At 40.8% G+C, this 144,179-nt stretch overlaps 3 protein-coding genes and 1 pseudogene across 4 annotated transcripts in view; 2 read left to right on the top strand and 2 right to left on the bottom strand.

Moving 5' to 3' along the window:
- Positions 1-15,936, top strand: part of LOC116272732 (selenocysteine insertion sequence-binding protein 2-like) — a 44,969-nt gene extending 29,033 nt beyond the window's left edge. For both annotated transcript variants that reach the window (XM_031661506.1, XM_031661505.1), the window contains 4 exons: positions 3,486-3,706; positions 4,592-4,746; positions 7,984-8,203; positions 11,645-15,936. In XM_031661506.1, the coding sequence (XP_031517366.1) occupies positions 3,486-3,706; positions 4,592-4,746; positions 7,984-8,203; positions 11,645-12,327 (1,279 nt within the window). In that variant the 3' untranslated portion in view covers positions 12,328-15,936. The remainder of the gene's footprint in view (positions 1-3,485; positions 3,707-4,591; positions 4,747-7,983; positions 8,204-11,644) is intronic.
- A 14,743-nt stretch (positions 15,937-30,679) lies between these two features.
- LOC116272735 lies at positions 30,680-32,696 on the bottom strand (annotated as a pseudogene).
- Positions 32,697-40,690: 7,994 nt separating this feature from the next.
- LOC116272733 (SHC-transforming protein 4-like) lies at positions 40,691-140,524 on the top strand. Its single transcript, XM_031661507.1, has 6 exons — positions 40,691-41,833; positions 79,581-79,651; positions 114,371-114,434; positions 121,287-121,406; positions 133,588-133,641; positions 137,876-140,524. Exons 1-6 carry the CDS (start codon positions 41,249-41,251, stop codon positions 137,954-137,956), a joined length of 975 nt encoding a protein of 324 aa, XP_031517367.1. The 5' UTR covers positions 40,691-41,248; the 3' UTR covers positions 137,957-140,524.
- Positions 125,858-128,471, bottom strand: LOC116272734 (EP300-interacting inhibitor of differentiation 1). Its single transcript, XM_031661508.1, has one exon. The coding sequence runs from the start codon at positions 127,507-127,509 to the stop codon at positions 126,943-126,945; it is 567 nt and encodes a 188-aa protein (XP_031517368.1). The 5' UTR covers positions 127,510-128,471; the 3' UTR covers positions 125,858-126,942.
- Positions 140,525-144,179: the final 3,655 nt, after the last annotated feature.

Raw genomic sequence — 144,179 nt, 5'->3', positions numbered from 1 at the left:
GTGGGAAAGATCTCAGATCAACACCCTAACGTCACAATTAAAAGAACTAGAGAAGCAAGAGCAAACAAATTGAAAAACTAGCAGAAGAGAAGAAATAACTGAGATCAGAGCAGAACTAAAGGAGACAGAGACACAAAAAAAACCCTTCAAACAATCAGTGAATCTAGGAGCTGGTTTTTTGAAAAGGTTAACAAAATAGACCACTAGCCAGACTAATAGAAAAGAGAGAAGAATCAAATAGACACAATAAAAAATGATAAAGGGGATATCACCACTGATTCCATAGAAATACAAACTACCATCAGAGAATACTATAAACACCTCTATGCAAATAAACTAGAAAATCTAGAAGAAATGGATAATTTCCTGGACACATACACCCTCCCAAGACTAAACCAGGAAGAAGTCGAATCCCTGAATAGAGCAATAACAAGTTCTGAAATTGAGGCAGTAATTAATAGCCTACCAGCCAAAAACCCAGAACTGGATAGATTCACAGCTGAATTCTACCAGAGTTACAAAGAGGAGCTGGTACCATTCCTTCTGAAACTATTCCAAACAATAGAAAAAGAGGAACTCCTCCCTAACTCATTTTATGAGGCCTACTTCATCCTGATACCAAGACCTGGCAGACACACAACAGAAAAAGAAAATTTCAGGCCAATATCCCTGATGAACATCGATGCAAAAATCCTCAATAAAATACTGGCAAAACAAATGCAGCAGCACATCAAAAAGCTTATCCACCACGATCAAGTCGGCTTCATCCCTTCAATGCAAGGCTGGTCCACCATATGCAAATCAATAAACATAATCCATCACATAAAGAGATCCAATGATAAAACTCACATGATTATCTCAATAGATGCAGAAAAGCCCCTCAATAAAATTCAACAGCCCTTCATGCTAAAAACTCTCAAAAAACTAGGTATTGATGGAATGTATCTCAAAATAATAAGAGCTATTTGTGACAAACCTACAGCCAATATCATACTGAATGGGCAAAAGCTGGAAGCATTCCCTTTGAAAACCAACACAAGACAAGGATGCCCTCTCTCTCACCACTCCTATTCAACATAGTGTTGGAAGTTCTGGCCAGGGCAATCAGGCAAGAGAAAGAAATAAAGTGTATTCAAATAGGAAGAGAGGAAGTTGAATTGTCCCTGTTTGCAGATGACATGATTGTATATTTAGAAAACCCCATCGTCTCAGCCCCAAATCTCCTTAAGCTGATAAGCGACTTCAGCAAAGTCTCAGGATACAAAATCAATGTGCAAAAATCACAAGCATTCCTATACACCAATAATAGACAAACGGAGAGCCAAATCATGAGTGAAAACTCCCATTCACAGTTGCTACAAAGAGAATAAAATACCTAGGAATCCAACTTAACAAGGGATGTGAAGGACCTCTTCAAGGAGAACTACAAACCACTGCTCAAGGAAATGAGAGGACACAAACAAATGGAAAAACATTCCATACTCATGGATAGGAAGAATCAGTATTGTGAAAATGACCATACTGCCCAAAGTAATTTATAGATTCAGTGCTACCCCCATCAAGCTACCATAGACTTTATTGACAGAATTAGAAAAAACTACTTTAAACTTCATATGGAACCAAAAAAGAGTCCATATAGCCAAGACAACCCTAAACAAAAAGAACGAAGCTGGAGGCATCACACTACCTGACTTCAAACTTTACTACAAGGCTACAGTAACCAAAACAGCATGGTACTGGTACCAAAACAGATACATAGACCAATGGAACAGAACAGAGGCCTCAGAAGTAACTCCACACATCTACCACCTTCTGATCTTTGACAAACCTGACAAAAACAAGCAATGGGGAAAGGATTCCCTATTTAATAAATGCTGTTGGGAAAACTGGCTAGCCATATGCAGAAAACTAAAACGGGACCCCTTTCTTACACCTTATACAAAAGTTAACTCAAAATGGAGTAATGGCTTAAACATAAAACCTAAAACCATAAAAAACCTGGAAGAAAACCTAGGCAGTAGCATTCAGGACATAGGCATGGGCAAAGACTGCATGACTAAAACACCAAAAGTAATGGCAACAAAAGCCAAAATTGACAAATGGGATCTAGTTAAACTGAAGAGCTTCTGCACAGCAAAAGAAACTACCATCAGAGTGAACAGGCAGCCTACAGAATGGGAGAAAATTTTTGCAATCTATCCATCTGACAAAGGGCTAATATTAGAATCTACAAAGAACTTAAACAAATTTACAAGAAAAAAAACCCCATCAAAAAGTGGGCAAAGGATATGAACAGACACTTCTCAAAAGAAGACATTTATGCGGCCAAGAAACATGAAAACTCATCATCATTGGTCATTAGAGAAATGCAAGTCAAAACCACCATGAGATACCATCTCATGCCAGTTAGAATGGCAGTCATTAAAAAGTCAGGAAACAACAGACACTAGAGAGGATGCAGAGAAATAGGAATGCTTTTACACAGTTGGTATGAGTGTAAATTAGTTCAACCATTGTGGAAGACTGTGTCGATTCCTCAAGGATCTAGAATCAGAAATACCATTTGACCCAGCAATCGCATTACTGGGTCTATACCCAAAGGATTCTAAATCACTCTGCTATAAAGACACATGCACACGTATGTTTATTGCAGCACTATTCACAATAGCAAAGACTTGGAACCAACCCAAATGCCCATCAGTGATAGACTGGATAAAGAAAATGTGGCACATACACACCATGGAATACTATACAGCCATAAAAAAGGATGAGTTCATGTTCTTTGCAGGGACATGGATGAAGCTGGAAACCATGATTCTCAGCAAACTAACACAGGAACAGAAAACCAAACACTGCATGTTTTCACTCGTAAGTGGGAGTTGAACAATTAGAACACATGGACACGGGGAGGGGAACATCACACACTGGGGCCTGTCGGGGTGGGGGGTGGAGAGGGATAGCATTAGGATAAATACCTAATGTAGATGACAGGTTGATGGATGCAGCAAACCACCATGACACGTGTATACCTATGTAACAAACCTGCATATTCTGCACGTGTATCCCAGAACTTAAAGGATAATTAAAAAAAAAAAAAAAAAAGAATACAACATGGAAGACAACAAATATATTTGTTGATTTATCAGATATTTTTAAGTGCTTAGTATGTGCCTTTTTCTAGGTGATGGGGATAAAGTGATGAATAAAACCAGTGTCATAATAAAAGCAAGCATTTATTGAATACTTAAAAAAAATTTCGGAATCAAGTCTGCCTATTTGAAATGCAGAAACAAGGAATATCTGTATCACCCTTCTGTTTTTGTAATTGACTGAAGAATTTAAGAAGTTTTAAACACTTCTTTAAAAGACTTTTCATGAAAACTTCTTGCCAGATATATTTTCTCTTAGAGATATTTCCTTAAGGTAGTTTTATAACTATAGGGGAAAAATTAGGATGGAGTTACCCATTTTGGTTTTCTTTACAGGTATTGTAATCAGGTTCTTTGTAAAGAGATTGATGAATGTGTGACTCTTCTTCTCCAAGAGCTTGTCAGTTTCCAGGAACGCATCTACCAAAAAGATCCTGTGAGAGCAAAAGCAAGGAGACGACTCGTTATGGGTCTAAGAGAAGTTACCAAACATATGAAGTTAAACAAGATCAAGTGTGTTATAATTTCTCCAAACTGTGAAAAAATCCAGTCAAAAGGTATGCGCTTTTTGCTTTTGAAGTATTTTGATAGTATAGCTGTAGGATATTCAGTGAATATAAAGTGGAAGCCATATGTCTTTCTCATCAGAGTTTAGGTATAAAGCAGAATATTGGAGCATGAGAAAAGAAAATGCAGTCTTTCAATACCTGAAATTAAGTAGTAGAATTGAGACTGGATTGTAAATAAAATCCTCATGTATGAATACCAGTGGAAGATTTCAGTTTGGCCCACCAACTGTCCCTTCTGTTGTGATCAGATGGAGGTCTATCCAGAATGCATTTCTTTGGCAAATATATTCTGCTTTTAAAATTTTATGGTGGTGATTTGTCTCTCAGCAGCAGTTTCATTTAGAGGCACTTATGCAAACCAGCACACAAGTACTTTGAACTACATCATGCATCCTTATTTGTCCTTTTTGATGGGCAACTTTAGGTGACCATAGTAGACAAAGCAGGTAGAAGTAGTAGGCATATGCATGGCGAGGAATATCAGTGAGACCAGTAATGTATAATCGATCTCATTGCATTGTGAGAGATCTTTTCTTGAACTGAAAGATTTGCGAGTCAGCCATTAACAATTTGAATTAATTTCTTTATAATAAATATTTGCTGAATTGCAGTTTGATTGCTGCTATGCTAATCCCTATGGAGAAAGAAAAACACTGGATTTGAGGGAATTTGGAATTTAATAGGGGAGAAAGAAAATACATATATACTTCCATATGTAGTATAAAATCAAATAGGATAATGTGTGTAACAGCGTAAGTGCTACAAGCGTTCATAGAATTCTTTGCTGCAATGTTTTATGCTTTAGCTGTCGGGTGTGCAATTAGCTCCATGTAGGCAACAACTAAAAGCCTTTCTGTGTGTTGATTTTCTCAGGTGGTCTTGATGAGGCCCTCTATAATGTTATAGCCATGGCACGGGAACAAGAAATTCCTTTTGTGTTTGCCCTTGGAAGGAAAGCACTAGGACGCTGTGTGAACAAGCTGGTTCCTGTTAGCGTAGTGGGAATCTTCAACTACTTTGGTGCTGAGGTAAGAATTTAGAAGACACACACTCTTGCTCTCCAGCACATACATCCCCCAGATAGCACATTTTTCAATTGACATATGCCAGTGTTATGTTTAAGCATTTGAAGGAGTGAGTTGACAACCCTCAAAGAATGAGTGGAAATTTTTTGAGTATTACATTTCCTTTTTTAGTGGTGGAAAAGATTTATGTAGATGAATCCTAAAGCATTTTGAAAAGGTTTTAGTTCCTATTTCTGCCAAAGTGGTTTTTTCTTCCGGGCTCAACTGCATAGTACTTGGTAATTTATTTTACTGCTGGTTAAAGATATCTGATATTATGTAATGTAATTTCTTCAGTCTCTAGATGGGTATATTTTGTGCTACTAGGAATCAGGAGACAAAAGAATCCTTTAATTGGAAGGGATTTTCCTTTAGAAAATGGAATTTCTAAACCAATTGTCACAATAGTTGTACCCATGATACTATCAACCATCATCTCTCTGGCAATCTGCTAATATTGATCTTTATCTATAGGAGCTGATAATATAATGGTTATTAATTTAGCATAATGCTCATCAACTGTAGTGTTTAAGACTGTTTTTTTACGAAGGTGATTCTAAAGTACTTTGTGATATCATTGACAGACTGTTTTTGCCAACCACACTATTTTTGTGTGTCTATCCAGTCACCATGTTTGCATATCCTACATTCCCCTGTCCATTCTGTTTCTTTCCCACCACCCATGAAATTCTCTACCCACCTGCTCTATGAGCATATAAATAATATTTGTGCTCCCACAATAGCCCATGCTTTTGTCACGTTTAGCATAACACACTGCCTTGCTGTAGGTTATGTATGTTTCTTTCCCTTTAACTGTGAATTCCTTGGTGACAGCCCCCTTCCTTTGTCTTTATATTCCTGACACCTTTCACATTGCTTGAGTATAAGCAGGCAATAAATGTTTGTTGAATGAAATTGTGAGATAGATGTATATCTGCCCACTATGCTAGACTATATGTGAGAATTTCTTGCCTGTTAGCCCAGTCACTTGGGAGGCTGAGGTGGGAGGAGCGCTTGACCCCAGGAGTTCCAGACCAGCTTGGTATATTATCAAGTATGTCTATTCACAGTGAATGGTAGTGCACCTGTTACTTTTACCATCTTATAGAACTAATCTTTGAATTAAGCTTCCAGTCTTTACCCTCACATTCAAGGCTTTTATTCCTTGATCTTAGCATCTCTCTTCAGTTTTTCTTCTCTTTCCTTATATTCTTTTATTCCTAACAATTTCTTTCTTTTTTTATATTGTAAAACCAATGTTAAACTCACATATCCATTTGCATGTTTTCTTTTTACTGTTTTCACTTCAATGCATGGTTTATTAAACACTGCAAATATTTGTCAAGCCTGTTACATGTAACCACATAGGGGCTGTCATTTTTTTTTAACAGAATCTGTCTTCCTTTTTAAAAATAATAAATCCTGAATATATTTTTTTACACTACCAGTAGGTAACACCCACCACTCTTCAAAATTAATACAATTAGCAGCATCCTATATTATACCTGCTATTTTAAACAGTTTAAAGTGGAGCTGGATAAAGGAGGCTACTTATATTTTTCCGTCTTGAGATGAATTTTCAGAGACGTATTATTCTACAGCAATGTAGCACTTTTTGCCATGCTTTCATCTCAAGGTTTATACTTACTATAAAATTAAACAGATTCTCAAAAATGTCCAGGTTATGTTTAATTATTTGAAATTCTTTACTTAATGTTGTATGTTGCATTGTGATACTAAATTGGTCATTTAACAGGAGTGGGATGCTGTAGAATTATGGCATAACTAAAAGTCATATAGATTGGCCTTCTGGTGGCTGTGGAAACTTAAATCTTTGGACATCATTAGGTATCATAGTTATTGAAGTACAACTTTAATGCTATATGAATTTTGCCATCTTATTATTATTAATTTTTTTTGAGGTGGAGTTTCACTCTTGTTGCCCAGGCTGGAGTGCAATGGCATGATCTCGGCTCACCGCAACCTCTGCCTCCTGGGTTCAAGTGATTCTCCTGCCTCAGCCTCCCGAGTAGCTGGGATTACAGGCATGCACCACCATGCCTGGCTAATTTTGTAGTTTTAGTAGAGATAGGGTTTCTCTTTGTTGGTCAGGGCTGGTCTCGAACTCCTATCTTCAGGTGATCCACCCACCTCGGCCTTCCAAAGTGCTGGGATTACAGGCGTGAGCCACTATGCCCAGCTGAATTTTGCCATCTCATTAAATGTGAGTATGCTCAGTGTACCTACCACTTCACGGAAATTATTTATTTTGTTCCTATTTTTGTTTCAGCAATGAAAGAACTTCTGGTTTTTTTAGCTCCATATTCTACTTCCAAGCTCTATATTCTAATTTGCATTTGGCCCAGTAGTCATGCTTTTCTATCTTGTGTTATCTTTTCATCATCTTCAAGGTCCTAGCTATCCATATTATCACCAGCTTACTTTTGTCATCTAGTTCTTCCAAAAAATAAACAATACAGGAAAATTTAATTCCTATAGAGATTGCCATCTCCTTCTACATTCCTGAACATCACTCAGAATACACTCATTCCCTTATATTGTAACCCAGATAAGATTCTTTACTGCTCCCCTAACAAGCCTTATACTTTTCTTATGTCTGTAGCTTTATTAATGATTTTGCATATTTGGCTTTGAAGGCCCTGATTTCACCCCTCAAAATTGTACCGTTTTCCAGGCCAATGCTGATGTCATCTTCCCTTCATGACTTCCTCAGTGATGCCCAGCAGTTTAGAGTTGATGTCTCATCTAAAAGCTGTAACACTTTACACCTCTCAAGGCATTTAAGGTATTATGCCTTGGATTATAGGTGTCTCTTACCATATTTTTCCAGCCACATAGAAGGTTCCTTGAGAGTAGAGTTGATGTTCAGTCATCTTTGTACCCTCTGTAGTGGCAGACACTAAAGGAAGAGTGCACTTGTTGAATGTTGTAAGAATTTTAATACATCACATTTAGTGGCTAGTGTTGGAATCAAGAAATTTCCTCAGACTTGTGAGAATTAAACAGTAAATGTAAGTTATAGAGTAATTTCATAAGGTTCTGTGGTTTGCATACCATTTGGATTTTATCCCCATTGAAAGTATGTCTGACCCTGAAACAAACAGTAGAGATATTTATTATCCATAATAGGAATAAAAAGTATAACAAAAATGGATTAATCAAAATACTCTTTCTTTTCAGAGCCTGTTTAATAAGTTAGTAGAACTCACTGAGGAAGCCAGGAAAGCATATAAAGATATGGTTGCAGCAATGGAACAGGAGCAGGCTGAGGAAGCCTTGAAGAATGTGAAGAAGGTGCCACACCACATGGGACATTCTCGGAACCCCTCTGCAGCAAGTGCCATTTCTTTCTGCAGTGTCATTTCTGAACCCATCTCTGAAGTAAATGAAAAGGAATATGGTAAGTTGTTGAATACTATTTTAAATGACCTAAACTATGAGATGATTTCTATTCTGCCTTTTATTTCTATCTTTATTCTTGACTAGTCAAATGTTGCTCGAAATTTGGTTTAAAACATTGCATTAAACATGTTCATTAAAAATCAGGAGAATATTTGGGACTGAGACTTCTTATGAGACACTGGAATTTAATCACAGTTCCAAATTTTTAAAAAAGCCGCGGGGGCTTTAAAAATCAAAACACACCGTACTTGTGACCTGTCACTAAGTAAACACTAGGAAGTTTTATTCCAATACTTTATGCTCAGTTACTAAAATTTTATATTTCCTAAGGGCTGGTCTGAAGGTAGTGAATTATCTAATTTGTTCACAGTCAGTTATAGATTGATCTCCTTTGTTCTGCTCTTTCCCCGCTTCTCACTACTGCACTAATCTTAAAAAGAAAAAAATTTTAAAAAAAATTTTAATATTGTATTTACTAAGTAAACTACAGACCTGAATGTTATTCACTCTAAGCTTGTAAAACCTAGACATGATATTTGCCTTAAGTAAAGTCTGATTGTAATCAAAAAGAGATACAGACTAAAAAATAGTACTTAATGTTTAACATTTGTTTATTGAAGTCTACATCTCAGTCGTTTCTTTGCCTTATAGTCTATAAAACTTTGAGCTCTTTAATTCTCTTTCTTGGTTTAGTTTATGATTTGTTTTCCCTATGTAACTTTCTTTGTTCTTCTTTTCTTAAAATTTAAATAGTATAGCCACCTTCTTTCATTTGACTCTTTGTTCGTTCTTTTTTTCTTTTCTCTGGGAGGTTATCAAATAGCTTGTTGCCACCTAAAATTTAACATGTAAAAAGAGTGAGTCCTCATTTTCTTCCCATACTCCCCTTCCTGGCCTCCCTGTCTGTGATTGTAGTTAGATGTTTGGAATGCTTTCAATAAAGCTTCAGAGCAGAGGCAATTTATAAGTTGTTGTGGGCCCTTAGGAAACTATTGGCCAGGGACAGGTGATACTGGTTTAGAGGCAGCCATGTTTCTTTTGCAGGAGTGATACTAGTTGAAAATTAAGAAGATAAAGGGAAAGTGCTAACATTGTAAATGAGCGCGATCCTCTCTATATAGTGAAATGCCACATCTCAAAGGCAAGCCATAAGAGAAACCTATAAAGCTGTGGGTTTGGACAGATGACAGAGTAACAAATGGTATTCATACGGGCACAAATAAACACAGGTAGTATAAAAAGAAGGTCTCAGAGATGGAGGTGATGTTTTCAGAAAGCACCAGATTCAAAGTGTTCAAAGATTGAAGCCTTGGTTTTTCTATATTCTGCCTAAAGGTTTTAGGTGTTATCAGTTAATCTCGGGGTCTTGGATTTCTCTTTAGAAAAAAAACTGTTGAAAGGAAATGTTAATGTGCATCTAAAATTTTAAAACATTTTATGCCTTTCGGAGTTTTTTTTAATATGTAATTAAATATATGTAGGAACATTTTCACTTACTAGACTTTTTGTTTGGTTGGTTTTTTTGTTTTTTTTTTCTAGCACTTACTATATGCCAGTCATAGGGACACAGAGATGAGCTGGAGTGGAAGTGAGGAGGGATGAGGAAGGTGAAACAGCAAACACAAAACGAGAGCTTTTGACTGTATATGTAAAAAGTGCTGTGGGAGTTCAGGTTAGCGATTGCCTGTCTCAGGAGCCAGGAAAAACTTCATGAAGGAACTAACATTTAAGAGTAGTTTAAGATGAATGGGAGTCTGAAGGGGAAAGGAGGAAAACACATCTACAGAAAGAGTATAGCTTATGTTGCAACTTTAGGGAACAGTGAGAATTTAAATGACACTGAGCAGGGAGCGTGTGGCCCATGGTTCAGGGTCAGAATGAAATAGGACCAGAATGATAGATAAGGGCCAGATCATGGAGGCCTTTGCTGTGCCACGCCAAGGATTTTGGATTCTATCCTAGGGTGATAAAAAGCCAGTTAGACAATGATATAATCAATTCACAAAACTGGTTAGGAAGATACTACAAATGAACAGCAAGAAAAAGAAGGCCTGAGCTAAGGCAGTAGTAAACAGATTTAGTAGTTTTTGAGCTACCAGTGTCATGGTATAGTGGTGAATTCAGTGGACTAAAGGGATATAATATTAATAGGAGAGAAAAGTAGAACCAAGGGTTACTATAAGGTTTCTTCTGCTTTGAGATCGTGTAAATGATAATGTCATTAGCTGAGAATGAGAATATAGAAGGAGGTGTTGTTTGTTTCTTTCTTTCTTTGTTTTTTCATGAGGTAGAAATTAGAGTGGAAAGGACTCATTCTATGCTAAAGAAGCTTCAGGAAAGAAATTTTTTCCCAGACAATGTATCCTGACTTGAAGTGCCCAAAATACGCTCTGTATCAATATATCGTCCATAGATGGTAACCATAGTGAACATATTAGTGTGAATAGGTTTGCTACAACTGACACCTATGAACTGCAAATAGTAGCTGTAATGTCAATATGATAGAATTTTTATTTTTAAAAAAAACTGAAAAAATTGAAGGGTGAGAGATCTTTACTGATTATTGGTATGTTTTTTGCCTTCAACTGATTTCCTATCATGAGAAATAATTTAGTTTGTCACCACTCTAGTATATAATACTTTTTTTGTCTTCCAAAATCACTTTGTAAGCCAAGCTATATATATATGTTATAAAACAACCTTTCACAGATGTTAGAAATGCATAGATGGATTCTTTGCTTATAATTGGAAACACATGTCCCATTACAGGCCAAAAGATAATTTAAATAACTTGCTGAGTGAGCATGGTACAAACATATGAAATCAGAACTATTGTTGCTGGACATCTTGGCTCTTCTATCTCTCGGGTTGTGGGTCCTTGAGCCCAGTACACCTCTAGGCCACAAAAAAGTTAGGCAGTTCATTGATTTTCATGAGTGTATGGATTTTATTTATGAGTGCCAGTGAGCTCCCATTGGTATAAGAGCTCTTGCATTCTGAAGCATTAATATACTTATTTGTACCTCCCTGTTTCTTTATCTTGAATGTACATTTTTGGGAATTATTTTCCCTTTATAACATTTAAATTAGGTTGGGCACAGTGGCTCACCTGTAATCCCAGCATTTGGGGAGCTCAGGATAGGAGGATAGCTTGAGCCTAGGAGGTCAAGGCTGCAGTGAGCCAAAATCATGCTGCTGCATTCCAGCCTAAAAGAGCAAGACTCCATCTGAAATACACACACACACACAAGCGTGCGCGCACACACTTTCTCTCTCTCTCAAACTAGTACTAAACAAACTAAATTTGTAGTTTTTCCAGTTTCTAAGCCAACAAATTTATATATTTTGTTGTTCTTTCTTATTTGGGGGTTTTTAAAGAGTTGCATGATTTTGAAACAGTGTTCCAGAACGTTTTAAAAAATCTGCTTGATATTTGTAGAAACAAATTGGAGAAACATGGTGGAAACTTCAGATGGACTGGAAACATCAGAAAATGAGAAAGAGGTATCCTGTAAGCACAGCACTTCTGAAAAACCCAGTAAACTTCCATTTGACACACCCCCTATTGGTAAGCAGCCATCATTAGTGGCTACAGGCAGTACTACCTCAGCTACAAGTGCTGGGAAATCCACAGCAAGTGATAAAGAGGAAGTGAAGCCAGATGACCTGGAATGGGCCTCACAGCAGAGTACAGAGACTGGCTCTTTGGATGGCAGTTGCCGAGACCTTTTGAATTCCTCCATCACCAGCACCACCAGCACTCTTGTACCTGGCATGCTTGAAGAAGAAGATGATGAAGATGAGGAGGAGGAGGAAGATTACACTCATGAACCCATATCTGTAGAAGTACAGCTCAATAGTCGAATTGAGTCTTGGGTCTCAGAGACCCAGAGAACTATGGAAACCCTTCAGCTTGGAAAAACCCTTAATGGTTCTGAGGAAGACAATGTAGAGCAAAGTGGAGAAGAGGAAGCAGAGACGCCCGAGGTGCTGGAGCCAGGGATGGACAGTGAGGCATGGACTGCTGACCAGCAGGCCAGTCCTGGGCAGCAGAAGTCCAGCAACTGCAGCTTGCTCAACAAAGAGCACTCTGATTCTAATTACACAACCCAAACTACGTAACTCTCAGGAAATGTCGGCTCTCTATCTCCAGCTGTGGAAGGGTTGCAGCCATTACCATTTATGCTTCATCTCAACATTTTGCACTGTCCAGTATTTAATATACGTATTTAATTCCCAACAAATATTTTTGTAGCTTTTACTTGTTTTGTTGTGATCTGTAGCTTAGCTTTTGATTAGCATCCAGGTGTCTTTCTTTCTAAGAACTGTGTGGAAAATTCAGATCTGTTTCAGCTTATTTTGTAATCAAAAATAATGATAAAAAGAAGACCAGATCTTAAAGAAAATAAATTTCAAATGCTTACTTAAAGTTATTTTGAAAATTAAAGAACAAGGTTCTCAGGATAGAAGCAGTTATCAGTGTTTGCTTCAGGATTCCACCTCCTCTACTCTAATTTGACCAAAAAGTTGTTTGGGCTTCTTTAAAAAAGAACTGGGGGTGGAGTCAGAAAACTAAATAAAAGGCTGAGGGTAACTAAGTCCACCAGTGTTGTATGTTAAAAAATCGATGCAACTTTTATGTGGTCCACAAATGTTTAGTCAGAAGTCACTGATTATTGTAATTAATTAATGTTGGGATGGGCTAAAACAGAGTCTTCAAAACTTCGGCTAGCAGTGGAGCCACCATCTTAGATTATAGCTAGCTAGCCTCATTTGTGGAAAGTGATAGATGCTGTCTATAATAGTGAACAGTCACCCGTGATAGGACCTCCAGGTTCTCTCATATTTGCTTCTTACTTACCTCAGGAATGCTCTTGTACATAGACTTATTTACAAAAGTTAGGCACATTTTGACAGGTGAATAACTGTAACCGATTGTATGACTGCTGCACTTACATGTAAACTCTTCAGAAACAAAGTCTTCTACTGGTGTGTTCTCTTGCATGCTTCTGGTTCAGGACTCTTGATTTGAGATATGGATTTGATTGAGTATCCAAACTTGTCCTGAGTGCAAAACCGTTTCACCTTTTAAAAGATACCTATTTTGCACCTAGCCTTGAGCACCTTCCACATAGCAATGACCGTAGTTACTGTCAGGAGGTCAGGGAAAGGAACTTTGCACAACTTGTGACATGTATCCTGATAATCAAGGCTTAGATGAGGAAGTTTTAGAAGATAAGAGAAAGTTGTTCTAATTGTGCTGAAACTATTAGATGATTTAGAGTATACAGATATGTAGGTATTAATTCTCTATTCACTATTATTTATCTCTGCCCTTCTCTAGGAGTTTGTATACCTGCTTAGGAGACAATAAATGAGCTAAATGTTTTATTTGCTAGTCAGTCACCACCTGGACTTTAGTGACTTTACAAGTTTATGTAATGGTGGAAGAATGACAAACTGTATTTTTTGTGTCTTCCATCCAACTCCCCACCACCCCCAACTGCCCCCCCCCCCCCCCCCAACATGCACACGTGTGTGTGTGTGTGTATGCCAGTTTCCCACTTACAAGCTTCCATAAGCAGGCACACAACTGAGAAGGAAGGGGTATTTTCCCTGCCCTGATTATCTGGGGCAGGGCTTTGCCTCACAGAGGCAGGAGAGAAGAATTGGGCAGATTCTTTACTGAACTCATTGGGACTACTGTGCTAGTTTTGATGTTTTATAATGCTGGCATTTAATTACTGGAGAGATTGGATTCTTGGTTGGTGATTTAGTATTTGTGAATTGTGAAAGTTTAGGAGCATTGCTGTGTAGAAAATGTTAGTCAATCAACTTTATTATTGTGCTAAAAGGGGACATTATTATACTGTCCTGTCTAAACTGTTCTCCAGTATAGACTTCCTAGGCACTAAATATCCAATACTTAAAGGAACACAGCAGGTAAGGAATGAAGCCTCTGAAATAGTACTCATGGATTTATATGTGGCAGATCTTACTGTCTCTACACATTTGGAAGTGTTCATTGATTTAAAGAAATGATAGAGGTTTTGAACTACTGACAGTCTTAAAAGTGAATTTCAAAACTTTCATACTTTTTATGGTGTAAATTTCCTTTGCTCGATGTCAGTGATTCAGATAACTCTTGACCTTGAGATGATGGCTTTTCACAGGTTTCTTATATTTTATATCTCTTCTGAACATGAATTGTCGTTTTAGATTTTTGACATTTGTATCAAAAGAGAAGTTGAGGAAATCTTCAGAACACTGGTAACTTTTAATTTTGCTATGGACTTCAGAAGTGTTTATTTCTATGTTCGGTAAATGCTCTCGCATATGCAGTACCTCTTCTGCCAGCAAATCCAAGGCACCATCGCCTTTTTATGAGACAGGTCACCTCGAGAGGACAACCCAAGAATTAGTAAAGGCAATGTTACCATTTTGAGAGCATGCTTAAATAAATATTAATCACGTCTTTGTAACTTGTTTCCTTTAAATTTTGGAATATTGAATTACAGACTTTGGAGGAGTTGTGAAAATCAGGAAAGTTTTTATGTATTTTTTGAAGTGGGCGTGCTTGGCTCTTTGAAGACCTATAAAGAGATCCAGTGGAAAGAGTAAAGGTTCATCATCACAAGAAATAAAAAAACATAGTGATTCTTTTTCTTAATGTGTAGAGGTGGTTTTACTGGCAATAATTAATAATAGATTTCTATTTCCGTATATAAGTATATTAACTAAAATATGAATTACACTTCCAAAGTTAGATTTCTGCTTCAGTAGGTTTGTTTGCTGTGAAGATTACTTCTCAAAAGACAAATGTTCATATTAGCTTAATTTTTGGTTTAAATATGTTTGTAAATGATGTAATATATTTCTTTTGACTAAACATGGAAAAGTAATGTGTGTTATACATTGAGAAGTTTTTACTGGCTTTGACTGGAGGTTGTTTTTGCAGAGATGGTATTTTATATGATTCCAGTATTTCGAAAAGAATTAGTCAAAAGGAATTACATAGTTTAAATACTGAGAAATTAATATCCAAATATGTACTTGTCTGATTTCTAAATAAGCTGGGGGAGGAGGGAGGGGTGGGAATTGAAATGTGCAAATGAGTAGTGAATGCTACATTCATTTTCAACTCTTTAACATACAACTGTTCAATCTTAACACATTGTTACTTTAATATATGTATAAAGAAGTATTACTGTTTGTAAAGCTGCTGTTTGCTTAAAAAAACACCCTTGTCATGTATTTTCTGTATGTTGGGCCAACAGGTTAGAACATTAACCCATTTAAAAATGTTTATCTTTTTTTGATTTAAAAAAATTCTGTGAAATAATTTATTTACAGACATCTTCCTCCTCCCTCATCCCTTCCAACCTTTACATACATCACAGAATCAACCAAACTGTTTGCCTAATCTGAAATCTGAATCCTAATGAGAAAAATTTAAACTTTGTTGGCACATCACACCTTGAAAGTATTTGTATTATTTTATAATTTAATTTCTAAATATACCACATAAGTTTATAATTTAATGTCTTAATTGTAATGCTCTAATAAAAAACTAGCAAAATTAGTGTGAGTTATAACATGAAGGGATTTTCATCTTTTGCTCTATGAAGGATAATTGTTACATCACATTTGGGGGGTAATAACAGCTTTTTTGCACTATGTAAATACTAGTGGGGATTCTTCTGTACTAATAAAATGATTATTGAAATGAAATCTGTCCTTTCAGAAGAGATACTTGAAGAGTTCATGACTTTCCCCACATGTGGAAGACAGAAAAAAGAGTCCAGCTCAAGTATTGATTGGTGGTCACATGGGGTTGCCAGAAAAGGCTTTAAAATCGGCACGAAGGAGTTAAGAATAAAAATCTCCATCTGGGGTGGTCGGTGTGATCTGTGGCACGGGCCCAGGCATTTAGCCAGAAACCATCCTGGTGTTAGGAGAAGGCTTCTGTAGATTCCTTCACCTTTTTATATTAGTTCCCCTGTGCTGGGCACTGTCTTTTCCCAGTATTAACTCATCTAATCCTTACAACAATCCTGTGAAGTAGATTCTGGTTACTGTTTCTCAGTTTTCAGATGATGGAAGAGTCATGGAGATGTTAACCCAGCCCATGCGAAAGCCCATGCCCCAGTCACTGTACTTTGTTATGTCTTGGCGCAAAGTGCCTAGGGTGTGCAAAGCAAGCATGCTTCCTTCACCTTCAGGTGTCTTCAGGAATGTGGAGCAGGAGGACTGAAGATGGCCTTGGGGACTGAAGTTATTGGGCCTTACCTCATCGCTCTTTCCCTAAGTAGCCCCAGACCTTGTCACTGTGTCACAGTGACATGTAGGGAATCTGAAAAAGTACATTAATCTGCCAGAAAATAGTAATGATACTAATTTTCATAAATGAATTTTTTGGTGATCACAAAGAAAAGGAGGATGCCTCATCAGTTGTTATCAGATACTTCCTTTTTAACCAGTACGTGTACCACTCCCTAATTTTTTCCCGATAGTGATCAGTTTTTCTCCTAACTGACCAGAAGAGGGTGTGCGTCACACCTGAAAACAGTCAAAAGCTACATGTAATATTAATGCTTTTTTTAAAGCAGGAAAAGGCGAAGGAGAAGTAACGTGAACTATGGGCCTTGCCATTAAAGGTGCTTAGTTGAGTCTAAGCTCAGAACTGGGAACCGTGCCTATGCGTGTCATTTCATTTTAGAAAGAACATTTAGACATGGTGAATAGGTCACGTGAAATTTCTAGATTAGCAATTCAGTCAGTACTTTTGGCTTAATTTGGGTTCTTCTGATGTTATTGTCATGAAATATTACACTTGACTTATGTGTTAGGCATCAGTGGCAGCCTTGTGGTTGCAGAGCCAAATATGGTTTGGGAAATGGGAGGTGTTTCAGTTCTGGACCCAGTGTCAATCTCTGTATTTCTCCCTTCCCACTCCTTCCATTTTGACACTTTGAGTAATTATTTGGCAACCATGTGGCAAGCAAGGTGACCCTTACTCTTGCAGAAATGGGTTGGATAATTGTGCGACTATAAACTGGCTGTACCTGTATCTAAGGTTTCAGTTGGAAGCAGAGGATCGGAGCAAATAAGATAATGAGCTGCGTGAAATTTGGAGCTTCTGGCTGAGCATGATGTTCTTCATGTAATTGCTGAGGAACCAACCAAAGAATGGAATTGTGATCTGGTGAGCTATGGTTTTAGAGGCTGGTGTAATAGGTTTCTGTGGAAGGAATGAGTGCTTCATCTAGCCATGGCTTTGAATTACCCAGAGGGAGCAGATAATAGCCACAGCATTCCCGTGGTAGGCCTCTGGAGGCAGTGTCAGTTGCATCCTCATCTACCAGGAGATGAGTGATGTGAGTAAGGCGGTTCCTACTTCCTTGTGCAGATTTCTCCAGGTAATTGTTTTCACCCTTCACTTCTCAGCCTTCTCTCTGTTTAACTGAGTTAGAGAATTTCATTCCCTTGTAAACCCTCAGCTTGAGAATGGAGTAATGAATTGAAATTAAAGCAGTTAATGTTTGTTAGCTCTGGATAAAAAGAAAACTTCTAAAATATTGGCTTCTCAATCACAGAAATATTAGAAGTCATCATCCCTCTCATTGTTCCTTTTCCTTGCTTCCCCCTTCTTAAAGCCAACATTGTAAGGAAAATGGCGAACTTCTAACAAATCCTGTAACATCTGTAATTAGAAAGGTAAGAAATTACTGTGTTCCTATTTTACAAATACTCAAAACACCATGATGACCAAGAAAGATAAAACTATTTTCTTAATTTTCTCTTTTCCTAATAAAGTGTACCAATTAAATGATGTAATCTTCTAGATAAGGTGATAAGCAAACTATTGCCTTATAGCCTGTGGGCCAACTCTGCCCAGCAGCCTCTTTTTGTCAATAAAGTTTTGTTAGAACACAGCCACACATTATTTACATATTGTCCATGGTTGCTTCAGTGCTACAATGCAGAGGTGAGAGATTTATACGGCCTGCAAAGCCTGAGATAACTTATTCTCTGGCCCTTTACAGAAATGGTTTGCCAATCTCTAAAATTGAGATGATGTCCAACATTTTACACTCATGTGATTCCCACCCCCAGTTCTTTTATCTCTAGAGATGATACATTTATTGTGGTTTTACACTTTAAAAAACATACCAAGCTCTGCCCAGGGGTAGAAGACATGCAGATGCATAGGAGGAGCACCACCAGAAGCAAGCCTGGATGCTTTGACAGTACTGGGGTTTGGGAAGGCCTGAATTCTTGTTTCTCTATTCTCTAATATTGGGCAAGCCCCTGGAATCTCTGGTTCTTGATTTCCTCTTCTATCGGGGGATGTACTGGGTGAATCATAACTTGGCTCTTTAGAGAAATGGAGGCCATTTTTTGGTCAAGGATGGTCATGAGTTGGATGTGAGCTGGGCACTTTCCTAAGGCTACCATAGCCAAAGACTGCCAGCACCCTCAAGGTGGCCTGGAAGGGTCCTGTCCCCAGAATGGGTCATGGCAATTAAGCCGATCACCTTAGTTCTTACCGCTCCAACCCCTGCTAAAATTTGAACTGGAGGCCGGAGAAAGCAGAGTGGCGCAGGTGCGTGGTATGCAGGTATGCATAAAGTAGAGAGGCTATGAAAGTAACAAAGCAAGACTGACCACTTTGCATTTTTTTAGCCCATGCTGTGCTTTAATCAACATGACTTTTCTTTAATTGTGTAGAGCTTTTTATGCAGTTAAAATATTTTATAAGAATAACCAAAAGGAATGGGCCAACTAAAACGCAACTATTTTCTATCCCATAACTGACTTCCCAGACTTTGCACTGACTTCAATACATTGACAACAAAAAAATTAGTAGTGGAAATGGAACTGGAAACCAGATTTAAACCCCTATCTTGATCGATTTAGCAAATAATGACTATTTGTTAAATAGCCAAGAGCTACAAATTTTATCTTCTTCCCACGAATGAAAAACTCTTCATCTTTTCCCTGGCCTAACCCTCCCCCACGTAGTGAGAAATATGGGTTCCATCTATGACTCTCCCATCTGCTCTTTAGCTAGAGCAAAGTGCTTTAATCTTCATAGAAAGTTCTAAGATTGTGTTAGCAACCCACTTATTTGGTTTCCTTAGCAACCAGAACACAGTATTTAAAGTAATGACATTCCTTGCTCGGAATAGAAATTGAGTAAGCTGATCATGGTGCTCCTGGTCTGCTCAGGGCTGCTTCACCTCTTCAAACACTATTTTTCACCTGCCAGTTCATGGTAGCAAACCTATAAACGGTAGCAAAGGGGCAACTACCTGGAATACAACGTAGTGAAAACTCTGGACCTGTATCCACAGCCAACTTCACCCTGGCCAGCTGCAGTGGCCCCTGCAGTGGCCTAGTCTGTGGAAATATTGACAAAACAAACTGTCTCTTTTAATTCCAGAATTTAAAAAATGTTTCCATGTCCTTGTAACTTTTGCAGCAATTTAGGTTAGTTGCCACCAGCTTCCAAGAAATTCGAACACGAATCAAGATGATGAAGCTGCTCAGGCATTTAGAAAAAAAGCATAAAGAAAGAAAAAAGAACTTTGAAAGGAAATCAGTACTAAAGTACTGTCAACTAGGCATCTGCTGTTTTGTCTGGTTGGTACATCCATTCTTCGGGGAACAACACTTATGCCTCACACACCCACCAGCGATATAATCTCTTAATTGCAACAGGAGCAGGCAATTAAATGACCCTGAAACCATTGATTAGTCTGGAAAACCTGAAACAGTTGATCTATGCTGTGCCAATGGGTTTTATCCTTGGAAATTTTGGACTTGGGATTGAGAGAGCTTGGCTCAAATGGTTTGGGGTGCCTGGCTTTTAAGAGAGGAATCTCTGAAGTCATTTTTGGCCAAGAAAAAGCTAAATCTGGGTTAGGCAGTGTTGAACAGGTTTCCTTACTGTCAGACATTCTACAGCCTCCAATATCCTAATGTATTTTGACTCTCCATGAAGGAAAGATTTATTATATATCAGGCTGCATTTCCTCAACATGTTGGACCATGACACACAGAGTTCTCCAAATTTAGTCACAGAGCACTTTTTCTGTGCAGGAACTATGAACATCCTGGGGAACTAGTTTTTCATGTAATGTGCAACAAAATCTATGTTGCATGAACTCTGAAGGTCCAGGAGGATGAGACACATAAGGAATGCCTGGACTGCTGTAACTCGGAGATTCTCAACCAGGGGCGATTTCGCCCCCAGGGGACATTTGGCAATGTCTGGAAACAGTTTTGATTGTCACAACTGAAGAAGGGGCTACTGTCATCTAGCAGGTCAAGACCAGAGATACTGCTAAGCACCTTACAGTACACAAGAGAGCGACCCCACCCCACAAGAAAGAAGTATCTGGCCTGAAATGTCGACAGTGCAGAGGTTGAGAGGCCCTGCACTAACTCAACCCTGGTAGACTGCATTACTCTCGTATAGGTTCAGGGCCCCAATTAGGTGGGCCTGTGTTCATATGGTGAGTTATCAAATGCTCTTGACTTCTGTTTCTGGCACATGTTTATACATTCTCTAATGTTCCAGAGTTGGCTTAGCCAGAGACATCCAGGTCTTCCTGATACAATAGGCCTTATTTTAAAAAAGTGTTTTTTTCAACCGCCTGGGGAAGAGAATGAAGAGAGTTTGACCTGGAGCTTCTGATGACGTGCCAGTACCTCCTCCCATGTCTCCCACTTGTTTCCTCCCATCATGTGGGCAGGCGTGTGAGGAGCAAAAGGGCAAGGAGGCACCTCTGGCAAGGGCTGCTCAGTGAACACTCCAAGAAAAGCACAACTCAAGTGTGAACACGAGGCCAAAGGAATTCGCTGGTCTGGCCCCATCACACAACTGAATCAAGCAAAGGTGGCAGGGACTGAGTTTTCTAAGACACAGTGACATGGAGTCCAGCTGCCTGCCCTGCTGAGTAGCATCCCTGAAGCAGACACAAGAAAGCCTTTGCAGGATACTCCAGCCATCTCTCAGCGAATGGCTGCCCTGGAACCAAGTTCCTCAGGAGAATCACTGGACAGGGGCTTGGAAATGCCTGAGCAGCTCCTGTAATTCTGGAGAGCATGAAACACAAAGCCCCTGGCTACAAAGAAGCAGCTCCCTTCTTAAGGTCCCGCTACTGTTCAAAGACATAGGGAGACTTACTAAGCCACAATCCGTGGACGCTCTATTACATTTTAATCGAATCAGTGTTGGTTGATGCTGATTCTGGGCCAGGGTTGAGTTAGGTGCCCTGGCAGAGTTGACAGACACGCAGGCTGCCCCATCTCACACATGACTGTGCAGTGAGAGTTCCTAAATTGCTTGAAACATAGAACGTTATTCCAGAGTAGCCATATTAAAGTGCTCATTATATTCCCAACCTAAGTCCTAGAAACCCTTAACCATAACTCACGTTGGAGCTGAAACGATAGGGAAAACCCACAGTTAGAGGAAACTATGCTGCTACAAATGCGTTTCAGCTTCATACATTGAAACTGTTATTGAATCCCCCTTGTTTCTAGGAGAAAAGTGTATAATTCAGGAAAATAAGTACACATTTCCAATTACCTGGCCCCTCCTACTCACACATATAAATACACACACACACACACACACACACACACACACGGTCTTTCTGTTACCCAAACTCCAGTAGAGCAGTGTGAGAATCAAGGACCAAGGTTTCCCGGTGCAAAGGCAGGTCAGGAGCACTTTCCCCTGCTGGGGTGTTGATGTCTCAGAACAGCCACTCTCCCGGCTATGGCCCCCGGATACAACGACGGGGGTAAGAAAACACAGCACACTCCCCAAGTCTGTCAAATAGAGACACAGGGCAGGCAGCGTGTTTCCCCAACACAGAGTTCCCAGGTTAGAGGATCTTTAATATGGAGGGAATCGTAAAGATGATTCAGTCCAAGCCCCTCATTTACAGATGGGGAAACTGAGGCCCAGGGAAGTGAAAGAATCTGGCCAAGGCCACTTAGCTTTGTGGAGGCATATTAGGGCTGGGATTCCAGATCCACCAATCCCCAGGCTGTGCTCTTGTCCCTCCATCCTGAGACTCAGAAACTAGAATTCCCCTCGGGCTCCTTCCAAGGCCCAGTTCTACTTTTGCAAAACACATTCTCTAAGAGAAGCTTTGTTTCTGGCTAAAATAGCTGTGCTTGCTGAGTTGAGGTCATAGAACTCTTGAGGCAGATATTGCTAAACTTTGCCACCCCATGATACTGCAGATGCTGCGCTTTCTCTGCACCTAGAATCTTCCTTCTCCCAAGCAAAAATCAGCAATTGGCAGCACCACCAACCACCATCACGTGTCTCCCATCCTCACCATGTTTATCTCCGATTGTTGGAAAGGAGCTGCCCCCACTCTGGCCATCTTCTGACCAGAATGTTCTTAAATCTCAAGAAGAGAGAGACTGCTCTTTGTAGGTGTGTGATGGTGATGGAAGAGGAAATACAAACACTTTGTCAAAAGATGTAACACTGGTGCTCCACGGCCCTCTGTCTGCAGATGTCTGAAAAGCCTCCAAACCTCTTTTCTAACCTGGAAACGCCCATTATCTTGCTCAAAGCCATGCGGCTCTTTACAAGGTCCTCAGGCTGCCAGAGTGGGTGGAGCAAGGAGTTGACCATAATGATCCAACTATAGTACAATAATGTATTCCATGTGCAAGGCTGTTCACACCTTGAAAAATGCTTTTGTGTAAATGATCTCAGGTGGCCCTGTGAGGGAGGTAAGAGAAGTGATTCTTACACCCATTTTATGGATAAAAAAACTGAAAATAAATCTGATTATTCTTCAAATGTATCCGGTGGCAGAGGCAAGATCAGAACCCGAGTCTCTTGGATCCAGTATCTTTTCCAACAAACACAGAGCAGTCTTTTGAAAATTTTTTATTGTTCTTGAATAGACAGTATCTACACATGGTTCATAATTCCAAAGATACCAAAAGATGTACAGTGAAAAGCAAGTCCCTTTCCTGCTTCTCCACTTCGTTCCCCAAAGGCAGCTAGAGATGCAGCCTTCCAGAGCCCATCTAGGCACATCCCAACAATAGATATGTGTATGGAAATACATCTGTATGTGTGCATGTGTATAAACACAAATGAGAGAGCTTTTATTCTCTTAAACATATGTATTTTCCACTTCAGCCCATGTGGAGTTACATTCCAAAGGGATCAATAATGCTTATTTGGGTGGAAGGTGGGCAGTGGATCTTACAGTTAAGTGCACAGGCACTCTGCAGTCAGGCAGATCTAGGACAGACTTAACACTGATCATGTACATGTGACAAAACCTCTCTGGGTTTAGTTTTCTCATCTGACAAATGGACATAACCATTTCTAATACATAAGTGAGACAGTGTCTGTGACATGTTTAGCACATAGCGTGTCCAATAAATGGTGGCTACTTAACTGTATGCCTATGATGTGCCAGATAGTCTCCTGGGTACTGGAGAAAAGAGGTGTCGGCTCTTAAAATGCTTACAACTGAAGATTGGAGAAGGAGATCTAAACAAACAAATTTACTTTATTTATTTTTATATTTATGTTATACTAAATATTTTATATTTTATATATATTACGGCAGAATGGTTGGGAAGTCGTTCACAAAGAGGGTAAGAGCATACATAGACTCTTACCTGCAGGCAAAACATTCTTGGGGTGCAATCTCATCTTGAATGAGTTATTCAACTTGCCGTGAGCATCAGCTTCCTTGTCTGTAAAATAGGCATCATAATATAGAGTTGTGAGGATCAAGTGAAAGAATGCACAGCACTTAAAACAGTGTCCGGCATGTGATAGACATTCAATAAAGGGTGATTTTCAGAATTGTATAGAAGAAATGCCACTGTAGAAACATGTACAAGGCACCAAGGTGGCACATGGAGAGGGCAAGCCTTGCGATGACATGAGAACGGCCATGTAGCAGGCCCTGTAGTTGATGTTTCACACGCATCCTCTCACTGAATGCTCAAACTCCCTCTGCGAACTGTGTTACCCCCTTTTCACAGAAGAGAAAATCAAGGCTCAGAGAACTTCTCCCAAGGCATAGGCAGAAATGGCAATTCCCTTCTCATTCTCCTTTTATCACCTGGCTCTCCAGAGAAGAGTCACTAAAACCAAGACGTCAAGGACCTGGGGCACTTCGTAGGTGACATTCACTCACTTGCTCACACATCCTCAGATGTATGCTGAGCCCTGTTGTGCCCGAGCCTCTATGCTACACCCCGGGCCAGAGCAGAGACGGCAACTCTGGTCCTTGAGGAGCTTCTATCCCCGTGGCTGGACAGACCTCAAAGTCTCACTACACATCTGATCATTCATTCACAGCCATGATAGACAGAAGGAGATGTGCCTGGCTTCGGATCTGATCTGGTTCAAGAAGATGTGAGGTTCCACCTCCATCTGCTCTTGCCTTCCCAACGTCTCAGTTTATGAGGGAGATTGGAGGGTAGAGAGGAAGAGACTATGAGCAGAGGTAGAAGTCGTTGGGCTTGTTATTGCATGGAGGGGAAGAAAGTCTCTCTTCAACCCAGAGATCACAGGGCAGTCCTCTCAGGGGGCCTCCCATTGCCACAGCTGTGATGAGCACTGACCTTGGCCAAGCAACGCCTCTCACACCCACAGACAAGGAGGGTGTGGAACTGACAAGATGCTGAGCGTGTAGCTTCTACTGCTGTCATGGGTGGCACTGTTGAAGATATTCTTTACATCTAATTTACATGGCAGCTTCTAGTCTACCCAGCACTTTTGACATCCACCATTTCATTTTATTTGTTGTACATGATATTTATATACAACATTTATGTACAATTGGGGTGGGTGGGCCAGGAGAGATTGGGAATTACTTCTCACTACTGCTACTCCTCACTGTAGCTCAGTTTTCTACCTTCTCAGGTAAACTAGGTAGGTATTATCAGTCCCATTTTACAGATAAGGAAACTGAGGCCGTGAGCATTTAAGTGACTGGCCCGAGGTCACAGAGGTCATTTGCTTCCGAACCAGGGATTTGGTCAGAAGGGTCCTCACGTTGACATGCAGTGATGCCACATGTTGGCCCCTTGTCAGACTCTGCCTAAGTTTCACCCTGTGACAAAGAGCCTCTTAGCTCTCCACATTCTTTACCAGGTAGAATTAGGCTGTGTCCTGAGGAAATAAGGTCCTCATGGCAGGTGTGGACTTCTCTCCTTCCCTATGTTCTAGTGACACTCCCCTATACCCACTTTGGCTCCTGTTACGGACTGAATTGTGTCCCCTGCCTCCGTTCATATGTTTAAGTCCCACCTCCAATGTAACTGCATTTGGAAATAGGCCCAAGGAGATAATTAAGATTAAATGAGGTCATAAGGATGGGGCCCTAATATGACAGGACCAGTGTCCTTATAAGAGAGGGAGGCACCAGAATTCTCTCTCTCTAAGCATGCTCAGAAGAAAGGTCATATGAGGACACAGCCAGAAGGCGCATCTGCAAGCCAGGAAGAGAGGTCTCACCAGGAACCAACCCTGGCACCTTGATATTGGACTCCAGCCTCCAGAACAGTGAGAAAATGAATTTCTGTGGTTAAAGTCACCCAGTCTGTGTCACTTTGTCATGGTAGTCTGAGCAGACGAATAGAGCTACTACGTCCTAAATCTCCACCCTCCACCTTCACCTAAAGGCATTGAGCACAGGTATTTTACCCAAGACTTTCTCTCTGGGGTTCTCCTCAATTAACTGCTTAAATTAATTTCTCTTGCAGTGTTTATTTTCACAAAAACTTTCAAGAGAGATTTCCAAAGAAATAGCTTATGACCCTGAGAAACAGGTTTGGTTTCATCAGTGAACAGCATGAATTATGAAATTGATCATGTTCCCTTGTTTGACATGTTTGCTTGGGAGCTCAGAATTAAATTGACAGTCTAAACTTTTAGAAAGTTTACTTGCCCTTCTGTGAAACACTTTATATACTATCACCACTGCTTTCATCTTAAGTTCCTTCTTGTTTTTTCCCATCAGTTGCTTCTTACATTCATTTATTTCATAAGTTAATGGATGAATAACACATTCTTGTTGTAAATAATGAAAAGAACTCAGAAGTATACAGAACAAAACTTGAAAGTATTCATTTATTACATCATCGTACTCTCTGTATTTGTGTAAGTAGCCTCAAATCCATTTGGAACAATATTAGGAATAATCAAAAATTTTAAAACAAATAAAAGATATCTTTATCTGAAAAACAAATAAATAGATACCTTTGTTTGAAAGCTTACTACCATGCTAGGAATGTTCACGTATGCTTTCTCTTTTGATTGTCACAGCAACTCTATAAAGCAGATTTCATATGCCTGTTTCACAAACTAACGCAATTGAATGAGGTTAAGTTAGTTGTCCAAAGTCATAGTAAGTGGTAAAGTCAGAACAAAACTCAGATCAAGAGTTCAAAGTTTGTGTGTTCAATAGCAAAGTCATGGAATCAACCTAAATGCCCATCAATGGTGGACTGGATGGAGAAAATGTGGTATATATACACTATGAAATACTACACAGCCATAAAAAAGAACGAGATCATGTCCTTTGCAGCAACACGGACAAAGCTGAAGGCCATAAATTCTAAAAGAACCAACGCAGGAACAGAAAACCAAATACTGCATGTTCTCACTTATAAGTGGGAGCTAAACATTGAGTACACATGGCCATAAAGAAGGAAACAAAAGACACCAGGGCCTGCGTGAGGGTGGAGGGTGGGAAGGGGAAGAGAATTTTTTAAAAAACTATCTATTGGGTACTATGCTTTTTACCAAGGTGATGAAATAATCAGTACAGCAAACCCCGTGACAAGCAATTTCCCTATATAACAAACCTGCACATGTACTCCTGAACCTAAAAGAAAAGTTGAAAAAAAAAGTTTGTGTGTTTGATTTAGTTGTTTGTTGTTACTGTTTTAACTATCTTGATCCTCTACAACAAAGAGTAGGATTAGGAAATTGATGTACAACTGGGTTGTGTGGATGTGCGTGTGTTGCGGGGCAGCTGTTGTGAATTGCTTTTCATCACAGCTATTCCTCTGTCTGGTGCAAGCCGTTGGAATTATTTAGGCAATTCAGCCAAGAGCCAGGTTTTGTTTTCCCTTAAGTGGCAATAGAGACCTGACCCCGGCCAGCCGATCTTGTGTCAACTCCAGGAGAAAACTTGGCCAAGGCCAAGTGTAAGGACCGTAGCCTGTCACCTTCCACCACTGATCAGTGGGCCGCTGCTATCTGCTAGAATACAGGGCGGCCTCTCTCTCTGGTGAAGAGGCAGTAGCCGAGTCTGGACAGCAGATAGTTGGTGGGAAGAAACTTGCCCACCTCCCACCCGCTACTTCTCCCCAACCAGGGCAAGTTCACATTGCTATACAACACGTGTGCACAGGCGCCTTCCGGACCGCTGGCTCCAGTAATTTGTACTGGTGTCCCCCTCCTCGTAGGTCCTGGCCAGAGGACACAACTTTCGACAAAACACTGACCGCTGTCCCAGCTAGCAGGCAAGCCCATTTCTATTTTCATCTGAATTCCCAGCATCTTGGGGAAAGAACTTGGCCCTTCCTATCAAACAGACCCATGACGAGGGAGGAGAGCCTGCAGGCTCCTTCTTTAGCCTTCTTTGACTTGGACTCCGAAGACAAAGGTGAACTTGAGTGCTGCGGAGACACAGCTTCCCTTTATGCTCCCACCAGGCCCCCGGGCCGCCTAGTATCCAGCACTGAGGCCCTATTGTCCCGACGGAGCACCCGGGGCCTGACTGCCCACACTGTGAAAGCGCAGTTCCAGCCCCCTCTCCTCTCCCCCTGAGTCGCTGTGCCTGGAGAAGGGCTTTGGAGTTTCAGGGAATGCACACTGGCCCTTTTCTTCTCGGGGCGCCCGCAGCTTTGATGCTGCGCGCCTGGCAGCCGGGTGCTCCGCTGGTCTTCTTCAGAGAGACCGTGCGAAAGCGCGGACCAGAGGCTCTTCCCGCCGCCAGCCGGGGCTTCTCTAGAGGGGCACAGCCCGCGGCGGCCGCGGACCCGGCGGCCTGCAGCTCCCTCCGCCGCACCGAGGGGGCGCTGCGCCTGCCCGCGGGGAGCCCACGCAGCAGGAGCTCATCCGGGAAACTCATCCCTGGCCCGCCTTTCAGACGGAAAACAGGCAGCCGCGAGCCGGGCAATGCTACCTCTGGGAGCTGATTCTGAGATAATTAGATTGGGATCTGTGAGAGGATATGTCAAAAAAAACTTCTTCAGCCAAATCTTTCTATGAAAAATTGCAATCATGCTAAAAAGTTGGAAGAATGTTACAACAGACACCTATATACCCGCTATCTGGCGTCTGCAATTAGCATTTTGTATGGAAGGATTTAGCAACAGTGGCTATCACTGTCCTATTGTATGTGTGTGTAGGAATCTAAAACCCCCCTCTCCGATTTGTTAAATTATGCCACATTTGCACAATGGTACTATATAGCCGTTTTAAAGTAACATCGTGTATTCAGTGATATGGAGATTTTTTTAAGTTAAAAAAAAAGCAGGTAGAAAACCGTATGCACAATATTATGTTATTTTTGTTTGAAAAAGCAATTATTTATAGGGGAAAAAGCAGCCTGAGGTGGTTTTTGTCTCTAAAATATGAATAAGGATTGTGGCTAAATTAGGATATGGAAGAATTTAGTTTTCATAACTGACTTATGAAGTACTTCTATGCAAAATGAAAAAAAGAAATTTAAAACATGTGATCAACTCAAGAAGCTGACCAGGCTCCCTGGGATTATTTCAGCACTATTTATCATGATAGAAGTCCTGGGCTCTCCCAGCCCACATACAAACACTACTGTGTTGCCCCTTTTGGCCATTTCCAGCTCCACCAGCCCCACACAGGTTCCCAAATTTGCACTAGATCCTCACTTCTCTTACCCCTGCTTTCCTGCAGCAAACCACATTCCTCCTTCTCATCACTTACTCTTAAGCCAGAGAGGTTCCTTAGTCTCTATAAAGACAGAATCCTACCATGCTATTCACTTTTCCCACTAAAAGCAAAAGTCTTGTAAGATAAAATTCCTCTTCTTAAAAAGAAGTCTGGGGCTTAACCCAGAGGCAGACCCTGACGTGTCTCTCTGTGAGAGGCCTGTCCCAGTTAGATTCCCAGGAAAAAGCATTTTTTTTGGTGTGGGTTCTTCAGGAATCTTTAGGACCAGCTGGATGATATTTTCATCACTACACAAGCAATGGCACTTTGGGAGACTACAGTAATAATAGCTCACTTTGTACATGTATTTTCAGTTCACAAAGGAAATCCACAGACTCCCTTACAGTGATTCCCAGAGCATATCCAAAATCATTTGGAGATAGACATAGGGTTGCTAACTTATGTTTTGCCACATAGAGCCATTTAAATACTACCTAGTATACTACCTAGTATCCTAGATACTACCTGGTATACTACCTTGTGTCCTAGATACTACCTGGTATCCTAGATACTACCTGGTATACTACCTAGTATCCTAGATACTACCTAGTATCCATGTTTGCCGTTACTTCATAACAGAAAAGACATTTTACCACACACAGAAAATAGGAAGGACAATCTCAAAACTTTTTTTAAAAAGCAGTATTTAAATATAACTTCACTATAAGGTCCTCCTTTTCCCCCATGTATTTTACGATTATTATCATTTCTATATAAACTGGAGAAAACATTTTTACAGACAATCAGTGGTTTGGGAACAGTGCTCCATTGTTTTTGATACTTAGAGTTACGCACTTGCAGGTGAGGAAGCCAAAGTTTACAGACCATCGGCTGATGGAATGTTTAGAATCAAATTCAAGTCTGTCTGCTCCCAGCGGCTTTTTCTTATTCCAGATTGCTTCTGTCTAACCATGTTGCCAGTGTGATTCTACCAAGAGAAAACCTAACTAAAAAGCAAATGAAAGTCTTGGCTATGCTTGGATCACCAGACTACACCTAGTGGGTCAAATTTTATTTTTGATTGAAAAATCACTGAGCTCATCAGATGGAATTAGCCTTTCAGGAAAGTTCCTCTCTAAGTTCATTATTTACTTAATCAACAAAGTCATTCATATAGGTGGTTTCTAGGGGAGAATTATATGTTAGAATTCTAATATTTCTACTTGTATGTATCTATCCATATACGTCTATTGACTGGTGCCTGAAATTCCTTCATTTTGGTCTCCTTTAGTGATAGGTTTTTAAAAATCACTAAAAATGTAAGAATAAGGCAAAAAGGTAGACAGCATGTCCTTTCAATGTAATACTGAAGCATTGTTTAACAAGCTCAATTTTTTTTTAACTTTTATATTCTGGGGTGCATGTGCAGGCTTGTTATAAGGGTATATTGCATGATGCTAAGGTTTGGGGTGCTAATGATCCCATCACCTAGGTACTGAGCATAGTACCCTATAGGTTTTTTTTTTTTTTTTTTTTGGCAGAGCTAACTGAGGTTTTATTTTGGGGGGAAAAATGGAATTGGAACTGGAGGCATGGGCAAGGCAGTTCTCCCGGGCAGTAAACTTCCCCACGGGTGGGCTGAGGGCCAGGGCTGAACCTCAGGTGGGCCTCCTGTTCCCTGTGCTCCCCTGCATAACGGCCTCCCTCCCAGGCTCTGAGGCAGCGGCAGGAGGGGTAGGCTGGGCAGGGCTGCTGTGGCCATTCACTTGGGCAGGACATTAGAGGACTCGGACCCCAGCTTCCCATCGCGGGTCTTGATCGTCTTCACAACCACGGCCCTGAGGGAGCTGGTGCAGCTGAAAGAGCTGGAGGCCCGGCCAGAGCCAAAGCTGGAGCCCCAGGCCTTAGCTGAGGTCAAGGCTTGTGACGCACTGGTAGCGGAGCTCAGCGCACCTGCATAGCCACGGGTGGTCTTCCTATGCATACTCGTATTCTGCATCCCAAACTCCAGCCGGCTCTCCTCGCGCTCCAGTAGCTTCCTGTAGGTGGCGATCTCGATGTCCAGGACCAGCTTGCCGTTCATCAGCTCCTGGTACTCAGGCAGCTGCCGCGCCATGTGCCCTGTCGTGCTTGGCCCACTGCTGGGCGGCCTCCAGCTCGGACAGCTTGGCGTTGGCGTCCTTAACCGCCAGCTCCCCGCGCTGCTCAGTATCTGCGATGGCGGACTCCAGGGAAGCCCTCTGCTCTGGCCCTTGAGGCAGGCCCTCAGTCTCAGCCTGGAGCCGGCTGATGTTTCGGTTCATCTCAAAGATCTTCGTCTTTGTGCGACGCCGGTCATCCCAGTGCTTCCCAGCCAGTGTCTGCAGCTCCTCATACTTGATCTGGTACATAATCTCAGCCTCGGCCCGGCTGCAGTTGGCGATCTCCTCGTACTGCGCCTTGACCTCCGCGATGATGCTGTCCATGTCCAGGGAGCCGCTGTTGTCCGTGGACAGCACCACAGATGTATCCAAGATCTGGGACTGTAGCTCTGGGATCTCCTCTTCATACAGCTGCCTGAGGAAGCTGATCTCGTCAGTCAGCCCTTTCAGATGAAACTCCAGCTCTCCCTTGTTCATGTAAGCTTCATCCACAGCCTTCTTGACCAGGACAAATTCATCCTCCATCTCTGTAAGCTTTTTGATCTCATCCTCGTACTTTTTCTTGAAGTCCTCCAGAGCCCCTGCATGTTGCCAAGCTCCGCCTCCAGTTTCAGCTTCTCCTGGCCCAGGGTCTCCAGCAGCCACAGAAGGTTGTTGATGTAGCTCTCCAACACGTTGTCCGAGAACAAGTTGCTCCAAACCGTCTTCTGCTGCTGCAGGAAGCTCCACTTGGTCTCTGGCATCTTGTTCTGCTGCTCCAGGAACCGTACCTTGTCAACGAAGGAGGCAAACATGTTGAGGGTCTTGATCTGCTCTTTCTCCTGGGTGTCCGTGGCTTGCATGTTGGGGTCCAATTCCAGGTTAAGGGGGCTCAGCAGGTTCTGGTTGACTGTGATGGCTGTGATGCCTCCCATACGCTGGCCCCTCATAGCCTCCACACAGACCCATGCTGGTGCCCAGGACATCTCGGAAGCTGCTGCTGCTCACTTGGGAGAAGCTCAACAAGCCTAGTTAATAATTTTTTTTAACTTTTATATTCAAGGGATACATGTGCAGGGTTGTTATAAGGGTATATTGCATGATGCTAAGGTTTGGGGTACTAATGATCCCGTTAGGAGGCCTGGGGCCAAGAGGTGGACACCTTGTAGGACTTCTGGGTCACCCTGATGGACATGGTGGAGGCAGGAGTGGAGGCAGGCAGGCTGAACCACGCAGAGATTCGAGAACGAACGGAGAAGCTACTTCTAGGACCCATAGTTAGTTTTTCAACCCTTGCCTCACTCCTGGCGTCTCCCCCAATAGTCTCCAGTATCTATTTTTGCCATATTTATGTCCATGAGCACCCAATATTTAGCTACCACTTATAAGTGAGAACATGCAGTATTTGGTTTTCAGTTCCTGCATCAATTCACTTAGAAAAATGACCTCCAACTTCATCCATGTCAATGCAAAGGACACGATTTTGTCTTTTTTGATGGCAGCATAATATTCCATGGTATATTTGTATGACATTTTCTTTATCTAATCCACCATTGATGGACACCTAGATGTAATGTCTTTGCTATGGTGAATGAAGTGCTGCAATGAAGATATGAGTGCATGTGTCTTTTTGGTGGAATGTTTTCTTTTCTTTTGGATACCTACCCAGTAATGAGATTGCTGGATCTAATGGTAGTTCTGTTTAAAGTTCTTTGAGAAATCTCCAAACTGCTTTCCACAGTGGTTGAACTAATTTACATTCCCACCAACAGCGTGTAAGCATTCCCTTTTCTCTGCAGTCTTGCCAATATCTATTGTTTTTTGACTTTTTAATAATAGCCATTCTGACTGGTATGAGTGGTATCTCATTGTGGTTTTGATTTGCATTTCTCTGATGATTAGTGATATTGAGCATCCTTTCATGTTTTTTGGCTGCTTGTATGTCTTCTTTTGAGAAATGTCTGTTAATGTCTTTACTCACTTTTTAATAGAGTTGTATGGATTTTTTTGCTTGTTCAGTTGCTTAAGTTATAGATTCTGCATATTAGACTTTTGTCAGATGCATAGTTTACAAATATTTTCTCCCATTCTGTAGGTTGTCTGTTTACTCTGTTGATAGTTTCTTTTGCTGTGGAAGCTCTTTAATTATGTTCCACTTGTCCATCTTTCTTTTTGTTGCAATTGTTTTTGAGGTCTCAGTTATAAATTCTTTCCCAAGGTTGATGTCCAGAATGGTGTTTCCTAGGATGCTTATAGTTTGAAGTGTTAAATGTAAATCTTTTATCTTGAGTTAATTTGTATATGGTGAAAGGTAGGGGTCTAGTTTCTTTCTTCTGAATATGGCTGACCAGCTATCCCAGCATCGTTTATTGAACAGGGAGTCCTTTCCCCATTGCTTGTTTTTGTCAACTTTGTTAAAAATCAGATGGCTGTAGGCGTGTGGCTTTATTTCTGGGTTCTCTATTCTGTTCCATTGATCTATGTGTGTGTTTTTGTACCTGTACCATGCTGTTTTGGTTACTGTAGTCTTATAGTATAGTTTGAAGTTGGGTAGCTTTGTTCTTTTTGCTTAGGGTTGCTTTGGTTATTTGGGCTCCTTTTTGATTTCATATGAATTTTAGAATAGTTTTTTCTAATTCTGGGAAAAATGATGGTGGTACTTTGATAGGAATAGCATTGAATCTATAGATTGTGTTGGGCAGTTTGGCTATTACAATGATATTGATTCTTAATTTAGCCTTTTGTGGTCATGCTCCTCAAAATTTTTCCAGCCACTGCCTATTGCCCAATTTTGAAACCACTTCACATTTTATATTTGTTATAGTAGTACGTCACTTGTGGTGCCAAATCTGTATTAGTTTTCAATTGCTGCCATAACAAATTACCACCGATTTAGTTTAAAAAACACACATTTATTATCTAGCTACTGTAAGGATTGGGGTAGTTGTTTGACACAGGTCTCTCCAATCACCTGCTTAAATCAAAGTACTGGCAGGGCTACATTTCTTTCTGGAGACTTTAGAGAAGAATCTGGTTTCTTGCTTACTCAGACTTTCAGCAGAATTAAATTCTTTACAGCTCTATGTCTGAGATCCCTGTTTCTTTGTTGGCTGTCAGCTGAGGACCCTGTCTTCATGGCCCCTTCCGTGGCTCATGATCCCTTCTTCTATCTCCAAAGTCAGTAACAGTAGGGTGAGTCCTTCTCATGCTTCAAATTTTTCCTCCGTTTTTTTATGTCTCAAATCTCCTAGCTCTTACCACAATGAGGAAATGTTCTCTGCATTGAAAGACTTGTGTGTTTAGATTGGGCCCACGCAGATAATTCCCCCATCTCAAGGTCTGTAATCTTAATCACATCTGCAAAGTTTCTTTTGTCATGTTCCTGGGATTAGGGTGTGGACATCTTTGGGAGTGTTTAGTCTGTTTACCATACTGTCAACATCCAGAGTTGAACCCAGGTTGATCTGACTGCTTTTGGACTTTTCCCACCTGACTCCATAGTCTCCTCTCATAACTGTGCTTGTGTCTCATGCCTGGAGGCCCTGTTCTTCTTATGATCCTGTTCTTGCCATTGTATTTTTGTCAGGTAGCAATGTGTTGGGCCGTAAGTAATAACTAACAGCTAACAGCTCCTTGAGTTGCTTGAACTATTGAGGTTCATTTTTCTCACATAACAAATCTAGAGGTGATTGCTGGTCTTGGTTCAGGGATTCAGTGATGTCAAAGCATTGGCTTCATCATTTGGTTGGTCTTTCCCTCATGGTCGCAGGAGGAACCACAGTTGTATGTGTGGCTACCACAACTCCAGTTATCATATCCACATTCAAGACAAGAAGACATGGGGTGAAGAGAGTGGGCTCCAGTTTTGTGTGCCCCTTTAATTAGGAAGCAGATGTTTTCCCAGAAGTTCCCATCATATTTTCACTTGCATCTCATAGATCAGAACTGTATCAAATGTCCCTATTCCCTGCAGTTGCAAGGAAGCCTTCTCCTGGTGGAAGTGGGCAAAGGAAAAGAAAGTTGGGAAAGGATTGGATTAGCCAATTCATAGTGTCAGAGTTCCAACCTATCAGGACTCTATCTTTGCCTTTTTCTTTTGCCAGACACAGTTAGAGTGGAAATCCTGCTCCTAAATCAGACACCTGATGATTGTACTGGGACTGCATTAACACCCACTCACTCCTTATAAAATATTCCTGGCCCCAATTAACTACTTGGCCTGCCATCTGACATGTCCTGGATGCACTTTCTGTTGCTTCTTGCTGCTGGCCCCTGGAAGCACCTGACCACCTTTCAGAGGCAAGGCCTAGAGACTCCATCAGTCCCCTGGCTATGCAGAGGTAAGCTTCTATTCTGACAGTGCCTGTTTTCACTTGGGTCATTTATAAGCATCGTGTGTGTGTGTGTGTGTGTGTGTGTGTGTGTGTGTGTGCATGTATGAAAAAGGGGGAAATTGGACCACATTGGCCAAGAACATTTTAATCCTATGCTAGGTTTAAATTTAATAAAGTAGAAGGTTTTCTAAAAATATTACCATGGCAGATAATATCTATTTTTATCTTCTTCCCCCCAGTAACAGAACTGTGATTTTTGTGCAGCAACCATGCACCCAGACAAAAGACTTTTTCATTCTCAGATGAAGAAGACTTTATCTTCTTTTATAGCTAGGTACAGCATGTGATTAAGTTCTGGCTAATGTAATATAAATTAAAACATTGTGTAGGGTATCTAGAATGTTTCTTTAAAGAGACAGAGCATATTATTCTTTGTCCTTTCATCTGTTTTGCTGCCTGGAGTGCAGATAAAATATCTGGAGCTCCATCAGCCATTTTGGGCTATGAGGAGAAGGACTATACTTTAGGGCTAGCCAAGAGCTGACACTGCCCCTGGATTTCCCACCTCCAGAGTAATAAACTTTCTATTTAATCCATTGTAATTTTTAATTTTTATTTTATTTTCAACTGAACCTGACCCTAAGTAGTTCATCTGCTTTTCATCTGCATGCTGTCTAACTCTTTACATAGCCTTTCCAGGTACATTATTTTCTTTTCAACAGATAGGAAAATACCCATTTTCCTGTACATTTTTTTTTAGCTGGTTCGAGTTCTAGGAGTGTAAGATCAACAGCAACTATCAGAAAACTGTCGATCTATAGGGCTGGAGACTGTGAAAAAACAGAAAACACTGGGTTCAGGAAGCAAAAGGTGATTATTTCCAGAATCAATGACAACTTTGGGGGATATGACCCTGCCTCGATTTTTGGGAGGCTAGGCCCTTACCCTTGGAGATACAACTCTTCTTCACCATCTTATTTCCCCATCCTGAAAATGATATTTTGGTCTCTACCAAGAACTTTATATAAATATTTTCTTGTGGAATTTTTTCTCCAAAATAGAGCTTCAGCAATGTTTTCATTCCCAACTGATGGGCTGTTAGACGCATTGTGGGTATTGCTCAGTGAAAATCCTTCGCTAGTAGGTCTGCTGTATGATAGAAATTGTAGTGGAGGGATGGAGTAAGAGTCCTTGTGCTACAGCACTCAGATACCACCTGCTCCACTTTGTTCCAAAGTAGCGATCGGCCTACAGCCCCCCAGAGTTATTATGTCTCTGCCTTGTTCTCTCTCCTCTTCCCCCATATCCTCTAGCACAACCTTCCTCTACCCCAAATTCCACATTGGATTATCTTCAAAAGCTGGGCTGGCATTTTTGCCAGGTTCTCTTCTCTCCTCCTCCTGGACCTGGCTAATTCTAGCGTGGCAAAGCCTGACCCAGGTCTTCCTTGAAACTGCCTGTTCTACTCAAGAAGCTCAGCCAGCACAGGATGTCTCTTAAGAAACTGACATGTTGTTTCCTAGCAGGTGCCCTTGGAGGGGGGATGTCTCAAAGTAAAGGAGGCATACCACCGGGCTCTAAGCAGAACTCTGTTTTCCAAGGGCAAAGATGAGGCGTTCATGGTTCTCAGATGATTTAATGACAATAATGGCTCTTCTTATCTATTATTCATGTTTTTACTTGTGAGGTATTTAGGGTGAATTTTATAGGTATGCTATCCAAGGAGGAGAAAGGAGCAAGAACTAACATTTATTGAGCATACAGTAGGAGTCAGGTTTATATACACTGGATCATATCACGGTGGTTAAGGGCATAGTTTGGAGTGAGTCAGTGCTTCGTTCTACACCACACATACCACTCCCTGGTTATGTGACTTGGGCAAGTCAGTAAATGACGGATAGCACCTGCTATATAGACTTGCTGGGGGGCTTAAATGTGAAGCGCTTTGTTCAGGACCTGCTCTAGAGTTAGTGCTCAGCAGATATTATTGATTATTATTGTGCACATTTTACATATACAAAACCTGAGTCTCAGAGAGGTTAAGTAACTTACTCAAAATCCCACAGCTGGTTCTGTAATTCCCAGATAAATGTTCATCCAATTACATTTTGCTGTGAGTGCATACTGCTTGTAGGTAGTGGCCCAGTTATCAAAGTTTCCTGAGACATCTAGTCTAGTATTATCTTCTGATAAATGATCTTTGGGCTAAATACACTTTCCCTGGGGATTTTGGAGGGGTAGATACAGGAAAACCATAGATAGGAAAATATTCTGCCAGCCTGATCTCATTGATCTGTGAGGGCCAGCTCAGGGGTAGGCTTCCAAACAACCCTAGAACCTCCCCAAATCCCCAGCTCTTCTTCCTGCCTAGTCATTTCTCAGAGCTTTAGGAAGCAGTAGGATGCCCTGTAGCCATCATAGGCCTGGAAACTAGACTTGAGCGCTCTGGTCCCTGGGAGGCGGCAGAGTACAGTGGCTGCCAGCACAGGCTTTGCAGTCAGGCCCAGAGGGATCCCAGGATCATTGTTCAACAGCTGGAGCGCCTTGAACAAGTCACTGCCCTTTCTCTCAGCCTCATTTTCATATCTGTAAGGCAGTGAGGAACACAATCCCAGCCTCCACAATTTGTTATAATAATTGAACCAGAATGTAGGTAAACTGTCAGGTGTTCCACAGATAGTAGCTCTTATTAATATTGTTTTAATCATTACTAATTGAAGAGGATGTTCTAATGCCTTGAAAAAAGCAAACCATCTGCCTTGCCCAGCCATCTACCTAGAATGAAAAGCAATTCAATCAATGAGCCTTCTCTTGGGCTGTTAGGACTGAGAGAATGGTCCAGCTGGGCAGGCTCAGCCTAGAGGCTATTGCCCACTTCCCAGTTGGGGATCTGGTCTCTTTCATCCTCATAAAACGCTGTGGCAGAGCTACCCAGGAGAGCCGAAGTCTCCAGGCTTTCAGAAGAGAAAGAGCCCACAATGGCCATGACTGCTTTCTTACCTTACCTAGTCCCACTTCGCAACCCCCAACCCGCCCAGGACTCAGGCTTTCTGAGGAATGTAGACTGGTCTGAGCTCCTGGAGTCTGGCCAGCACCGTGCCTACCTAGATGAGCTGGCTCCCCTGGACACCCCATCCTGCAGTCATGAGACCTCTGTGAGGATTCCTATCAGCCAGGCAGGCCCCTGTCCTTTCCAGCCTTCTCCAGGCCCAGCTGATTTAAAAAACTGTTTTCTTTGGACAATGTTGGCTTTCTTGGCTTCTCCCACTTTGTACTAATTTTTCTTTTTAGTTGCTTAGAATGATATAAACTCTGCAGTGTGAGGGGTAAGAGTATGATCTTAGGGGGAGGCAGCTCTGGTTCCAATGGCCATTTTCTCATACTGCCCACAGGTACTTAGTGAGATAGGCACTGTGTGGAGCATTGGGCCAAGACTTTACAGGGATGAGGATTATTCATAAGCCCTCATAACAACCCCATTAGGTGGCTGCTGCCGACCTATGAGGACATTCAACCACGGAGAGGTAAAGTAACTTTCTAAAGGAAGCATGTGATGAGGTCATCACAGCATAGCAGAAGCAAGGCAGGGACCCAGGGGAAGGCAAGAAAAATGAGAGGAAGAAAGCAGATGAGGAATGAGGAGGAATAAGAGGTAAATAATCTTGTCCAGAGCCTGTCTCCTCAGCCCTAGGGATGTGGGGTCCAACTGATTTAGCTACTTCCCTCAGTTTTGCCAGGAGGAGATGTAGGGGAGGGAAAAGGAGGTCAGCTAGGGTTGAAGGGAAGATTTATGAAGACGCAGAAAAGCCTTTCCAGGTAAAGAAACGTCTGAACAGCCTTGGCAGAAGGGATGCAGATAGGTGCGTTATCTCCCTGGGGGAGCAGGGAGCTTGAGAGGAGGATGCTGCTTTCACTGGTCACTCTCAAACCATTTAATTCAGAGCCTGAGTTTGGATCCCAAGGGAGCTCAGGCTCCCAAAGTCATCAATATACATGAGCCTAATGCAGCGTTAGGGTCAATAAGATAATGAAGGTGGCACCCTTGATTCCTTTGGTTGCCAGTTTGTCTTAATTTTTTAATTAACGAACAATTTCAGATGACAAAGCCTTGAACCACGGAGTAGTGCAATCTTTTCTGAGAGTTCTTCATCTCTTCCTATGTGTGATTTCCACCCTACCCTGACACCCCACACCCCCGGTGTTTCAGCAGTTTCCTCTTCTCCATTCCTGAAGAACCTGCATTTTCTTTTCCCAGCTCTGGTTTTGGCTTCCTGTGTGCTAAGCCTTTGCAGTTGTCATCATGTCTTCAGGATACATTTGATAGGTACAGGAAGTTGCACCAGACGGAAGATGGAACCAACAATCAATAAAAAAAGAACTATGTTTCTAAGAAAAATGCATCATGGCTTCCCACAGGAGTTGTGAACCGTATGGCCTAATATCCCTGGAACAATGGGTCTAATTTTTAGCTCCTCTGCTCTGCCCTCCCGGCCATCTCAACAAGAAAGAAAATAGATCTTTTAACCTGCTGCTCCCCAGCTAATGATCTGTAGTAAAGATTGCCTTTCCTTTTAACTCATTCATCAGATACCACAAAATAAAATGTGTCCCTCCTCTCCCGCTAGCTTTATTTCTCTCGGCTACTAGTTTAGTATATTTATGGTCTATGAGTCATCAAGCTGCCTCCTGATTGGATAAAAACCAAGCACCTCTGAGACCGTCAGTCAATTACAGCTATTCTCAGCTTCATTCACAGATTTATTAGCTTGCACACACAGAGAGAAATTCATTCGGCAAAGTTCATTCATAAAAATTTCAACACGCTGCGTATCATCCTGCACATCTCAGCTTTCGGCTGCAAATGGGCTTCTGAAAAAAGCTCCGAGAGGAGCCCAGGAGGGAGGGAAGCTCTGAGCGAGGGTAGGCAGGCTGGGAGGGGATCTGAGGAACACGGACCCATCACAAGTCAGTGAAACAATGCGGAGCAGCGCCCGTCAGTAGTACTCCTGGCTGGTGGCCCAGAACGATGCAAGACAAGATCTTCCAAGAGAGGGCAGCCTTCGGAATCAACGAACCCAGGCAGAAGGGCCTTTGGCTCATAGATACAATATTTTTTTCTTTTTAAATGAACAATCACTGGAACAAATAAAGGGTTAATAGGCCAGTCATTTGCCCCGCCCTGTGGGAGCCGAAGGGAGCAGGTTCGAAAGTTCCTGTGTGCAGAACAGAACGCTGGGGTAAGGGTGGGAGTGGGGTGCTAAATATTTCTACTAGGCTCCTGCAAGGCTAGTGATGCGTCGGGGCCCCCTGGCCGGCGCTCGCCCGGGTTCTGTGCCTAAGAGTTGGCCGTGAGCGACCACCGCCGCCGGGAGCCTGGGTCTAGGCTCTGCCGACAAGGATTCCAAGGCGAGAACACTGGTGCCTCTGCCTGGGCCAGGGAGGGACTGAAATCAGAGCAGGGGAGGCGTTTCCCCGCTGGGCTGTCACCCTTAAGGGGCCGGGAGCCGAGGTGGGCGAGCTCGAGAGCAGAGTTGGAGAGGTGGCTGCTGCGAGTTGCATCGGGCGTTGAGGCGTTTGATGTCTGCACCGTTTATCTACCAGACGACGAGGCGATTTATGCAACAGTATCCTGTTTCAGCACTGCCAAGGCTATGCGAGAACGCAGCCAGGACAGCCTGGCAGGACTCGTGCTGTATGTAGGACTCTTCGGGCACCCCGGGATGCTGCACAGGGCCAAGTACAGCCGCTTTCGGAACGAGTCGATCACGTCCTTGGACGAAGGTAGCTCCGGAGGCTCGGTCGGGAACAAGGGCTCACCGCAGCCTCCCCACCCCGCCCTGGCACCTCACCTGCCGGCTGAAGATGCCGCCTTGCCGTCGCAGGAGAGCCCCACCCCACTGTGCACCTTGATCCCCCGCATGGCGAGCATGAAGCTGGCCAACCCGGCCACTTTGCTGAGTCTGAAAAACTTTTGCCTGGGTACCAAAGAGGTGCCTCGGCTGAAGCTCCAGGAAAGCCGGGACCCAGGTTCCAGCAGTCCCTCTTCCCCAGAAACCAGTCTCAGTAGGTCTGGGACTGCACCTCCACCGCAGCCGGACCTGGTGGGCCACAGGGCAACCGCCCTAACCCCTGATTCGTGCCCGCTTCCTGGCCCTGGGGAGCCACCCCTTAGGAGCAGGCAGGACAGGCACTTTCTACAGCACCTGTTGGGGATGGGCATGAACTACTGTGTGAGGGTAAGTCCATTTTCCTCTCTGCACTCTTTCTAAGAACTTCTGTGGAAGGGGGCATCTTCTCTGCTTTCTGCAAGGGGTCTAACGTTACCTACCTGGGTTCTGTGTTTGGACAGGACATGATTCGACTGGACCAAGGGGGAGGGGAGCTGGGTTTACAAATGTCCCTACAACTATCTGACTTGTACTGGAGTCAGGCAGCCTTTGGTTCAAGGACATGAACTGGTGCTAACTTGTAGGACATGAACCTGTGGGTACTTGGCAGGTGTAGAGGCAAGTTCTGATAGAGGCAGCTGATGGCACCACTTTGTCCCCACTGGACCTAGTATTCTGGCCAAAAAGAGTCAAGGACTTCAAATCTGATCAGTGATTGAGAGTTGGTAGGTTATACTGGCCATTGTATTTTGGATGAATACAGTAAAGATTTCTGTGCTATAGAAACACATGGTGTTTAAGGGGCTTGAATTATTCTTTAAAAATTTATTTCAGCATTTAGCAAACACTTCTCAAAACATGTCTGAGTTTCTAACCTTGTGCTAGGAGCTAGTCTTAGCTCTCCAGTGCACATTTATTGCCTTTACTGCCTACGCTGCAGCAACTAGGCCTTGTCCATGAGCTATGGGCAAAATCAAGGTCCTTGCTGGCCTTGCATCTGTCCTTGCTCGATCAAGATTTGGGCAAATGAAGATTTGGCCTGTGCCCTTTCGGAGCTCAAATTTCAATGAGGGAGATCAATGAATACATGCGAAATACTAAGATAATAATACTTAGCAATAGATAGCTAATATGAGAATGCTGAGGGAATTCAGAAAAAAGGAACGATTTTGTGATCTGGGATTCATTCACATGGGGAACCCTCAGGAGAAGATGAATCTTGGAAGAAATGTCAAATCCGGGTTGGCAGAAAGGAGGAAATTCCTGGTAGGCCAAGAATAGGAGCAAAGTCACTGTGGTGGCTGCAGGGGAGCACCACACAGGCTAGCAAGGGGAATGCTGGAGAATAGTGGGGGACTGAGGGAGGGGCTGGGGTAGTTCTCAAACAAGTATGAGTTGAATAAAGACAAATAGAGATCACGAGTAGCTTGAGAGACCGAAGTTGACCGAAGCTCTTAAATGCCGAATGAGGAGATTATAAACACTCTGACTGGTAAATGCGAATCTTCCTAGGTTTGTAGGGCATGACTTGCTGAAAGTAATTTTTAAAAGACCAGTCGGTTGATTTATTTGACATGGATTGAAGCAGGGAAAAATTAGAGACTTGGAGGGCAGTAAGAAAGATACTCTGAGAGTTTAGGTATGAGGGAATGAGAACACTGATTAAGGTGGAGAGGAGAGAAAGGAGGTGAATGGTAAGCCATTCTGTGAGAGAAGAATGAGAGAAACCTCAACAACCCTGGGAGATTAAGCAGATTATTTCAGATCCTAATATAAATAATAGAATAGCGAACATTTATTGAGCAGTGGGTAGATTGGTTTGTTACCATTGTTGTTTATTGGGGTCGTGAAGATTATTGATGGAGAGTTGTAAAGGGTGAAGAAAAGCCTTTCAAATTGAAGTCTCGGAATGACGTCAGTGATGCCAATGACTGAAGCAGAGAAAATTAGGAAGTGGACTCGTTTTAAGTTTGTTTTTGACATATTAAATTTAATGTCATGATCTCTAAATAATGCTAATATGTAGGTAGACAGTCATATAAGACTAGCACTCAGGTGAGATGTCTGATCTGAAGGTATACAGAGCTAGCCCAATAACTGTATTACAAACAGACAATTAGGATCTCAAGGAAGGCCAAATAGTAAACACTGGAAGGGTTACAGAGAGAGCAGGCTTGGGCAGTCCTGGCAAATGGGTAACTAAAACCTCTAAAGCAAATAAATGTATGGGACATGCAGCTCTTGCCCTCCCCCACAGTGACATGGCACATAATGGAAATACTTTCATGTTTCTACTCAGAGTTCACGGGCATATTCTCATTTGTCAAGATTAGGTGTGTGCCAGGCCCTCATGGGAAAACGAGTGACTCTCCAAACCTGGGCTCTCTGCACCTGCCTTACTGTCACCTACACATCCTCTAGCCTCTGCCTCAGCTTTCCTTTCCTCTTGTACCTCCTGCAATCTCTCCACACCCACACACCTGTACAATTTTAAATGTGAAAAGAGTTGCTATGTGATCTCCAGTTTCCCTAGGGATTGGCTCCTCTGGCGTTTTAGATTTTTAATGTGGCCACCATCTGTCTTCTTATGGCAATAATCACTGACCCCAGAAAAAGTGCCGACCCCATGACCCAAATGAACCTCACAAGATTGCCAATATCTGTGACATCCAATACAAGCTAATGACATCTCTTATGAAGTCAAAATACGTGAAAGAACTTACTTTATTAAGTTTTATAGAATCCTAACTTTGAAAGATGGAAGAGACTCAGAAGTTATCAAGGTCAATTCCTTTATGGTGAAACCAAACCCCAGAGAAGGGGTTTTTCAAAGGCCACACAGGTGAGTTAAAGCAGAGTGAGATCTAGAGCCCAAATCTCCTGTGTGCCATTCTCACCTGTCTTCACCACAAGTTTCCATGCTGGTTGTTGTTCTGTTACTCAGAATTCTTTTGAGATGTGAACCAATTTTGAAAATGAATGCCAAGCTATTAATTTACAGTAAAAATATCATACCAAATGAACCAAACTTGTGAACTCTGTATTCCCATCTGTAGGGAAAAGCACGTTAAAACATTTAAATCAAACCTTGCTTGGTAATAATGGATTCAGAGGAGAGAACTAAGAGAAAGATGATCTTAATGGCTAGTTGACACAGGGCTGGTGGATTTAGGGGCAAATTTTACAGGAAAAAGGCCACTTAATATTCTACCTTCTTATCCATATCATGTGACTGTTCCTCTCCCTGCCCCAACTTATTCACTAATCCATTCATCCATTTATTCAACAAATAATACAAATATGCAAATTGCATTATGAATCAATTATGCAGCAGTAACTGTTCTAGGCACTGGGCATCTATGAACAAAACGAATCACTTCTAAGCATCAGTAAACAAAAGAGGTCTGACTCATTGTGATATATTTTAGTGAGTGGAGATAGGTTCAATTGAATAAATGAAAAAATATACTATTTCAGATGGTAATAAGTGCTATGGAGAGCGATAAAGTGGGGTAAGTGAAAAAGGCAGTAGCTTGGGTGGGAATGGAAGTTATTCCTTTTAGGTAAAAAGTGGAGTTGTTATAGCTACTCTTTATTTTGTTTTCTTGCATCTTTTCTCTTTACAATAAGGACTATATTTTCCATCTGCACTAAGCTAGAGTTGACTTTGGGTTAAATATTCTTTTTAAAAAATGGCTTGTTTGGTCTTATGATGCAGAATCAATTTTACAGCTGAAAACACTTTATGAATCCTGAGTACCTGTTTTGAGTAACTTTAATTTAAACTCAGACTTTGGACCCCTCGAAGGTCTCTCAGGGAAGGGGGCCTAACCATTCTTTGAAAGATATTGAGCCAGGAATAGGACAGTGAGATCCCAGTCTGGGCAAAGTAGTGAGGTGGGCAAAGCCCATTAAATGGTGTCAAATGTGACTTCATTCTCCCCATAAGACTAAGTCTGTTTTCTTTAGAGGCCTTTCCAAGTCCATTCATCCATCAGCAGACATTCATTTAAAGGTCTCCCAGGTGCCCAATGTAGTGGGGAATGTGGAAAATCTACACCGTGACAGTGTTCTCCTCTTTAAATGAGGGAATTGGCTTGAAAGCCCTCGCAGCACCAGTGTTTAATGAATGAAGGGTTCCTTTCTCATACGGGAGGTGTTTAAAATATCAGTTTCCTTTCCACCTCTGAACTTGGCTCAAAGACGTAATAAAGCAGAGGCAAAGAAACCAACCCCGACGAGCTGTGGCAGGTAACCACAGTGGCCCTCACCACAACCCCCTGAGGAAGGCTGTGTTCTCCAGGTGAGGCCACTGAGAGCCCAGGTGTTTGTGATCCACAGGATACTTCACAACTAGTAAGTAGCAGACTGAGGATTCCTATCCAGGTGTGTCTCACTCCAACGTTTCTCCTCTTCCCAACCTCTCACTTGACTCCAAGCAGGACGGGCAATCTCTGAAGTATGGGAATGGAGTAACATAGATGAAAGGCCACACTGTGCAGGATAGCCTCATCATAGCACCAGCCCACGGAACTTGCCTTGTCATATCCATGTGAGTGATTTCAGTCTCTTCACTTCAGCCCAGCCCAGCCAACTGTTTCCTAGATTGTATTGGTTTCCTAGGGCTTCTGTAACAAGTACCACAAACTGGGTGGCTTACTACTATAGAAATCAATTCTCTCACAGTTCTTGAGGCTAGACGTCTGAAATCAAGATATCAGCCAAGTCACTCTGTCTCTAAAAGCTCTAGGGGGGGATTCTTAGAGCTCTTTCTTGTCTCTTCTAGCTTTTGGTAATTGCCAGCAATTCTTGGTGCTCCTTGGCTTGTAGGTGCATCACTCCAGTCTCTGCCTCTGTCTTCACATGCATTCTCTCTGTGTGTCCATGGCCAAATTTCCCTCTTTTTTATAAGAACATCAGTCATTGGATTAGGACTCACTCTCATCTAGATTAATCTCATCTTCACTTGATGACATTTGCAAAGACCCTCTTTCCAAAGAAGGTCACGCTCTCAGGTTCTGAGGGTTAAGACTTGGACGTATCTTTTTTGGTGGACAAAATTCAACCCAAAACAGTCCCCAAGAACATTTATTGCAATGTGTTTGCTCACATAGGCCTTCTTGGGTATCAAGCTCATCATCTTTGTGTGCAAATAGAAATTTGTGTTGAAAGATTTTCTTTACTTCCTTTGTAAATCCCACAGTATACTCTTACCATCCATCTTCTCCTGTCTAAGGTTTCTTATCACTGAGCCAGTAAACTAGTATTATCAATCATCTATTGTCTAGACTAGATGTAGTCCACAGTACCAAATGTTATGTCTACCTCAAGTAGCTTTTCCATAGGAGATGACAGGTCTAGGAATTTGAAGACTTGTATTAAAGTAAGGGCTCTGACACTAAGTTGTGTGACTTTGGGTGAGTCACTTCACCTCTGTGGGCCTCATTTTCTCATATTTAAAAGAAGAAAGAAGTTTCCGCCAGGCACGGTGGCTCACGCCTGTAATCCCAGCACTTAGGGAGGCCGAGGCATGCAGATCACTTGAGGTCAGGAGTTCGAGACCAGCCTGGCCAACATGGTGAAACCTCCTCTCTACTAGAAATACACAAATTAGCCGAGCATGTTTACATGCACCTGCACTCCCAGCTACTTGGGAGGCTGAGGTGGGAAGTTTGCTTGAACCTGGGAAGTGGAGGTTGTAGTGAGCTGAGATCGTGCCACTACACTCCAGCTTGGTCAAGAAAGCGAGACTCTGTCTCAAAGAAAAAAAAAAAAAAAAGAAAAGAAGAAGAAGAAGAAGAAGTTTGAACAAATGCTGCTTAAAATCCTGAGGCTCCAGGTATTTTTTCCTGCCTGTTTGAACCCCCTTACTATTAGGATCTCTTTTGGTTAGAAAGAGTTACCTTGAGGAAATAATGTTTATCTGCTTTGTGTTAGCAGAGAAGAGAAAGAATGTCCTTCAGGGATGCATTCAATTCTATTTTAGCACCCTCTTGCTAACACTGAGCTGGCTTCACCAGTAAGGCAGAAAGGAGGGTGTTATACTGGCATGGGTGGAGGCAGTAAGTTTCAGAGAGATGGAGGGCGGTAGAACAGCATCCAAGAGTAGGATTCCAGGGAGGGGTGAAGCGTGGGCTAGCTCGGGGGCAGGCCAGGGTTGGAAGAGGTGAGTGATAGTGGATGGGATTGTGGGAACATGGCATTCATTCCTCATGTGTCTGGCCAGTTAGGTCTGACTGGACTTGGTGTCCAACAGGAGGACTGCAGAAGCGACAGAAATTAAGCCTTCTCTATTTTCTCTGGACAAAAGAGCCAAGTAAAAAAGGCCTTGCCACACACATAGCCTGGTAACTCTAACCTTGAAAGAGGGAGATTTGTAACTCCAGGAGACTCCTGGAAAGACAGTCCCATGGTTTACACAATGAAGCCAGAGCTGGGTCACTCAGGTACCCACAGTGAAGGGAAATGGCTTTCTGCCTCTGTAAATTTCCTTCTTTTCTAAGTTATTGGTGGTTGAGAAGGAGGTAGTATGGATGGAAGGAAACAATTCCAGCTAAAACTGATGCCTTGGCTTTGAGGGTATTATATTTTCCTTCCTATGTCTTTCTTGGAGTAGATGTGGAAGTAGATTCTGCTAGAACTTAGAGAAAACCTGGCAGGTTTGACCCATTCCCCTGTTCTCTCTAGACCTTCACATATCCCTTGATTGGTCCAGTCCTTCCATGCCCCTCTACACTAGAGCCTTAACTGCAAGGAAGAGTCTTAGAGATCAGTGAGTCCACACACTTCATTTTGCAGCTGAGGAAACTAAGGCTCAGACATGTGAAGTGACTTGCCCCCAGCCACACATCTATCAGTGGTGGAACCCAGACAAGAGTTCCTAGTTCTGTGTACAGCACTGTATTTTCTACCTCCATCTTGCTTCATCTTCCCCCACTCTCTGAACTAAATGTGCTACACCAAATGCCTCTACATGATTAAAATGCTGGGTGTGCTTTTTAGAAAGATAATTACAAAAACTTCTTTCTAATAGGAAAATTGTCTTAAAATAGCAGTGAGAAGAAAAGAGGGAGCATAGAAGAGTGGCAAGGAGCCCAAAGAGCACTGGCTTGGCCAGTTTCAACCTTTTGATTAAGGAGGTCCCTGTGGATGGCTGTGGGTTCATGTTGGGCCAGGACTTGTTACCACATGCGTGGACTGGCTCCCATTTCATTCATTTGCTGCAACCTTAATGACCTTACGGTCATTTCCCCAATATGGCTTCCTCTCATTTCCACGTTCATATTACTCTGAAGCCAATACAGTGTTATCATATGGAGGGACCGAACCAAGCCTGGATCCCAATATGACAGTTCCATCACCAGGAGGGTGATCTAAATGATGCATACAGGCTGCCCCACCCTCCCTACCCAGCTTCACTCACTTACATCATGCATCTGTATCTGAAGGTGGCTAGGTTTGCACACCCACCAGTGGCAATGGAATGTGAAGACATTTCTAGCCCCTTTGTCTTTCATTGTCCACTCAGAATATGTGGGAAGGAAGCTGAGAATGTCTTCTTCCTGGGTAAACATACTGGGACGTCTTTCTTTTATGCAAAGGGACAAAGAGTACTGGGGGCTGCGTGAGACCCAAGACAGGGATCCTGCCTTCTCAGCTCAGGAGCTTTTTCTCATTTAACAATGTTACAAAGAGTTTTTAAGGGTAGTAGAACTCTAGGATTAGTACAGGCTGTTCCTGTTTCATGAAGAGATTGTGGGTGAAGAGTTAATTTGTACATCAGTTCTTTGAGATATGAAATTTCCCAGAGAAATGTAACTAAAACTTGATAAGCCTTCTCATAGTTAGGGAGCGGATAAAATGACAAACTGTATGTAAAAAGCTTAGCACAGAGCCTGTCTCATAGTAGGTCCCAAGTGGAAGGACGAGAATGGATTTTCAGTAACCTAGGGGTGCCTCTGGGCCAAAAACTCAGGATAGACTAAACTTGGTTTTGGCATTTCCCCGCATTCCTTTGGCATACTTTCTCCTGGCCAGCAGCGCCACCCTGGCAGAGCTTTCTTCCCTAAGTCTTGCCTTGTGCTGCTCACCAGGGAGGGCCTGCCTGCCTTCTCTAAAGCTGCCTAATGTTTATCCGCTAGTCCCCTGCTCCTCCGGTGCAGCACAGCGAAAAGCATCTGCATTTTGGAAAGATGTTTATTTACTTCACTGACTCTTTATTGTAACGTTTCCCAAAGTTTGCTGAGGACCACCTGTAGCAGTTAAAAATGCTTGTTAAAAATGCAGATTCCCAGTCCCCATCTTGGACTTATTGGACCAGAATGTCTGAGGCTGGGGCCCAGAAACCTGCATTTTTGGCAAACTCCTTATGTGATTCTGCAGCAGAGAAGATTTGGGAACGTCTGCTGAGTCCAGTCAGAGCAATGGTTCTCAACTGGGAATTATTTTGCCACGCAAGGGACATTTGGTAATGTCTGGAGACGTTTTTGATTGTCATAACTGGGAGGGGAGGTGAGTGCTACTGGCCTTTAGTGGCTGGAGGGCAGGATGCAGCTAAACAGCCTGCAAGGCCCAGGGCAGCTCCCAGAACACAGAATTGTGAGGCCCAACGCGTCAAAAGTGCTGATGCTGAGAAACCTTGAGCCAGTGGGATGAAGTGTATGAACCAGGGATGTAGATTAGGAGGCAATATTAAATGGAAAAATAAACAACTGCTCAGTGGTTCCTGTAAATCTAATCTAAGCCACTTCTAAATGTTCTCATTTTCTTCTTTCCCCTCTTTAAAATCTACAGATTCTCTAAAAATTGTAGTTCACGCCACTTTCCACCCAAACAGTACTCCTGTGGCTTCCATATCAGGATCTCAGGTCATGGGATGAACGTGGACCACATGAGCCATATGTTGCTATGAGCAACTCGCATATCAAGAATGTCCACATTAGGACAGATTCTACCTTAACCCAGGGGCGCTCGGGCTAAATGGCATTGACAGGCTAGCTTAGTTTCTTTTTCTGTGGAGGGGGATGGAAATATGAGATTTTATTAGCATTTGTTTGGAAATATAGGAACACAACATCACATTCTCATTAACATAATAGCTATGATTTGTTGAGCTCTGTGTATGTTGCAGGAAGCTTGCATCAATTACCTCACAATGACCCTGTGGAGTGGGTGGATGGGGAGGAAACTGACACCAAGAGAGGTCCATTATCTGGCCTTGATGCTTGTAAGTAGCAAGCGTCAGTATTGAAATGGGAGTCCAACATGTCAACTCCACTGTTGTAGTTTGCTTTACACAGTGTTTTTTTTTTTTTTTTTTCAACTTTTATTTTAAGTTCAGGGGTACATGTTACATAGGTAAACTTGCATCATGGGGATTTGTTGTACAGATTATCTCATCACACAGGTATTAAACCTGGTAGCCATTAGTTATTTTTCCTAATCTTCTCTCTCCTCTCATCCTCCACCCTCTGATAGGCCCCAGTGTGTGTTGTTCCCCTCTATATGTCCATGTGTTCTCATCATGTAGCTCCCACTTGTAAGTGAGAACATGCAGTATTTGGTTTTCTGTTCCTGCATTAGTTTGCTAAGGATAATGGCCTCCAGTTCCATCCATGTCCCTGCAAAGGGCATGATCTCATTCTTTTTTATGGCTGCATAGTATTCCACGGTATATATGTACCACATTTTCTTTATCCAGTCTATCACTGATGGTCATTTAGGTTGATTCCATGTCTTTGCTATTGTGAATAGTGCTGCAGTGAACATACACACGCATGTGTCTTTATAATAAAATGATTTATATTCCTTTGGGTATATACCCAGTAATAAGATTGCTGGGTTGAATGGTATTTCTGTCTTTAGATCTTGAGGAATCGCCACACTGTCTTCCACAATGGTTGAACTAATTTACACTCCCACCAACAGTGTATAAGCATTCCCTTTTCTCCACAATCTCACCAGCATCTGTTATTTTTTGATATTTTAATAACCATTCTGATTGGTGTGAGATGGCATGTGGTTTTGGTTTGCATCGCTCTAATGATCAGTGATGTTGAGACTTTTTCATATGATGGTTGGCCACATGGATGTCTTCTTTTGAGAAGTGTCTGTTCATGTATGTCTTGTCCCCACTTTTTAATGGGTTTGTTTTTTTCTTGTAAATTTAAGTTCCTTATAGATGGTGAGTACTAGACCTTCGTTGGATGCATAGTTTGTAAAACTTTTCCCCCTTTCTGTAGGTTGTCTGTTTACTCTGTTGATAGTTTCTTTTGCTGTGCAAATAGCTTTGTATCTTAATCATGGTATCCTACTGTTACCAGTACCTTCATTTCCACAGGGAAATGCATTAAGATTTTTAACAACTAATTTACAAGTAAATTTTAAGAGCAGAGCCTGTCTTGGGGTTGAAAACTTCCTCTAGTTAGAGGGGTTGACATTCCAGAAGGCAGGAGATTTGAAAAACCCATGTGCTTTAAGGATAACCCCAGAAATTGGATTTTTACTCTCAATATCATCAGAGAATAATTTATTATATAGATGAATCATTTATTGGGAAGTGGTGAAATGCATAATTCAAACTTAATTTTTTTTAACCTAATGCCAACCCTGGCTCCTTGAAATGCCACTGTCCCTCCCACGTCCCTCTCAGCTTGGTTCCTTTAACCCTGGACTCAGAACTCATCTGATACATTAGACTACAAAGTTCTGTTTCATGGTGAGTTAAGCTCTCCAAGGTCACAGGGCTCATCGGCAGCAGAGCAAAGACTAAATTTCACATCTCCTTACTCCCGAGCCAGTGCTCTTTCCACTACATTATGTGAATGAGACATAATTCTTGCATAAGGAAGTGTAGTAGGAAAGTAAAGCAAGGATGTCCACATAAATTACTGTAATAAATGTTAGGTTACAATAAATGAAACCAACGTGATACCAATGAAGGATTATGGGAGTTCAGAGAAGAAAGGGCACACTTTCCACTTGAGATGATTAGAGAAAGTTTCATGGAGGAAGAGGTATCTTACCTGAGTTTTAAGAAATGGGTAGCGTTTCCATAGGCTGAGATGGAGAGAGACCCTAGGCAAAGTGAAGGCATGGAGGTGGGAAAGTGGAGGATGTATTTGGGGAGCAGTGAGCGGTTTGACTTGGTTGAAGAGTGCAAGAGGCATATGTAGGAAATCAGAGGGAAAATAAGATGGACTGATACAACAAGGTTGTATAGTACCTGAAAAGCTGGGTTTTCAACATAAAGCCACTGGATATTTTTTTTAAGGGGGGAATGAGAAACGCAGAGATATGCTTTAGGAAGTTTACATGGGCTGCAATGCTCAGAGAGGATGCAAGAGGAGGGGCCTGGAGAAAGGCAACCAGAAGAAAAACAGAGTGGTAACAAAGGCAGTGGCACTAGGAAGAGAGGGGAAAGATGGGACACCTAAAGGAGGAAGAAGCTACCAGCTTCTCACCCCTTCAGAAATGGGTCACAGGCAGGAAAGTGAGGGGGCAGGATGGATGGGGCTGGGGATGAATCCCATTGTGCACCTGCTGTGTTCAAGGTGAACCCAAAGCATCCAGGTGGAAATCTCCAGCAAAAAATAGAATAGTTAGGATTGGGGAGAAATTATTTTTGTTGTTGTTGTCATCAAGGCCTGTGGAATGTACAAGGCTGCCACAAGGAGAGGGTAGAGCAGGATTTAGGATTTAGGTGTTCTATGGAAAGGGAGGAAGGGAATGGGCAGTATGAGGAGCAGGATGGAGAGAAGACAGGTCACCTAGGGAGAGGGTGGAGAGAATTTCCAGGAGAGAGATTGGTCAAAACCATGTCAAAACCCATGGAGGGTTCAAGGAAGATGAAAACTGAGAAAGAACCACAGGGCTTGGTCTTTTGTCTTCCTACTCCTACCCTCCTCCAGGATATTAACGCCAACCATCACAACCCAAGCACACCATTGGATATCCCACACCTCTACTGTCACCTCCGCCCACTCAGTGACTAGTGCCTCCCTGTTGTCAGAAGTCTGGGAGCCATTCGAGACCACTCACCCTGTCTTGCCACACGCAGCCTCCTTTTATCATGAACTGTCAATTCCACCCTTAGCACATTCCTCACACACTCCCATTTTCCTCCATCCCCACTGCAGTTTCTAAGGTGTGGGCTCTAGTATGCAGCATTTTTAAACTTATTTGATCAGTTTCTTATGGAGCTAATATTCTGTGACACACAGATTGGGAAACTCTGCTGTTGTAGCTTTCATTTGAAACTAGGAGATCAATAATCATAATACAAAGTGGAAAATGATATACGCCTATAGAAAACAGTCAGATACATCAGTGTGATGAAGTAGATATGTCTTCTATCTGGTAGAGATGTCTTCTAGCTGAGTAGTCAAGGAAAGCTTCCTAGGGAGATGGCCTCTGAGATGGTCCCTAGTGATCGGTTAGAAATTTAACCATAGGGAATATATACATATAATTTTATATATTATCTAAAATACATATGAAATTTAATATATAAATTTTATATATAATAATATAAACAAATATAATTATATAATATAAAGTAAATATATAATATAAATATATAAAAAATAAGTACAATTATATAATAGAAAGTAATATACATAAAATTATATAATATAAAATAAACATATTATATAATTATATATCTAATATATTATATATAAATTATGTTTAATATATATTTATCATATGTTAATAAATACATTGTATTTTTATATTCATTATATTTATATTATTTATTATTAATAAATATTTCAATATTAATATCAGAATATTAATATTGTTAACATATTATGTTACATATTATTTCATATTTAACCTATTTTATATTTTATATATTAAAATTATACATAATATAAATCTGCATATTAATATATTATATAAATTATATGTATAATTTATAATTTATATACATTATAAAATTATATGTAATATATAATTATATAATAATTATATGTAATATATATTATATATTATATAATTCATATTTATAATTATAAAATTATAATATCAAAAAATTTACATATACATAATTTTTTGAAAGTATTCTAAGTGAGGAACATAGATAAGGAACTATAGGCTATCCACAAGGGAGGTCACCAATTTTAGTTGAGCCAGAGTAAAGGTTGCTTGGCAAAGAATGGTGGATAATAATGCTGAGATTTGAGTCAGATTATAACAAGTCTTAAGTATCAGCCTAAGAAGTTTAGGTGTCTGAGCAGAGGCATGAGGATTTGCACTGGTGAACGAAGTGCCTGGAGGTGGAGAAGCCCATTAAGAGGAGATTACAGCAATAGTCAAGATGGGAAGTGTGTGTATCAGGGTCTTGATAGAGATAATGACATAAGAGATAGCGATATTGTGGAAGAATAATTTGATGAAGAGGGTAACGGGAGAGGGTAGAATTCAGTCCAGCCTGCCTAAAACTTGGAGATGCATGGCCTAGGATGGGATGGGAGAGATGCCAGTGGAAGACACAGGACTACAGGACAAGCCGTGTTGAGAGGGAACAGGTGAGGCTCCATTCCCAACATGTTGAGTTCGAGATGGCAGAGTTATCTAGATGAGAGGGAGGTGACCAGCAGGCAGGCAGAGTTAGGGAGAACATCTGGGCTGGTGTACACTTTTTTGGTCAAGCCAAGCAGTTGGAGACACTTATCTAACAACCATCCTGTTAAGGCAAAGAGATTTTAGGTGGTGAATGGAGTGTTTCTTAATATTATATAGTAGAAGACGTCTTCTCTGATACTATTGAGACTTGTCGTTGTAGAAGGAAAATAAAAATGTTACATATATACTTTTGACCCTTAAATTAAACGTACATAAATGTGCGTTTGTGTTGTAGGGTCAAGGCTCTTTCTCTGAATTTTATAGATACAATGATTCACATCCCTTTTCATCCTTCTTGCATAAATTCTGACCTTAGTGCCTAATCCACATTCCTCCTTTCAGTTTCTTTAAAGTGAGATGAGCAGTTAGAGACATCTTCAAAGCAATCTGAAACTACAGAAGCAGTTTCATTTTTTAAATATGTCTTTTAAAATAGTCTTATCTACTTTTAATTTAATACTATTTTTAAAAGCAACTTGCTTTCCTAAGTTTTGCCAAAGCTGTTGACTTATTTTTATAGAATGGCTACCTTATCCAAATCCACACTCATATGTTATCTGTGTGTGTGTGTGTGTTTCTTTTCTGAGACAAGTTCTTGCTCTGTCGCCCAGGCTGGGATACAGTGGTACAGTCACGGCTCACTGCAGCCTCAACCTCTCGGGCTCAAGCCATCCTCCCACCTAAGCCTCCCAAGTAGCTGGAACTCCAGGCACACACCACCAGGCTTGGCTAATTTTTAAAATTTTTGTAGAGACTGGGCCTTGCTATGTTGCCTAGGCTGGTCTCAAACTCCAGGGCTCAAGTGATTCTCCTGTGTCGGCCTCCCAAAGTGTTGTGATTACAGGCGTGAGCCACGGCGCCCAACCCAGTGTGTTGAATATCTACTTCAATTATGTGATTTCAATAGCAATTACAATTGCAATATACAGGTGCCATATACAGCAATTGCAATTGCACAAACACAGCAGAATTCTTGGTAGGCCCACAATTCAAATAGTCACAGCCAAAAGTATAGACATACTGGTAGCCTGCTGGCTTCATGAAGCAAGTTGTCAACTGGAAATCAGTCAGCAGAGTTTTATGGTATTGAATTTTGTGTTAACAATTCAGCAACATGATTTGTTGATATGTCTCATGATGCGTTTCCTATCATCACATATACATGCTATGTCGTATAGCTTTAATCAATGAGCCCATTTTACATTCAATTGCCTTTCTACTAAACTTGACAACATCTTGCCCTTGAAGAGCAAAGAGCATTTAACAAATGCTGTTGTGCTTACTACTTACTCTCACAGTGGTTTCTGTTCAGGGAAAATGATATATAGAGAGTGTCCCAGGGCAACCTAGAAATAAAAAACACAGCTAGGAATATAACAGATATCTTGGCTACCCATGCAGAATAATATCCAAGACCCTGTGTATTCATGAGATGAAACTGAATCAGCAACTACAAGGGTATCTCTGGGGATAGAGGTTTAAATTTAGAAACTCATCTATGGCCTTTCCCTTTATAAAGAAAGCCAAAACGTGTGAGTTTTGAGTTTCTCCCACTGTTGTCAACGTTTTTATCAGCTGAAGACTAAGTGAAGATGTCCTGATTTTTGTTTTTCTTGATAACAACCTCAATCTTCTAGAGGGCCCTTTGCATCTCCATAGCATACTGTAAACATTAAACAAATTGCAATAAAAGGTGTTACAAAAGCAGGTGTAATTTTTTTCAAGAGCTTTTGTTTGTCATTTGGAAAAAAAAATACATATCTTTCTCAGGTGTGATGATGTTAACTATTAGAAATACACTGTCAAAAACCAAGATACTTTACCCACAAAGTGGATATATTTTAGATCTTATTTACCCAATGCTTCTAGGGACTCAAAGGCCTCCAGGATCCTGGTGAATGAGATTGTTCTCTCACTTGTATTTCTTAAATAGAGGAGTCAGGAGAAGAAAAAAGAATAACAAGCAATGACTTTTTGAGGGCTAATTGCACTATTAACAGCTTGTTTTGTATTCTTTCAGACTTTTTTCGTAAGTGTTGCATATTTATATATACACACAAATATAATTGTTGACACAGATGAAAATTATACTGTGCATGCTCGTCTGCAATGTGTGTTTTTTTTTTTCTCTCTCTCTCTTGTGGATCAGGGCACCCTTGCATGTCAGTACCTGTTGATTCATCAGTGGCAGGAGAGTGTCTTGGGGAAGGGGTCACACTTCTAGCCATTCCTCTATTGAAAGACAAGACCCAGAGGTGCTGGAGGACCCTGGCCAGAGGCTGGTCTGTTTTCATGCTGATTTTCTTTTGGCTTCTGAAATGATGTTAAAGATACTCATTTTGGCCAAATGAAGACATACTTAGAAATAGTTTTTGATTTGAAAAAATATGTATCTTGGAAATACTGACAGTTGGAAATAAAAGACTAAAAATTTTCAGAGTAGCTCTAACTGAAGCTTCATCCACTAACTGCCCCCCACCCCCCCAGCATAAGCATTCCATATAGCTCATAGGCGCTCACCAGCCTATCTACATAATGCTGGACTCTCAGGACCTGTCTAAGTTATGTCAAGTGTCTCTTCTCAACCCTTTCAAATGCAGAGGTGAGTTTAAAAAAATGTTAATCCATCTGAAATAGATATCTACTATTCACTTAAAAACAAAGAAACTCTTATTCAACACTAAATCTTGAATTTTTTTTTAATCTTTTGTGACAAGCAGCAATAAGTTGCAAAGTTCTGTGAAATAAAGGCAAACACCATATCACTGTGCCTAGTCCAGTGATAGGAATGTTCTAGGGAGAGAATGTTCCAAATGCATTGCCCAGAGAGCAAGAAAGATGATAAGCAGGGAGTGGGGAACAGTCATCCAGTGAAAATCTCAACATGAAAGAAGTGAAAGAGATTCTGGCCTGGGATGTGTGATAAATCTCCAAATTTCTCTTCAGAAAATATAAGAATCGATTTTACAACTAGGCTATCACTTAAGAAAAGAAGGAGGAAGAGCGGGGGAAGAGGGAGGGGGGAGGAGAAAGAGGAGGGAGAAGGAAGAGGAAGGATGAGGAAGGACGTGGGCATTGCTGTGGGAGGCCCCTGGGCCCTGGCAAGCAGTGAGTATTGATTCTGGAGGCCTCCAGGAAGCGTAATGTGCACAGTCATGGGGAATATATTTATTTATGATTTATACCCTGCTGACTTCCAAAAAGGTTTGAGGTGGCTCACCTGCTAGTGAGTTAATGCTTCCTACACACACTGAGCAACTCTAAGCAAGTGAAAGAGCAGAAACTCTGTGAGTCATCACCCAACTGTTTAAGTGATAAGAGGGAGAAGGGAGCTATTTCTTCTGAATAAGATGCCCACAGACATTGTCAACACTCACCAGTAAGAATCTTGACACAGTAAAGCTCATTTAGTTGACATCACCAGGCAATCATTGACTTTTTCAGATAATTGAAGTTTCTCCCTTTAGATGTCAGTCTTCTAAAAATGTAGTATTTTACATGGAAACCTCTTTATAATGAAGAGTATATGCTTCTTTCTCTCCATAGACAGATGATTCTGTTTGAAAAAAATTTGGGAGGTAAATGTCAGGTTTTTTTCTAGCTCTATGGTTTATTTTTATAACAGTTTTATTAAGCTATAATTCACATACTGTAAAATTCACTCTTTAAGTGTACAATTCAATTGTTTTTCATATAGTCACGAAATTGTGCAACCATCACCACTGTCTAGTTTTAAAACATTTTTAACACTCCAAAAAGAAACCCTGGAACCATTAGCTGTCACTCCCTCTTCTTCCCCTCCAACTCCCGGCAGAGACTAATCTACTTCCTGTCTCTATGGATTTGTCTTTTCTGGCTATTTCTTATAAATGGAATCATATAATATGTGGTCTTTTGTGTCTGGTTCCTGTCATTGAGCACAGTGTTTTCGAGATTCATCAAGTTGTAGCATGTGTCAGTTTTTCCCTTCTTTTTATTCCAGAATAATAGTCCATTGTATGGCGATACCACATTTTGTTATCCATTCACCAGTTACTGGACCTTCGAGTTGCTTCTACTTTTGGGCTATTATGAATAGTGCTATAATGAACATTCAGGGGTAAGCTTTTGTGCAGACATGCTTTTTTTTTTTTTTTTTTTTAATTTGAGAGGGAGTTTCACTCTGTCTCCCAGGCTAGAGTGCAGTGGCGCCATCTTGACTCACTGCAACCTCTGCCTCCCATTTTCAAGTGATTCTCCTGCCTCAGCCTCCCCAGTAGCTGGGACTACAGGCGCATGCCGCCACGCCCGGCTAATTTTTTGTATTTTTAGTGGAGACAGGGCTTCACCGTGTTAGCCAGGATGGTCTTGATCTCCTCATCTCGTGATCCGCCCGCCTCAGCCTTCCAAAGTGCTGGGATTACAGGCATGAGCCACCGCACCCGGCGTGCAGACATGTGGTTTTAACTTTCTTGGATGTACACCCAGAAGTGGATACTGATTGGAATTCAATCTCCTTTTTTTTTTTTCTGATGGAAATGGAGCCTTCATTCTAACAGTCATGGAATGCAATGGTTGGTTGCCCCTGAAGTCTGGGTTCCCAAATGGTTGAGCTTTTTGAATTCATCTGTCTATATTTTTATACTTTTTCAGATTTCTTTTGTTCAGTCAGCTATCACTTTTTGCTTTCCAGAGTGAGTCTGTCTCTGGGAGGACCCAACATTTCAATTTGGTCTCTTGAGCTCTGGAGAGGACAACCTGTTACCACTGTTATCGAAACCAAGGGTAAATGGGCTCTGAATGAAAGACTGGGTTGCTCTCCTAAGAGAAGAACATAAGCATAAACGTTAGTGTTGACTTAGTAGTATTTTTAGATGTTTTTGGGTGCTTATTTTTGTATTCTTAGCAATGCTTAGGACATTTGAAGTTGTTAGGTGTAATACTTTCAGTAAGATGTTATTGTATAAAGACTCTACTTTCAGATAATGGGGATTAAAACGTTACTTTTGCTGACATACAGGAAAGTCTGTTTAAGAGCTGCTGAACTGATTCTAGTAAGAAATCTTTTCACAGAGCTCCTTTTTGGTAGGAAGGGGGCTGCAGAGGAACCCTGGCTCCTCAGCTGCCATCTGAAAGCACAGTTTAAAAGATCCCCCTTATCACTTCAGATTAGATCACTACAAAACTCAAATAACTGGAGTTTAAACAAGATAGACGTTTCCCTTTTTGTTCATTTAGGTAGGTTGGCCAGGGCTTCGGTCATCAATAACCCAGGATTCTTCCAGCTTTCTGTTTGGCCATCCTTAACACATGGCTTCCATCTTTGGGCTCATTCAAGATTGCAATAAGGCTGCTGGAGCACCCAGCATCATACCCATTTTTCAAGCAGCAGGAAGAAGGAATGTCAAATACGAATGGTATACCTCCTGGCTGCGTCAGCCCCCTTTTAAATAGTTTTCCTTGAAATCCTACCCAATAACATCCTCTCACATCTCCTTGGGCTCCTGGCTTCCAGGGAAGCTGAGAAATGGCAGTTTTTAAGCTAGGTACTTTGGGGATCTGTTAGTAAGGAAGAAAGAGTCAAAGGAAAAGGAGCAAAAGATGTAGGTGGGACACCCGGAGTCTCTGCCCTGGCTGCCTAGGCTCTCATGCTTTAAGATGGATGCAACAGAGGTGGACACCACATGGTGTTGCACACAGAGCTGGGCAGAGCTTTGCAAGAGTCTATCCCTTTACCATTTGAAAGTTTGTAGGCTTAGATTGTTGAAAAATAAATAGGCCTTTTTCTAAAGAAGACGTAAAAATGGCCAACAGCTATATAAAAAGGTGCTCAACATTACTGATCATCAGGGAAATGCAAATCAAAACTATATGGGATATCATCTCACACCTATTAAGAGGGCTATTATCAAACAGACAAGAGACAATAAATGAAGGTGTGGAGAAGAGGGAACTTTTGTGCACTCTTGGTGGGAATGTAAATTGGCACAATCATTATGAAAACAATATGGAGGTTCTTCAAAAAATTCAAAATAGAACTGTCATATGACCCAGCAATCCTATTGCTGGGTATATACCCAAAAGAAATGAAATCAGCATTTTGTAGTGCTATCTGCACCCCCATGTTCATTGTAGCATTATTCACAGTAGTCAAGATACAGAAACAACCAAAGTGTCCACTGATGGATGGATGGATAAAGAAATTGTGGTATATATACAATGAAATATTATTCGGCCTTAAAAAAGAAGGTAATCTTGTCATTTGTGACAACATGGATGAACCTAGAGAACATTATTCTAAGTGAAATAAGCCAGATGTAGAAAGAAAACTACTGTACGATTTCACTTACATGTGAAATCTTGTAAAGTTAGAATATATAGAGGCAGAGAGTAGAACAGGGGTTACAAGGCCAGGGAGCGGGAGAAAATAGTGAGGTATAGGTCAAGGGTCCCAAACTTGCAGTTATGTAGGATGAATAGGTCTAGAGATCTAATGTGCAGCATGAGGACTATTGTTAGTAACATTAGATTGCAGACGAAAAATTTGCTAAGAGAGTAGATGTTGGGTGTTTTTACCCACATACATAAACATTCTTGAGAGGATTGTTTTTGGTAATGGTTGAATTGTCTATCTTAGTTCTTTGGTGAGACTTTCTGGAGGATATGGGGTTTCAGAACAATGTTAAAGGAAGTGATGCTATCAGCAGTCCGTCTTTAGGTATTATGAGAATGGCTGGCTTAGAGCCAGCGTGGTATCACCTACACTTGGTTTCCATTGGTATACTCATGAATGCCATTGGTCAGGGGAATTCAGGGCAATGGTTTAAGGTTTGGTGTGTAGTCAGTATGGGCAAGAAAAGAAGCTGCCTAACTTCTATGAAAATCTCAAGCCTTAACTAGACTTCTCATTAGCTCTAACCAACTGACCTCTCCCATCTCCTAGACTCTTCAGCATTCCTGAATTTTTGATTACTTACCTCAATCTATGTATCTTTCTAGAAAGTCATTACTTAATGTAATAACCAATGATAATAATTGATTATCATGACAACTTCAAGCAATGTAAAAAATAACTGGATAATAATAACCAATAATTAATAATAATTCACTCATGCTAGCAGACTTTAAAGGAAAATAGAGATCTCCCTGTGCCCTTTCTTTCTCCTTAGCTAAAAACGCTGAATTTTTTTTTAAAAGAATGCAAGCTATAAAATAAGTAACTTGAATCTAGGATCCTATTTACATTGTATCCTGAAGGTGTTGGTTATTTAAGTTATAAGGGCATTATTTGAGTTTGATTCAAAAATCTATGTTTGATTTTAATGGGAACCTGATGTTTGTGATTGAATAGCTTAGCAAATTTCTATGCTTGCTTAGAGCTTTGTGCTGCTGCGTGATCTTGTTCAAGTCACTTAAATGCTTTGAAAATAAAGGGGTTGGGACAAATAGTGTTGTCCATCACAAAGTTTTTATGAATCTAGGGTTTTTGTTTTTTAAAAAAATGCTGACTAACAGGTCACCTCATTCTAGCTCTGATCGTGATGACCCTGGGATGTAATCCTGAAGCAATCCCACAGTTACTGAAGTCACAGGATCCTGCTTCTGTCCATCCTCATAGCATTGCCATTTACATAAAATCAGGCTCAATCCTGATTATTTATAAGAATATGAGTCAAATATTGCATGTTCTCATTTATAAATGAGAATGAAATAATATGTACACATGGGCATAGAGTTGAAATTGATAGTCATTGGAGACTCAGACAGGTGGAAGGGTATGAAGGAAGTGAAGGATGAAAAATTACTCAATGAATACAATGTGAACTATCTGAGTGATAGTTACACTAAATGCCCAGACTTCACCACTACCCAGTATATCCATGAAACAAACTGCACTTGTACCCCTTAAATTAACACCAAAAGAAGATTCCCCAAAAGGTATCCAGACATGTGAAAAGGGCAACTGTCTCTTCAACTTTCAAAGTTACTTAATTTGAACGCTTGAGAGAATCTGAATCATAATTAAAATAATTTATTAGAATCAGGTCTTTCAGATTTCATGGGTAGTCTTCACTCTTGCCTCCCCAGGGACTGTGATCTCACCATCATTTCTCTTCTCTCCTGTTACTGTCAACCTTTCTATCAACAAATATGCTCAAATCTGTTCCACCCTTAAAATAACACCCTCCCCTAAGCTTATCTTTCCCCTATTGTTAAAATACCAATTTCTCAAAACAAAAACAAAAGCACTGTGCTCACCGGTTCACTGCCTCATCTCCATATCAAATTTTAAATCTCTTGCTACCTGGCTTCTACTTCGATTACTCCACTGACATTCTTCCACAAAAGCCAACAGTTGCCAAACTCCTATGAACATTTTCCAGTTCCTTAGCCTATTGACCTTCTCCACTGCCCTGAATTCAGTCAACAACTTCTTCCTCCATGGAGCTCTGTGTACCTTTGGCTGCTGCTATGTCATACTCTTCTGATTCTCTTTGTACATCTCTGACTTTTGTTTTGTGACTTTAGTAGACTGTTCTCTGCCTTCCCTTTAAATGCTGAGTGACATCAGATAAACCATTTAATTTTTTATCCACAAAAAGTAGAGGAGTTGGAATAGATCATCTCTAAGGTCCCTTCAAGCCCTGGTGTGCTTTTAGTCATGTTATCAGGAGTCAGAATTCACTGCTCGAGGTACAGACAACTCTTGTGTTTCATGTAAAAAGAAGTATAATGAGAAATGATTACCATTTGAGCTGATTAACATTTCTGCAAAGCCGTATTGTTGACTGCCGCTTTTTCAAAGAAGTCATAAAAGCTGAAAACTAGTACAGCATAATTCAGCAGTTTATCACCATGTGGGAGAATGACTAATGTGAGTCATGGTTTCAGTATAACGAACATTGACCATTCATGTAGGACCTCAGGCTGTGACATAGAGAGAGAGTGACGTCAGTGAGGTCCTTTGCCCACATGGTCTCCAGACATGACCACACATGGGACATGCAAAGTCCTAGAGCACTGGGAAGATTGATGCTGCTACTAGGGACATCATCATACTGATGCCACCACTAGGGACATCAACTTTGACCAGACATAGCAACTGATGACAAAAATTTTGGCCTTTGACACTGCTGAGTCAAGAGGAAAATGGAATAGAAGAAAGAGTTTGATGGAGCTGCTGTTTGTCTACCTTATGGCAGTATTTGCAGATGCTCTTATTTGTGAATACACAGAGTTCCTCCAATAAATATTTAATTAAATAGAAACTCGAGGTCCTGGGTACTCAAAGCTGAGTCAGGTTTGTGTGATTTTAGGGGGTAGGATATAATTATTTAATTTTTTGGAGGAGCTTATAATTGAGAATGAAGGTCACAATACCCCAAAAATGTTCAATAGTAAGTGGATTATGTGTTGGCAGGAGAGACCATAAACACAGTGTCACTATTAGGTTATATCATATTCTCAACTTAACTAGACAAGAATACCAAATATAATTGCTAGGTCATTCACTAAACCATCCTGCAAGGGCATTGCCTTGGCTACAGCAGTAACCATAACCAACTTGATGGTGGACATGTTGGGCCTCTGAGAAAATCGACAGGGCCCCGTGCCATTTTCTTAGCAGACACCTAGAGCACCCTTGTTAGCATCTGTGTCTGGGCCCATCCCTCTGCTGCCCCATGATGGGGTGCACAGGGCTGCTGCCTCTTGGCATCTCTGCCTAGGAGCCTTGGAATACCAGATGGGCTTCCAATGGCAGGCCTAGTCATTAGATTAGCTTTGTCTGCACGGCTATGATTCTGGCTTTTTGCCTAACCTTTCAGAGCAAAGGACATCCAGCAAGACTCTCCTGGGAAGCAGATTAACTTCTGTGAGTCACTGCTCTTCCATCTCATTTATGATTCATGACCTGGGCTGTATTTTTAGCTTTTATTTATTTGGGTCTGAGAAGTGGGCTGGGTGGAAGCGTAGTTGGGAAACTCATGAAAGAATAAGAAGAAATTGGCATTACATCTAAGCGAGGGTGGCCTGAAACTTGGTTACACATCCTCAGATATTCAGCATAGTGTATTGAGAGCCTACTACGTGTCACATATTGTGCTGGACTCCAAGAACAAAAGGGAAAATGAGAACCAGCTTCTGCCCTGCAAGAGCTCATTGAATTATGTGGGCAGATGGTTAATTGGATGATTAATGTAATGTTGCCCCTGCTGATATCTCAGCCATATCCCTGGACATTAGTCATATTGAAGTATTTGGTATTTTTGGAGCACCCCTTATTTTCGGCCTTACCTCTTGCACGTGCTGTGCCCATTGTCTGGAAATTCTTCCCCGCCCCCCGCCACCTCTCATTGCCTGTCCTTCACAACTCGCCCCAGCATATGTGGAGCCTCTCTGACACACTCCCATAGCCCCTTGCATCCCAGTGCTCATCACACTCCTATAAAGCGCTGTTGATTAAGGTCCCTTCACAGTAATTGAGGCTCGTTTATCAGCTCCCCAAACTAAGGCAGGTAGAACTGAAGACAATCAGGAACAGCAGTATAGTCATCCCACTATAATAATGAACATATGCTGAGACCTTTTTATGCGCCAGTCCCTGTGCTTAGCACCACACATGCATTACCTGATTGGATCCTCACAATAACCCTATGAAACACATAAACTATTATTCTTGTTTTATGGATGAGGAAACTGAGGCTTTGAGAATTAAAGTTATTTGTCCAAGGTTTCACAGCTAGTATGTACAAAGCTGAGATTCAAACCCAGGCATTTCTGATTGTCTAAGCCCCTGCTCCTAGACTCTAAGCCATATTCCTTCTCCCCTTTCATGGTTATTGTATCAGTCAGGATAGGGCAGGTCATTCTATGTTAACAAATAATTCCAACATCTCAGTGGCTTAGACAAAAAGGTTTACTTCTTGCTTATGCCATGGTCCGTAGCACATTGGCTGGGGGCATCCACTCTATGTCATTCTCACTCAGCAACCTAGGCTGAAGGTGGCTCTCTATCTGTGCCTCCCCAATTGCAAGAGAAAGGAGATGTGACAAATCACTCCCACAGTGATATCATTGGCCGAATCAGGTGCTGTACCCAACTTCAAAGGGGCAGGAGAAGTGCAATGGTAATGTGTACTGGGAAGGTGAAGAATTGGAAATATTTGTGCCACGGCACTAATGACTCCCACAATATAAAAGAAAGGAGTGAGGGAAATAGAGAAATGAAAATAATAGAGGATAAAGTGTTCAGAGGAATAAGGGCCTTCCAGGGAATAGGAGAAAGCTTGCCTTTTGAAACCATAGGTCTCCAGTTAAACGGCTGCTGGGATCAATTATTCAGTTGTTCTTCCTGTAAGTTGCATTGTTAAGGCTTCTTCTCTTCTGAATGGATTAATACTTTGACACAACCTGGGATTTCGCTGGATCTATCAGGAGAGAGTAGTCAATTGCTATTACAAAAGCATCTTAATCTGAATAGGGTCAACTTTTGCAAGCCAGTATCCAACTCTCATTTACATTATGGAGAACCAGTCCCACCAGGTTAAAGACTTTCTCCAACAACACAGAGTAGCATTCCTGGTTTCCTAGGATTAGGCCTACATGGTGATAAAGAGCTTAAAAGTTTCTTAGGAGGCTTGGCTACAGTGCCAACACTTGTTCCTCCCCGCAAAAGACTTGGGTTAAAGCTATTGGTTGCAACTTTTAGATCTCAATAGCAACATTAAAATTGAATATAAAATACAAGCCCTCAAGGAATTTCTGCAAAGAATATATTGGGAACATTTTGGTCAAGGAGAATTCACCTTTGTACAAAGCAGTTCCTGTTTTCGGAGAACACAGAATGGCTGACATAGTATAAAACTGAGCACAATACTTACTGTCTTAGGTACTGGATGCAACGATATTTTGTCAAGTCACTATAAGTTATTAGATAATGTAAAACATTTGCTACATATAGGGGGTGTCTGGCCTTACCACTCCTCTTCTCTTCATGATATGGATAGATAGATCTATATGTATATCATTTATATCTATCTATATCTATCTATCTATCTATCTATCTATCTATCTATCTATCTATCTAGCTATCTAGCTATCTATCTATCAATGTGTGTGTGTGATGGAGTACTATCTTCCATATATAATATATGCAGGGTATGAGTATCCCCTAGATGGTAAACTTCTTTAGGTGAGAGAGATGACATGGAACAGCAGCTTTAAACATCAAAAGATCTGGGTTCTTCTCCATTAATCAGCCCTGTGGCTCTTGAGCACAGCATTGAACCTCTGAGAATCAGTTTTTACACCTGTAAAAAGGCATCAGGGCCAGGTGTGGTGGCTCAGACCTGTAATCCCAGGTTTTGGGGAGGCCAAGGTGAGAGGATCACTTGAAGTGAGGAGTTTGAGATCACCTGGGCAACATAATGAGACCCCATCTTACAAAAATAAAAATAAATATAAAAGGAGATCACCTACCTATTCAGGTCTCATCACAGTTTCATTATGAGGATCAAATGATATAATACTCTTGAGACTAAACAGAATACACATCTCTATTTGTGCAGAGGCACACAATCAATCACACAGCACAACTTTTCTGGCCATGCCCAGCAGCAGAAAGAGCCATTTGTGGCTCCCAACACATTGGTGCAAAGTTATTCCAAGGAGAAATCATAGCTCTCAAATGCTATCAGTATAGTTTTTGCCACAGGGATGACCTCCAGCTGGGTGACTTTGTCTGTGCTCAAGTCTGTAGGCAGAGATGAAACCTCTCTTAGTTTAAAGAAATTCCCCTGTGTAAGGAATTTTCAATGGGAGTAGGACTTTTGGAATGAGACAGCGCATAGCTGCCTCATGGGATGCAGATGGTTGTCATACTTTCCTTGCCCACAGATGACCAGTACTATTTTCAGAGAAATTGAAAGATTTATTTGGACAATTGTAGCCAGCTCATTTCCCAGTGTATTAGTCTGTTCTCACATTGTAATAAAGAACTACCCAAGACTGGGTCATTTGTAAATGGGGTTTAATTGACTTACAATTCTGCAGGCTGTACAGGAGCCATGGCTGGGGAGGTCTCAGGAAACTTACAATCATGGCAGAAGGCAAAGGGGAAGCAGGCACAATCTTGGTTCAGCTTACTTTAGGGGGACTGGGAATAGAATCTTGGGGATGGAGACAATGGAGACTCTCTCCATCTGCTGGGGTGGAGTCCACTTAGCAGGGAAAGACATCGAAGGAGAGGGATTGGGCCAAGTGAAAGGCCTTGCTCACTTCACAACCCTGCCTTTTGACTTGGGCAGGAACCTGGAGAAGGGAGATCTTCCTTTCGTAAGAGCAAACAGAACTCCCAACTTACTGTTAGAAGGTTCCATCATTGTAATGACTAATGACTTACAGGGTTGAAATTTCCTGGTTGCTGAGTCTGCAATAGGAATGACTGAACAAATCCACATTTTCAGGCTTTAAACCTGGAGCAGAAGGAGGAGCTTTCAGCAAAAATAGATGTTTATATTTTAAAAATACACATTCAATTCAATCAATCAAAATATATTTGGAGGGTCTACTATGTTCTAGGTGTTGGGGATACAATACTCCCTGTTCTTTGTTACTGATCTTCTAGTGGGGGAGACAGATAGCAAGCCAAAAAATACATAATAATTTCAGCAGTAAGTGCTCTGTAGAAAAGCAAATATAAGAGAATAGTGGAGAAGGGGAAAGTGTTAGCAGCTCTATGCTCCTTGATGCTATAGATTATATATATATATATTTATGTAATGGTATTATTACAGCATTCAAAGGTGTTGTAAGATTTTTCCTAAGAAAAGTCAGTCTTTGCCAAGACCACTTGCACCTATTTCTTAAAGATGTGTTCCAAGCAGCCCATCTCTCTGTCCATCTCACTGAGCTCTCTCTCAACTTGCTTCCCTATTCCAGGGCAGGAGATCCCCTAACCCCACTGCTTCAAAACCCTGCCCAGGTTTTCATTTGATTGTTGTTACACTAAAAGGGGAAGGATTTTCCATTCCCTTCTTACATGACCCCCATTCCAGCTCAAACCCGGCACAAAGAGGGCTTTGGCCAGCTTAACTTCAGGATTATTTTAATTGACAATATACCCCTTTAAGAAGGAACACATTACAGATGGTCCAGTTAGGATGCAGGTTATTTTGAGACTTCCTGAACATCATTTCTTGGCTAGTTCATTCAAATAAATCATTTAATTGCACTGTAAGAGGTGCTGGGCATAATGATGACTAAGACTCACTCCCTGCCCTTGAGAAGCCCATAGTCCAGCAGGAGGCATAGACATTGGAACAGATAAATTGCAGCACCACTGGGTGACTGCAACCTAGTGGTGTGACCGAGATGCTCTGGGAGCCCAAAGGAAGAGCAATACACTCTACCTCAAGGCTGGAGAATATTTCAAACAACTGTAGTAACTGCTGATGCCTCATTCATTTATCCATTATTCATCCATTCTTACATATTTCCTGAATAGTTTATATCAAGGATTACACACTGCCTGCAGATATTGCTTATTTGGATTCTTTCTGTTGTTATTACTTCTTGGTAATTGCTTTATTGAGATGTAATTCACATACCATATAATTCACCCATTTAAAGTATACAATTCAATGGTTTTTTTTTAGTATATTCACAGAGTTATGCAACTATCACCAATTATAGAACATTTTTATCAACCCCCAAAGAAATGCTGTACCTGTTAGAGGTCACACTCTATTCCCTAAAAACCACATAGCCCTACCTTCTAGCTCTACAAATTTGTCTATTCTGGACATTTCACATAAATAAAATAAAATCAGTCTTTTATGATTATACTTTTTCACTTAGAATTAATATTTTCAAAGTTCATTCATGCTGTAGCATGTATCAATACTTCATTGCTTTTTATTGCCAAATACTATTCCATTGCATGATATACCACCTTTTATTTGTCCATTCATCAGCTGATGGACATTTGGGTTATTTCTACTTTATGGCTATTATGAATAATGCTGCTGTAAACATTTAAGTGCAAGTTTTTGTGTGGACATATGCTTTCCATTTTATTGGGTATATTTCTAGAAGTGGAATTGCTGGGTCATACGGGTAATTCTATGTTTAACTGTTTGAGGAATTGCCAAGCTGTTTCCCCTAGTGGCATTACCATTTTACATTCCCACCAGCAATGTATGATGGTTCCAATTTCTCCACATCTTCACCAACATTTATTTTCAGTTTGCTGGATTGTATTTTAAATTACAGCCATTCCAGAGGGTGTGAAGTTGTACCTCATTGTGGCTTTGATTTGCGTTTCCCAATGGTAAATTATATTGAACATCTTTTCATGTGCTTATTGTCTATTTGTATATATTTCTTGAAGAAATGTCTGTTCAGATCTTTTGCCCATTTTAAAATTGAGTTGTCTTTTTATCATTGGGCTATAAGAGTTTTTTAAGATATATTTTAGATGCAAGTTTCTTAGCAGATATATCATTTGCAAATATTTTCTCCCATTCTCTGAGTGGTTTTTTCACTTTCTTCTTAGTGTCATTGGAAGCACAAAATAATTTAATTTTTCTGAAGTCCAACCTATATATTTCTTTCCTTTGGTTGTTGGTGCTTTTGGTGTCATATCTAAGAAACCATTGCCTATTCTGAGGTCTTGTGATTATGCCTGTTTTCTTTAAAGAGTTTTACAGTTTTAGCTCTTATGTTTAGGTCTTGTGACCATTCTGAGTTTATGTTTTGCTTATCGTATGAGATAGAGGTCCAACTTTTATATACAATTGCTCTGGTGCCTTTTGGTGAAAACAATGTCATTTTTCCATTGAATTATTTTGTCACCTTTATCAAAATTCAATTGACAGTGAATGCAGGGGTTTACTTTTGGACTCAGTTCTGTTTTACTAATCTGTATGTCTATCGTTATGCTAGTACCATATTATCCTGATTGTGTAGCTGAGCAGTAAGTTTTGAAATTGAGACATGTGGGTTCTCTAACTTTGTTCTTTTTCAAGATTGTGCAGATTGTTTGGAAATTACACATGAAATTTTAGGAAATTACACATGAATTTGAAGTTACACATGAATTTTAGGATCAGTTTGTTAGTTTCTACAAAGAAGCCATCTGAGATTTTGATAAGGATTGTGTTGAAGTTTTAGATCAGCTTTTAAGAGTATTACTATCTTAACGTTATTAAGTCTTCTGATCCATAAACATGGAATGTTTTTTCCATTTATTTCACTTTTCTTAAATTTCCTTCAGCAATGTTTTTCAGTTTTCAAAGTGTAAGTTTATCCTATCAAATTTATTCATAAGTATTTTATTCTTTTTGATCACATATTGCAAATGAAATTATTTTCTAAATTTCATTTTGGATTGTTCATTGTGACTTGCTGGAATTAAAAATTAGGAAAACTTACAAATAAAGTCTGATTTCTGAACTTCTTTGAAAAATCATAGGGTCTGGTTTCCCAAACGGTAACGAGGGACTGGAATGATTGGTTTGGGCCTTGTTCTTTTTGTAGGCCATATGGTTCCAACTTTCTCCTAATCTAGCTACTTTCTTATATCTAGTTTACTTTACTCATTAATATCTTTATTATTAAGCATTGAGTTTTTGGCCTTTATGATTGTTCTTTTGGGAAATCTAAGTTAGAAGAGATTCAATATGAAAGAGCAGTTAATATTATCTAAATCCTTAATGTGATTGTTTTTATATATATATCCCATTCTTTCTTAAAAGTTACCTCAAGCTGTATCTTACTTTCTCATCTCAAGAATATTGTTGATCCAGGCTTTACACAGAGGATATAAAGAAGAAACAGACACCGTTTCTGCTATAAAAGAGATACAGACACATTGATGAAGAAGTAGTTCCATATTAGCAATGTAAGTTTTATTAAAGGTCTGCTAGAAGTTCATACAGATTATAGAAGAGGGCCCAAAGAGGGTCAAGGCTGCAGGTAGAGATGGGGAAGAAGAGGAGAGATATCATAAAAGAAGTAACTTTTGCATTTCTTTGTGAATAATTAGCAGGTATTAATCAGATGGACATGGATAAGAAGGACATTTCAAGAGGAAGGAGTAAAGGAAGGGGTTGTTCTGAATTTTGAAGCATGGTGAGTTCAGGCAAATGACTAGAGTGTAAAATGAGAGGGCAAAAGCGGGGAGGAAAAGGATAAAGAGTTCAGCAGGAACCAAATCATGAGAGGCCCTGTACATCATTCTAAGAAAGCTGGCTCTTTTCCTGAAGACTGGTGTTTTCTCCAAAGTGTGATTCCTGGACAACCTGTAATAGAAGGACCTGAGTGCTTATTAAAATGCAGTTTCACAGTCTTACTGAAGAAGAATCTCTCAGGGCCTGGGAATTTTATTTTTAAAATCTGATTTGTAAGTTTCCCTGGTGATTCTGAAGTTCTCTGAAGTTTGGGAAGCTCTGCTTTGAGGATGGGAGTCTTGGGAGTGTTTTAAGTGAGAATGATTGGGGGATAGGATGGAATGATAACATGCCATATATGTGTTTTAGTAACGTGCTGGCTGCACTGGGAAAGAGATTCAAAAGGTGGGACACCAGAAACCCCATCTTAGGGAGGGCCATATTCTAAAGTCAACAGTAGAATAAAACTCAGAATAAAGAATACACTGGATCATCCTTGAAATCTCCAACACCCGCGCATCTGGACGATCAATTGTCAGAATCAATGTCTTGTGTTTCTGTTTGCATTTATGGAGAGATACTCTTTCTCTGGGGCAGAGTATGTCTCCAAAAATGCAAACAGAAACAAGACATTTATTATTGCAAAAAGAAACACAAGACATTATTTAACTCTCTATAAATTCAGATACTCTTTCTCTGGGGCAGATAGTTACCCTACTCTCTGGCAAGTAGGGTTGAAAGACTGAGGAGATGAACAAAGGGACTAATCTCTCACTTTCTGCCTGCCAAGTGGATGCAGTTGAATTCATATGCTTTGCCCATGAATATAAATGTGAGACCCCAGTATTGCAATTGAGAAACAGAATGTGCCTAAACTTGGATAGTAAATGTTGGGGGTAGTGTGCAGGGTTCAGGGAAGAAGACAGGGAAGTTATGACAATGATAGGGAGATTGAAAGGATTGAGCTTGCCTCTTGATTGGTTGATGGATTTGAAAAAAAAAAGAGTTGACTTTTCTGGTTTATGTAATTAGGTGGATAGTGATACTATTGGTTTAGATCAGAAATGTAAGTAGAGGAATAATTTGAATGCACTGAATTTGAGATGCAATTAGAATATTCACATGCTGATACACATCTGAAGTTGGGAGAAAACCTGGGCTAAAAATGTGTGTGGCATGAGCATGAGGTAGTAATTGAAAGCAAACAAGTATACGTGCTAGAGACTGATTTTATTAGACTAGAGTAGAACCTAGGAATCAGAATTTTAATACTTCCCAAGTGATTCTAATATGCAATCAGGGTTGAGAACCACTGGGATAGGGAGAGAAGGAACCATTGTTTTTTAAAAAATAAGAAACTAGCAAAGGAGACTGAGAAGGAATAGTCAGAGAAGAAAGATGAGGAATTGGAGAAAATGTTCTCAGGAAAGCTAAAGAAGAAAGGTTCAGAGGAAAATGAAGGGGTTGAGTAGAGGTCAACAGCGGTAGGTGACCCCGATAGATGAGTAGGAAAACAAAAACCGTTCACTAAAGGAACTTTGAGGAAGCAGTTGGTTTGCTCAGGCAATTTCACTAGAGTGTTGAGGTCAGAAACTTTACTATTGTGAGTTGAGGCATGAGTGAAAGGAAGGAAGTAGAGACAATATTTCCAGGTTATGAAGGGAATGTCCCCGTTTCTTACTCTCCCATTTTTTTAAAGAATGGGAAAGACTAAAAATTATTTAAAGGTGGCAGAAATATCCTGCTGTGTTTTCCTGCCATTTTGGTGGCCTCTACCATTGTTGAACATTTATTGCATGAAGATCAGACCCTCCTTATATCACAGTTGATTATATACTGTTCTTCAGTGTTTGTTTTTAATTCGTTAACTATTTATTTTTATTTAGAGACAGGGTCTCGCTCTGTCCCCCAGGCTGGAGTGCAATGGCACGATCTTAGCTGACTGCAGCCTCAAACTCCTGGGCTCAAGTGATCCTCCTGCCTCAGCCTCTCAAGTAGCTGAAGTAATTTTCTTCCTTGTCTTAGCACTCTTATTATGAACTTATCAAGTGCAGGGCCTGTGCCTTAAACTTCTCTTGAACAATATTCTCCCGTACTCCTAGCTAAGAGGCAGGTATATTCTGAGAAAGGGAATAAACCACGTATAAAAAGGGATTTCACCCTACTTAATAAAACTGTGGTTCTTTTTGGCAAAGTCGTGAGCTTTGCTTATTTTATTTTTCAAATCTAAACTAATACTACATACTTATTTCAAAAATAAGTATGTTTATACTTATTAGTATAAATAGTACAAAAGTATAAAGTAAAAAGTAAAAATCTGCCTCTCTCCCATTTCCAAAAGCAACCACTGTTAGTTTCTTATTATCCTGCAGACCTTCTTTCTAAGAGTATAAGAATATGTATCTTTTTTTTCTTTAGGTAATGTGCTTGCCGTCATCATTCTGTAAGAGAGTTAGGATGAGACTTCCCATAAGTAACTATCATTCCTTTTCTCTGAAAACCCCAGTAATTTCTTCTCCGGAGAGCAAAGCCCAAGATACACATGGCCATAAATAGGCTGTTCACCTCTCCCTGGGAGCAAGTGGTTGAAGCTTAGACAGTACAAAAATATTATGACTGCCTTGGGGCATAAAGGGAAGAAGCCAGCTGGGAGTTAGGTAAACCCATGCCAGGGGCTGAATGGGCAGGTTGTCTGAGCACCACTGCGTTCCCACCGTTCCTGTATGGCTCCAAATAAAGGTCTTCAGTGTCCTCTCCTCACCACAGGGTAGGGAATTAGGGAGTGTCCTCTGTCTCACCTCCTGCAGTTCCCAGAGCAATTTGGATTCACATCTGCTGTTACCATTGTGGTCCCCCCGTCTCAACACTGTGTCACTGTGTTCCTGGGTAGACCAAAGGGAGGGTAGTGGCAGCCAGCAGGATAACTCCTCTTTTCACTTTTTCTGTTATACAGGGTCCTAGCAATGGACTGCAGACTCTAGAATAAACCCTAATTCAGTACCAGTGAATAAATGAAACTGAGCCAGGCACTTTTCTTTAATAGGCTTCAATTTCCTCATCTCTTAAATAAAGTTAGCAACAATGACTAACCTCATAAAAAGGAAAGATAAGTCATCTCTTTTCATGGTTGTCCTATCTGAATGGGGCCAGGTTTCTTAAGAACAGGGACCATGTCTTATGCAGATCCGCATTTAATACATGAATGAGAAGTATTGTCATCTCCAGTTTATAGCTAACAAACTAAAATTCTCCTCTCTCGGGCCTTGATCTTCAGCCACTATCCGCTTATGCAGTCATCAAACACCCAAAGAAAGAAGTGGACAGAGTATTTTTATGCACCGCCCCCTCCCCGCTTTCTCATAGCGGTGGTTTTTAAGTGAAATGGATTGTGTGAGTCAATGGGAAGACCCACTCCATTCTTGTCTTTGGGGTAATTGTGGCAAAAATTAGTTGTGGTTTTCTCGACACATGCCCACAGTGGAAGGGGACTTATCCTCATTGTCAATCATCTCAGGCCATGACTCATGTTTTTCCAGAAACTTCCATTGTATCATACTGAGGCTTGCTGAAGTCACCCGTGCCATAGCTGACAGACAAGTGTATGAATCAAAACAGAGATTCACACGAAGGGAAGGGGATCCTGAAGCAATGCTTGGGCTTGCCTTAGTCCAAAGCAGATAAGGTCGTTATAGCCGTGAAATGTGATTAAGAACGAAACCTTGAAGGGGTTCCTCTCACCCCCAAGACACTAAAAATTCCTCTCCTCACTGATAACCAAAATGAATGGCAACTTACCTAATAACTGGGCTGAGAATAGCCTTCACTTTGACACTGTCCTCACGTGGGTCTCAAACTTGATCAGCCTTGAGTGTCCTTGTTCCAGTTGTTTCTTTTTGTCCCTTTGTCCCGCTCCTGTTCAGACGTGCAACCTACTCTCCTTTCTTTTTAAAGTTCCCACTGTCAACTCTATCATCCAGGGCTGTTCCCACCCACGGCTTATAGCCCGCCTGAGAAGTAGGGCACATTCTTGCCAGCTTCCCACTTCACTACAAAACCTCCTCGGTCTAGATTGTGTGTTGCCACTCCAAAATGAAGAACAACAAAAATAACAAATATGAAGTACATTGCTGAGAAATCTAGAAACCTTGCAAAGACATTGTTCTGGCCTGTCGCACCTGAGGCTGAGTCCTTGGTGCTCCTATACTCCTGAGTGGAGAGACCAGCCAAGCCTTTACCTCCCTCAGTCCCTCGGCTCTCCCCAGCCCCCGCTCATTGTAAAGGTACAATAGAATTGAAGAAAAGATGCTTCATTCATTCTTTCAGCATGTGTTTATTGAGTGCCCACCAGATCCTAGGCACTGTTGCAGGGAATACGGCGGTGATTGTGATCTTTACTCTTACGGTGGTTATAGCCAAGGGAATAAAAAGAGGTCCTAGACAAGCAAATTAACAAGTAAACCAATAATCAATCAGTGATGAATAGGGGCTGAGATGAAGGGTGGCAAGAGGGGGCCTCTGAGGTGTGCCATTTGAACTGAAAACTGAAAGATGAGAAGGGATCTGTCCTGCAGAACAGTGTAGGAGAGCCAGGCGGAGGGAATGTCAGGTGCAGGGAAGAGCTGGGGTGTATTTGAGGAGTAGAAAGGAGGCCAATATGGCAGCAAAGTGTGCAAGGGGACAGTGACACTGATGAAGCTGAAGGGATGAGACGGGGCCAGGAACTCCAGGGTTTAGAGGTTTATAGTAACGAGCTTGTTTTGATCATAGATGCCAGGAGTTTCACCTGGTGGAGGAACATGATCTGATCAATCTGTTTTGAAGAAACCCTGTGGCAGAGTGTGAAAAATGTAGGTGCTTGGTCACTTTTTCAAAAAGTGTGCACTGATAGGCCAGTTGGTATCACCTTGTCTTCAGTCGGTGATTTACAGCTAAAGGGAAAGGCGATACCCACCTCTTCACCAACAGGGCCTCCTGGAGGTATTGGAGGGGATCCAGGCCTGCTCCCCAGCCTATGTGGGGAGTCCACTCTTTCCAGGGCCAGGAGTGCAGGAAATAGGGAAGCAAGACCTAGGCTCTGGGGCGGAAGAGGGCATTGGAAGGCACCAAAAGCCAGAGCAGTCAGTGAAGACATATGGACAATCTTTTCACACCACCGGGACGTGAAGCTTGGATGCTTGGAATCTCCTTTCTTGACAGTTCTGAGATGGGCTTTCTAACCTACTTCCTATATCTAGCTTTCTTCTCCTAATAACCCTTATGGTTGAAGAGAAATCTCTAGACACCACTTTCTTAAGGTACCCAAGGCTTGGGAAGTTAAGAGTGATGGGGACAGAGTAAAATATCCAAAATGTTTCTTGTATCAGTAGTAGAGATTCCAAGAGGAGTGTAACTGAGTGTGACTAACAGGAGTCTCTTCCCAGCATCAGGCTCCAGGCAGCACTTGGTGCATTGAGGAGTTCTATCTGCACAATCTGCTCAGAAATACTATTATACAGCAGGACGTGGTGGCTCATGCCTATAATCCCAGCACTTTGGGAGGCCGAGGTGGGCAGATCGCTTGAGGTCAGGAGTTCAAGACCAGCCTGGCCAACATGGTGAAACCCTGTCTCTACTAAAAATACAAAAATTAGCCAGGTGCAGTGGTATGTGCCTGTAATCCCAGCTACTCAAAAGACTGAGGCAGGAGAATTGCTTGAATTTGGGAGGCAGAGGTTGCAGTGAGCCAAGATCGTGCCACTGTACTCCAGCCTGGGTGACAGAGTGAGACTCCACCTCAAACAAAAAAAAAAAAAGAAAAAGAAAAAGAAATACTATTATACAAGAAGTGTCTGGGCAGGTTCCCCCTCCCCACCAGCTCCTGACATCTTTTGACAGTGCTTTTGCCATTCACAAGCATAGAGAGGCTGGAAAGCCTCCAAAGGAAAGCTAAACAGGAAGCATATCATTTCCAAGGAGCCAACAGATCACTTTCAATTGGAACTCTTAGCTCTAGTAACATTTGTAAGGCAATTCTCAAATAAGCACTCTCCCTTATCAACCAAGCTCTGCTGGGAGGATTGACTCTCACAGCCTCACCTGGCAAAGCTACACAGAAGACTACTAAGTCCACGTCCCTAGGCTGAATCCTCTCAGGACTCCAGAATCCAATTTTCAGTTGCCAGCCTGTTATTTCCTGGATACCCTACCAGTGCCTTAAGTCAATGGCTCCCAAACCAATTCATCATCTTCTCTTCTCCTGGCTTTCCTGTTTCTGTTGATGGCATCACTGTTCCCTCTGCTACCCTGGCTGGAAACGTCTGAGTGAGTCATCCTTGACTCATCCTTCTCTCTTATTCTCCGTATCAAATCAACTGCCGAGTTCTGTAGTATCTGTTTCCATGATGTCACTTGAATCTGTCCCCTCTTTCCTATTGACACCATCCCTCTTCAGTGTGGGCTGTCATTACTTCCCTCGCCACAGGATCATCCTAACTTATTCCCTCACCATTAACCCACCTTCATACTGCCGCTGACTTAAGCCTCCTCCAACACAGATCTAATCGCATCATGCTGTTGCCAGCAGCCTGCCATGGATCCTCACTGCTGCCACACTAAATATAAACCATCTTTCAGCTTTATAAGTCACAATTCCTTTTGCAATACATGGTGTTCAAGCTAACCATACTCATCACTGATGCGGCATATGACTTTTGTCCTTTCAGGAACCCCCTTAATATTTAAATCAGCTGCAAAGGATGATAAGATCTTATATTACTAAGTTTGGCATTCTATGCATTTATATGCTTGTTCTATCCACTTAGATTTGACATTCCTGTATTCTTTATCTCACTTTTATTTTTGCTTCCTCTACTATTTGGGCCTTTCTATGTACCAAGCGTTGTTCTAAAAGCTTATTTACATGTAGGAAATAATTTCACTCTTCTAACAATTCCTATTGTATCCTCACTTTACCAGTGACAAGACTGTGAGGCTCAGAAGTTAACTTGCTGAGGTTCCATAACTAAGAAGTAGCAGAGCCAGGATGCAAAGTCACATGATCTGGCCCCAGAGCCCATGCTCTTAACCACTGAACCCATATTGGTCTTTGTTACTTGTGTTATCTATATTATGGTTCAGATTTAACTGGTGTTTTGTAATTGAATTGAAGCTTTAGGTGTGTGTCCATTAATAGTCAGAAATATCAATGGTAGGCGGAGGGTACAAATGTAACTTGATAGCAGAAGCTGATTTTAGTTGCTTCCCCGAAAGTCATTGTGAAGCTAAGAGACAGCTTCTTGGAATTTTTGTCCTACTTCTTCTTTTTTTTCTTCTTATTCTAGTACATGGGCTGTATTGAAGTGCTGCAATCAATGAGGTCACTGGATTTTGGAATGAGAACCCAAGTTACAAGGTAAGAAGCCAAAAATGGGAGGGGCTTTGAGGAGTATGGTTTAAAGTCACAATAATTTCTCCCACGGGAATTTCATGCAAACCTTCCAAGTCATTAGACACTTTTATTCATGTGACTGGAGCATAGAAGTTTCGTCCAGTGACCTTCAATGAGTGGCTTGATCTCATTGTGTGAAAGATTTCTCAAGTGTGTGGCAGTGCATCTGTGTTTCATGTAAGGGCGATTAAAATGATACAGTCTACAGAAATAGCTGGTTTCCCAGGTACCAAGAGTATTTAAAATTATGCCTGGCAGGAAGCGTTTACAGAATCAGACCTGTCAAGGAGGTAGCAGAAAATCAAACCAAGTAAGACTTTCAACGTGAGAAAGCCCAAGCTTTGCCCAAGCTCTTCCTGACGTGAGAACCTGCTTATTCCTTGTCTAGTTCTCCCTGCTCTGTGTACAGTGAGCCAAATGGAACAGTGGAACTGGGGAAGCTTTACCCAGGGTGACCCCAGGGAACTTAGGGGAAGAAATCAGAATCCTTGTTATGTGGAGCTCAAGTCAGAAGCAGAAATACATGGCATGGTTCATTAAAGCTAAGCCCAAAGCAAGGATGGAAAGAAGGAGTGAGTGCAGACTGGCAACTGGAAAAATGTGAGGTGAGGGAGATGAGGTAAGAGGACTGGGTCGATCTGAATGGTTCAGAACGAAGACTTGGGCATCCATTGGATGTGGTGCCAAGGTGTGTCTCAGGGGCATGCCACATTAGACCCGTGCTTGCAGGCCTCCTGTTCTGAAGGTGAATGTTGTCATGTAGAAAATAACTCTCCCTAATGCTCATCTCATGAAATTCTAGGCCTAGAAAAAGAAGTGTCCTGTGGTCCAAAAATTTAGGGAAAGGAGCCACATCACTCTTTAGGAGACTACAGTATACCATAGTATATTGAAGACTCTGAGCCTGGCGCAGTGGCTCACGCTTGGAATTCCTGCAACTCAGGAGGCCGAGGTTGGAGGATTGCTTGAGACCAGGAGTTCAAGACCAGCTGGGGCAACATAGTGAGGCTCCATCTCTACAAAAGTAAAAAGAACATAGCCAGGCACGTTAGCATATGCCAGTAGCCCCAGCTACTCAGGAGGCTGAGGCTGGAGGATCACTTGAGCCCAGGAGTTCAAGGCTTCAGTCAGATATGATTGTGCCACTACACTCCTGTGTGGGTAACAGCAAGACCCTGACTCTTAAAAAAAAAAAGACCGAGAAGTCCTATGCTGCTGTAGTTGAAAAAAACTCTACCCCTCAAAATTTTCTTTTTCTTCTCTCTTTTTTTTTTTTTTGAAATGGAGTCTTGCTCTGTCTCCCAGGCTAGAATACAGTGATGCAATCTCGGCTCACTGCAACCTCCGCCTCCTAGGTTCAAGCAATTCTCCTGTAGTGCCCAAGTAGCTGGGACTACAGGCGCATGCCACCATGCCCAGCTAATTTTGTATTTTTAGTAGAGATGGGATTTCCCTATGTTGACCAGGCTGGTCTTGAACTCCTGACCTCAGGTGATCCACCTGCCTTGGAATCCCAAAGTTCTGGGATTAAGGCATGAGGCACCGCTCATGGCCTTACTTCAAGATTTTCTAAATGTATTGGGCCTAGGATCCTTTTCTCATATAAAAGAAATGTACATCCAAGGGTTCCGTGAAATGTGCCTTAGGAAATGCTGATTTGGACTCTCTGCCTTATGATGCATTCAAATCTGCCTTTCCAAACCTCTCTCAACCTATCCTTGGTATTTCCTCTGGAGTCAAACATATTATATAATCCTGTGTTTAGTACTCTTGGTACCTACATCAGTTACTGGCACATGGCAGGGGCTCAGTGGATATTTATTGAATAAATTCATGGTTCCACCTGACTACACTTCCAGTATTTGCAAACAGCTACATTTCTTCTCCTCTTTAAATCTTCTCTTACACATTCTCAGTACCTTCAATTACTCTTCAAATGACATGGTATCTAGACTACTTTCCAAACTGTTAGCCTGTTGGTGGACGTATTTCAGGGTTTACTCCATTTTGATGATTCTTAATCTTGAGACAATTTTTCTTCCAATCCTGAGCAGGCTACAGATGAGAGAAAGAGGGCTGATACCCTAGGTGGGCACAGGACAAAAGAATTCTCACTGTCCTAACCTGAGAGCTATGGTCTGAATATGTCCCCTCAACATTTATATATTGAAACTTAATTCCCAGTGTGAAAGTATTAAGAGGCAGGGCCTTTAGGAGGAGATTAATTCATTGGCCAGAGACCTCATGAGTGGGATTAGTTATCTTATAAAAGAGGTGCAAGGGAGCTGTTTGCACCTTCTACCACGTGAGGATGCAGCAAGAAGCACCCATCTAAGAAGCATTGTGAGCCTTCATCAGACACCAGATCTACTGGTGCCTTGATCTTGGACTTCTCAGCCTCAAGAAGTGTAAGAAATACATTTCTATTATTTATACATTATCCAGTCTGGGGTATTTTGTTTTAGCAGCAGGAATGGACCAAGACACTGAGGATGACTAATTTTCTGTTCATTCACCCATTCATTCATTGATTCTTTCTCTTTCACTCGAATGTTTATGGAGTACCCAAAAAGTGCCTGAAACTCTTCAAGCATTAAAGATCAAGCAGTGAATAAGACAAAGCCTCTGCCCTCATGGAATTTGCATTGTTACTGGGGAAACAGACTATAGGCAAGGAAACAGATAAATAAGCAATATACTTTTAGGTAGGAAGAAGTGCTTATTTACTGCAACAATAAAGCAGGAAATGAGGATAGAGATTTCGGTGGTGGGTTTTTAAATTTTATTTTATTTTCTAGTTATAAAATATTGCATGTTTACTTAGACGATTTGGAAAGTACAGAAAAGTGTGAAAGAGAAAATTACTCAGAATCTTTCCTAAAGAGTGTGTTTATTATCATTCTGTGTTTAAAATCCCTTTCCAGTATTTTTTTCTACACATGAGCTTACAAAGAATTTTACACAAAATCTGAACAACATTATATACTAAGTCTCCCATATTGAGCAATTTCCTGTTACTAAAGATTCTAAAGCATGTTTTACCATGGTAAAATATACATAACAAGATTTACAATTTTAATCGTTTATAAGTGTATAGTTCAGTGGCATTAAGCACATTCACATTGTTGTGCAACTATCGACACCATCCATCTGCAGAACTTTTTCATCTTCCCAAAGATGAAAAACTGTACACATTAAACTCTGTACCCATTAAACAGTAACTTCTGGCTGGGCGCGGTGGCTCACACCTGCAATCCCAGCACTTTGGGAGGCGGAGGCAGATGGATCACTTGAGGTCAGGAGTTCGAGGCCACCTGACCAACATGGTGAAACCCCGTCTCTACTAAAAAAAATACAAAGATAGCCAGACCTCGTGGCACACACCTGTAATCCCAATTACTTGGGAGGCTGAGGCAAGAGAATTGCTTGAACCCGGGAGGTGGAGGTTGCAGTGAGCCAAGATCACGCCATTGCACTCCAGAATGGGCAACAAGAGCAAAAAATCCATCTCAAAACAAAACAAGACAAAACCCTGATAACTTCCCATTTCCTCTTCCTCCCCAGCTCCTGGCAACCACTGTTCAACTTTTTGTGTCTGTGAATTTGACTGGTCTAGGTACCTTATAAAAGTGGAAACATACAGTATTTGTCCTTTTCTGTCTGGCTTATTTCCTTTAGCACAATGTATTCAAGATTAACTCATGTTGTAGCATGTGCCAGAATTTCATTCCTTTTTAGGGCTCAATACTACTCTATTGTATGTCTGTACTACATTTTGTCTATTCACCCATCAGTCAATAGACATATGGGTTGTTTTTCTAAAATTTTAATGACTGCATAATATTCTCTCCTCCTCTTCCTCCTTCTCCTCCTCCTCCTCCTTCTTCCTCTTCTTCTTTATCTTCTTCTTCCTCTTCTTTCTATATAGAGACAGGGTCTCAATATGTTGACCAGGTTGATCTTGAACTTCTGGGCTCAGGGGATCCTCCCACCTCAGCCTTCCAAAGTGCTAGAATTATAGGCATGATCCACTGTGCCTGGCCTCTTCTACTTTTCATCATTATAAGTAATGCTGTGATTAACATTATCTTGATTGTATTTCCAAATTCTAGAATTAGGATCACTAGGTCGAGCAATATAAATGTTTTAAAGATTTTTGATATGTATTGCTGGATGGCTCTGCAGACTATTTGTACTAATTGATACCCCCTTTTCCCAGGCATTTATCTATTTTTATCTACTTAATAAAATCTCTGTAAACTTCTAAGTCTATATTTCCCTATTATTTCATAAATAGTAAAAGGTGGACTGCTTTTTTTCCCCTCTGCTATGAGGATTCAGTTTATGTCTAATGTACACAGCCAGGTGAAGATGTCTGGTATGGTATCTGGATATTGTTTCTTGTAGATGTGTCTATACATGATTCAGGCATGGCTGATTGTGTTCTGAGCAGTTATGGAAGCTCGAGGGTGGTGGTCTTTTATTTTTAGATTTGGTGGTCAGGAAGTCCTATCTAAGAAGAGGACATTTGAGCTAGGGCCTGAATAAAGTAAGGGATCCAGCCATGAAAGTGTCTGAGAGAAGAGAGCTGAAGGTGGAGGGAAGATGGCCATGGACATCATGGGTCCATGGTGGCAACATTCGGGCAGGGAGTTTGATAAAAATGTGAGAGAGGTCAGGCACGGTGGCTCACACACCTATAGTCCCAGCACTTTGGGAGGCCAAAGTGAGAGAATCACTTGAGTTTTGGAATTTGAGATCAGCCTGAGCAACATAGTGAAATCCCATCTCTACCAAAAATAAAGAAGAGTAGCAAAAGCCTGTAGTCCCAGATATGCGATAGGCCAAGGTGGGAGGATCACCTGAGCCTGGAAGGTCAAAGTTGCAGTGAATTGTGACCACACCACTGCACTCCAGCCTGGGCAACAGAGCAAGACTCCATCTCTAAAAAAAAAAAAAAGAAAGAAAAAAAAAAAATTAAAATAAATTTTTAAAAGAGTGTGAGAGGGTGTGCATCTTCTCCCAAGAGTAGATGCAAAAACATTCAGTGGTCACCAACTCAGGAGGGGGAAAGGCTGACTGGAGGGGAGGATCAAGTTTTAAAATGTCCTATGGTGTCAAGTGGTCCTACTTGAAGTCTGGAGATTCCAGCCACCAGTAGACTGGGGACCTCATCCACGGTGGGCCTTGAAAGCAGTGAGGCTGATTTCCAAGTGCCAGAGCCAAACATCAGTCCCTTGCTTCAGAATCCTGTCCCCGTCCCAGCTTCCTGAACTATTTCCCTGGGGCTTGTTGAATTTGAAATGCTGTGACTTGTGGCTGCTTGAGTGTAGAGCAGACCTGGCACTCCCTGACCCAGTAGGGAGAAGGAAAAACCCCATCTAAGAAGGGTAAATTAAAAAAAAAGAGAGAAGGGCCGGGCACAGTGGCTCACGCCTGTAATCCCAACACTTTGGGAGGCTGAGGCGGGAGGATCACAAGGTCAGGAGATCGAGACCATTCTGGCTAATGCAGTGAAACCCCGTCTCTACTAAAAATACAAAAAATTAGCCGGGCGTGGTGGCGGGCACCTGTAGTTCCAGCTACTCGGGAGGCTGAGGCAGGAGTGAACCCACGAGGCGGAGCTTGCAGTGAGCTGAGATCACGCCACTGCACTCCAGCGTGGGCGACAGAGCAAGACTCTGTCTCAAAAAAAATAAAAGAGACAGAAGATATAAAATAGATTATCTCTCACTTTAAAGAATTAGCAAAAATCAAAATTTGTTGAACAGAAAAAATATATTGTGAAATTCACCTCTGACTTCCTTAAATGGTGAATTCCTTGGTGTTTCAAATAACGTTTGGTATGGAAATAAATTACTTTCACATTTTTTCTCAGGAGCTCACATATTGCTGAAAGAGAGGGTGATCTTTGAAACTCTTCTTTGAAACTCTAGGTCTTGAACTAAATAGGACTATGAGCTAAATGAAAAGACTTTATGAATGTAAAAAAATTTAAATAAAAAAGTGGAAACGAGTCAACAGTAATGTTTAATGATAACATCTAAGACAAATGGTAACAAAACAACCTGAACAGTGGTTGAACATCAAAAATACATTGCAGTTGAAAGAAGAAAGGAGAATGACAAAAAAGGAAAAATCAGAAGGAAGAGAAGTATTTGGGAAATTGGGTGGGAAATAGAGGTTGTTGAGACAGTGGTCCATATGGCCTTGAGAAACACACATTATTGAATGAGCCAGTTTAAAGTCAAGGTGAGAGGATGTCCTACGGATACTGCACTCAAATAAAATATTCCCATCCAGTTAACATATGGGGGATTTGGGTGGGAGGGAGATGGACGGGATCTTCTGTTGTGTTTTTTCAAAAAAATTTTCCATGGACTAAGTTAGGATTTCACAAGAAAAAAACTGTATTTTGTGTGATCACAGCTATCTCTAGACATTGACATATCACCAAACAGAATAATTCAGGTGTGAATGCTGACAAACTGGTGTGAGTAATTACCATTACAAATACAAACAATTGGAGGCTGATGTCTCACTCACTGTAAATATCTCACCTTCTTTAGATTCCAAATATCAGGGAGACAGCGATGTGAAATTCCTGGTAATAGAGGAGGAGCCATGATTAAGAGTGAGCCTTTGAAACAAAGGAGAAAGAGCAGAATTCTTGTCTTGATGAGGAACCTTTCTGCCAACCATTTGAGGGCTGAATCCACAGACTTAGAACACAGAAAGTACTCAAATAAGAGCAGAGGAAAATAAAAAGACAAGAGGCCATTGACTTCTTTAGCCATTCCCCGGATCTCACTCCTTTCAAAGCTCTCATCTTGCTTCCCTACCTTGACTCCAGATTTAGTCCCTGGGGGAGCCACTTGAGTGGCTTTTACTGTTGTTCCTCCACTAATTCTCACCCAGGCATTCATCCCCTTGACTGATTCTGGACCAGATCTCAATTTTTAATAATAGAATATTCAATGCAAAAGGGCAAAGGAGGAGGTTTTTACTGATAGTAAAGAGAAACAAGATCATTAGGAAAACAAAGGTTTCTAGCCACGGTTGTCTTTAAAATGTCTGGAACTCTATCGAAAGGAAACAAGAGAAGAGAGAAAGTGAAGATCATGCTAAGAATGACACTGCTATTTAATCTCTCCTATAAAAATGTTCTCCTTCACGCCTGTAATCCCAGCACTTTGGGAGGCCGAGGCGGGCGGATCACAAGGTCAGGAGATTGAGACCACGGTGAAACCCCGTCTCTACTAAAAATACAAAAAATTAGCCGGGCGAGGTGGCGGGTGCTTGTAGTCCCAGCTTCTAGGGAGGCTGAGGCAGGAGAATGGCGTGAACCCAGGAGGCGGAGCTTGCAGTGAGCCAAGATCGCGCCACTGCACTCCAGCCTGGGCGACAGAGCGAGACTCCATCTCAAAAAAAAAAAAAAAAGTTCTCCTTATGTTTTTAAAAACACAGTTAAAGAAAATAAAATGACAACAACAACAAAAACAAAAACACACCTGACCTAAATCAGGAATCTCACACACACACACAAGAAATCAGGTCACTAAAACCTAAAGCTCAGCTTCCTTCCCTCAAGTAAGCATCCACATCAAGAAAGAAGAAAAAAAATCTTCCTTCTCCTCTAAGGATGGCTACCTCTTTGTGTCTAGGTGGGAACCTGCCTCAAACGCTGAAGGAGGAATAGACACATCAGGGTAAACCCAGTAAGTGGAGCTGGTGAGAAAGGGCTTGCCTTTCAACCCTGAAGAACAGAATACATTTTGATCCCCAAGGAAATTGCAAAGGGAACGTTTAGTTCATCATCACAGTACATAATTCACCCCGAGGGGCAGCGCACACCATTGGCAGGAGGGACCTCCAGATCACTGTCTTACTACACTGTACTCTTCTGATATTTAGTGCCTTACACGTGTAACTTGTATTCAGTAATAAAATCAGCCAGGCTCCCAGCACAGGATCTGTCCAAGCCAGGCTTACGGGGCAACTAAGAAGCAGTGGCTTGGAGTGGGTTTTCCTCCTTTGTGTGATTGCCACCTGGGGGTCGGTGAAGGAAAATGGGGAACTGTTAAAGAATGGGTGGCAAGTGCTCCCTTTTGAGGTCCTGGCTTCAGATTCATTTTCTCTAGCTGATCTCTACCTGTGCCTGGTGGTGTATCTGTCCTATTCCATTCTGTGAAGGAAGAAACCCTGAGTGGTGTTTTTTTTTGTTTGTTTGTTTTTACTGATGCTATAGACAGTAAGGAGGCACTCTGGGTGATTTGCTACTAGCTAAAGCAACAAGGAAACAGAGATCATCATTCAGAAGATATTGTAATTGGACTAATTTCCTGTGTATAATGTTATTGCTGCTGAGCAGTGATTCTGCAAATTTCATTCACTATGTTGAAAATTTTGATTACTGGGCTTCAACAGGACATTAAAGGCAGTGACAAATGCCTTTAATGACAAATGCATACTTATGGGTGTGTGTGTGTATACGTGTGCGTGTGTGTATGTGAGCAACCATCAGCTGCAAAGCAGATTCAAGATGCAGCTGAACAATTACATAAAGTCTTGTGCATGTGGTCTCAAGAAACGTGAACTCTAGAAGGAAAAGCATTCTGGAGAGGTCAAGTATCTGTATATTAGGTAGCTAAATTAAGATATGTTTGTTTGGAAACAGGCTGGCATTTGTCTAAATTTTCTGAGGATTGCAGGAACAGGATTAGTTACAGCAATGCATGGATAAGTGAGAGTATCTCCGCTAAGCCTTGGAGTAGTTGAACAACATATGGTACGTGGATTCTGTGTTGACTTGTTGCAGTTTGGAGTAGGATTGCAGCCACATGTCATGTGAAATAAAGACCACCAGAGAGGGAGATAAAAGGCCAAGTCTATTAATTTAGCAGGCAAGGGAACACTCCCCAGTGAAGAAATTTACTGAGAAGAGTGTTAAGGAGAAAAAAATCAGGAGTTTTAAAGTTCTAATTTATAGTGATTGTGCATAGGATTGAAAACAAGCACTGTAGCTAAGGCAGAATGTCCACGGTTGGTTAAAACAGGTTGCGTTGTTCATTGGTCAGGAAAGGGTGTTAAGACCCCCACAACGGTCTGCTGTCCCAGGGTCAAGGTTCATGGCCTTTATCAGCTGATTAGAACAATAAACCATGCAATAAAACATAACATCCAAAGATGATCTCCCCTCAGCGAGCACTGGTGTCAGTGGAAGGAGGATTTCCTTTCACACACGTGCAGATGTCAGGAAGCCTTTGCTGGAAATCTGATGTTGTGTGTGAGTGTATGCACAGTGACCACCTCTTCTAGTTTCAGGTTTCACTGCTCTCCAGTTTTGCCCAATCTAAGATCTCACTTTTCAGATACTTGAGATAACTGAAATGGCCAACTAAATTCCTTTTAGAAGACTTCAAAGAACTAGTCATTAAAAAAATAATTTCCAATCAATTGGGAATGGTTCTGATAGCATGACAAAGTCAAATGCAGACAGAGAGGGTATGAAAGTCAACTGTACCTTTTTGCTCTGTCATTAGCCCAATGTCGTTCACATAGCAGGCACATAGTTACTATTTGTTTGAATAAACAGGTGTAAAGTCAAGAAACATAGCTGCTAAGGCAACCCGCGGAATGGGAAAAAATATTTGAAAATCATATATCTGATAAGGGATTAATAGCCATAATATGTAAAGAGCTCCTATTACTCAACAAAAAATAAAGAACCCTATTGGGCAGAGGACTTGAACAGATGTTTCTCTGAAGAAGGTATACAATCATATGCATAATTCCTCTTATATGGGGTACCTACCGTAGTCAAATCCAAAGCAGGAAGTAGACTGGTAGCTGTCAGGCAGTAGGGGAAGGAGAGAACGGGGGAGTTACTGTTTAATGCTTATAGAGTTTCAGTTGGGGAAGATAGAAAAAGTTCTGTTCTGGAGATGGATGGCGGTGATAGTTGCACAACATGAATCTGCTTAGTGCCACTGAGCTGTATGCTTAAAAATTATTAAAATGGTAAATTTTGTATTGTGTATATTTATTATATATTTAAAAGTGTAGTTACTAGATGAGTTATATTTCTGGAGTACTGAAGTATTCAATATTGTATACATTTTATTTTTTTAAAAGGGTGCAAAGCAAATAAGAAAAGGATAATTGAGGCTTCAGGGCTTAAGTTTCTAGCAGGTCACACAGCAAAGAGAATTTGGTAAGGAGTGTGTAGTGGCCTCTTGTAATTTCTTGACAGGGAATCCCAACCAAAAGCCACACTGGCAGAGAGGAGCTGCGGCAGAACAAGACAATGAAAGAGTAGCTAATAATAGCTAATGTTTGTTAGCACTGCACAGAGCTTCTGCAACGCAAAATCACCCCGAAAGGAGTGATTTCCCCTTTTACAGAAGGGAAAGTTAAGGCTTAGAGAGGTAAGTGGCCATTCTAAGACCACATAGCTGTTTTGCGGGGACTCACACCTATGTACTCACACTCCAAATCCCTACCACACTTAATGTTTCCTAGTGAGATTGCTTTGGATTGAAACTAAGAAATGGTTCTTGTGGGCTGTGAATGAACTAATGTGGGAGACAATCAAGCGAAAGGGCTCAAGTCTTTAAAAAGCACACCATCACGCCGGGCACGGTGGCTCATGCCTGTAATCCCAACACTTTGGGAGGCCGAGGCAGACGGTTCCCTTGAGCCTAGGAATGCGAGACCAGCCTGGGCAACATGGTGAAACCCTGTCTCTACCAAAAATACAAGAATTGAAAACCAGCCATCTCGAGAGGACCCACAGACCCTCTGAAGGAAGCAGATTGCTCCTGCAGGACCCAGGAGAACCCCCAAAACTGTGAGTGCCCCAGATGCGGAAGTGGGAAAGGGACACCATCCGCTCCTGAACAAACACACCCACTGGAGAAGCCAAAGATCTGTTTGCGGGAGAAGTTTCCAACTTTACCTGGAGCTGAGTCAGTTTGGAGAGCTGAGCGAAATACAGGGGTAGAGGAAGCAGCAGAAAGGCCCTGGGAGCTCGCTGGACTCCCTAGCAGGCCAGTCCTGCCTGGAACCACAGGGATCCACAGGAGGGTGACCAGAGGAGCAGGGGGTAAAACTCTACAGGGAGAAGGAATTCTCTAGTTGACCTTTGTGACAATTTGAACAGGGTGAGAAGCCTCCTGGCCAGAACCTGGGGCAGGGCACAAATCTGGTGCGCAGACTTCACATGTGGGGAAAGAATCAAGCCCTTTTCTTTTGCAGCTGGGAGGCGGGTAGCCTGGAGCTGGGGCAGGTTTTCAAGCCCCCATCGCTCTCCATCTAGAAATGGACTGGGGGCTACTGGGGAGAGCACGGTGGGAATTAAACCAGACCTTCGGTTTGCATGGGAGCTGGGTGAGGCCTGTGACTGCCAGCTTTCCCTGACTTCCCTGACAACCAGCATGACTCAGCAGAGGCAGTGGTAATCCTTCTAGGTACACAGCTCCAGTGACCTGGGAACCTCACCCCCATCCCCCACAGCAGCCATAGCAAGACCTGCCCAAGGAGAGTCAGAGCTCAGACATGCCTAGCCCCACCCCCACCTGATGGTCCTTCCCTATCCACTCTGGTAGCAGAAGACAAAGGGCATATAATCTTGGGAGTTCTAGGGCCCCACACACTGAGGGCTCCTCTCCACACTACTATAGCTGATACTTTCTGGAAAGTGCCACCTCCTTGCAGGAGGCCAACCAGCCCCAAAATAGAGCATCAAACCACCAAAGCTAAGGACCCCCCATGGAGTCCACTGCACCTGTCCCTGCCCCCAGTCCCCCAGGGGAACAGACACTGGTATCCATGGCTGAGAGACCCATAGACGGTTCACATCACAGGACTCTGTGCAGACGACTTCCAGAACCAGCCTGGAGCCAGGTAGACTCACTGGGTGGCTAGACCAAGAAGAGAGACAACAATCACTGCAGTTCAGCTCACAGGAAGCCACATCCATAGGAAAAGGGGTAGAGAACTACATCAAGGGAACACCCCGTGGGACAAAAGAATCTGAACAACAGCCTTCGGCCCTAGACCTTCCCTCTGACGGAGCCTACCCAAATAAGAAGAAAACAGAAAACCAACCCTGGTAATATGACAAAACAAGGCTCTTCAACACCCCCCAAAAATCACACTAGTTCACCAGCAATGGATCCAAACCAAGAAGAAATCCATGATTTACCTGAAAAATGATTCAGGATGTTAGTTATTAAGCTAATCAGGGAGGGACCAGAGAAGGGTGAAGCCCAATACAAGGAAATCCAGAAAATGATACAAGAAGTAAAGAGAGAAATATTCAAGGAAGTAGATAGCTTTAAAAAAAAGGAACAATCAAAAATTCAGGAAACTGTGGACATACTTTTAGAAATGTGAAATGCTCTAGAAAGTCTTAACAATAGAATTGAACAAGTAGAATAAAGAAATTCAGAGCTCAAAGACAAGGTCTTCTAATGAACCCAATCCAACCAAGACACAGAAAAAAGAATAAGGAAATATGAACAAAGCCTCCAAGAAGTCTGGGATTATGTTAAATGACCAAACCTAAGAACAATTGGTGTTCCAGAGGAAGAAGAGAATTCCAAAACCTTGGAAGACATATTTGGGGGAATAATCAAGGAAAACTTCCCTGGTCTTGCTAGAGACCTAGACATCCAAATACAAGAAGCACAAAGAACACCTGGGAAATTCATCACAAAAAGATCTTTGCCTAGGCACATAGTCAAAGACGAAGGAAAGAATCTTAAGAGCTGTGAGACAGAAGCACCAGGTAACCTATAAAGGAAAACCTATTAGATTAACAGCAGATTTCTCAGCAGAAACCCTACAAGCTAGGAGGGATTGGGGCCCTATCTTCAGCCTCCTCAAACAAAACAATTATCAGCCAATAATTTTGTATCCAGTAAAACTAAACATCATGAATGAAGGAAAGATACAGTCCTTTTCAGACAAACAAATGCTGAGAGTAGTCACCACTACTGCTAAAAAGAGCTCTAAATCTTGAAACAAATCCTAGAAACATATCAAAACAGAACTTCTCTAAAGCATAAATCACACAGGACCTATAAAACAAAAATACAAGTTAAAAAGCAAAAACAAAACAAAAAAACACTAAGTACACAGGCAACAAAGAGCACGATGAATGCTCTTCAATCTAAACCTCACATTTCAATACTAACACTGAATGTAAATGGCCTAAATGCTCCACTTAAAAGACACACAACTGCAGAATGGATAAGAACTCACCAACCAAATATCTGCTGCCTTTAGGAGACTCACCTAACACAGAAGGACTCACATAATGTAATGGGTTGGAAAAAGGCATTTCATGCAAATGGATGCGAAAAGCAAGCAGAGGTAGCTATTCTTATATCAGACAAAATAAACCTTAAAGCAACAGCATTTAAAAGAGACAACAAAGGACATTATATAATGGTAAAGGCCTTGTCCAACAGGAAAATATCACAATCCTAAACATACATGAACCTAACACTGGAGCTCCCAAATTTATAAAACAATTACTAATAGTCCTAAGAAATGAGATAGACGGCAACACAATAATAGTGGGGGACTTCAATACTGCACTGACAGCACTAGACAGGTCATCAAGACAGAGAGTCAACAAATAAACAATGGATTTAAATTATGCCTTGGAACAAGTGAACTTAACAGATACATACAGAACATTTCATGCAGCAACTGCTGAATACACATTCTATTCAACAGCACATGGAACTTTCTCCAAGATAGACCATGTGATAGACCATAAGACAAGCCTCAAAAACCTTAAGAAAATTGAAATTATATCAAGCACTCTCTCAGACCACAGTGGAATAAAACTGGAAATCAACTCCAAAAGGAACCTTCAAAACCACATAAATACATGGAAATTAAATAACCTTCTCCTGAATAAGCATTTGGGTCAAAAACAAACTCAAGATGGAAATTTAAAAATTCTTTGAACTGAACAACAATAATGACACAACCTATAAAAACCTCTGGGATACAGCTAAGGCAGTGCTAAGAGGAAAGTTCATAGCCCTAAATGTCTACGTCAAAAAGACTGAAAGAGCACAAACAGACAATCTAAAGTCACACCTCAGGGAACTAGAGGAACAAGAACAAACCAAACCCAAACCCAGCAGAAGAAAGGAAATAACCAAGATCAGAGCAGAACTAAATGAAATTGAAACAAAGAAACAACAACAACAAAAACAACAACAACAAAAAACAATACAAAAGATAAATGAAACAAAAAGCTGGTTGTTTGAAAAGATAAATAAAATTGATAGACCATTAGCAAGATTAACCAAGAAAAGAAGAGAGAAAATCCAAATAACCTCACTAACAAACAAAACAGGAGATATTACAGCTGACACCACTGAAATACAAAAGATCATTCAAGGCTACTATGAGCACCTTTACACACATAAACTAGAAAACCTAGAAGAGATGGATACATTCCTGGAAAAATACAACCCTCCTAGCTTAAATTAGGAAGAATTAGATACCCTGAACAGACCAATAACAGACAAAACGGTAACTTAAAAATTACCAACCTCCAGGACCTGATGGATTCACAGCAGAATTCTACCAGACATTCGAAGAAGAATTGTTACCAATCCTTTTGACATTATTCCACAAGATAGAGAAAGAAGCATACCTTCTTAGTTCATTCTATGAGGCCAGCATCACCCTAACACCAAAACCAGAAAAGGACATAACCAAAAAAGAAAACTACAGACCAATATCCTTGATGAACACAGATGCTAAACTCCTTAACAAAATACTAGCTAACCAAATCCAACAACATATCAAAAAAGATAATCCACCATGATCAAGTGGATTTCATACCAGGGATGCAGGATGTTTTAACATACACAAGTCAATAAATGTGATACACCACATAAATAAGATTAAAAACAAAATTCACATGATCATTTCAACAGATGCAGAAAAGACATTCATCAAAATCCAGCAACACTTTATCATTACAACTCTCAGCAAAATTGGCATACAAAGGACACATCTTCATGTAATAAAAGCCATCTATGACAAAACCACAGCCAACATAATACTGAATAGGGAAACGCTGGAAACATTCCCTCTGAGAACTGGAACAAGACAAAGATGCCCACTCTCACCATTCCTCTTCAACATAGTAGTGGAAATCCTAGCCAGAGCAATCAGACAAGAGAAAGAAATAAACAGCATCCAAATCAGTAAAGAGGAAGTCAAACTGTCACTGCTTGCTGACAATATGAGATATGATCATTTACCTTGAAAACCTTAAAGACTCCTCCAGAAAACTCCTAGAACTGATTAAAGAATTCAGCAGTTTCTGGATACAAGATTAATGTACACAGATCAGTAGCTCTTCTATACATCAACAACAAATAAGCAGAGAATTAAATCAACCCCTTTCACAAGAGTGCAAAAAAAAAAAAAAAAAAAATCCTAGGAATATACCTAACAAAGCAGTCAAAAGACCTCTACAAGGAAAACTACAAAACAATGCTGAAAGAAATCATAGATGACACAAACAAATGGAAACACATCCCATGTGCATGGATGGGCAGAATCAGTATTGTGAAAACGAAACGACCATACTGCCAAAAGCAATCTACAAATTCAATGCAGTTCCCATCAAAATACCACCATCATTCTTCACAGAATTAGAAAAAACAATTCTAAAATTCCTATGGAATGAAGAAAGAGCCCACATAGCAAAAGCAAGACTAAACAAAAAGAACAAATCTGGAGGCATCACATTACCTGATTTTAAACTATACGGTAGTGCCATAGTCACCAAAACAGTGTGGTACTGGTACAAAAATAGGCACATAGACCAATGGGACAGAATAAACCCAGAAATAAACCCAAATACTTACAGCCAACTGATCTTCAACAAATCAAACAAAAACATAAAGTGGGGAAAGGACACCCTTTTCAACAAATGGTGCTGGGATAATTGGCTAGCCACATGTAGGAGAACGAAACTGGATCCTCATCACTCACTATACAAAAATCAACTCAAAATGGATTAAGGATTTAAACCTAAGACCTGAAACTATAAAAATTCTAGATAACACTGGAAAAACTCTTCTGGACGTTGGCTTAGGCAAGGATTTCATGACCAAGAACCCAAAAGCAAATGCAATAAGAAAAAAGATAAATAGCTAGGACCAATTAAACTAAAGAGCTCTTGCATGGCAAAAGGAACAATCAGCAGAGTAAACAGACAACCCACAGAGTAGGAGAAAATCTTCACAATCTATACATCTGACAAAGGACTAACATCCAGAATCTACAACAAACTCAAACAAATCAGTAAGAAAAACAAACAGTCCCATCAAAAAGTGGACTAAGGACATGAATAGACACTTCTCAAAAGAGGATGTATAAAGGGCCAACAAACATAGAAAAAATGCTCAACATCACTAATGATCAGGGAAATGCAAATCAAAACCACAATGCAATACCACCTCACTCCTGCAAGAATGGCCATAATCAAAACATCAAAAAACAAATGTTGGCATGGATGTGGTGAACAGGGAACACATCTACACTGCTGGTGGGAATGTAAACTAGTACAGCCACTATAGAAAACAGTGTGGAGATTCCTTAAAGAACTAAAAGTAGAACTACCATTTGATCCGGCAGTCCCACTACTGGGTATCAGCTGGTGGTGTTAGAATGGCCACTTACCTCTCTGAGCCTCAACTTTCCCTTCTATCTACCCAGAGGAAAAGAAGTCATTATTTGAAGAAGATACTTGCACACACATGTTTATAGCAGCACAACTGCAAAATCATGGAACCAACCCAAATGCCCATCAATCAACAAGTGGATAAAGAAACTGAGATGTATATATATATATCTCCATCTCATATATATATATGAGATGGAATACTACACAGTCATAAAAAGGAATGAATTAACAGCATTTACAGTGACCTGGATGAGACTGGAGACCATTATTCTAAGTGAAGTAACTCAGGAATGGAAAACCAAACATTGTATGTTCTCACTAATATGTGGGAGCTAAGCTATGAGGACACAAAGGCATAAGATGATGCAATGGACTTTGGGAACTTGGGGAGAAGAGTGGGAGGAGACGAGGGATAAAAGACTACAAATCTGGTGCAGTGTATACTGCTCAGGTGATGGGTGCACCAAAATCTCACAAATCACCACTGAAGACCTTACTAATGTAACCAAATACCACCTGTATCCCAATAACTTATGAAAAAAAAAAATGTTCTCACTCATAGGTGGGAACTGAACAACGAGATCACTTGGACTCAGGAAGGGGAACATCACACACCGGGGCCTATCATGGGGAGGCGGGAGGGGGGAGGGATTGCATTGGGAGTTATACCTGATGTAAATGACGAGTTGATGGGTGCAGCAGACTAACATGGCACAAGTATACATATGTAACAAACCTGCATGTTATGCACATGTACCCTACAACTTAAAGTATAATAATAATAAATAAATTAAAAAAAAAAAAAACAAAACAATGATGAAATTCCCCTCTGAAGGAATAATCAAAGCTAGAGAAAAATTCTACATAAAATTAAATCTTAGTGTAATTAATAATAGAGAAAAATTGGAAACAAATTGAATGCCTAGTAAGGGGGGAAAGTGTCTAAACAAATTTTACAATGTTTATACAGATATAATATGAAACTTTAAACAACAGGTTGTTGATGAATAATTAATATGAAAAAATACTTCAAAATGTAAATTATGGTAAATTTATTATATGTTTTTGTTTTCTGCATTTCCAAAAACATATATCTATATGTATATTCAAAGCTTAACAACTAAAATTGAACTGTCACATAAAAAAAAAAAAAAAAACAAAAAAACATAGACTTAGAAAAAATACAAAAATTAGCTGGGCATGATAGTGCACGCCTGTAATCTCAGCTACTGGGAAGGCTGAGGGGAGAATCGCTTGAACCCAGGAGGCAGTGGTTGCAGTGAGCTGAGCTAGCGCCACTGCACTCCAGCCTGGGAGACAGAGCACAACTCTGTCTCAAAAAAAAAAAAAAAAAAAAAAAGAAAGTAAAGGAAAAAAAGAGAGAAAGAAATCACACATCACCATGACCATTATCATTGGTAAGGTCAATCATCTGGGCCACATCTAGTTCTTAATTTTTTTTTGCATTTCCTTTCTGATTATGAAAAGTAAATCTGGCTTATTGTAGAAATGGGTACGTAGAATAAACTTTTAAAAAAGGCAAATCACTGGAGACAACTGATAGTAACAGTTTGATGTATGGTTTTTCTAATTGCATGTTTAAAAACTAAAGTGAGATCCTATGGTGCATATTAATTTGTAACATGTTTTTGCCACTTGTTGGGCACATTTTCTAGGTCATTGAGTCTGAGCAGTAATTGCTTTGATTTGAGCCTTAAGGTAGAGGGAATAATTTTCGGTTCATCTGCTTGCCCTAGGCATATTTACTTCTTGGTTTTAAGTAACAGAAAATGATTGCCTAGCTTAAGCAAAAAGGGGAATTCCTTCAAAGGATATTGGGGCAGCTCATGGAACCTGAGGAGCAGAAAACAATCAAACTAATAAAGGACAGGGGCCAGGTCTTCTGAGACCTTGGCAGCAGGAGTGCAGGTATGCTCCCATCTCTGGTTCTCTCCGTTCCAAATACTAATTCCCAGTAAATATGGCAATTGAGGCTTAACCCAGGACCAGACATCTTTAACCAGGACAGCACTGTATTGTGGCAATATGGTAATTCCATGATAATCCTGTATTGAGAAGGGGAGTGGGTAGGAAAAAGGGGATGAGATGGGGGAGTAGGAGAGGGGAAGAATAGGGGGAAATGGGGGAAGGACAAGGACAAGAAAAATCAGGTGGAAAAAGAAGCTTGTAAAATGAAGGTAATAGATACAGTAAAAAATAGATTTCCCCCTCAAAAGGAAAAGAAGACATTAGATCAATTTCTTTGTACTATTTAAATTATCCCTAAATATGCTCTACTAAAATCTAATATTTGCAAAATTGTTAATCAAATGTTTGATGTTATTATAGCGGTGAGTTAATTGTAGAACATAGTTCAATTGAGCTGTATTTTTATGTGGTGGGTAAACATTTCTAAACTTTGAGACTTCATGTATAGGTACTGTATATATTTAGGTCCCTTTTATAGGACTTCAGGCATTGTTTTAGTGTTTTAGATATTTATAGGGGTATATAAAATAGTCATAGTTTTCGTTCCATGACAAGCTGTTGGCAGTTTCTATATTTCATTTGCTGAGGAGTCCTTGGTCAGGAATGAAACTCCCAAATATAACATCTTTTCCATGGAAATTATGATCTACATTATGAAGTGGTTTCTAAAAATATGTTGTGGCTAAAAGCGGGGCCTGCTAATTTATCCATATAAATCTATAGAAACATACAGATGTGCAGATATTATTACACAAACACAGCTCCTCAATCAGGCAATATATACACATTCACTAGCCTAAGAAAGAATAGTTATATATCTGTCCATGTTGAAATATAGATGGTAATGGATGGCTTCAAGTGTTTGAAGAGAAACAAATTAATTCAGAGATTAAAACCCATGAATGTTAAAGCCTATGCATGTGTATTTTTAGCCCTGATTGCTGAATGAACTAGCTCTCTCCAGTGATTTCTTCCCAGGCCTTCTTTACCATGCAGAGTCAGATGAAAATACATTCTAGTATCTCTTGTTTGGTGGCCCCTTTTTGCTTTCCTTAAGCCTGGATTTCTAATTTTGATTTTGATAGATACGGTGGCCAGCCTCTAGTCTTAATCATTTTACAATGCAAGTAAGAATAGGCCTTTTGAACCATTGTTCCGCGAGGCACAGGAGCTGCATTTGAAAGGCAGCCTCCTGAGAAAGCTCAGTGTGCCCTGGAGGGTGTCTGGCCTGGAAGGGATTGTGTTCCCTAAGGTCTTTTTTCAGTGCAACAACCACAAGGGCTCCATCATCCATCATTTTTGGGCTTGAAGGTTTTCTTCAGAAGCCCAGTCCCTGGAGCTGGAAGGATTCAGAGCCATAGTTCCTAGGACATAGTTGGGTTGATAATTAGTTGTTGAATAACGGAGAGGTTTCTAAGCGTCTCAGGCCTGGATCACAGATCTTGAGATGACCCCCGGAGGTCTTGAAGTTTCCATGGTCACTGCTGGTTAGAGAAAAGCAGAAAAGACCTAGAGAATCTAAAACATAGGATTTGACATGCTGAACCTGGCCAAATTCCAAAACAAGGAGCTCTTGGACAAGTAGGTCAGGTCCCTGGCTCAACAGGAGAGTGTTTGGTTTATGGGTGCCATCCGTGTGTGTGTGTGTGCAGGTGTGTGTCGTGTTTAGAGACAGGATCTCATGCTATAACCCAGGCTGGAGTACAGTGGCATGATCAAAGCTCCTTGCAGTCTCAGACTCCTGGGCTCAAGTGATCCTCCTGCCTCAGCCTCCCAAGTAGCTAGGACCACAGTCATACACCACCACCACCACATCTGGCTACTTTTTTTTTTTTTTTTTTTTTTTTTGTGGCGATGAGGCCTTGCTATATTGCCCAGGCTGGTCTCAAACTCCAGGCCTCAAGCAATCTTCCCACCTCAGCCTCCCAAAGTGCTGGGATTACAGGTGTGAGCCACTGTGCCCAGCCAGGTATATTTTTGAACAAAGGAATAAAAATAAATTCCGTGAAGATACTCATTTGGATCAGACAGCCTTGGGGTCCACGAGTTGATTCAGATGAAGGGAAGGATTTTTCAATCACGTGGAACTGGATGAGCCTTAACCTCTTTCTAGTTGAAGAGATCAAACATGGTTTCAACTATTAGCGGGCTATTGAAATAGCAGCTTATTATTAATCTATAGTGACTCTTATCAACTTTGTCATCACAAAATTTAACATTTATAAGATAGATATTACTATTAACCCTGTTTTGTCCATAAGAATATTGAGACTTAGAGAAATGGAAAAATTTACCACAGTCATCTAGCAAGTCAGTAGGTGGTGGAACTGGAAATCAGATCTGCCCTGCCTCTTTTGCATTATGGGTCGGCCAAAGTGGAATAATTTTAAGGAACAAATCTTGCGGAAGTGCTGAAAGCCAGAAGGGACAGAATAGGGAAATGTTTAATCCTGGGTTTAAGATGCCAGATTCCTTGTTGGTGAGTTCTCTCTGAAAGGGCTTCATAAAGATACTCATAAATCTGTAGGAAAAGATACTTTAATGTCCTTTTGTGATTTCTAACGAGAAAAAAAATGTGTGAGACAGTAGTTCTCAAACTTTAGTATGCGAAGGCTTGTTAAAACAGAGAATGTTAGCTGGGCTTGGTGGCATGCACCTGTAGTCCCAGCTACTTGGGAGGCTGAGGTGGGAGGATCACTTGAGCTCAGGAGTTTGAGGTTGTAGTGTGTGATGATCACACACTTGTGAATAGCCACTGCACTCCAGCCTGGGCAACACAGTGAGCCCTTGTCTCTGAAACAAACAAACAAACAAACAAACACACACATAATATTGGACCCCAGCCCCAGAGTTTTTGATTCAATAATTTGCCTGTCTAATGAGTTCCAGGCAATGCTAATGCTGCTGGTCTGGGGATTGCATTTTGATGCCCACATGTGCAAGGGAATCCAGTGATTTCAAAATGAGGTCTCCATGTAATCTGGACCACAGATTACATGGACGCTCCTTATTTGTGAGCAGGTGGTTCCCCAGAAAATCCCCCAAAGCATCTGCAAGTTTTAATTGTTGTTTTGTTTTTGCTTTTAAGAAAGGAAAATGGGAATATCAGGGAATGTGAGAGCAGTGAGTTTCAACTACGCTACATCCTAAATAGCTAGAAAAAAATAATGATGTAATTCCTTTCGGGAAGAGTGAGTTATATGGGAGGCACCCAAAATTCATCAAAAACTAATCTCGCTGGGCGCGGTGGCTCAAATTTCAGTGTTCATAAATCCTGTAATCCCAGCACTTTGGGAGGCCGAGGCAGGCGGATCACCAGGTCAGGAGATCGAGACCATCCTGGCTAACACGGTGAAACCCCCATCTCTACTAAAAATACAAAAAATTGGCCAGGCGTGGTGGCAGGAGCATGTAGTCCCAGCTACTCGGGAGGCTGAGGCAGGAGAATGGTGTAAACCCAGGAGGCGGAGCTTGCAGTGAGCGGAGATTGCGCCACTGCATTCTTGCCTGGGTGACAGCGAGACTCCGTCTCAAAAAAAAAACCAACAAAAACAAACAAACAAAAAAACCACTAAACTAATCTCATCCAGAGACAGTCTTTTCATTGATAAAAGGAGAGCTTTGTGCCAAAGTAAATGCAGGACAATTGGTGCATCTCTCTACCTGCCAGGCAGATTTGTTCCATTTCCTGCTGGTATTCTCAGTAGGGAAGCTGAGAAATGCCTAATAGAGTAAGTGCACAGCTCTGGTCCCTTTAATTATATGTGATTGAGTTGTAGTTTTTGAGAGCTGCACTTACTTTAGGAAATGTGAACTGTAGTGTATGTTTGCACAATTAAAAAGTGGGTGTTTTTGATCCAGATCATGTGTCTCTTATGAGAAATTCTCTGAAAATGATTTTTTTCACTGTTGTCTGTGACAAAATAGATTCTTGAAATACATCATCTAGTTAAGTGTATGCAAGTGTAAGGGGGCCTAACTTACACTTGCAGCTTGTTAGCAGGTCTCAGGCTGGATATTGAAACAGGTTCTGAGATGGAGAGTTGAATGCAAAAGACTTACTGGGAGGGCTCTTGAAATCAACCATCAAGGGAATGAGGGAAGCAGGGCCTGGCAGAGGGAGAGGCTGAAAACCAATGAAGTCACAGCAGGCTCCGTGGGCAGTTCTGGAGCTAGGATGGCCCTTCAGAGTTGTCCCATATTGAGGGACAGGGACCAGGCCCTGGAACCCCATATTGACCAATCAGGTTGTTGGATGCCTGTTGCCACTGGGGAGGGGACATAACATGGGCAAGGCAACTTCCCCTAGAGAGCACAATTTCTGCGGAAGGAACTCAGCTCTGATCCATGAGAAGTGAGCACTCCAGCAACTGGGGAATGAATACCTCTGTCCTGAAGGGGGATTTGATTTCTACAGGGAGACAAGGGTTACACTTTGTTTTGATGACATAGAGCTACCTAACATTCATATATTGAATACATTGTTTATTTCCAAGGCAGCCTACTAGGTTTCATGCAATATCCGAAGAAAGCCAGACATGCATTCTGCTTTTATAGAAACGTATACTATCCATTACTATACACATGATAGAAATAATTTGACCTACTATATAACATATTAACTATAGCATTCCAGTTATAACACAGAGCATACTTTGTTGGGTAGTAGGTGTTGTACAAATTAGGTTAGACCGAGTTCTTTTTTTTTTTTGAGACATGGTCTCACTTCCTTGCTCAGGCTGGAGTGCAGTGACATAATCTCAGTTAATTGCAGCCTTGACCTCCCGGGCTCAAGCAATCCTCCCACCTCAGCCTCCCCAAGTAGCTGGGACTACAGGTGCAAACAAACACAGCTGGCTAACTTGTATTTTTTGTAGAGACAGGGTTTTGCCATGTTGCACAGGCTGCTCTCGAACTCCTGAGCTCAGGCGATCCACCTGCCAAAGTGCTGGGATTACAGGCATGAGCCACTGCACCCAGCCTAGACCCAGTTCTTAAAGTAGATAGCCATTATAAGGATAAAGCAATAATAATGGCTAGCATTTACTGAGGTATTGTCCAAAGCACTATTATTATTCTTACCTTTTATATTTAAGGAATTGAGACATAGAGAGCTTTAAAAACTTGTTCAAGGTGACAGAGATTGTAAGAGACAGCTAGATTTTGAACTCTGGCTATCTAACTGCAGAGTCTACTTAACTAACTTTTCCTCACTCTCTATTATTGTAAGAAAGTAGAGTTATAGATAAATTAAAGCCATCAAATTTTAACAGTTACTATAATTTTGCACTTTTGTTTATTTCTGTAACGCTTGCCCAAACACTTTGCACTGTTTCATTTACATAGTATCACTTAATGAAGTTTAGATGATAATTAAAAGGAAAAAATAATTTGTTTCCGTCTGCCTCTACTGAGTGCTGTTAGAAGAAAAGAATGGAAAAACAATAATTTACAGTGTAAAAGGAGTTCCATAATTCTTATATTGACATAGGGAAAGACCCCTTGTCTTATAATACCCAACTTCTTGTAGCAAGAAACCGAACAAGACAAAGTTCAAAATATGTATAAACAATCCTTGCAAAAGATTGCACTCTAATAAGCTTTGCACCATGCACTAGGTAATAGCTGACCACGACCCCAAATCTTCTCACATTGGTTTCTGGTTTGCTTTAGAGCAAGAATTAGAGAACAAGAGCCTGCAGGCCAAATCCCATCCGCTACCTGATTTTGATTTTGCCACCTTGTCAGCCAAGAATGGTTTTGACATTTTTAAAATGGTTGGAAAAAACACCCCAAAAGACTATTCTGTGACACATGAAAATCATATGGAATTCAAATTTCAGTGTCCATAAGTGTTACTGGCACACAAGCACACCCATTTGTTTATGTATTGCCTATGGCTGTTTTTCTAGCTACAACAGCAGAATTGAGTAGCTGTAACAGAAACTGCGTAACCTGCACAGCCTAAAATATTTCCTACCTGGCCCTTTTCAGAAAAAGTTTGCCAACTGCTGCTAGAGTGATTCTCAACCTTAGCCTTGTTGGAAGCATTTGGAAGAGATCTTAAAACTTCTGATCCCCAAGCCCTGTCCTGCACCAATTAAGTCAGAATCTCTGGAGCTGAGACCCAGTCTTCAGTACTTCGTAACATTCTTGGTGGTATAGTCCAATGTGCAGCCAAGGCTGAGAACCACTGCCTAGAGTGTTGAATGCATTTGAGGGGCAAATGGATTAGACCTTGCTGCCTCCAGGATGTCCTTGCTGCCTCCAGATAAGAGAGATAATGCCGACACTCTCTCACTGCTTGTATGTGCAAGGGGTGATGTAAGCAAAGATGTTGAGGACCTCCATGTGGCCTCTGGTAAAAGCCCTTCTTCTTTTTTTTTTTTTTTGAGACAGAATCTCACTCTGTTGCCCAGGCAGGAGTTCAGTGGCACCTTCTCAGCTTACTGCAACCTCCGCCTCCCAGGTTCAAGCGATTCTCCTGCCTCAGCCTCCCACCACTCCCGGCTACTTTTGTATTTTTAGTAGAGATGGGGTTTCACCATATTGGCCAGGCTGTTCTTGAACTCCTGACCTCAGGTCATCTGCCCACCTTGGCCTTCCAAAGTGCTAGGATTACAGACGTGAGCCACCACACCTAGCCATAAAGCCCTTCTTCTTGAGGAGATGAGGATGGGGGAGGCAGAGAGGAGAAGAGAGGATTATACCAAATATGTATCCCAGAATATAGAGCGACTACATTGAAAACAAAATTCCCCAGAATGGAATATCATCAAACATATAGGCAGTGTAACCTCCCCTATTCTGACCTCTAGGAATAGGTGACCTAATTCCTTAACACCCTCTAACGCAACCATCTGGTCTAAGCTATAGAGCACAGCACCAGTTAGTCTGTGCAGTGAGTCTGAGGAGAAGGTTTAATCAGCTGTGTGGTTCATGAACTCTGTATCGGAATCACTTGGAAGGTTTGTGAAACTGTAGATTCCTAGGCCTCACCCCAGAATCAAAACCTCTAGGAACGGTCCTAGAAATCTGTATTTTAACCAGTACCCGGGTGATTCTTAAGAACTTTACAGTTTGATCACCACTTACCTAATGGTGTACTCTTTGTGGATGGGCAGGCTGAAGTTGTCCTTGACAAATAATTTGTCAAGGTGGATTAACTGGCTAGGCCAGTTGTTCCTTCCTTCCAGAGGTGCACACACATTAAAAAAAATGGAATTCCCAATAAGATTTACAACATATATGCCAAATAGCCTTTAAAAGAACCAAAGTTATTTAAAAAAAAAAAAAAACAGTGGTAGAAATAATATATTCATTACACCAATTGCTGTCTTGCTCAATGGTATAGACACCTGTATGACAAACTGTTTTACTATTTATTTATTTATTTAGATGGAGTGTTGCTCTGTCACCCAAGCTAGAGCGCAATGGCACCATCTCAGCTCACTGCAACCTCTGCCTCCCGGTTCAAGCAATTCTCCTGCCTCAGCCTCCCTAGTAGCTGGGATTACAGGCATGCACCACCACGCCTGGCTAATTTTTGTATTTTTACTAGAGACGGGGTTTCACGATGTTGGCCAGGCTGGTCTTGAACTCTTGACCTCAAGTGATCCACCTACCTTGGCCTCCCAAAGTGCAAAGATTACAGGTGTGAGTCACCACACCTGGCCAAACTGTTTTAAATGTCTTTAAAATTCCAATTACTCTCTGAAGAATTTTTGGAAGTAGATATACATTGTTTAGAGTGAGCTTGAGTGAATAAAGTGGGTGACTAAGTAAGATCTGATCTGTTTTTGGTTTTGTTTGGTTTGTTTGTTTTTAATGAGCTTTGGCTTGTAAGTGACCACACTATGCATCAGTGCACTCTTTAACTCCAAAAGACACACCTTCATAATATTTTGAATATTTTGTCAAAAACAGAGTTGTTTTAAAGAAGCCCAGTTTATCCTAAAGGAGAACAATCTTTTGAATTTACAAATTCCCATGTATTTTATATGAAACCAACTCTATTTCTTATTGTCATTTCCTTAAGCCTATAAGCTATCAGCTTGTGGACATAGGTGTTTGAATTTTGAGATACATGATTGTATTACAGGAAATCACTTTGGGGACAGTAGAAAACCAGCACTTAATGTCCGTTAACTAGTGAGATTTATAGGGGAGATGTGATACTCTAGACAAGAGGATATTTCACCTCATTCCGGTGTGATTAATGGGTTCACATTTGCATCAGAGCCAAAGGGCAGAATCATGAAGTAGACAGACAAACCCATTTCCTATGGTTACTGAGCTGGGTTGGCTAGCAATTGTATTTTAGAATCAGACTTTAAATACAATTCAGGTGAACAGAGTGGTACACTAAGTCAGTGTGGGGATAAATGCTGTGGGCAGTACTCAAAGGTTTTATTTGACCATCCTGGGACTCGCGGTGCCTGTTTCTAAAGTGAAAGGATGTATTTTATGAGCTGAGTTCACCCTCCTGGAGTGCACGGGTGATGCCCCTTGATAATAGCACAAAGCAAATTTGAGGCTTTCCATTTTCAACTGGTCTATGGGCATTGACTGCATTCATTGTGTGCTTATCACCGCAGAGGCAGGCTCCTGTTCTAAAGTGTCCAGTCTGAGGGCTTTCACAAATTCTTGGATGTCTTTAATTTCACTAAGCTGGACAAAATTGAACACATAGATCACTGAGCCTTGCTGTCCTGGAGGCAAAGATTTAAAAAAAGATGGTACTGGTTTCCCTAGAACAATCAGAACAGCATAATACCACATGGATGTGCAGTCTGAATTACTCTAAGTCTCTTCATTCATAACAAGAAGGCAATCCGAGACATTTAGGGCGCAACATGTCCCTTAGACTTTGGTAACTGATTTCTTGAAGGACTTACGTTGGAGATGCAAAGTAAAAGAAAGTCCTTTGGGAAATGGCAGGTGAATTTGTTTTAGCTGAGTATCATTGACATTTTATTTTGGAAAGGCTCTTGCTGTGATTAAAATTTTATTCTCATTCCTATTTGCAGGGACAAAACTGGAACTACTCCTTCACTGCATATGTGACTATAGATGTGTGTGTGCGTGTGTGTGTGTGTGTGTATGTGTCAAAAGGTGGGGGATGTGGGGATCATTGCCTTTAATCATTCCAGCTGGGCCCCTTTGCCTGGTTTCATGTTGCACATTTTCTGGCTTTCCTATTGACTGAAGAACTGCATCTTGACATTCACCAGAAGAAATCTGCCCCACAGCCTCTCCTCCCATTAAATGCTCCCCTTTGTCTTGGATCGTGATATTGCCTTCCAAAATTAAAAAAATTTAAAAAGTGTATGTGTGTGCACGTGTGTGTGTGTGTGTGTGTGTGTGTGTGTGTTAGGCGACATTGCTTCCAGAGGAGCTTAACTGTTTGAGGGTTAAAGACACAGAAGAATTATAACTTCAGTGTCGTACTGGCCAGGAGTTGGTGAAGAAAGGTGGCTTTGTTTGGATGATTAGTTTGGACTCTGTTAAGACAGACAAAATATCTTTTTTTGGTCTTATGGCGTAGGCAGGGTTTTATATGCTTAAAAGCAAATCTTCAACGGCATTCTCATTCTCTTACATCAGCCCACTTCTCCCTTTCTCTCTCATGTGGCGAAACAATAAACAAAGTGGCCACTGTTGGTGCACTGGGGCGTTTCTCTTTCTTTCTAATACAGGCTCCCAAGATGGAAATCTTTAGCCATTGAAAGCCCAAAAATTCTGCTCCTCTAAAAGCAGACACTTACTGAATGTTTGCTAGCTGGAGAAAGTCTCACCGCCACTCAGCTCCAAAAAGGTTCTGCAGAAATTTTGGGGCTGTAAGAATGGCGGGGCCCCCTCGGTCCCAGGAGAAATCACACTCAGCTCTGTTGTCTTTTTCTTTTTCCTCAGCATTTGTAAAGTTGGCCCAAGGGTGTGGCTGAGACTCCAGAAAAGCACTGAAAGTACTATTTGTTCTTGAAAATGTTACAGTTAATGTCTTGGTCCCAGTAGTAGGGGAAGAAAAGATCTTTGTGAACAAAAGCAACAGAATGCAGGCATCTATCTGCCTTTCCTCGCTGGGATTTCAGATTTGTTAACGCTGCTATCAGCAAGGCAAGTGGAATTTGAGAGGTTAATTTAAAGCAGTAATTCTTAACCTGGGATCTGTGATTTCTAAGAGGTCCACAGAATGTTCTGGGGAGCTTTGGGGTGAGGAGTGGACCTTCTTAAACGGAATAGAAAAGTTTGTACCGGCCGGGCGTGGTGGCTCATGTCTGTAATCCCAGCACTTTGAAAGGCCAGGCGGCCAGATCACCTGAGGTCGGGAGTTTGAGACCAGCCTGGCCAACGTGGTGAAACCCCATCTCCACTAAAAATACAAAAATTAGTGGGGTGTGGTGGCGGGTGCCTGTAATTCCAGCTACTTGGGAGGCTAAAGCAGGAGAATTGCTTGAACCCTGGAGGCGGAGGTTGCAGTGAGCCGAGATCGCACCATTGCATTCCAGCCTGGGCAACCAGAACAAGATCTGTCCCAAAAAAACAAAAATAAAAAAAAAAAGAAAAGAAAAGTTTGTACAAATAGGCCTTTTATTGGAGAGAGGCATGGCTCATCTTAGAGTCTCCAATTCAAAAAATTAATAAGTACTATTTTTTTGAGACAGGGTCTTGCTCTGTCACCCAGACTGGAGTGCAGTGATATGATCCTAGCTCACTGCAGCCTTGAACTCCTAGGCTCAAGCAATCCTCCTGCACTGGGCTCCTGGGTAGCTGTGGCCACAGGTGTGCACTGCTACGCCTGGCAATTTAAAATATATATATATATATTTGTGGAGACAAGGTCTCACTATGTTGTCCAGTTTGTCTCAAAGTCCTGGCCTTGAGGGATCCTCCTGCCTTGGCCTCCCTGCGTGGTGGGACTACAGGCATGAGCCACTGTGCCTGGCTGATAATTACTTTTTAAAGCAAGTTCATAAGCCCAAATTTTCCCCTTTTTTTCTTTTGAGCAGAGTTTTGTACATCAAGAGATTTTGGGGGCTCTGTAAAGCCTCACACGCCTCAAATATACAGTCCTGAGTGAGCATGTGAGTGCGTACTCATGTATGTTGCCCATGTGGGCAGAGCCTGGCTCCAGATGCTCGTTTCTTCCAGGAGGTGGCAGCCAGCGCATAGACAGCAGAGGGCTGGGGAAGGGCAGGGGCATCTGAGTAAGTCTTTTCTAAGAAGAGTCAGCCCCTACCACTTTGTCCTTTTGCCTGGGTAGTTTACCCCAGCCATGCTGGTGTTAGCGATTGGCCAAAGAGCCTCCCCTCACTGTGTTAGGGGAGTGAGCAAGGGAAGGACAGTCAATATACTACTTCCCCTAGCCTCTAGAGCCTACGACTCCCTCCTTTTCATCCATCTGGCAATGTGGTTCCTTCCCAGTGCTTGTGGGTTTTGAAGTCAGAAGTGGATTTGCATTCTGTCTCTCCCACTGTCAATTGCCTTATTTGTACACAGTTATTTAAATTCTTTGAACTTTAGTATCCTCATTGGTAAAATGAGGGTGAAGTCCGTACCTTGGAATGATACTGTTATGACTCAATGAAATGATGTACATAAGGTGTTCACTTCTGAGCCTGACCATAGAGAGTGCTTAGTAAATAGGGGCTGGCCAGGAGCTATGGCTCACACCTCTAATCCCAGAACCTTGGTAGGCTGAGGTGGGAGTCTCACTTGAGCCCAGGAGTTCAAGACCAACCCAGGCAACATAGGGAGACACTGTCTCTACACGAAATAAAAAAGGAAAAGAAAAAATTAGCCAATTATGGTGGTGCTTGCCAGTTGTAGTGGTCCCAGCTACATGGGAGGTAGAGGTGGGAGGATTGCTTGAGCCCAAGGAGGTTGAGGCTGCAGTGAGCTATGATCACACCACTGCACTCCAACCTGGGCAACAGAGTGAGACCCCATCTCTACAAAAACAAAAAATTAAATAAATAAATATAAATGGGGGCTGTTCTTTCACTGAAGCTTGGGCTCGCTGTTACTGCAAGGTGTACCATTCTAAAAGGCTTTACTAAATGCACTCAAGATTTTTTATCTTTTTGAAACTTTTGGGAATAGAAACAGGTAGCTCTATTAAAAAAAACTGAAAAAGGAAATATGGATTTAGTGGCTACAAAGATGGAGGGGTTAAAAGCTAAGCTGGAATGGGAGCAGAGAGAGAAGTAAAGAACACCTGTTAGTATCCATAACACGAACATTGTCCCATCTCTCTATGGCTGTCGCCTCTCCATTGGGACATTTTTGATGTGCCTTCACATCTCAACACCTTTGCCTCACACTAGCAAAACTCCTGCTGAAGGAACTTACTGTGCATTATTTTCAATATTTTAAAGGATTACTTATCCAATCAAGTGCACAATGAAAGTAAAACATAACATTGTTTACCTTGTTTATATCTAAACACCAGTAGAATCAGAAACGAAATAGCAAACCACACACATAAAAAAACACCTAAAACCAAGCCATAGTTCATAAGCTTTTTCTACATTACTATTTACACAGGATTAATTTGATATAGCTGCTACTAATGTGTACATACTGTTACAAGTTCTACTTTTTCACACTAATTTCTGTAGACTTCTTCATATTTCTATAGTCCAAGTGGCAATATCCATTTTGATATGTTTTATCTCTATATCGCAAGACTTTGGGTTGGTTTCTTATGTTAAGTGTTTCTTTTACTTATATACTCAATGCTATCCCAATACAGGCTTCTCCCCACCTTGTCAAAGGCTGTAATAAATTATTTAAACAAATTGTTTTTAGAGACAGGGTCTCGCTCTGTTACCCAGGTGGGAGTGCAGTGGCACTGCAGCCTTGAACTCCTGGGCTCAAGCAAGCCTCCCAAGTAGCTGGGACTACAGGTGTGTGCCACCACGCCCCGCCCATGCTCTGAGAAATTTTGACATTTGTCAACTTTTATCAAATTTCTCTCTAGAAAGATTGTATTAATACTAACCGAGGCCCCTGGCAATGGATAAATATGCCTAAAGCAGAATATTTCCCATCTTTTCCAACACTGGGTTTTGTATTTTTTTTCCCTAATTTAATGAGTGAAGTATCTTGTTGTTTTAATTTTCAATTTTAAAATTATAATGAATGTGAATATTTTCCCATCTTAAAAAAACGAATGATTTCTCTCTCCTTTTGTGTGAATTATCGGATCCACGGGTCAAGAAACTGTGGCCCATAGGCCAGATCTGGCCAGCCACCAGTTTCTATAAAGTTTTGTTGGAACACAGCCATGCTCACTTGTCTACATATTGTCTGAGGCTGCTTTTTGCACTACAATAGCAGAGTTGAGTACTTGCAAAAGAGCAAAGTCTGAAATATTTACTGTCCGGCACTTCACAGAAACAGTATTTAGACTCTTATCTCTTAGTTCATATTCACTCTTGTTCTACCATATGTTATGCTCCAGCAATATGAAAGTACCTGTAATTCCCCTCATATCATGATACTTTGTGTTTTGGTGTCTTCACCTATGTTCTTCTGTCTGTCAGGAAATTCTAATCCCCTCCCTTCCAGGAAGGTTCATCCTTTTAAAACCTCCTTGAGAGATATTCATGCTGTAAAGTATTCCCTTCAACTTAAATTCACTGCATTACTTTTTGTTAGAAGACATTGATCCTTGGTGTGAGAATCAAAAAAACAAATGTGTGGGAAAACAGTTTATGAAATTATGAGTTGCTATATAAAAGTAACAACTTCTAATAAAAAGTTACTATAGTTGGCATATAATTATTGTTATATTATTATTGTTGTTATTATATTTGGCAGCATCAATATTCACCTTTGTTTTTACTTTAAGTTCACATCATTTATAGTCAACTTATTTATTTATTTATTTATTTTATTTATTTATTTTTTTTGAGACCAGAGTTTCGTTCTTTTTGCCCAGGCTGGAGTGCAATGGCGCGATCTCGGCTTGCTGCAACCTCCACCTCTCGGATTCAAGCGATTCTCCTGCCTGAGCCTCCCAAGTAGCTGGGATTACAGGTGCCTGCCACCACGCCTGGCTAATTTTTTGTATTTTTAGACCAAAATATCCAAATCGCTCTCATGGAGTAAAGGATCTGCCCTATCTTATAATACCTCTTTATTAAATACTGTCAATATAGTGGGGTGCCTGGCCTAGCTATTTTGGCAGTATCAGTGCCAGTTTGGATTAATTATGAGTCTTATCAATTACTGAGTAATCATTAAGATGACTCAAAACATCAATCAACCAACCAAGCCAGAGAGCCCAACTCTCTGTGTTATCCTTCTATTTGACTCCGGAGAACAAAGGATAGAATCCTAGAGAAACAATAAATATGAAATCCTGAGAATATGTGCTAACCAAAGATCCATTCTATCCTTTGATTGCAGATAATTATGCAAAAATCTAACAAGATAATACCTTGAAGAAGAGTTTCATTTATATAGAAAAAATTATCTGAGCTAAAACATACATTTATAAGTGCAAAATAATGCCTAGAATATTTGGGAATTCTAATTATCTTTCAAAAGTATTTTCTAGAAGAATATTGCTCTGCACTACAACCTATCATAGCTGTAGTTTTTGAAATGGGTCTGCATGGCCAGGCGCAGTGGCTCACACCTATAATCCCAGCACTTTGGGAGGCTGAGGCGGGCAGATCACGAGGTCAGGAGATCAAGACCATCCTGGCTAACATGGTGAAATCCCATCTCTACTAAAAATACAAAAAAATTAGCCGGGCGTGTTGTTGGGCACCTGTAGTCCCAGCTACTCGGGAGGCTGAGGCAGGAGAATGGTATGAACCTGGGGGGCGGAGCTTGCAGTGAGCTGAGATTGTGCCACTGCACTCCAGCCTGGGCAACAGAGCGAGATTCTGTCTCAAAACAAAAACAAAACAAAACAAAAATGGGTTTGCATTCCTCTCTCTGACGTCTCCCCACTTCCTTTGGGAATCTAAACTATAGAAAATACTATTGTGAAATATAATATATATAAAAACTATAATAGTGTTGCATGTGTATGTGTGTTGGGGTGTGCATGTGTGTGAGAATATAGTTTATTAATTTAAACAATGATCTCTGGGGAATCCGGAAGAGATTTTCATTTGCCTTGTGAAAAGTTTAATATATGTGTTCAAAGCCACAAGGCTAAGGTTCAAATTACACAGAGTGAAAGCTTGGGCAGTTATGAATGCTCAGAGTCCCAGAGACAAAAGCTTTTAGTTTTAACTGCATTTCTGGAAAGGAGGGCGCCAATTCCTTCACCACTTCCATTAAGGAGCAACTACTTATTTTAGCGGTGCCTTTCTCTCAGGAAGCGCAATATATAGGAAGGGCAGAAAAGTAAGCAAAGGAGGAAATTTGATATTGATTTCTTTTCTTCTGTGAAATTACATGAAAGCTCAATGGCTTGTAGCAGCAACCTAGTCAATAAAACTCCATCTGAGACCACCTTGAAGTTCAACATTCTCCCGATCCTTTTAAATTTCCTCTAGTGTCAGGTTATTTTTGTATTTAATTGTCTTTAGTTCTGAGATACTATGAAGCTTTTTATTCATAACATTACAGAGATGATTTTGCTAGAGGTAACACTGCAAAGTATTTCCAGATGACAATGCCCTGCCCCTCCTTTTTGGTTAAAAATCAACAACACAAAAACCAAAATCTGAAAATCCAAGGAAAAACAGAGATGAAAAAAGCGAACAGTGGAGCTCCTTGTTGTGAAGCGATTGCTCACTATTAGGGTGCTGCTAGGTTTTCCTGCAGAAGGAGTAAGTACAGCATTTCCTCCTGTGGGGCTAGGAGAATATCATGTGTGTTGGACTCACTATTATGTATGTGTACTTTTTGGTCGTGATAATTTCTAACATTTCTTAAACACTTACTGTGTGGAGGTAGTATGCTAAGTCTTTATTTGTATGGTTTCTGTTCTTTAGGGAAGCAATAAGTCGCCTGTGTGAAGCTGTCCCCGGGGCAAATGGAGCCATTAAAAAGCGAAAGGTAAATGTTGCGGTGGTTTTCTTGCTTATGTGTCCCTCATGATGGCAAAGAGAGTATGAAAATTGCTGTTAGTTCATCCCACCGTATGACCCAAAGTCCAGCCTGGCCTTTATTAGGTGGCATGATATCAGAGCTGCACTCAAAGCTACTCTTCTCCCTCAAATCTTTCCGAGTTGCCTGACGCTGTCTGATGTGGCGATGCCTCCAGCTGCAGAGGGGAGAAAGCCCCTGGGCTTTATGTCAGAAATGTAGGGTGCTGGACTTGGCTCTTACTGACCAGGGAGCATGGAATCTCATCTTGCTGAGACTCCGTTCTTATTTCCTGTGGAGTGTGGAGTTAGGGAGTTGAACTAAATGACCAGTTTAGTGCCTTCCAGTTTCCACATTTTATAATGTATGTATTCTGCATTACAACATTTTAGACCTTTTAGGCTTCCTGGCCTGTTTTCTAGTATAAATATGGATAGCGGTAAAGGTGAGGTAATAACGCATGGGTAGAGTAGCTTTCCCTGTGGAAAGAAAGCGAAAGTTTTGATGTTAGACAGACTTGGATTGAAGTCCTGCCTCAGCCACCAACAAACGGTGTACTCTTGGACAAGTCACTTAACCTCTTGGATCCTTGGTTTACTCATCTGTAAAATGGGAGAAAATAGCACTTACTTTATAGGGTTATGTAAGAAATAAATGAAGTGATGTCTACATACTACCTGCCACAGCGTCTGGCATCTATTACACTTTCTGTGTTAATGGTAGCTAGTATTATTGCTATTAAGCTATGAGCCCTAGAATATTTTGTTGGTTTGAAAAGTCCAAAGGGCCGATGCAAAAGCTCTTAAGATAACTATATAAATCATATAGAATTGCAGACTGTTTAAGTGTAGGGGTTTTTTTGTTTTGTTTGGCTTTTTGTTTTTTTGTTTTTTGTTTTTGAGACGGAGTCTCGCTCTGTCGCCCAGGCTGGAGTGTAGTGGCGCAATCTTGGCTCACTGCAAGCTCCGCCTCCCAGGTTCACGCCATTCTCCTGCCTCAGCCTCCTGAGTAGCTGGGACTACAGGCGTCTGCCACCAAGCCTGGCTCCTGGCTAATTTTTCTGTATTTTTAGTAGAGACGGGGTTTCACCGTGTTAGCCAGGATGGTCTCAATCTCCTGACCTCGTGATCTGCCCACCTCAGCCTCCCAAAGTGCTGGGACTATAGGTGTGAGCCACCACACCTGGCCGAGAAGGGTTTTTAAAGAGATCTTCTGGTCTAACATTTTCATTTTGCCAGCTACTAAACTGAATCTGAGACAAGAGATGGTATTTGTCTGAGTCACTAGGGTGATTAAGGTCAGAGCCAGCTGTAGAAGCCAAGTCTTCAGATTCCCAGCTTAGGGTTCTATTTCTATACCATTCTGCCCTGTTTTCGGTTATCATTCTTCATTATATTACATAGGGCTGAACCAGTGTCACCCAGAGTGACTCAGAGAACCCACATGATATGAAACATTCTGACAAATGGCTCTTAAATTCTATTAAGGACTCCCTATGACTAGTTTCTTTCACAGAACCCATGGTTCCAAAGTAATCTCTAACCTCTTCCTGCTTCTCATAATTTCTAATTAGAATGCTTCAACTGGATGATTCCAACTAACAGGCAAGATTTTCTCATCTAAGGAGCAGGGATTCCCCATCCCAAAATAAAACAAAGCAAACCTGGCTATCATCTATCCGGAAAGTACACTTGCAGAGAAAAACAGAAAAGCAGCTGGTTTCCTCCAATAGCTAGCATGTATTGAGTACTTAATATGTGCCAGGGACTCTTTCCAGCACTTTACCCCTTTCTTTTCTTTTCTTTTCTCTCCACTTTATTGTGGTAAAATATCCATAACATAAACTTTACCATCTTAACCTTTTTTTTTTTTTTTTTGAGACGGTTTCACTCTGTCACCCAGGCTGGAGTCCAGCGGCTCACTGCAACCTCCGCCTCCCAGGGGTTCAAATAATTCTCAATGCCTCCGCCTCCCGAGTAGCTGGGATTGCAATCATGTGCCACCATGCCTGGCTGATTTTTGTATTTTTAGTAGAGATGAGGTTTTGCCATGTTGGCCAGGCTGGTCTCTAACTCCCTGGCCTCAAGTGATCTACCCACCTCAGCCTCCCAAAGTGCTGGAATTATAGGCATGAGCCACCACTCCCAGCCTCATCTTAACCCTTTTTAAGTGTACAGTTCAGTGATATTAAGTACATTCATATTTTTGTGCAGCCATCACCATCATCCATCTTTAGAACTCTTTTCATCTTGCAAAACTGAAACTCTACACATTAAACCGTAACTCCCCAGTCCCCTATCTCCACAGACCCTGGCAACCACAATTCTACTTTCTGTCTCTATGATTTTGAGTACTCTAGATACTACATATGAGTGGAATCATACAGTATTGGGCCTTTTATGACTGGCTTAATTCACTTAGCATAATGTCCTCAAGGTTCATCCATGTCATAGCAGATGTCGGAATTTACTTCCTTTTTATAGCTGAATAATTTTGCGTTGTATGTATAGACCACATTTTGCTTATCCATTCTTCCGTAGATGGACACTAGGTTGCTTCCACAGCTTAGCTATTATGAATAATGCTGCTATGAACGTGAGTTACAAAATCTTTTAGAGACCTTCCTTTCAATTATTTTGGGTATACACCCAGAAGTAGAATTGCTGGATCATGTGGTTATTCTATTTTTTCATTGTTTGAGGAACTACCATACTGTTTTCTACAGCAGCTGTACCATTTTACACTCCCACCAATAATGCACAAGGATTCTAATTTCTCCATATTCTCACCAAGCCTATTCACATTTTCAGTTTCTTTATGATTTCGTCTTGATAGGTATTCTAGCAATTTGTCCATTGTATCTAGGTTCTCCAACTTGTTGGCATACAATTGTTCACAGTAGTCTCTTATAATCCTTTTTATTTCTGTAGAATTGGTAGTAATGTCTTCACTTTCATTTCTGATTTTAGTAATTTGAGTCTTTTCTCTTTTTTGCCTTAATTCATCTAGTTAAAGGTTTGCCAGTTTTGCCGATCTTTTGGAAGAACCAACTTTTGGTTTAATTAATTTTCTCTATTTTTCTATTCTCTATTTTATCTCTGTTCTAATCTTTATGATTTCCTTGCTTCCACTAGCTTTGGGTTTTGTTTTTTTCTAGTTCCTTAAGTTACAATGTTAGGTTTTTGACTTGAGATCTTTCTGCTTTTTTAATAAAAGTGTTTATATCTATGATTTTTCCTCCTAGCACTCACTGTTTTCACTGCATCCCATAAGTTTTGGAATGCTGTGGTTTTTATACTTTGTTAATCATCACAAAAAACCTAGCCACAAGTGTTATTGTTTGTCCCCATTTTACAGATGAGGAAACTGAGGCCCCAAGAGGTTAAGTAACTTGCTCAGTGACCCAGTCAGTGTGTGGAGGAGCTAGGTCAAGCCCAGGTAGTCTGGTCCAGCATCTACACACTTAATCACGATGTTATCTGCCCTTTTGCCAAGCATCTGCCCTGCAGGGAGAGAGCCAAAAAACGATGTAGGGCCAGTTGAATATAGTCAGATCTTTGTTTGATTCCTTAGGTCTGTTAGATACTGCATCATTAGCAGTTTGGAGTGCTAATGGATAAATGATTTATCTATTTATATGATCTCCTATGAGTTTTGAAGTCTAAAAGTTAATGAATAACTGAAAGAACTGGGGATTCCTGAGAGACTATGCCATATAGAGTAAGAAGAGCTAGGCTGCTATGTCAGTACCAATAAATTGACCCAGATACAGTCAATTAATGTTTCCCTATCTTAATGCTTTTCTCTTTGTAAAATATGGATAAGCACTTCTGCCAGGTCTGCCTCCACTCTTTTGTAAAAGTTGGTCAGTATCCCATCCTCAGCCTCCCCTTTCTGTTCCTTTCTCCTCTCATTCCCATAATGACCTCTCCCAAGGCCGGGGTCTACAGTTTCTCCCCTATCTCTTTCTTGAAGAAGAAATCCTGTAGCAAAATTGCCAAAATTCATTTTGAAAGTAGTAATTATAATCACTACAGTTTGTTAGCACTTCGCCGTATACTGTGCATTTCCATATACTTTATTATTAATACTAAGTTTGATTCTCCTAAGACCTCCCATGGCTAGAGGTGGAAGAATGGAAGTGATAGTATTACTCCTGTTTTGTAAACAAAGACATTGAGGGGGTTCCAGAGTTGTCTAAGGTCCCTTGACAAGTTAGGATCACACCTGGGACTTGAATTCCAGTTGCCTCACTGCCCATCCTGTGTGCTTTACACTCCTTTCTCTTCCATGGGTCTTTTAACTGTTAGGACATTTCTAATAATGGCATGAAAGACTTTGTCTCCTATATAATAAATACATTTTGGGCATATCCCACGAGATTAAGGTTATGGTGAGAACAAAATTAAGATGACTTATACAAAAGTTCTTTACAGATAACAAAATGCTTTTCAACTATGAGATAGTGTTATAATTTAATTTGTATTTCATATATATATTTTTTGTTTGTTTGTTTGTTTGTTTTTGTTTTTTTGAGCAACAGAGTCTTGCTCTATTGCCCAGGCTGGAGTGCAGTGGTATGATCTAGGCTCACTGTGACCTCCGCCTCCCAAGTTCAAGTGATTCTCCTACCTCAGCCTCCTGAGTAGCTGGGATTACAGGCACGCGCCGCCACGCCTGGCTTATTTTTGTGTTTTTAGTAGAGACGGGTTTCACCATGTTGGTCAGGCTGGTCTCGAATTCCTGACTTTGTGAACTGCTCACCTCGGCCTCCCAAAGTGCTGGGATTACAGGCGTGAGCCACCGCATTGGCCGCTTAATAATATTTTTTAAACTAGCATGGAAAAGAAACTCTAGAGAAGCAAATGAACAACTTGCTGTTAATAAAATCACTGCGGGGAACACAAAATCTCTCGCTTTGCCCAGAGCCGTGTAAGAAGCAAAGAAAGTAGACCAAGAGTCAGCTTTATGATGTGGTGATAGCTGTGAGGTTTAGGGCTCCTTCCTCACATTGTTTGCACTACATTTTAGAATGAGCTTGGAATTAAAAATAAAACTGTACATTAAATTTCAACAGTGCGGCCGGGCGCGGTGGCTCAAGCCTGTAATCCCAGCACTTTGGGAGGCCGAGACGGGCAGATCACGAGGTCAGGAGATTGAGACCATCCTGGCTAACACGGTGAAACCCCGTCTCTACTAAAAAATACGAAAAAAAAACTAGCCGGGAGAGGTGGTGGGCGCCTGTAGTCCCAGCTACTCGGGAGGCTGAGGCAGGAGAATGGCGTAAACCCGGGAGGCGGAGTTTGCAGTGAGCTGAGATCCGGCCACTGCACTCCAGCCTGGGCGACAGAGTGAGACTCCGTCTCAAAAAAAAAAAAAAGAAAAAATTTCAACAGTGTGTGTTTAACAGTTTGGTATGGCTCCAGAATGAATCAAATGAGAGCAAAACTAGGACAGAAACAAATTGTGTTTTCACTGATTGCCTCAAAGTATTGATTCATATGCTGAGGAATCACTGATTTCCATCAACTGGTCCACTTTCCAGCAGAGGATTTCAGGACTTAATCCAAGCATCCATCAAAGCATTTAAATCTCTCAAATTATTTCTTAGAATTTTTAATGTTGGGAAGGGCAAAAATAAGTAATAATAATAATAATAATAGCTCTCATGTACCTAGCCAAATACTGTGCTAAATGTTCTCCAGTTATTATTTAATCTTCACAACAGCCCTTATGATGTGGCTACTGTTTTTTTTCCCCCACTTTTTATATAAAAGGAAATTGAGGCTTAGAAAGGTGATTTGTCCAAGGTCATCAGTTAGTAAGTGGCATTTCTGCCTGAGGAAATCTACCAGCCCACCCTCTCGCCCCCCTGTTGGTATGCCTTTGTGGACATATGACCCCAGTGCTTTTCTTTATAATTCCTGGGTACCCCCTACTCTCATGATTCTTCACCAAACCCCCACACCTCCTCTTCTTGAGAAATGCCTGGTCCAGAATTTTGACTTCTATCAAAACATGTCCCTTTCCAGATCGCGCCACTGCACTCCAGCCTGGGCGACGGAATGAGAATCCGTCTCAAAAAACAAACAAACAAACAAAACAAACAAAAAAACATGTCCCTTTCCTCAGGATCTTCTTCTAAATCTCTATTAGTAATTTCTGGTAAATCATCTTTATTAATGAGTTAATGTGGAAGGGGCTAACGCCTTCCTAGTAATATTTGTTCATTTTAACAATTAGGACCTTCTGAAAACAACAATTTAACCTAAAAGAATGCCCAATGTTAGAATTTCAGGCATCATGATTATCTGAAGGTAACAATTAGACTAGTAGAGAGGACTTTTTAACTCTGGCAAGGGAAAGATGAGGGAGGAACAGGGATGGCTTCAGAGAAGGAAGCAGTTGTGTAATTGGAGAGTTCATCAATGCCTTCTGTGGCGTTAGATTCAGTGGATTGTCAAATTTTTCTTCTTTTAGATTTGCAGTATTGAAAAGGACGCAAGAGTTCAGCTGGTCTAAACTCTCACAGGAATTTGTTTACATTCAAGCAGGAGTCCACTCCCAGCACCTGGGGAGGAGAGAAACTAGGAGAAAGTTCTGAGGGCCTAAATTTCACTACTTAATAAAGAATTTGCTGCATTCTAATTTTAAAAACATGTTTATTTAATAAAAATCATTCCCTTTCATTTGATTTATATAAGGTAAAATAGAAAGGAAGAGTTTGGACTTTGACTCATTTTTAACATTTAAAAAACATTAACATTCATTCTGTGACAAAATTCCTGACAGTGTTTTGTTTTTCTTCTTTAATTTTTAAAGCCTCCAGTTAAGTTCCTATCAACAGTTCTTGGCAAAAGTAATCTTCAGTTTTCAGGAATGAATATAAAACTGACCATCTCAACATGCAGTCTCACACTGATGAATCTTGACAACCAACAGGTAAGATCACAAATGTCATTTATAGTTTAACATATCTATTTTTCCAGAGAAGCCTGGGGATAATGAAAAGAATAAAGTTTTAGACAGAGTATGTCTACAACTTAAGACAGCACAAGGGAAAAATCTGCTGAAGATTTATGCGTAACAATCATTAGAACAACAGCATTACCAACCCATCACTGGGGCGTGTAACCACCTACATACGTGCCCCTACCTAATTGGCTTTGAATGAAGAACTAAGGTGCAAAGAACATAGAAAATATCATTTAGCAACTCATATCCTTAAATTGATCATTGATGTCTCCACCAACCCTCCCCAAATGGATAGCAATTCCATTATCACAACTGACAGACTGTGTGTTGGGCCAGGGTGCAGATGAGGGACAAACGGGAAAGGTGATGTTAGGGTTAGTGTTCTAGCAAACTGAAATTTAAGCAGAAAATATTTTCTTCCAATTCTTGTAGTTGAGAAGCTTTCTAAAATGGTATTGTATAAAAGATAATGCTTTCTTCCTTAATAATTTATGATACTGTGGTGTGCCTGAGTTTTCATTGTGAACCTCATTTCTCAAAGAACAGCATTGCTGAAGCAAATGTAGAATTTACGTAGGCATTGGGCTAAATATGTACCTTAACAAGGACGTTTTGTTTGGCTTGCTTTTAATTTTTTAAACTAAATTCCTTCTATCAGGTTATGTATGTGTGTTAGGATCTGATTTTCCTCTTTGTCTAATATGTTGTGATCCAAGTTTCTTTACAGTTAAGGTTTTATTGTGTGGAGTGCTGTTGATCAAGGTTTAATGTGTACTTAATAATAATAACATGCTAAAAGCTCTGAGGTTACATATGGGTTGAAATGCTGGCTTTGCCACTTACTAGCAAGTGACTCTACTACTCTGGGCTTCAGTTTTCTTCATCAGTGAAATGAGGATTATGGTACTTATTTATAAGGTTTCTGAGAGGATGGATTTTAAGTGTCTCATAGGTCTGTTTAGAGGATTCAATGAGATAATAGATGTAAATTATATAGTGTGTGCCAGTCACATAATACCTATTATTATTATTTACTCAAATATTCTCAGAGACCTTTTCATATACTCAGTACTTAATAGGAAGAACATATTATAAGATTATAAAATTATCAGTAACATATAAGTACAGGTTTTGAGGGCTATTTTATTTTCTAAATTAAAAAACAGAATAAAATACACTGTTTAAGCAGTAGTATACAACACCTTAGAGGAAAAGTGCTAACATGAAACAGTTACAAGTAAATTCTTGTCTAGTTGGGTCCTGGTTGATCTTCCAAGAGTGGTGATGCTATTGGTGTAAAGAGAGCATAACATTTTGGGCTGTGCTTGGAAGACATGACACATATGAGTGGTAAAACATTCATTCAGTCATTCTGACATTTCGACTTCAGTACATATGTAGATGCAAAATTTATTTTTAGTTTTCATTCACACGGATGGTACTACGAAAGTTCAATGCTTTTAGTTATGAAATCTCACTAAGTAGAGGAGCCCTCAGATTATCTCGGAGTTTTGTAAGGGAGGAAGAGTGGGCAAAGCTGAAGCCATCATAATGACAGCCTTTTGGGTAGAATCTAATGATCATTTTTTAAGATGACCCTTTCTGTGGGGTTCCTGAAATGAATGAGGAATTTATGAAGAATGGGATTGTGGTGTATGTGGTGGGGCAGAGTTTATTCTCAGTCTCTCTTTCCCCTTCAGTACCCTTCTTTAGGGCAAAGTATTACTACCCATCCATAACCTTTCAGGCAAAACAGAGGTGAGGAAAATGGGTGATTTTCATTACCAGTAACTGTAGTAATATGATGTGCCTTTTAAAGTAATCCACATCTTTTCTGCACTGGTGCCATGGAACGGGGTTGTATTCAGCCCACTGCTGGAGTGGGGACCAAAGTTAAGATCTCATTTATCTCAGACCTGAGGGCTGATTTTTAGTAACTATTTTGAGCTTTTCTGCAGGCCTAGGGGAAATGGCTGGAAGGTGGGAGAGATGTGCCACTGTAGAGGCCTCAACTCAAGAAGCTTTATGTCTTGTGAGAAAGGCAACTAAAATGTTTAAGAAATGAACACAGCGAAGATTAGAGACTTTGTGGATACAGCACAAGAAAAGGATTAATTAAATCCTTAACGCTACCACTGGAAGTTCTAAAATAAATACAAAGAAATATTAATGCTTTCCCCATCCCCACTTAATTTCTAAGATATACTTTGGACTAAAAACAAAGGTTCAAGTTTATGGATATATTCATAGATGATAGCATTTATGGAACAGATAGTTCACATTTATCTTTGGTCACTGAGAACATCAAGAATATAACCATTCGTTCCCAGAAAATATTTTACAAACCTCCAGAGGCAGAAAATATTAAACATGTAATGCTTGCAATTTTTAAATATTACCATATTTCAGGATGGGAAAATACACTTTTGCAAGGGTAAGTTATAGGTATTTCCTTGTTTCAAAATTCAAGCGACAGACTTTATTGACATACTTTAATATAGTATTTTAGGGCCTCAAGCAAAAACGTCAGTCTCAGTAGCTCACACTCCCACTAATTCTTTACTGATTTCTACAACTCTAACAGATACTGAATTCAGAAGGGTAATAGAGTTAAGGTAAAACAGGCAAAAACTGAGACATCCTTTAGTCTCTACAAGGAGAGGCAACTTGAGATATTTAGAGGCCAAGTAGGTAACGCAAGCTGTGCAAACACAAGAAAAAACAATGGTGCAAGCCCAATGATAAATATCAAGTGCTACCTGGCCTCTATGTTGGGGAGATAACACTGACACTTGGCAAACAGAACACCTTCCTTGTCTAAAGGTGAATCAGATGTTTTTGTTTGTTTGTTTGCTTTTTTGTCTGTTTGGTTTTTGGCTACATAGGTCTATAGGTCAAAGGCTCCCAGATCTTTTACTTTAAAAAAATAATAATAAAAAGGTAAGAATCTAGATTTTTAGCTGCTATCTCTGTACTGAGATGTTGGTCTCTTAAAATTATAAGCATGAACCAAACAAAATAGATCTGTGGCCTGAAGATAGCCAACATGGGATATCTGATCTAAGCGAACATTTGTAATACATATGGATAAATTTGCAAAACTCTCCCTAATCACACTGTGTACTCAAAAGCTTCTTTAAATCCCCTATCTTGCAAAATCAGTTAGAATTTCCCCAGAACTCCTTTCTCTAGTTCCCTTAAATGAAGATACACACACACACACACACACACACACACACAAACACACACACACTCTCACACACATCTTCATTTAGTCCTCACAATTTGTAAGGTACATCCAATTGTCCCTATTTTCAGTTCAGGACCCAAGCCCGAGAGATTAATTTCCCAGTTACTGAGCTAACAAATAGTAGAACCCAAATTTTAACCAAGTAGTCTGGTTTGTCTGTGGTAACTGCATGTAAAGGAAATACAAATGATTTTACACCCCTAAAAGGGGTGTTAAAATGTTAATTTTCTATCCTCAATAAATACAAATAAGTATTTACAATTTTCATTGTCTCTCAGCTTACTGCCTATTTTTAAGACTGAAAAACAACCGAGCCAATTGCAGAGCCCAGGTTTTTCTCCCTAAGATGGGCCTTCAGATGTAACAGGGAGTGTTTCCCACCCCCAACTCTTGTGCCCTACTTAGTCCCAGAGAGAAACAGAATCACAACCTTCTAGTTTGTGGACGTCAGATTTTTTTTTCCCAAGAGTTTACCTTTCCTAGTAAAGATAAACATCTGGAGGTAAATACAACCAGCCAGTTTATTGTGCACTAGCATACCCCCATCCAAACTAATTTACATCACGCATGAAATTAATTATCTATCCACACTCATCTGACCGTAGCTACAGGCTAATTGAGATAGCAGTGGAAGTGGTAGGATTAAGAAGTCTAAGAACCAACACTTTACTTCCACCATCTCTCCCTCCCAACCCAGCTAGTGTCTGAACAATTCTGATCATCCTTGTCACAGTCCTATCTTTTACAGATCTCTCTCCCAAAAGGCAGGATGACCATAAAATAAATAAGGCTCTGAATTGTCCTGTTGCATTGGATATTCGTTCTTTACTGCTATAATGGAGCAGAAGCATCTGGAACCTTTTTACTGATCATGATAAAACCTGCTGATACACTCATTTTGCTGAACATAGCCTTCTGATGTAATCATTACTCTCCTAGAACCTCAGCATCTTAGTAAGGTAACCATGGCAACATACTCATTGATAGGGCAGGTTTTCCTAGACCAGCAAATTCTTGTAGGGCAAAAACTTAATTTACAAAGTTTAATTTCCAGAAATTAATTTGTGAATTAGATAGCTGAAGCTGGATTATTTTCCCTTAATACTGGTTAACACATACAATAAAAACTAGTATAAAGTATGTATGCAATATTATTAGCCAAACAAAATACACAGAACAAGAAATTTTATTATCTCCAATGCTGGTGCATAACAAATAACAAGCTTAATTAGAGGAGGAGACAGAGGGAAACTTCAGATACCAAAGTAATTTCTGGGTAGGTTTAAAACCTTTAAAAGTTGATAGAATAACTGTTCATAAAGTCTTTTTAGATATAGGGCTTTTTACTTGACAACTTTTTATTAACAGTTCTTACAATATGAAGTTCAACTAAAGTATTTCACCTGTCAAATTAAAACAGCAAGCAAAACAAAATTTCTCTAGTATATAACAGCGTGAGCAATGGTTTCATTGTACATTCACACACATTTAGTGTCTAGATTTGAAAGTTTTTAATTAAAGATGTCTTAATTTTTGACTTTTAAAAATGGTTATGACAATGAATTTTCTTGATTTATAGATCACAGTGGCTTTATAAATGATCAAGATACATGTACAAACAAAATTTCAGACGCTCTTGGAAACACATCTTAAGATACAGAGCACACGTGATACATCTTTGAGTTTACTCATCCTTTTGGAATAATGAAGAATACTTCATTTATCTTACACTGAAAATTTAGCCTTTGATAACTATGGCTTGACTAGATCACAAAATAGAATTTCCCAAGTTTTCTTAAACTTTCAGTCCAAATAACTCAAAAGATATGTGTCCTAGTTGGATACATTTTTTCTCATTATATAATTAATATCAGTGGGCTCTTGTATTGGCAGTTTGTCTTGGTCATGACTTATTCTTGCAAAACCATCTTTACAGCAAACAAATACGAAAGATATTTTCCCCAATGCAAGGAAAATAATCTGGATCAATAACAAAGTCAAAGCCATAGGTGTTTTAGGACATTCTTGATAACAGATTTCAACAGTCTTAAAATCTTTTTTCCTTTTTCTTTAATGATTCTCCTCCTTTTTCACAACTGTGCAGTCACTGTCCTATTGTCTTCTATTCTGAAAAACAAATTTTTTTGAAGGTCAAGTTTTTCAATGGCACAAAACTATTTGGAATGAACCCAAAAGATAGCGGAAAGTTGGGTCCCTCCTCAAGTAGTTTCCTCCTCTTTTAACAGCATGTAACTACTCTCTATCAATAATCTCATCACAGCCGAGTTCTTCGGTCAGACGATTGACAACCATCAGTGAAAAAAGCTCTTCGATAAAAGCTAACTGATCAAACGGGGTCTTCTCATAATGCATCTGAAACCCGCCATCCAGGGCTGCTTCTCTTGTTCTCAGAAACATCTTGTCGGCTTCTTCAAGAGCTGCTGCTACTCTGTAGCCGGCACCACTAAGCTGCTCCTCTTCGGGATAGTCGTAGTCGTCCTCCCAGTCATCAAATTCCTCGCCCTCGTCCTCGCTCTCGAAGTCTGCGCCCGCCACCTGGCCTGGCTGCTCCCCAGCGTTGGGCCCGTTAGCAAGGCTCCGTTTCCCCTCTGGCGCCGCCATTGGCTGGGCCTCCTCCTCCTCCATTGGGCCTTCCTCCTCGAGCTGTGGCGGGGCCCCGCTGCGGGAGGGACGCAGGGATAGCTCCCGGCTCCCGCTGCCTACCTCCATCTGCGGTAGGTCACCCTCGCCAGGCATCACATCCATTTGCAGGTCACTGCTCTCTTCATACAGCTCTGACAACTCGGCCATTTCCGACATTATGCAAACCGCTCAACCTCTGGCAAAAAGCTTCCAGCAAGATAGATGCTGCGCGGCCGTGCGTTTGTGCGCGTGCGCAAAGGCTGCGCGCTTGCGTAACCCCGCGCGCAGGCGTGGTCCTCAGGTACCGCCTCCTGCTTGGCGCGCCACTGTGGTTGGCGTAGCTCAATGTTTTTCCCGGGGTGTGGGCGTCGCTTTTTGAGCTACGTTTCCGTCGATTCGAACTTGGTATCTAGGGACCTTGTAGGCAAGAGGCGTAACAGTTTCTGTGTTACTTAACCCTACTGCTGCTTGTGATGCAGCAAACTGGAAAATAACTTTACATGGCCCTCCTAACATTAATGTGCCTCCCCTCCCTTCTTCCTCCTCCCCAGGGCAATTTATCTATGTGCTGATGACTTCTAAATCCACGTTTCCAAACCAGACAACATCCATAACCACAGATCAGCATATTAACTAATCCATTCTGTCCTTTTAGTGTTGTCATTTAAAAAGTTAAATTCACAAACGACATATATATTGTCCTTTTTTTCTTTTTCTTTTTTTAGTTATAGCGAAGAAATACTTGGTCCCATTTCTTTTCTCCGAGTAGGTATTTTTCCACTATTACCAATGCGGCGTGTACTCTTTAAATTCTTTTTATTTGCATTTACATGTATCTTTATGTATTCATAGCAAAATACTATTTTGTGTGTTTTTTAAAAACATGTTTTACCTGTCTTCAACTTAAAAGCCTCTGCTTTTAAGTTGTATATACTTCTATGAATTATATGACTGTGTATACTTAAGGATTCAAGCACGTTTCATTTATTCTGCACTTTATTTCTATTATTATAACATTGTAGTTACGTAGAATTATACAACTCACCATAATGTAGAATCAGTGGGAGCCCTGAGCTTGTTTTCCTGCAACTAGACAGTCCTGCAACTAGACGGTGATGAGACACAGTGACATCCAAGGTGTGTTCCTTATGTCCAGTGGATTCTGTAATCTCATTTTGGTTGCTGTTACTGCGGAAAATCCTGCCTCACAAAGATAGGATGTTGAAAATGAAAGGAGACTTTTCAGTACTTTTGTGGCAATCTCAGGATATTCCGCCTTGACTTTAATCGAGAACGTATGGAGATTTGAAGTTGTCTCAAACATACTTTTAAGGCCACCGCCATTTGCAATATCAAGCAGTTGATCCTCTTCTAGCATGGACAAAGTGGATTCACCTGGCTTATTCACAAATGGGTCACAGATCCATTCTGTCTTTTGTGGATGGGAAGTGTGATGGTTAATACTGAGTGTCAACTTGATTGGATTGGAGGATACAATTATTTATCCTTGGTGTGTGTATGAGGGTGTTGCCAAAGGAGATTAACATTTGAGTCAGTGGACTGGGAAAGGCAGACCCACCCTTAATCTGGGTGGGCACAATCTAATCAGCTGCCAGCTTGGCTAGAATATAAGCAGGCAGAAAAATGTGAAAAGAGACTGGCCTAGCCTCCCAGCCTAAATCTTTCTCCTGTACTGGATGCTTCCTGCCCTCGAACATCGGACTCCAAGTTCTTCAGTTTTAGAACTTGGACTGGCTCTCCTCGCTCCTCAGCCTGCAGATGGCCTATTGTGGGACCTTGTGATAGTGTGAGTCAATACTTAATGAACTCCCCTTTACATATATATATGTGTATATATATGTGTGCATATGTATATATGTGTATATATATATTCCATTAGTTCTGTCCTTCTAGAGAACCCTGACTAATACAGGAAGTAATGCTCAAAATCTCTGGAAAGCTGAGATAGGTGATCATGCACCAGCTGGGAGAAAGAAGACCCTGGCTCAGTCTCTTTCAAAATCTCTGCTAATGTTTGAAATGTCAGAAATCCCAGTGTTCATTTGTCACCCCCACGATTCCAGTTTAGCTTTGAAAGCAGCCACTTTATCTGCCAACTTGAACACAGTTGTTGTTCTTCCCTGAAGTGACAGAGTTCATTGAGCAGGTTGAATACGTCACACAAGTAAGCAAGTTTTGTGACCCATTCTGTGTCACTGAAATGTGCCGCCAATGGTGACTGTTTTTCTAAAAAGAAATCTCTGCAGCAGCTCTCTTAACTCGAAAACTCTGGCCGGTGATCTACCTTTAGAAAGCCATCTCACTTCTGTGTATAAGAGAAGACATGTGTGCTCTGCGTCCATCTCCTCACAGAGCTGTGCAAACAGATGTGAGTGAAGGTCATGTATAATATGGTTGATAATTTTAATCACATACTGCAAAATGTTGTTAACTTCAGGTGACATTTTCCAACTAGCCATCATTTCTGTATGGATGACACGGTGCATAGACTCACATTCAGAAGCGACCTCTTTGACCTGATTAGTGAAACCAAAATGCCATCCAGTCATGGCAACTGATTCACCCATGCGTATACCGATGCAAAATGACTGATTCCATTTTCCTGATATGTAATCATTCAAAGACTTGAATAGTTCTGCAGCTGTGGTGCTGGTTGGCAACAAAAGTGCATATAATGTATCCTCATTCACATCCTCCTGAAAAATATATCATACTCAAAAAAGCATTGTTGCTTTGTTGTCAGCATCAGTAGACTCATCAACCTGGATTGTGTACCACGGTGACTCATTAATCCTTTCTAACAATTGTACCTCATTATCCTCTGATATTTAATCTATTCATCTAGTTGTGGTGCTACCCAAAAGAGGAACACATGCCACCTTTTGAACTGCAGCCTCTCCTAAAAGTTCATGACAAATGTCCTTAGTAGCAGGCAGGATCAACTCTTCACCAATAGTAAAGGGCTTCTTAGCTTTAGCAAAGTGGTTAGGCACTAAGAATGATGCTCCCAGTGCAGATACATTTGATGAAGTGGTAGCCTTCAATAATTGCTTCTATTCTTTATGTTCACATTGTTTTCTTTTGAAAAACTCCAAAGGCTTAGTATTAATGCAGGGTGCTTGGTCTCCATGTGACAAAGCAGTTTAGAAGGCTTCATGGGTTTGTTACACAGCCACTTGCTACATATTATACAAAGTGAGCTTGGAGAATGTGAATCACCTGTTGTAATGAACTGGCATTTTAAGTAGGACTCTTGGTATTTTCTTTTAAATGCAGCTTTCTTTTTGTTGGCAGCCTTAAAGTCTTCTGCAGTCTCATCGTGGATCTTTCTCCCTTTTCAAAGAAACTCTCCAGCGAAGTTTGTTTTTTACTCATTTTGGCTAGGGTTAGCTAATGGGCTTACCAAAACTGTGACTGAGAAAGTGCACGGTGCAGGAAAGAGACATGGCTGGAAGTGGTAAATAAGATAATGGGCGGGCCAGGCACAAACTAAAATCGTCAGATTCTGACTTAAAACCTGCCATCAGCTGCAGCTGTACAAACTGAAGTACATCAACTCACTTGCCACTATGTAGCCTGCCACCAGATGCAGCTTAAGTGTCACTTGCTACTTACTGATAGGGTTTTGATATGAGTCTGCAAGCAATTGATTTATTATGGTCTCTGTGCAGTCAAACCTCTCTGCTATTGTTAATCTGTATTTGCAGCCACTCCCCAGCGCTGGCATCACCACCTCAGCTCTACCTGAGATCATCAAGCATTAGATTCTCATAAGGAGCATGCAACGTAGATCCCTCATATGCGTAGTTCACAAAAGGGTTCATTCTCCTATGAGAATCTGACGTCACCGTTCGTCACCGTTGATCTGACAGGAGGCAGAACTCAGACAGTAATGTGAGCAACAGGAAGCAGCAGTAAATACACATGAAGCTTCTGTCGCTCGCCCACTGCCCACCCCTGCTGTGCAGCCCGGTTCCTAACAGGCCACGGACTGGTACTGGTCTGTGGCCAGGGGAGTTGGGAGCCTCTGCTCTAGTTCTCCTCACCATGGACACATAATTTCTGGCTGACTGCTGCTTGGTGTCACATTTATCATAGACTAAAAGTTCTTAAATACATGAGTCTATTTTTAGACTTTGAATTCTTGTGAAATTTCTACACTTTCATATCTTGCTGTTTGATCAGGAATATTTTGTCTTTGTTCTTTAAAAAATTGCCCTAACTCTTCTTGCTCATTTATTCTTTCATATGAATTTAGGGGCATCTTGAATATGATATTATAATATTTCTTATCTGATAAAGGAATTCTTATGCATTTGTTCTTTTAAAATTTGCTTTAGCTCTCTTGCACATTTATTCTTCCATGTGAATTTTAGAAGCATTTTTATTGGGATTGCATGGAATTTATAAATTAATCTGGGGTAGGATTGACACCTTTGTCATACCGTCTTCTCATCTGTGAAAGTGATGTATATCTTTCTATTTGTTCAGGTCTTATTTATACTCTTCAATGAAGTTTTCCAAAAAGCATTACATGATTCTGATTAGTTTTATACTAAAGTACTCTTACAAAGTGTACCTTTCTCCCCCAAATACAGTGTCTAATTGGCTTTTGTTTGTTTGTTTGTTTTTTGAGACAGTCTCACTCTGTTGCCCAGGCTGGAGTGCTGTGGTACGATCTTGGCTCACTGCAAGCTCCACCTCCCAGGTTCACACCATTCTCCTCCTTCAGCCTCCCAAGTAGCTGGGACTACAGGTGCCCACCACCATGCCCGGCTAATTTTTTGTATTTTTAGTAGAGACAGGGTTTCACCATGTTAGCCAGGATGGTCTCGATCTCCTGACCTCGTGATCTGCCCGCCTCGGCCTCCCAAAGTGCTGGGATTACAGGCGTGAGCCACCGCGCCCGGCCAACTATTGTTGATATATGGGAATGACATTGATCTTTGTATATTGACTTTGTTTTTACTGAAATATAAATGTAGACAAGTACACAGATAATAAGTCCATAATAATTATCACAAAATGAACAGTTTTATAACCAATACTCTGATCAAGAAACTCCAGCATCCCAGAAAACCGTTTGCCCTTTCTTCCTGTGCTCCAGAAATAACCACTATTCTGATTTCAAATACCATAATTTTGCCTAGTTTTGAACTTCATATAAATTAAGCCATGCAGTATATATTCTTTGTATTAGGCTTCTTTTGCTCAACAAACATGTTGTTGCTATATAGTATGCCACCATTTGAATATTACAATAGTCATCGTTGGGATTGTTTCCAATTTAGGGCTTTATGAACAGGGCAGTTATTATCTTCTTTGAGAATATTTTTTGTTGCACATATTTACACAATCGTGTTGGATATACATCTAGGAATAGAATTGCTTGGTCATCTCATATAATCAGCTTTGGTAGATTCTGTCACACAATTCTGAAAACAGGATTAGTCAATAGTTGCATAGTTGGTGTTTTAATGAACCTTCAAAATAGCATGACAAATATGGCTCTGCAAATGGTCATTATACTGTGGTTTCCAAACAAGCAATCCTAGACTCTCAAATAAAGGACAGTCTTCTTAGCTGATTAATGCAGTTTACTTGGCGATTCTTATTCATATTAGAAGTCTTAATGTTAGTGCCTTACTCAGGATACATTTAGTAGTGAATGACTGAAATCAAATTCAAACTAACTTTTGCAAAAATAAACAAAAATATAAAGGGACAGGTGAAATATATTGGTTAAAGTGATGGAACAAATGTTACCAGCAGACTTTTTTCCTATTTTTAGTTCTCAGTTCTGATTTTCATCAGAAGAAAAACTTCATATTCCAGCAGACTTTTCTCACATGGCAGCGTAATATGGCCCCCAGAAGCTTTGGGCTTACATAGTTTTTAATGGCAGAGAGAGATGCTTTCTCTCCTATTATTCATTTCAATTCTTCTCAAAAGACATTGATTGGCTCTGCTGTATCCAGAGAGATGGTATTTTCTGATTGGCTAGCCCTAGATAATGTTCCACCTGGGTAGGCAAGGGCAGTGAGATGGGCATCACAAAATCACCAGAATCTCATGGTTTAAATGAGATTATTATACAGCGTAGGTGGGGTGGTTTCCAAAGGGATGCTGATCAGGTAAAAACAAAACAAACAAATGTATGTCTATTACTGTTACACTGTATATAACTAGAAATAATGATTACTTCATATTAGCATACATATTTATGTTTTTCAGATTATTGCAAATCATCATATGCAGTCTATTTCGTTTGCCTCTGGAGGAGATCCTGTAAGTATGGATTCACAAAAGTTCTTTTTATGAGTTAAAATAACTTCTTGATGTTTGGGGCTGGATGATAAAAAGAAATAACTTTTACATAAACCATATTAGCCACTACATGTCTTTTCCTAACATACTATTACAGTCTGTGAATAGCTACATGTAGCAGATAATAAAAAATTTGCCTTGGGCAAAATATTTCCTATCATTAAATTTTAAAATGTTTGGATTAGTAGATGAAACTAGTAGTGCTCCATTATGTTATTAGCCATGGAGTTATCATCTAATAAGTTTCTTGTTGATAATGTCTAGGTCATGAAAAGCAAGTATGTCACACATGTGTTGCTCAATCCTGCCTTAGAATTTCTTCTCAACACAGAGTTTCTGGCACACTTTACTAATCAACTGCACTTGGTATATCAACCAAGTCAATTAAGTCTAATCTGGAATGAGCAACCAGGTTTGCAGGAGCTCATGGAGGAAATGCTGAGCTGGGGAGAGAGAACTTGTAGTTCTTCTCTGCTAAGAAGAGGTCATGTGGTACTCATTTCCTGGAAATTGTACAGGATTTCTCCAAGCCTACTTTGCAGAATGGAGTGTCATTCCTTGACTCCCTACTGCACCATTTCTGGACCAGAGCAAAAGGAGAGGGGCTTTGAAGCTAGGGAGCCTGCAACTGAGCAAGAAGCAAATCTGTTTAAACTGAGGAAGTAGAAGAATACTTTTGCCACTCTGTGACATTATCGGTCTTTTTATTGTACTCTTTCCTCTTCTAACCTTCCATATGTTTTGATGAAAGGTTAGAAGAGGACAGAGTATGACTTTCATAATGGTTAAACATCAGTAATGTCAAGAAAACAGGGGAACATACACAGACCTTGTTCTTAGAATGTATTACCTTCTTTTCTGCAAAGCATTTCTTTTAAAAAAATTATATCCTTCAGGAACGAACCAATAAAATTCAGTTTAGCAATTGATTGTTTTCTATCCACCACATTTACTTTTCACTTCTAATTGAGGAATAAAATGTAGAGTCATCAATGATAGGATGATAACCTAGAAACCCAAGAAAATATGAGGATGCTAAAAACTAAATCTGGCAGCTGATATCATGGTAGTTTTAATTTGTTTTAAACTTTTTGCTAAATATTCAATGGGGGAGAAATAATTGTATATCGCAAAAGGAAGTAAAGTTCTGAAGTTACTCTGTAATCATTGCTTCATTTACTGGCATCTAAAGTATTTAAGCAGGTTCTTCCACTTGGGTGTTGGTGTAACTTACCTGTGTATAAAATATGTAGGTAAATGCTATTTAAATTAGCCAATTCTTAAAAACACTTCAATAATTACTTGTCTTCACATTGGCTACCAATGACCCAAAGTATTTAAGCATGTCAAACCAAGACATGCTTTTTTTTTTTTGAGACGTAATCTCACTCTTGTCTCTCAGGCTGGAGTGCAGTGGCATGATCTTGGCTCACGAAGCACATGGAAGAAAAGCAGCCTTCATAGGATTTCAAACTCTTGTTTTCTAATTAATGGTTATTCAGTTTCCCCTTTAGGCATTACTACTTCCTCATCTTTTAGCCTGGGGTGTAGTTATTTTCAAATAACTATTATATATTAGTTCTATGATGCTGCCATTTTTAAAAGTAAACCAAATATTAAGAGTTCTACCTTTTCCCCAAGAAATTCCACAGATGCCTAATTGTGAATTCCCATTAGCAAATAAGGGACATACAAGGTGTCAGGTGCTTAGCAGCTGCTATTTGAACCCAAGAGCCTCTCTGGACTCTTTTCCATCCAGCCTTGTAATCTGGCCTCATTAGCAACACCAAGGATGATGGCTGGCAGAGAGGGTCAACTGAATCTGGGCTGAAAAATACCAGCACTTTCTCGTCTTCCTAGCTCAGTCATCCATGAAGGAATTCAAATACTTTTCTTAAGAGATTTAAAGTAGTGTTTATACATGTAGTATGAAAAATAATTATTGGTGTTTGCCCTAAATTTCTCCAGGGTTGTCATCATGTTAGATTGGTGTGCAAACACTCATTTACTCAAGGCATGCCCTGAATGATTTCTATTATTGTTCTCCAGAATCTTAAATCTTTTCATACTCTCTTCACGTGCCTTTAGTTCTTTAAATTGACCAAAGCACCGTTCCTATCAAAAACAAACAGTAAATAATTTGTGGCAACTATGGGGAAGGTTTGTACCTGCTGCATTGAGAGCACCTCTGTGCTCTCTGAAGCTGGTGAGAAAGCCTGTTGATTCAAATTTAAAATAGAAATCTGGCGGCAGTGCCATGGCTTAGTTGGTTAAAGCACCTGTCTAGTAAAATAGAAGTCTGGAGCCACCCTAAGCACTGGCATTAGAAATCATCTCTATGAAGTTTTATCATCAGGTCGGGGAGGCAGTGTGATGTACTGCCAGGCTTTGGAGTCAAGTAGACTTGATTTATTTAAATTCCCTAAACTCCAGAGTCCTCATGTGTAAATGGAGGATAATCCCTATTGCCTGACAGTGTTGTGGGAATTACGTGAAATGATGCGTGGTTAGTGTTAGCACAGTGCCTGGCACACTGTCACAAGAAGTAACTACTACCACTATTGCTAACACATGCCCATATTTGTTTTAGGATACTAACTGAGATAGTTTACAGCTTTAGGGCGAACTACATACAAGAGTAGGAAGCTGACTTCAAAGTCCCTGTGGTCCAACATAGTAATCTTTCTCCAAGATTTCCTCCAAAATTTCAAAAATAATGAATAGTCTTCTCATCTCTTGGCCTTTGCTCGCCCTCATTTTTACTCTCTTTGCAAAAACAGTTAACTTGTTTTCCATCCGTCAGCCCTGAAAACATTTGTTGGTAATGTCTCTATGGCTATATATACTTTCTCCACTTAAAAAATGCATTGTGAATGTGTCAAAAATTAAATACGTTTAAACATATTTTCCCCTGCTATTTGTGCTTTACTTTTAGCATTCTGTAAATTCTCCCAAATGTTTACAGCTGTAGAATTTTAGAACTATACCAGCGTTGGAGGCTGTTTTGAAGATGAGGAAACTGAGGTCTGGAGAGGTCTCACCGCCTCTTTCCCATAATTGGACCTACCAGACAGCATGACTGGCATCAGACCACCTCGTCACTTGAATAAGAGTGGCAAAGTCCCCAGCAATTGTGCTTTTCCTTCTAAATTCACGTAAAACAAAGCCCATAGATATGGCGTTATTTATTTAGCGGATATTTAAAACCTTTTTCCTTTTTGCATAAGAGAAATTTACTTAGGTATGTGTTATTATTATTTTTTTAATTGCCCAAGACGAGTTATGCTGACCCTGAGATCCGCTTCCTGTGTGATTCATTGTGGGTTATTAAGTGATTGTCCTTGAGGGTATTACAAACATGGGCTTTTATTTCCTGCCAGTTGATTGCATCTTCCCTCTAGAGAGTCATACTTCTGATCTGCAAATGGCATTGTGTGTATTTTTTTCCTGAGAACTTAGATAACAAAAAGCATCTTTAATTATTAAAACCTTATCATTCATCAGCTTATTGTTTTCAATAAAAACTGGGATTACCAAGTGGCATTTTGTTTGTTTGTTTTTACAAAGTCAGCAGTGCATCTCTTTTTGAACTTCTTAAGTTTTTCAGGGGTTCTCTTTTTTTAAAAAATGATTTTTCTTTTTCTGTATATTGATCAAATAAATTCATTGTATTTTCACTTTATCATCCCTTAAGTTAACTTGCACTGCATACAAGCAAGCTAACAACCACAAAATCCAACATGTCTCTTCAGTCAACTTACTTTCTGATATATGTGGTATATGTTCGGACAACAGGAAATCATGATGCCCTATCTTAGTTTATGTCACCTTTATGATTGCATAATCCCTGATACTTCAACTTTCAATCTAGGATAGCATCATAGTCCCTAGCCATTTTTAAAGAATATGTCCTAACATATTCCCTATCTGCTTTCTATTTTATTCTTAATGACAGTCTGCCTCTAAGTTTTTAATTTTCTGATTCTTTCCCCAATGGACAGAGAATATGGACTCCATAATTGTTAAACTATATAGTGTATATTTGTTTATGTTCCCTTTTACAATGCTTTTCTTGTCTCTTTAAATAAAAACATTTGTATTTAAGTCCTTGCCTCAGTATCATGTCCGAAATATATGTTTCTTTCAACAGTGCAGTTCATCCATTTTAAATACAGTCATTTTCCCTTTTTTATAGGATACTACAGACTATGTTGCCTACGTAGCTAAAGATCCAGTTAATCAACGAGGTATGGAAAGCAACTTACAGATTTTTTAAAGAGCTGGTATATACCAACTCTAAAAAGTAACCAACAATTATTTTCAATGTACAGAGTGATGAGTATCACCAGGGTGCTATGTTGGATTCTAGAAATATTATGCAAATTTGAGTTGGAAATAAATCACCGTGTTAGCACAGCAAAGTAGAAAAACTATATAGATGAAATTTAAATCATTTTAAAGATCCGCAAACCAAAGGCTTAGCTGTTTGTGTACTCAAAAGAGAAGCTATTATGGTTATGATAGATGGGGCTGGCTGTCACATCCCCACTGAACAAAAGAATTACACATAAGACCAAAGCCTGTGAGGAGTGAGGTTATTGACCTGCATTGGCTTTGGGAGTGTGTGTGTGTGTGTGTGTGTGTGTGTTTGTGTGTGTGAGTCTGTATACTTGCTGTTCAAGAGCCTGTAGTATCTCTTTGAATGCTTGACTTCACCATTTGGATTTCTGCTTAAATGCCTCTTCTTCAGAGACCTTCTTTGATAGCACCTCCTGTCTCCAGTAGCATATCCTACCTTGCTGCATCACAATACTTATTTCTCTTTTCATTAACACTCCACATTTCTATTATAGGTTAGTGCAAAAGCAATCACAGTTTGCCATTACTTTTAATGGCAAAAACTGCGATTACTTTTGCACCAACCTAATATTTTATTTACTCACATATTGCACTTGTTTGTATGTTTAATGTGTCCTTTTTCCTAGGCTAAAATCTTTATCAGGGCAGGAACCTGTTTGTCTTACTCGCTGTTGTTCCCTAGCACTCATCACGATGCCTAGCATATAGGTGATACTCAAAAACTATTTTATCGAATGACTGAGTGAATGGAAGAGTGATTTGATGGGAATTCTTGTTTCAGGATTTAGCAAGGTCACATGGTTAGTATTGCTTCTCATCCCTAAGGCTGGGACATTCAGACTCCTCTTAGGTAGAAGTGTTAAGTTGGTTCTCCTCCTTAACTAGAACGTATTAGTTAGGCCACATCCTCTGCTGTCCCAGGGATGGAGTTTGCCCCCAAACATTTATTAAGTGGACATGGAGTAGGACTTGAAAATTTAGAGAGCTATGAGACACCGAGGTGGAAATGCACATGGCATGCCGGGGAGTAAATAAATAGAACACCCTGGACCTCACAATGTAAAAGTCTAAAAGGCATCTGTAGGACAGATACAAGAGAGCTAATAAGTAGGGACTTAATCCCATGGACAGATGGGTGGAGAGTACTGTTTACAAAGTAGAGTTTAGACAGATTGGTTTGGCAGCAGGATGTAGTAGATGGATTCGGGGAGAAACTTAAGGCAGGGATATCCATTTGGAAGCTATTGTGATTGTCAGAAATGAAATTATGAAGCCCAGCTGCTGGCACAGAGCCTGGCACGCAGTAGATCCTCAGCAAATGTTTGCCAAAAGAATGTGGCAGCAAAAAGATGAAAAAGAAGGAACGGCGGAGGATAAACACTATAAAATACTCTACTAAAACTGACCCACTCTAAACTAAGTAAGAAGAATGAATCATGGTCAAAGAGTGAGCAGGAGAGACAGGAACTAGTGAATGGGACAGTGGGGTTGTAGGAGCAGGGCGTAACAAAGGATGCCAGAAAAGGGCAACTTCTTCTAATCCTTGCCTGAACTTCCCTAAATAATAACTGCTTGCTATTTCTGGGAAGGCCTCTGAACAACAACACTTTTTGTCTTAACATGGAAATGACAGGGTGAAAGGAAGAAAAAAATGCATCGGGAAATCTAGATGTTTAGTAACTTTGCCATCAGTCATGGAATATCTCTGGGCATGTCATTGCTCTTAAGTAAATGATGGTGAAGTGTTCAAAGATTAATGTTGTTGCTAAGGGTAATGGCCAAGAAGGATCCACATGCTTGCAAAGCTCTCCCTTTGCTTAAGTGAAACAAGAGAGGCAGAGAAAATTATGATGCAGCATATTCACTTTGAAAGCTCCTGTTCTGGTGCCTGAGTCATTTGTCAGAGCGAGCTGCTTGAAGAGGACCCCTGGGGATCCTGGCATGGGGATTCTGAGAAGGCATTCGTGAGAACTGTTGAGCGAGGTCCTGGCTGGGAGGTGAAGGATAGAAGCGGTCCAAATCAAGGTTTCAGTTTTTTCTTTCTTTAGCCATCAGCCTGTGTATAGGAAATAAGATTGATGCTGGAGACAAAAAGACTGGGTTGGAATCATCATTATTTCATCATCTCACTGTATGACGTTAGGCAGATTGTTTCACAACCTCAAACCTGGATTTCCTTATCTTTTAAGTGGGAATAATAACATCTACATAACATGTGGAAAGCATAGTTTTCTTTCCTCCCTCATTACATCTTTCTTTCCTGTAGGAAAATGGGTGTGTCCAAGAAGATAACTTAGAAACAGGGTAGCTTTCTTGGTTTTAAAAGTTAATATGTCTCTATCACTTATTCCTCCTTTTCTGGTCTCCTCGTCCTCTCTCATACAGCTTGGCTATAAAAATCTCTGTGAGAAGACACTGTGTTCTCAACATACCTCCTGCTTGCACACACTCCTGTAGTACTAAATCTTTTCCCCCAACATGAGCCCTTGAATACACAAATAATTATTAATGATTATAGAAGGAAAATCCCACCATGGTATATCATTTAGTAGGAGGGAGAAACATAACCCATAAGATTTGCATAGAGAAAGAGAGATGCCGAGAGAACAGTGCCTGAAACATAGCAGATGCTTGGGATTTGTGGAGTTAAGTGAAAAAAGACACAGGTGAAAGAGTAGTATAATGAGAGCTTACAGCCAAGTGTTTGCAGGGTGTGTGAACGTGTGTGTAAAGGCAGGGTTGCAGAGAAAGGAAAGAGTGGAAGTAGGGGTCCCACAGCTGAAAAGTTAGACCAGAGACAGATTGTGGGGGGCTTTGAATACTGGCCAGGAGGTCACTGGAGCCATCAAATATTTTGAGCTTTAAAAAAATTATTATGGGTTCTGCTATTCTGAAATTACTAAATGATCATTTTTCTGGCAGTTGTGTCTTTAAAAGTGGTATTGGAGGCCAGGCACGGTGGCTCACGCCTGTAATCCCAGCACTTTGGGAGGCCGAGGCAGGCGGATCACGAGGTCAGGAGATTGAGACCATCCTGGCTAATACGGTGAAATCCCGTCTCTACTAAAAAAAAAAAAAAAAAAAAAAAAAAAAAACCCAAAAAATTAGCCAGGCGAGGTGGCAGGCGCTTGTAGTCCCAGCTACTCAGGAGGCTGAGGCAGGAGAATGGTGGGAACCCAAGAGGCGGAGCTTGCAATGAGCTGAGATCCGGCCACTGCACTCCAGCCTGGGCGACAGAGAGCGAGACTCCGAGACTCCGTCTCAAAAACGAAACGAAACAAAAATGGTATTGGAAAGCAGCAAAGCCATCTGGAATTACAGAGTTCAGTTTAGAGGACATCTCATTAGTCCCGGGCAGCGTGTAATGTTCTAAATGGCACTGGAGGAGGAAGGAACAGTTTGGATCAAATTTGTGAACTAATAGTGCTTGATGACTATTTAGATATTTAGATTGATGAAGAAATAGGAATCAGATGTTCCCGAGGATTTAATGAGATATCGTATGCAATGCAAATGTCTCAATACCTGGCTTATAGCACCTAGGCAATAAATGGTAGCTATTATTACTATTCTGTGTGATATGGAGTGGTGTTGCCACTAAAGAAACAGGGATTCTTATAAATAGAAAAAACAAACAAATAATCTAGTAAAAAATTAGGCAAAGAAAAATGGCTACCATTTATTTCATGCTCACTATGTGCCAGGCATTTTCAGTACTCCGTCTGCATTATCTCATTTTATCCTCACAGCAGCCCTAGGGGGTATGTAAACATATCATTCCTTTTTTTTTTATAGGAGAAAACACTGGAGGTGAGAAAAATAAGGCAGTTTTCCTAAGTTTATCCGGCCAATAAGTAGATGGACAGATTCCATGTCCTGAGCACACAAAAGAACATGACAAGGCACCAAGAAACATTTGAAAAATAAAAAAGTTTAGCCTCACTAGCAATCAAAGACACACAAGTTATAATTAGACACCATATTTCATCTCCAAATTTCAAACATTGAAAAAAGATAAGATGTGGTTTAGAGTAGTAGTTATTCTTGAACACTGCTGATAAAGAGTTTAAATTCAAACATTTTAAAGAGCAATTTGATGATTTGCATCAAAAGTCTTAAAAATGTAAATGCCTTTGAACCAGTAGTTTTACTTCTGAGGAAATAATTAGGATATGTACAAAGATTAAGCAATAGAGATCATTTTTGTATATTATTTATATCATAAGACAAAATTAATTTAGTATTCATGAGTAGCAAATTAAATGAATTCATAGAATGTACTATGATGCAGCAATTAAAGCTAGTAGTAGAAAAATAAGTAATTATATAGGAAAAATATTCACAATGCTGTTAATGCAAAAAACATATTATGAAGATTGTGTGTAGTATAATCCCAGGTGACTTTTCTGGGTAGATACACATTATAAAAAGATGAGAAAGACATATTCCAAAATGTTCCTAGTGGTTATTGAGATAACCACTGGATAGTGAAATTTTCTGTAATTTTTATTTCTTCTTGGTGCCTTTTTGTTTTCTAAAACTCTTACAGTGAATATTTATTACATTTATAAAAAGAAAAAAATCCTAAACCCTTGAATAAATGTTTTAAAATAGTGAAATCAGAAAGATGATGTTATAAAATTAACTAGCAAGTTTGGTTCATCCAGGATAAAATGGCAGACAAGAGAAGCCCAGAGAGTAGGTCCAGGGCTAGGGGTGGGGCTGGGACTGGGGCTGGCAGGGAGGGGAGGGAGGCAGGCCAGGCCAGCAGGTTCAGAAAAAAACTACAACTTCTTAGCAGAACCCAGAAAGAAGAGGGCTAAGGAAGTCAGGGAGTGGGAAAAGTCACAGGAGACAGCGACTTGCCTAAGGAGTATTCAGGGGAGGGGAGGAAATCAAGAAATGAGTATTACCTAACAAAGGGGAAGAGCGTTTCTTCTGAAGGAGACATCTCAGATGGTCACACACTGGAAAGGAGTTAAGGGGCATGAGGGTGGGAAGATGCTATTCCACCCAGCAATTAACAGGCCACTGGTCACTCTGGAAAGCTCAATTTCTGTGGACCTATAAAGGCAGGAGCCAGATTGCAGGTATGAGGAGAGTATGGTTGACATTAAGTGGAGATGAGCAGAGGAGACTGGGCTTCATGCTGACAATCCTGACGCTTCCCACTCTTCCGTTTGCTTGATTCGCTTTTAGCATTAGTGCATTTAAATCAGGGCAGTTTCCACTTTTGCCATCTTGGCTAGGACCTTTTAGTGAACTCTTCGTTTTATCAAAGGCCTTTTCTGTAGAAAAGGTAAGTTCCAGTAAGAATGTTTTGAGTTTACTTAGTGATTAATACACTCTGCTTCTGTAATTGCTGTAAATGAGGAAATCCACATTGTCTTACTCCAAATGTGTGGCAGTCCAGGAATGTTTTAATATTTTCTCTGAATGTAGTCTGTGAAGGGGACTGGACTGCCTGGACTACCTGGATATAGGAAGGCCATGCTTCTGGGTCTCTGAAGAAAGTTTAAAAAAAAACCAAAAACCCAAAACCAGTAAAACCAACTTAAATTAATCCACTTATTTTTATTTCTGTTTATAGTTATAAAGTATGCGTACGACTGTCCTGGTGGTATTAATTCGCTATCAACTGAATACTGGCTTGCCTCTTTGAGGTTGTTTCTTCTAAAGTATGGAGGATTCCCTGCTTTGATCCCATAGCACCATCTAGTGGTTGACCTGAAAAGCTGAACTTTTGAATTTCTAGTTTTCTAAGCATAAAAAGGAAAAGACAGAAACAAAACCAAAAAACTGTTTATTAAAAACAAATATAGCTAGGCGCGGTGGCTCACGCCTGTAATCCCAGTACTTTGAGAGGCCGAGGCGGGTGGATCACGAGGTTAGGAGATCGAGACCATCCTGGCTAACACGATGAAACCCCGTCTCTACTAAAAATACAAAAAATTAGCCGGGCGAGGTGGCGGGCGCCTGTAGTCCCAGCCACTCGGGAGGCTGAGGCAGGAGAATGGCGGGAACCCGGGAGGCGGAGCTTGCAGTGAGGCGAGATCGCGCCACTGCACTCCAGCTTGGGCAACAATGCGAGGCTCCGTCTCAAAGATACACACACACACACACACACACACACACACACA

This window comes from Papio anubis, unplaced genomic scaffold (genome assembly GCF_008728515.1).
Source record: "Papio anubis isolate 15944 unplaced genomic scaffold, Panubis1.0 scaffold177, whole genome shotgun sequence".
NCBI lineage: Eukaryota > Metazoa > Chordata > Mammalia > Primates > Cercopithecidae > Papio > Papio anubis.
This window is presented reverse-complemented; position numbering and strand designations above follow the sequence as displayed.

Bases quoted from the DNA above. Each gene is read 5' to 3' on its own strand.
- LOC116272734 (XM_031661508.1), bottom strand. From the start codon at position 127,509: ATGTCGGAAATGGCCGAGTTGTCAGAGCTGTATGAAGAGAGCAGTGAC.
- LOC116272733 (XM_031661507.1), top strand. From the start codon at position 41,249: ATGCGAGAACGCAGCCAGGACAGCCTGGCAGGACTCGTGCTGTATGTA. The intron at 79,652-114,370 runs GTAAGAAGCCAA...TCTGTTCTTTAG, and splicing joins ATGAGAACCCAAGTTACAAG to GGAAGCAATAAGTCGCCTGT. The intron at 114,435-121,286 runs GTAAATGTTGCG...TAATTTTTAAAG, and splicing joins GAGCCATTAAAAAGCGAAAG to CCTCCAGTTAAGTTCCTATC.